Below are 144,179 nucleotides of genomic sequence, written 5' to 3'. Positions count from 1 at the left end.
GCTAATACTCAGCAGGTCAGACAGCATCTACATAGAGGGAAAATGAGTTAACATTTCACTTTTTATCAGTGCTGACACTGGAATCAGTGCAGCTGTGATTCAGTGGTTTGTTTGATCTCTGCAATGAGGTGGTTGTCTTATGAAGAAACTGGTTAAGATGAATCAGTAGAGTTTCAAAGAATAAGCTGTGATCCCATTGAGCATCTTTTGCTGTTCAGCCAATACTCAGTCTTGACAGGTGGAAATGCAAGATCAGAACAGGTTGCTTGTATTCTTATGGACATAAATTAGAGGTAGAATGTGAGAAACAGTGGACTCGATGAGTGGAGGAGAAGAACTGAGGGCTGAATGGCCTTTACATGTTTCTTTGGCTTAATTCCTTCGACTTGCTTCCCAGGTTATAAATTAAAACTATCCCTGTGCAACTGCCATTATTAAAAGCAAAACAAAACACAAAATCATAAGATAATGTTACATAAAAAACAAAGAAACAATCCGTTTATTATTAGAAGAAACAAAATGCATTCAGCCTTTCCAATGGCACAGCAGTGGGTGTGTAGAGCTTCCAGCTTTCAGCTTCTTAAGGAATACTAAAAGGCCTTGATTAGTTAATAAAGTCAGGTTGTATTAAATGGGAATAAACTAAAAATAATTTACAATGACAGCAACAAAAGCTTCTATTTACATGGCACTTCAATGCAACTGTAGTTCAGAGGAACACTAACAATGTACAGCTAAGGAAATTCATATTGACTAGGTCATACATTAAATTTCAAGGTAAATCTTTCTACTGCCAAATGGCTACCCTGGCATAACCACTGCAGTGAATCAGAAGGCTGGGTGACTTATCTTGCAGTAGGTTATGTCTGTTTGTCAGTGTGGCTTTGAAACTTCATCAAAATACATCACTTGTTCTTGTGAACAGCTTTTTCTTGTGACCTATCCCACTCACTGTCTGGGTGATCCTTGAGTTAGATTGTCTCAGCGTTTACAGACTTGTGAGTTTAACACCTTCGCACGATATAGCCGCGTAGATTTGGTTCCCCAATGCAGGAATATTAACATCTAAGTTTCCCAAGAGATGGGATTAAGTACTGTTACAAATTGTCTTCCGCTCTACTGTTGTTTGCAATGGAGTTAGTTAATAACGTTTGGGATTTAGAGTTCTGTATAGAAATAGATCACAATGTTCCCTGTACTCTGTACTAGATAATGGTATACCGGTCAGAGACAATCACTGATTCACAAGATGTTAGATATGCATAGCTCTGGGTCTAATATAGCATTCATACTCCTGAATTTGAAGCTGGTTAATTCAAGCCACGCTCCAGATACATGAGCATGAACGGTACATGACTACGTAGAAGAGCCAAATCATTTTTTTTCATGGGGAGAGAGTATTGGAGTGAGACCAACTGGTCTTGCATCAATCTAGTAAGAACTAAAATAATCCGAATCAGGTTTACTATCACGGGCGAATGTCAGGAAATGTGTTGCTTTGTGACAGCTGTATAGAGCAACACATAATATATATTACAAATTACAATAAGAAATACATAACTTCTGTACCAAGTAGAGTGGTCACTGAGTGTATGTTTGTGATCTTCTGCTGCTGTAGCCCATCCACTTCATATGGGATGTGTTGTGCATTCAGAGATGCTCTTCTGCATACCATTGTTGTAAAGTGTTGCTATTTGAGTCAATGTTGCCTTCCTGTCAGCTTGAAACAGTCTGGCAATCCTCATCTGACCTCTCTCATCAGCAAGGCGTTTGTGCTCCCAGAACTGCTGCTCACTGGAGGTTTTTTTTTGTTTTTCACACCATTCTCTATAAAATGTAGAGATCGTTATGCATGAAAATTGGCTGATAAGTGAAGTCAGTGCCAAAGTAAGAGCAAAAAAGAGGCCATACAAGGAAGCCAGATCTAATGGGAAGATAGACGATTGGGAAGCTTTTAAAAACGTGCAGAAGGAAGCTAAGAAGGTCATTAGGAAGGAAAGGATGAATTATGAAAGGAAGCTGGCAACTAATATCAAAGAAGATACTAGAAGTTTTTTTTTAAATATATAAAGGGTAAAAGAGAGTCGAGGGTAGATATAGGACCAATACAAAATGAAGCTGGAAGTATTGTAATGAGAGATGCAGAGATGGCAGAGGATGAATGCATATTTTGCATCAGTCTTCACAGCAGAAAGATTGATGTATATATCTGCTGTATACCAGACATTCAAGACTGTCAGGGAAGTGAAGTTTGTGCAGTGAAAATTACAACTGAGAAGGTGCTCAGGAAGCTTAATGGTCTGAGGGTGGATAAATCTCCTGGACCTGATGGAATGCATCCTCAGGTTCTGAAGGAATTAGCTGGAGAGATTGTGGAGGAATTAATGATGATGTTTCAATAATCAATAGATTCCGGCATTGTACCGGATGACTGGAAAATTGCAGATGTTTTTCTGCTATTTAAGAAGGGTGGGAGGCAGCAGAAATAACGCAGATCTGTTAGTCTGACATTAGTGGTTGGGAAGATGTTGGAATCGATTGTTAGGGATGAGATTACGGAGTACCTGGAGGCACATGACAAGATAGGCCTAAGCCAGCATGGTGTCCTGAAAGGAAAATCCTGCCTGACAAACCCACTGCAATTCTTTGAGGAAATTACAAACAGGGTAGACAAAGGAGATGCAGTATTCATGGTGTACCTGGATTTTCAGAAGGCCTCTGAAAGGTGCTGCATTTGAGGCTGCTTAGCAAGATAAGAGCCCATTGAATTATGTGGGAGTTACTAGCATGGGTGGAGCATTGGTTGGTTGGCAGAAAACACAGAGTGGGAATAAAGAGATCTTATTCTGGCTGGCTGCCAGTTATCAGTGGAGTTCCACAGGGGTTGGTGTTGGGACCGTTAATTTTTACAATGCATGTCAATGATTTGGACTATGGCATTGATGGATTTGTGGCTAATTTGCCGATGATACAAAGATAGGTGAAGGAGCAGGTAGTTTTCTGGGAACAGACGGCCTGCAGAGAGATGTAGATAGTTTAGGGGAATGGGCAAAGATGTGGCAAATGAAATACAATATTGGAAAATGTACGGTCATGCACTTTGGTGGAAGAAATAAACGGGCTGACTATTATTTAGATGGAGAGAGAATTCAAAATGCAGAGATGCAAAGGGACTTGGGAGTCCTTGTGCAAAATACCCTAAAGGTTATCCTCTAGGCTGAGTCGGTTGTGAAGAAGGTGAATGCAATGCTAGCATTCATTTCTAGAGGTGTAGAATATAAGATCAGGAATGTGATGTTAAGGCTCTATAAAGCTTTCATGAGACCACACTTGGAGTATTGTGTGCAGTTTTGGGCTCCTTATTTTGGAAAGGATATAGTGACATTGGAGAGGGTTCAAAGAAGATTCACGAGATTGATTCCAGGAGTGAAAGGGTTACTCTATGAGGAACGTCTGGCAGCTCTTGGGCTGTATTACCTGGAGATCAGCAGAATGATGGGGGAATCTCATAGAAACATTCCAAAATGTTAAAAGACCTGAACAGATCAGATATGGCAAAGTTATTTCCCATGGTAGGGGATTCTAGGTCAAGAGGGCACAACTTCAGGATTGAAGGACATTCAATTGGAACTGAGATGTGGAGAAATTACTTTAGTCAGAGGGTGGTAAATCTGTGGAACTTGTTGCCATCAGCAGCTGTGGAGGCCAAATCATTGGGTGTATTTAAGGCAGAGGTAGATAGGTTCTTGATTAGCCAGGGCATCAAAGGGTATGAGGAGAAGGCAGGGGAGTGGGATGACTGGAAGAATTGAATCAGCCCATGAGTAAATGGTGGAGCAGACTCGATGGGCTGAATGGCCTACTTCTGCTCCTATATCTCATGGTCTTATGGTCTTAAAATCTCAGGGGATCTACAGTTACTGAGACACTCAAACTACCCCTTTTGGCACCAGCAATCATTCTGTGGTGAAAGTCAGAATACACTTCTATCCGCATTCTGAATAACTATCGAGCCTTTTGACTATGTCTGCATGATTTTACGCATTGAGTTGCTGCCACATGATTGGCTGATCAGATATTTGCCATAACGTGCAAGTGCACTGATGTACCTAATAAAACTGGCACAGAGTGTGTATACATAATATATAAGTAGTGAAAAAGAGAGCAAAAATATTGAGGTAGTACACATAGGTTCATGGACTATTCAGAAATCTGATGGTGGAGAGGAAGAAGGGATTCCTAAAACAATGAGCGTGTGTAATCAGGATCCTCTACTTCCTCCTTAATGGTGGAAATGAGAAGAGAGCATCTCCAGCATGGTGGGGGGCCCTTAATAATGGAAGCCAAATTTTTGAGACATTGCCTCTTGAAGATGTCCTTAATGCTCTGTGGAGCAATGGCTTCCTTCCACGTGGTAACCACTCTGCGATTTTTGCAACACTTAAACTTACATGATCAATACATGATCAGAGCTGTTACTGCACTGTTGCAGGTGAACATCTGCTGAAGTAGTATTGATATGTATCAGACATTCCTTTGTTCACATGGGAAGATGCAAAGGATCCCAAGATATTTCTCCAAAAACAAGAAGTGGCAATAACCCCAATTTATTCTTCAATTAACACCAGTGAGATAATATTAATTTGGTCATTATCGCAATGAAGTTCACAGGTACTTATTATATCAGCTGGCTGTGGCATTTCCGACAATGCAGCAGAAACAAAAACACTTAAAGTACACCAGAGTGCTTTGGGATTGGAACTGGGATTAGGTTCTTCATGTCACATGTATCAACATACAGTGAAAAACATTGTTTTACATGCCATTCATATAACTTATTTCAGAACACTTGCATTGTACATTCAAGTTCAAATTTAATTATCATTCAACCAGACATGAACACCCATGAATATAGCCAAATGAAACAGCATTAGTCCAGTGTTGCTAGCAATTGCTAATTGAGGAGAGGGCTCTTAAATCATCACCCTTAAGCACCAAATGCCTTTTCAGATAGACTGATGGCATGTTCGTAGTGTGATCTCATGGACTCCAGGCACTCCAACAGTTCCATGACCATCTGAACAGAATACATCCAAACATTCAATTTATGATGGAGATGGAAAAGAATGGATACTACTCATTCCTAGATTTTCTAATATCATGCAAACCAGACAGTAGCATCAAACAAGATGTCTATCAGAAACCCAATCATACAGACTTATTACTTATCACTAACAGCCAGTATCACATCTCCCAATGTAGAGTGGTTCTATCTATTTGATTAACCTTACGCAACCTATTTTGGACATGGTCTTCCCAAGGAAATAAGACAACTATGTATGTTGTTCCTACAGAATGACTACAAGGTGAAGGAAACCAATCGGGTCTTTAAAAGGGCAGGCAAAAAAAAAAATCAAGAAACCTAACAATGAGGAGGAACCTGTCATTACTGCCTGTCTTCCCTACATTTCCATGGTTCCTGGAAGATCACCAGAATCCTGAAGAGCCATGATCTCAGAATGGTGGTGCAGGCTCGAAGGGCCGAATGGTCTACTTCTGCACCTATTGTCTATTGAAATGCTGGATTAATACCATCCACAAACTCATAAAGAAGTCACAGCTTAAGTGGGTCAAAGATGACCTGAGACTCAAATGGGCTGGCGCTTATAAGATTCGCTGTGAATGCAGAGCAGCATATATTGGCACAGTGGAAACATGCATCAAGGAGCACCTGGAAAAGTCAGCAGTAGCAGAACATTGCATTCACAATTGCCATAGGGTTGTCTTCAAAGGCACAAAACTACTGTGTTGTGCCAATGGCTTTTGGAACTGCATGGTAAAGGAAGCCATTGAAATAAAACTAGAGGAAAAGAATTTTAATAAAGATGAGGGTCTCACTCTAAGTAAGAATTGGAATCTGACTGTAAACTCAGTGGGTGAGTGGAAACCTGACTGGATGAGGACTAACCAATAAGGAAGGAAGAACTATGGGGTATAAATACTGCTGGATAGACTTACTCAGACATCATCCCAGAAGAAGATGGTAGAGTTTGTCATTGAAAAGTTGTTTATAATTGATCCCTGTACCCGGCTTGAAGCCTGAGAAGAGTTTAGTCCTCATATCTGCCGAGAAAGCACTAGATCCTTTTTTTAACAATGGGAGTGTTAATTTACATTGACAAACACAAAAAAAAAAATACTGCAGATGCTGGAGAACAGAATTGAAGACAGAAAGTACCAGAGATATTCACCAAGTTTGTCAGAATTAGTCAAGCAAGGAAATTCTTTAAAGTTATAGGCTAATAACTGGTTGAGAAGAAATGTTAACTGTCTCTCTCTCCACTAACACTGTGTGACCAGCTGAGGGTTTCTGCCATTTTATGTTTTAACGTCACTTCTACCGAAGACTTCTCAAATCGTCTTTGGCCTTTGCAAACATCTCATAATCACCTGGAGAGTATTATAAAATTAAGACATAATTTATCAAACTTAAAATCATTATATATTTAACTATAAGATGTACCACAAACAAACATTTGGAAAAATTAAATAGATTTAAGTTAGAAATGCTGATAGTTTCTTTTCCCAGAGATGCTACCTGAGCTGTTGAGCTTTTCCAGGAGTTTCTGATTTTTTTTTCATATTTTCAGCATCTGCAATTTTGTTTTTGCTTTTCATCTATCTCATGCCACCTCATTCTATTGATTTTAGTGTGGTCACTAGACCAAGATGGTTGAGATAGATCCAGTGTACTTTCCATCCTGAGGTGAGGCTATCAGTATCATGTTCAACATCATGAGAAACCTACTGATGCACTAAGCATCTGTGGGCTGCATGCATTGCAGTGGGGAAGATGCTGCTACTGGGATAAGCATCTTGGGCTTCAGCCCAGTACATTATTGACATCTCTCACCACTTAAGGAAGTACCTACATGAAGCACTGCTTTGAAAAGACAGCATCTGCATTCAAATACCCACACAATTTGGGATGTGCCACCTCCTCACAGCTCCCATCAAGCATGAGGTACAGAAGCCGCAAGTCACGCACGTCCTGGTTCAAGAACAGCTGTCTCCCCTTCAACTGTTTGGTTCTTGAACCAACCTACACAACCCTAATCACTACCTCAGGATAGCAGGGCAATGAGAACGTCCCCAATTTTCACCACAATGGAATTTTTTTTTTTGTTGTTTTACTTTTACTGAGTCTGAAAGTGTCAGGGCAGAGGCTGAACTTGAGTCTGGTGGTATATGAATTTAAGCTTTTGTGATGTCAGTGAGTGGCAGCAAAAAGAAAAAAAATCAGGGTTCAGTAAAAATAGAATATCTTGCAGACAAGTAAGTCTGTGAGTGGGATCGCTCTGAGACTTGATGGGCTGATTGGCCACCTTCTAAATTATAAGGAAATATAAATATGAAATGGAAACAAACCAATTAAATCAGAGCTTACTTTGGTAATAGGTGAGTGTTGAACTTTACTTGATGAGATTCATTTCCTATTTCCAGAAGCAGATTTCAAAATGTATAACACAAAGGAGAAAGCAACCTCTTCACAAATATATGATATATTTACTCTCTCTCTTTCTGCCTTGGTCTCTCACTCAACATCTGTCATCATTTATCATGATCAGTTGTACGTTGCCTTCTGTTGACCTGTTCGTCTGCAATCCACAAAGTGACTGCTGCATCGCTCCTTCCATTTTGCAGCCCATTAATTTTACAAATTTTAATTGTGTCTATTTTTGACAGCTTTAATTTTCTAGACGTTCGCACACGATCTTTGTTTTTCAAAAATGTGACTTAAATATAAAGTTTCACAATTGACACAGCAATTGCCGTATTAAAAAAAAGTGGAAAAAATGAGTCATTTGTTGGCTTAAAATATTACCTTTCCAATATGTTCTTTTAAAACATATAGTTTAAATCTTGATTAACATTCCTTACTTTCTTAACCATCCCTGTTTATCAGAAGTTGTAGTGTTGCATTCTAACTTGACTGCAGGATACCAAAAATTTAATACTTCAGGGTTTGTGACAATTACAGAAGGCAAGCTTAAATCATAAATGGGTGGTTTGGCACTATTAAGGAGATCAGCCTAGCAGTGAAAAATGATTTTGGCTTAATAGGTCATGATGTAGAATTAGAATCAATTTGTGTTGAGCAAAGAAAATAATTGAGAACCTGCAAAAGAACAGAGAACATCATCTGGCTTTGTTTATAGACCATTAAATGGCAGGCATAATGGAATAACTCAGGAAATGGAAGTTCTTTATGGCAGTCTAATGTGGTAATTAAGGGAAAAATGACCGTATCTATTGGTTAAACCAGTCTTTTTTGTAATATCATTAAATTTATGGAAAGTTTTCGAGATCAGTTTGTTGAGGGTCCAATTAGGGGAAATTATTTTGCATCTTATTTTCTACAAGGGGGTAAAGTTAGTTGATAATTTTGTTCGTAAGATGAACTCTTGAAGTGAGGTGCTACGGTAGCGTAGCAGTTAGCGCAACACGATTATTACTTGAGTCAACAGAAGTCAGAGTTCAATTCTGACCCAGACTTTAAAGGGTTTGTCATTCTTCCCGTGACCACATGGGTTTCGTCCAGGTGCTCTGGTTCTAAAGAAGGTCACAGGCCAAAGACAGGCAAGTCCAAGTAACTTAGATGTATGTCTTGGTCAGCATAGGCTAGCTGAGATGAAGGGCCATTTCCTGAGCTGGATGACTCTGTGCTCACACCAACCAATCAGTACCCATACATACTATTCCAATTTACCAGGATTTGGTTTGTAGCTCTGTTATTGTATTATGTATTAGTTCTTGGGCATTGGATTCCGAGTTCACTTCTGTCACAGTCTGTAAAGTGTTTGTCATTCTCTTTGTAAACACATGGGTTTCTCCATGTGATCCAGTTTCCTCACACAGTCTAAAGACATACTGCTTAATAGCATAATTGATCATTATAAATTGTCCTGTGATTAGGTTAGGGCTAAATAGGTGAGTTGCTGAGGACATGGCTCCTTGAGTCAGAAAGGCCTGTTCTGTGCTGTATCTCCAAATAAATAAATACAATAGTCTACCTCATCCTGGCCTTTACAGTTTATTTGACTATCTGCACTTCACTTTCTGTAACACTATATTCTGTTTTCCTTTCCACCACCAAAATGTACCTACGTTTGCCATAATCTAACTGCAGGCACTGTATCTGCACAAATGATAATAGCAAATCAGTTCCATTTCCAATTCTACAAGACCTTTGGGGAAGAACAACCACAATATTGGAAGAATTTGATATTAAATTTGAAAGCGATATCATTCAATGATAAACAAGGCTCTTGAATCTAAGCAAAGAAATATGTGAAGGGGTTGCCTGTGATTAATTGGAGGTAGACATTGAATGGTCTGACAGTGGACAATGATCAGTATTTAAAGAAATATTGTGTAGGTAGGAAAAGTTCTAAGATTCAACAGAAGAAGTTATTCATCCATGGCTGACAAAAGAAATTAAAGACTGTGTTACTTCAAAGGAACAGGTGTATTGAGTTGCCATCAATGTTAACAGACCTGAAGATCAGGAGCATTTTGGAACTTAGCAAAGGAAAATCAAGAATTACTAAAGGAAAGCAATTTGACTGAAAAGAAATATAAAGCATATTTTTAATTGATAGGGCACAGTAACAAGCACTTCTGGTCCATTGAACATGTTGCCCAGTTACATCCATCTGACCAATTAACCTACTAATCCGCAAATAAACTTACTAAAACCATAAAATCACAAGGTATCAGAGCAGAATTAGGGCACTTAGCCCATCAAATCTTCTGCATAGATCAATTTTGCTGACTGGCTATTAATCCCATTCTCTTGCCTTCTTGTTGTAATCCTTAAACATAACTCCCCTGCACCTTCCCCCCACCAATTAAGTATCTATCAATCTCTGTTTAAAACATACCAAATGACTTGGCTTCTACCACTCTCTGTGGCAATAATTTCGACAGATTTACCCTCCCATTGCTGAAGAAATCGCCCTCATCTTAGCTTTTAGGACTCGTCCTTTTTTTTCTGTAGCTGTGGTCTAGACTCTCCTACTAAATAAAACATCCTCTCTATGTCCACTCCATCCAGGCCTTTCAATGTCCAATAGGTTTCCATGCAATTCCCCCACATCCATCCTCATCCTAATGAACTCCAGAGAGTACAGGCCCAGAGACATTAACTACTCTGGAGACCTAGAGGTTGACTTGGACCTGGATACTGCAGAAAGCACTTCTATTGATGTAGGGTTATCTTTGAAACAATGCTGTCACCAACGCTCAAGCTGGTCTCACTCCCATCTTTGAATTGCATGTTTAAGTCCTACTCCAAACTCAAACCCTTGGCTGGCTCTCTTGTGTCAAGCTGAGGCAGTGGTACACCCCACAGGAGATTCCAAGAAAGACAGTAAAGCAAATTGGCCCAATCAGTGGCTGAAGCAGCGCACAGCAAGCAGGCGATTCGCGGGTCAGCAGCACTCATTTAAATGGAGAACATTGTGGGTGTTTAGTGTCATTCCAGTGGACCGATAAGTGATGGGATTAGCACAGAGAGGAGTAAATAAAAGTACAGAAAGGACAAGCAGATTGTCCATTATTGGAGCAGCCATTGCTGAGATTGGATCAGTGGTGAGAATGGGACTGGTAGGCTTTGGCTCAGAATAGGTGTTGGCTCTGAGTAAGTTGTTTGGGTAAGTTTCTGTTAAATCTCTCTTTTTTCTTATTGTGTTAAAGGTATTTAGTGTAGTTCAAATTGCCATTGTGTGTTCTTCATGATGGATGTTGAAGTCCTGGCAGACCCAGAGTCTCCCTGGCAACTACATCTGTGTGAAGTCCATCCAGCTGCAGGTCCTGTGTTAGGGATCCTCAACAGCTGCTGGATGACCTTTAGCTTGTTTGGGAGAGTGAGGAGATCATTGATCAGAGTTACAGGAAAATAGTCACCCCTATGATGAAGGAGGCTGGTATCTGGGTGACTGTCAGGAGAAGGAATGGTGAAGGTGAATTGGCAGTTGGCACAGAGCAAACCTGTGGGCATTCTCCTCAATAATAATTATACTGTTTTGGATACTGTTGTGGGGGATGACCTCCCAGGAGAATGCCTTGGAACCAGCTTACTGGATCCGAGCATGAAGCAGAAAGGAAATGGGGGAAGAGGGAAGCAGTAGTGATAGGGGACTCAATAGTCAGAGAAACAGACAGCAGATTCAATGGGCGTGAATGGGACACTCAGATGGTGTCTTGCTTCCTTGGTGCCACAGTCAGGCACATCTTGATTCATGCCCACAGCTTTTTAGAGGGATAGGGAGAGCAGCCAGATGTCTTGATACAAATGACATAGGAAGAAAAACCAAAGAGGTCCTGAAGAGAGAATTTAGAGAGCTAGGCAGAAAATTGAGAAGCATGATCTCCGGGTAGTAATTTCTGCATTGCTACCTGTACTACATGCCAATGAAGGTAGAAACATGATAACTTAACAGATAAATGTGTGGTGGAGAAGCTGGTGCATGGGGGCTTCAGGTTCTTGGATCACTGGGGGAGATATGACCTGTACAAAAGGGACAGGTTGCACCAGAATCTGAGGGGGACAAAATATTCTCGTAGCTAGGTTTGGTATAGCTTTAGGGGAGGGTTTAAAGTAGTTTGACAGAGGGATGGGAACTGGAGTGAAGGGTCTCGGGATAGGACGGATGGTAAATCACAATGATAGTGTGCAGTTAGATTGTCAGGAAGTGCGGGGAGATGATACAACAAATTGCAGCCAGCAGGGTGAGTATCAGTGCATTAGAGATGCAGAATCAAAAAGGGTAGCAAATACAGTTCTCAAAGTGTTAAATCTCAATGAATGAAGTATAAGAAATAAGGTGCTTAATCTTGTTTCACTTTTACAGATTGTTGGGTATGATGTGGTGGCCACCAGTGAGTCGTGGCTGAAGGGTGGCTGTAGTTGGGAGCTAAATGTCCAAGGTTACACATTAAATATTTTTAAGACAAGGTTGGATAGATTTTGGCATAGGAGGGGGATTAAGGGTTATGGGGAAAAGACAGGTAGATGGAGATGAGTCCATGGCCAGATCAGCCATGATCTCATTGAATGGCGGAGCAGGCTCAATGGGCCTGATGGCCTACTTTTGCTCCTATTTCTTATGTTCTTATTGTATCAGGGGGAATAAGAAGGTAGGCAGAGGGGTTGTTGTGACTCTGCTGGTAAAGAAAGGCATCAAGATCATTAGAAAGACGTGACATGGAATTGGAAGTTGCTGAATCCTTGTGGGTTGAATCAAGAAACTCCAAGGGTAAAACAACCCTGATGGCAGATATTTACAGGCCTCCAAACAGTAGCTAGGATGTGGACTATAGTTTACAATGGGAAATAGAAAAGGCATGTCAAAAGGTCAATGTTTTGATAGTCTTGTGAGATTTTAACATGCAGGTAGATTGGGAAAATCAGGTTGGTAATGGATCTCCAGAGAGTGAACCTGTTGAATGCCTACAGGATGGCTTTTTAGAGCAGTTTGTCATTGAGCCTACTAGGTGATCAGCTGTTCTGGATTGGGTGCTATGTAATGCAGCAGGAGCGATTAGGGAGCTTAAGGTAAAGGAACCCTTAGGAGACAGTAATCACAGTATGATTGACTTCAAGTTGAAATTTGGTAGGAAGAAAATAAAGTCTGATGTAGCAGTATTTCAGTGAGTAAAGGAAATTACAGTGGTATGAGAGAGCTGGCCAAGGTAAATTGGAAGGAGATACTGGCAGGGACGACAGCAGAACAGTAATGGCACAAGTTTCTGGGGAAATGAGAAAGGTGTAGGATAGATGTATTCCAAAAACAAGGAGTTCCTCAAATAGCAAAATAGTACTGTAGTGGCTGACAAGTGAACTCAAGCTAATGTAAAAGCAAAACTGGGGCATGCAACAAAGCAAAAATTAATGGGAAGTTAGAGGATTGGAACAGTTCTGGAGGACTGGAATATTGCAAATAAAACTCCAAGAAAGGAGGGAGGCAGCAGAAAAAAAATTGTTAACCAGTTAGCCTGACCTCAGTGCTTGGGAAGATGGTAATTGTTCATTTTTAATGATGAAGTTATGGAGTAGTTGGTGACATAGGGCAAGAGAGGACAAAGACAGCATGGTTGCCTTAAGGGAAAATCTTGTTTGACAAACCTGTTGGAATTTCTTGAGGAGCTAACATGTAGGATGGATAAAGCAGATACATGGATGTTGAACTTTCAGAAGGCCTTTGACAAGGTGCTGCACATGAGGCTGCTTACCAAGTGAAGAGCCTATGGTTTAACTGGGAAGTTACTGCAATAGTTAGAGCATTGGCTGGTTGGCAGGAGGCAATGAGTGGGGACAAAATGTTTCTTTTCTGGTTGTCTGTCAGTGGCTAGTGGTGTTCCACAGGGGTGGTGTTGGGACCACATCTTTGTATGCAGTATATCAGTGATTTTGATAATGGAATTTGGCTTTGTTAATTTGGCTTTGATAATTGGCTTTGTTGCCAAGTTTGCAGATGATACGAAGATTGCTGGAGGGTCAGTAGTGTTGAGGAAACAGGAAGGCTGCAGAAGGAATTAGACAGATTAGGAGATTGGGCAAGAAAGTGGCAAATTAAATACAATGTTGGAAAATACATGGTCATGCACTTTGGTAGAAGAAATAAATGTGCAGACAATTTTCTAAACAGGGAGAAATTACAAAAATCTGAGATGCATAGGGTCTTGGGAGTCCTTGTGAAGAACACTCTAATGGTTAACTTACAGGTTGAGTTGGTGGTGAGGAAGGCAAATGCAATGTTAGCATTCCTTTCAAGAGGTCTCGAATATAAGAGCAGGATGTGATGCTTAGGCTTTATAAGGCACTGGCGAGGCTACACCTTGAGTATTGTGAATGATTTTTGGCTCCTTAACTAAGAAAAGATGTGAGGCGTTGGAAAAAATTCGGAGGAGTTTCACAAGGATGATTCCAGGAAGGAAGGGGTTGTCATATGAGGACTGTTTGGTGGTGCTGGGGATGTACTCTCTGGAATTTAGAAGCATGAAAGGGGATCTCATTGAAACCTTTCAATTGGTGAAAGGCCTAAACAGAGTCAGCAGGGAAAGAATGTTTCCCATGGTGGGGGAGTCAGGACAACTGACCAGAGCCTCAAGATAAGTGGGCATCCATTTAAAACAGAGATGCAGAGAAATTTATTTCACCAGAGTGTGGTGAATTTGTGGAATTTGTTAGCCCGGGCAGCTGTAGAGGCCAGGTCATTCCGTGTACATAAGGTGGAGATTGATATGTTCTTGATTGGCCATGGCATCGAAGGTTAGAGGGAGAAGGCCAGGGAGTGGGGCTAAGGAGAGGAAAAATAAGGATCAACCATGCTTGAAAGGCAGAGCAAATTCAATGGGTTAACTGGCCCAATTCTGTTCCTACGTTTTATGGTCTAAAATTTTGCCCACTGTCCATATAAGTAATTGCATTGCATTTCCAGATAGCAGACAAGCCAGACAAATAATTACTCTCACAATAGAGAAGACTGAGGTTACATCTCTGTTCATCATCACATGGGAGCTATGTATAGGAGCTTGCTCTGCATCAGCTGTTTGCTCCCTTACCTTACAACTGCACTTGAAAAGCACATCTGTGATAGATGTAGGGTGGGTTCATTATCTGTTTGGAAATCAAGCTCCTGAAACTCCTCCCTGATGGTAACAATTGGAAGAGGGCATGTCCTTGGTGATGGGATCCTTGAATGATGGATGCTACCTTTTGACGATGTCCTTAATGCTGGGGAGGCTAGTGCCCATGATGGAACTGACACAAAAAATTCTGCAGATGCTGGAGATCATAATGAAGGGCATTGGTCTGAAACATCGACTGTCCAGATGAAGGGTCACGGCCTGCAAAGTTGGCTGTTTATTTCCCTTCACAGATGATCTTTGAGCAGCCAAGTTCATCCAGCATTTCGTGTGTGCTGCTTTTGCATTTGGCTAATTGTGAACCAGAAGGATTATCAGCCATTAATTAAAGCTTAGAGAACACCTTATTAAAACAGTAAATCTGTAAGTCTTGCTAATGTTCTGAACTTGCAACTTTATGTACCTGAGATTATACTTTTGCAAACATGCTGAGGAAACAGATGGGAACAGTGCATCACATAACCTGGCACTCAGCCGAATGCCTAGTTTAAAATGCTCACTCTTCTCCTTTTTTCTTAATATGGGAAGTACCTTACAGAGTCCAATTTCTTTTCCCTCTTTTTCTCTCCCTCTTCTCTGTCGCTCTTCCAATTCCCCTGACAGCGGTGACATAAGAAAGATAAGCATTTGTTAACTGGTGCCTCAGCCTTTAACAACAAGCCAGCTCTTGTTTGATTTTGGAAATGGGAAAGTTCTGTATTTGCAAACCAGGGAGAGGAATTGTTAACAGAATGCATGATAAATTAGTTTGCTCGTAACATCAATTTATCTTTCTTGACTGGGGAGAAATTCAAACACGTTTGCTCCACAAGAGATTGCTGAGATAGATAAGATCTGTACCTGCAAATTGGCAATGCCCAGGAGTGCAGCAGTTATTTCTGTGGATATTAGCATAAGTCAGCAGACTATATGAACTATGAAAAAATAAGCCCCATGTCGGAACTTAAATTGATACCATATTAGACAGGAACAATGTTGTCAGCCACTTTATATCAACATGCAATACTATAAAGCTATGATATTAAAGTTGAGTTTTGTTTGTTTTTTTTTCTAGATTCATGTATAATTAATATTTCAGCTTCAAAATATGGAGTAGGAGGCATGTCAAGGGAGCATTGGAGTGTTGTATGTCAGAGGAATTCAGATTGTGTGTGAAGAAGAGATTTGCATTGAAAGACAACTGTTCTCGTTTCCAGTATGTGCATGTTGCGACAGTATAAGAGAGATGGCAGCCAATTTGCACACAGCAAGATCCTGTTAATAGTGTGGTGATAATGACCAGATAGGAAATTTCAGTGACTTTAATTGAGAGATAAATATTGGCCATGAAACAAAAAAAATAACACATTTGTTCTTCTTCAAAATAGTATCAATACGATTACCTGCAACTGCCCGAGGCATGAAGCAGCCTAAGCCAGCATGAAACAAGATGCAGACAACATTCAGGCATGGGCTAATTAGTGGCTAGTAACTTCTACATTATGCAACTGCCTAGTAATGATCATCTCCAGCAAGAGAGAATTCAACCAGCTATCCTTGACAGTCAATGGTCTTACTCGCTCTGGTCACAGTTATCAACATCCTGAGGACCACCATTGATGAAAACCTCAGCTAGAGCAGTCACATAATACCATTGTTACAACAGCAGGTCGCAAGCTTGGTATCCTGCTAAGAGACACTGCTTTCTTCCATCTACAATATCATACTGTACAGAAACAGGTCATTCAGCCCAACTAATCCATGTCAGCCATGCTAGTCCCAGTTGACCACATTCAGCCCATAACCCTCCAAGCCATTCCCCTCCACATATCTAGCCAAGGGCCTCTGAAGTGTTGCAGTTATACCTGCATCAACCAGTTTCTCTAGCACCTCATTCAAGATACTCACTACCCTCTGCATAAAGATATTGCTTCTTAGGTGTTTTTAAAATCTCTTCCCTCTTACCTTTTTTTTAAAACTGTCACCTCTAGCTTTGGGCTCCACAGACGTGGATAAAATGCTATAACCATCGAGCTTAACCATTCCCCTCATAATTATATCTATTTCTATAAGGCCATCTCTCATTCTCCTATGCTTCAGGGAATACAGATCAAGTGTGGGCCAGTCTCCCTCTATAAATCAGGACTTCTTCTCAAGGCAGCATCCCTGTGAATCTCCACAGGACTTATTGTTCCCGACTGCAAACACATGATTAATTGAATTGCAAGTTACTGTACAGACATGTGGGCTAATAATTCTTGGGTTCAAATCCCGCTGCAGTCTGTAAGGAGTTTGTATATTCTCTCCACGACTGCATGGGTTTCCTTCCATATTTCAAAGACTAATGGGTTAGGGTTAGTAAATTGTGGACATGCTACATTGACACTGGCAGACTGCCCAGCACAATCCCCACTGATTTTATTTGACATAAATGGTGCATTTTTTGTATGCTTTGATTTACAAGTGACAAACAATTCTAACCTTGTAAGATTTTTACCTCATAACCAACAAAAACATTGCATATTTTGTGGTGACACCTGTACATCAACTTGAGGTTGAGAAACTAAGAGTAATCTTAATGTAAAAGCCTTCCCTTGGAAGGATACCCTTCCATTTTGTCTACTGTTTCCCTTTGTATAATGTGTGAAGTTACAGTAAGTTCATGGCAAGCCCAGGGTCAATCAAATGATGAATGAGACACAACTTCCAGTGACTGAGTGTATATCAGCGTACACTCAGCGACCACATTATTAGATACCTAAAAAAGTGGCCACTCAGTGCATGCTTGTGGTCTTCTACTCCTTAAACCCATCTAGTTCAAGGATCTATGTGTTGTGCATTTAGTGATGCTCTCCTGAACACTACTGTCGTAACACGTTCTTATTTAAATTACTGTCACCTTCCGGCCAGCTTGAACCAATCTGGCCATTCTTCTCTGGTCTTTTTTTTATTAACAAGGCATTTTCACCCACAGAGCTGCCACTCACTGGATTTTTTTTTATGTGTACCATTGTCTGTAAATTGTTGTGCATGACAATCCCAGGAGATCAGCAGTTTTTGAGATACTCAAACCACCCCACTTGGCACTTGGTCAGAATCACTTAATCGTATTTCTTCCCCACTCTGATGTTTGGTCTGAACAAAACCTGAACCTTTGGACCATGCCTGCATGCTTTTATGCATTGAGTTGTTGCCACATGATTGGCTGATTAGATATTTGCAGTAATGAGCAGGAATACAGATATGCCTAATAGAATGGCCAGTGAGAGTATATCATTAGAGTATACTTATAGCTTTACAATATCTTTTTGCCCGAGCAGTCACATTTTAAGGTAAACTCCTAAGTTAAAGCTCATCTGCAGTAAACATTGGATACTGCAGTTTCCCCTTTGATCTAATGTTCACAATGCTTCCCTAGCCTTTCCTGACCAAACAGAACTCAGCTCTCTTTCCCACTTCTGTCTGGCACCTTTGCCCATTGTTTAGTGCAATTCTGAAATGCTACAGTCAGGATTTTGCATTACATTCCTGGTGCATACAGACCTTTTCTGTAGTTACAATGAGATACTAATATTTCAGGTGAGGATCAGGTTCAATGAATTACATGTTTACAAATGCATACATATTAGGTGGGAAAGCAAAATCATTTTAGAACTTTAAGACTTCTGTTTCTGCACAAAGCAAACCGCATAATGACACTGTAAATAGACAACTCCTACACATTACAATTTCTAAAGCTTTCCAGGTAATAAGCAGGCACTGACAAGCACTATACAAAAATAATGTGATTCATTTAGAAATAAGAGAAAATCTGCAGATGCTGAAAATCCAAACAACATACTCAAAATGCTGGAGGAACTCAGCAGAGCAAGCAACAGCTACGGAAAATAGTACAGTCGACATTTTGGGCCGAAACACTTCAGTAGGACCAGAGAAAAAAAAGATGAGGAGTATAGTTAAAATGTGGGGGGAGGAATGCGAGAGCACAAGGTGATAGGTGAAACTGGGAGGGGGAGGGGTGAATATAAGAGCTGGGAAGTTGATTGGTGAAGAGATACAGGACTGGAGAAGGAGGAATCTAATAGGAGAGAATAGAAGGCTACTGAAGAAAGAAATGGGGGAAAGATCATCAGAGGGTTAAGTCTGCTCTTCCCTCTGCATTAATCTGAAACTCACTATCAAACCTGTAGATCGGGAGTTGGGTGGGTGGTGCTATGGTAGTCTGGGGTTGTGGTGAACTATGTGCCTGTCGGGACACGCCCCTGCTGACTGCTCCTGTGGCTCCTCCCACAGGCCCCTGTATAAAGGAGACCTGCGGCCTGAAGATCGGCCTCAGTCTCCAGGACCTTGTATGATAGACACTCACTCCTGGTTCCTTCTTCCAGTCAATAAAAGCCGATATCTCGCCTACGTCTCAGTGTGAGTTATTGATGGTGCATCAATTTTATTGACTGGAAGTTTTAAAACATGGAACCCGTTTTGCGTCCGGACCGGTTGGATTTGGACCCTCAAGACCCTGACGCAGCTCTCGCTTTTGAACACTGGCTTGCATGCTTCCAATCGTACTTGGCAGAGCTTCGTGCGACTGAACCCGCCGTTATGCACAGAATCCTACTCTCGAGGGTCTCCTCCAAAGTTTACTCCTTTATCCGGGACCTGCCGACCTACGAAGGGGCACTGGACGCCCTCAAACGACAGTACCTGCGGCCGGTGAACACCGTCTACGCAAGACATCGCTTAGCTACCCGGCAACAGCGGCCTGGCGAATCGTGCGCTGAGTTTCTCCGAGCACTACAGACACTCGTCCGAGCTTGTGACTGCAAGACGCTCACGGCAGAACAGCATGCGGAGCTGCTGGTGCGAGACGCCTTTGTGACGGGACTGAGGTCAGTGTACATGCGCCAGCGGCTGCTGGAGAACTCGGATCTTACCTTAAGCTCGGCGATAGAGAAGGCCAACGCTCTAGAAGCTGCGTGGCATAACGCCGACGCTGTCCAGTCGCGCGATTCCCCGCCGGTTTCGTGGACGCCTCAGACCCCGCCACCGCCGGCTCCCGGGAGCGAATTCGCCAACGCCGCCGCCAGTCGCCATTCCACGAGCTCCCCGACCCAGACCACGGCTGTGGCCCGTAAGAAACTCGTGCTTTGTTATTTCTGTGGCCAAAAGAAACATCCTCGACAACGCTGTCCAGCGCGAGAAGCGACCTGCTCCAGCTGCGGAAAGCGGGGCCACTTCGCCAAGGTCTGTAAGTCTCAACCTCGAGCGGAGTGCAGCGCTGCGGGTGAAACGTGGGGGCCGCCATCTTGCATGCTGGGATGTGGGCGGCCATCTTTGTCGACGTCAGCACGCCCCGCCCCCGATCCTCGGATGCTGACCGGGTACCCCGGATGTGAGCGGCCATCTTTGTCGGCGTCAGCACGCCCCGCCCCCGACCCTCCGATGCTGACCGGGTACCCCGACGGCGATCCAACTCTGGCCACTGTGACTCTCGACCAAAGCGCCCCACACCAGCTTGCAAGATCCATGATGGACATCCAGGTGGAGGGGCATTGGACTGGATGCCTGTTTGACACGGGCAGCACTGGGAGTTTTATTCACCCGGACACAGTGCAACGCTGCGGACTTGCAACGCGGCCGGTCAGTCGGAGGTTCCATTTGGCCTCTGGGTCGCAGTCCGCAGACATCCGGGCGGGTTGTGTAGCGACTTTGGTGGTGCAAGGCACAGTATATCGGGACTTTGAACTGCATTAAAGCGGACATTGCCAAAGCTACGATGCATGCAGTGGACGAGACCGCTCCCTTCCAAGTGGAGTGTGATGCCTCCGATTTCGCTCTGGCTGCTACCCTTAATCAGGAAGGCAGACCAGTAGCATTCTTTTCTCGCACCCTCCAAGGCTCTGAAATTCGGCACTCCGCGGTGGAGAAAGAAGCCCAGGCCATAGTGGAGGCTGTTAGGCACTGGAGGCACTATCTTGCTGGCAAAAGATTCACTGTGCTGACCGACCAGCGCTCGGTTGCGTTCCTGTTCAGCAACCAACAGCGGGGCAAGATCAAAAATGATAAGATTTTGCGGTGGAGGATAGAACTCTCCACCTACACCTATGATATCCTGTACCGGCCTGGCAGACTCAATGAGCCCCCTGATGCCCTATCCCGGGGAACATGTGCTAGCACACAGCTCGACCAGCTGTACGCCCTTCATGCACAACTTTGCCATCCGGGGGTCACCCGATTTTACCATTTTGTGAAAGCTCGGAACCTGCCGTACTCCCTGGAGGACATCAGGACGATGACCAGGGACTGCCAAATTTGTGCCGAGTGCAAACCGCACTTCTACTGTCCTGACACGGCACAACTTGTCAAGGCCACCCGCCCTTTTGAACGCCTGAGTGTTGACTTTAAGGGCCCCCTTCCCTCCACTGACCGCAATGTCTATTTTCTCAGTGTTATTGACGAGTTCTCACGGTTCCCCTTTGCCATCCCCTGCCCCGACACCACTGCCACGTCCGTCATAAAAGCCCTGCGCCAGCTCTTCACTCTGTTCGGGATCCCTGCTATATCCACAGTGATAGAGGGTCCTCCTTTATGAGTGAGGAGCTGCGCCAGTACTTGCTAGCTAGGGGCATTGCTACCAGTCGGACCACGAGTTATAATCCCCGGGGTAATGGCCAGGTGGAGCGGGAGAATGCCACAGTGTGGAAGGCCACACTTTTAGCCCTTAAGTCCAAAGGGTTGCCGGTCTCTCGATGGCAGGAGGTCCTCCCTGAGGCACTGCACTCTATCCGCTCTCTGTTATGTACGTCCACCAATGCCACCCCTCACGAACGCCTATTCTCTTTTCCCAGGAAGTCTGTCACTGGGACCACCCTACCAGTTTGGCTGACGTCCCCGGGGCCAGTGCTGCTCCGGAAACATGTGAGGAGCAATAAATACTCCCCGCTGGTGGAGAGGGTTCACCTTCTCCATGCGAACCCCCAGTATGCTTACGTGGTCTTACCTGATGGGCGGGAGGACACGGTCTCCATCCGCGACCTGGCACCCGCAGGTGCAGCAGACCACTACCCTGAAGGCTCTCCGGTAACTGTGAACCCTGCACCAGAGGTGACACCGTACTCACCAGGCCCTACACAGACTCCTCACGACACTTGTATACCGGGCGTTTCATACGCATTTATACCAGGCGCCTCGCACATGCATGAGGGATCACCGGCGCCTAGTGGGCAAGAACACGCGCAACCCCCGTCCCCTGTGCAATCGCCAATGTTGCCGGCACCTATGCGGTCACAGCCGGTGCTACGTAGATCGCAGCGACAGATTCGACCGCCTGATCGGCTTGACTTGTAAGAACCTTCGCTACATGAGGACTTTTTCAAACGAAGGGGGGGTGAATGTGGTGAACTATGTGCCTGTCGGGACACGCCCCTGCTGACTGCTCCTGTGGCTCCTCCCACAGGCCCCTGTATAAAGGAGACCTGCGGCCTGAAGATCGGCCTCAGTCTCCAGGACCTTGTATGATAGACACTCACTCCTGGTTCCTTCTTCCAGTCAATAAAAGCCAATATCTCGCCTACGTCTCAGTGTGAGTTATTGATGGTGCATCAGGGGTACTGATCTCTACCTTGCTGAGGTATACCTCCTCTTACCCCTTGTACAGGACCCCACTAAGGAGCACCAGGCCATTGTCTTCCACACCATCACTGACGTTATTAACTCTGGAGAACTCCCTTCCACTGCCACCAACCTCACAGTTCCCACACCCCACACCTCCTGTTTCCACCTCCTACTCAAGATCCACAAACTTGCTTGTACAGGTGAACCCATTGTTTCAGCTTGTTCCTGCCCCACTGAACACATATCTGTATACCTCGACTCTGTTTTAACTCTCTTAGTTCAGTCCCTTCCTACCTGCATCCGTGTCACTTCACATGCTCTGGTTTTTTCAATGATTTCAAGTTCCATGGCCCTCATCATCTTATTTTTACTATGGATGCCCAGTTCCTATACACCTTGTCCTCCACCAGAAAGGTCTCAAAGCTCCCTGTTTATTTCTGTACACCAGACCCAACCAGTTCTCCTTCACCACCACTCTAGTGGAACTTATCCTCACTCTCAATAACTTCTCCTTTGGCTCCTCCCACTTCCTTCAAACAAAAGGTGTACCCATGGGGACTCGTAAGTGTCCCAGCTACACCTGCCCTTTTGTCGGCTATATGGAAAAATGTATGCTCTAAACCTATACTGATAGCCATCCTCCACTTTTCCTACACTACTTCGATGACTGCAAAAGTGCTATTTCCTGCACCGATGCGGAACTCATTTCATTTATTATCATTGAAAGCACACAGCATACAACATGAACTACTTGGTTTCACGACATCTACGAAATGAAACACAACCCCAAAGAATCTCTCAACATTAGATGATAAACCTACTTCCTCCTATAGGAGAGAGATTGAAAATCTGGCTTGGTGGTGCCCCAGCAACGTCCTCTTACTCAATGTCGACTAGACCAGGGAGCTAATTGTTGACTTCAGGAGGAGACCTTGAGCTAGTCCTTGTCACGGGATCAGAGCTGGTGATGGTCAACAACTTTAAATTCCTCAGTGACCTGTCCTGGGCCCAGCACATAAAAGTGCAATTATAAAGAAAGCAGAGTAGCACCTCTACTTCCTGAGGAGTTAACGAAGATTTGGCGTGACATCTAAAACTTTGATAAGCTTCTGTACAAGTGTGTTGCAGAGTATATTGATTGGCTACATCACAGCCTCATATGGATACACCAAATACACTGAATGGGAAAATCCTACAAAAAGCAGGGGATATGGCCCAGTCAATCACAGGTAAAGCCCCACCTCTCACCCCGCCTCTGAGCACATCTACATGGAGTGCAGTTGTGGGAAAGCAGCATCCATCACCAGGCATCAACTCCCAGGTCATGCTCTTTTCTCACTGCTTCCATCAGGAAGGTGGTACAGCAGCCTTAGGACTCACACCCATCAGGTTCAGGAACAGTTACAACCCCTCAATCATCAGGCTCTTGAAACAAAGAGGTAAACCATTCAATTTCACTTACCCCATCACCGAAGTGTTCCCACAAACTTGGGGATTACGTTCATGAACACTTCATCTCATGTTCTCAATATTTATTGCTTATTTATTTATTATTAATATTTTCTTTTTATATTTACACAGTTTATTCCCTTTTTCACATTGGTCGTACATTTACGTAGTGCTGACTTTTACTGATTCTATTATGGTTGTTGGAATTATTGTGTATGGCCACCAGAAAGTTAATCTCAAAGCTAAACTGGTGACATTTATGTACTTTGATAATAAATTTACTTTGAACTTTAAATTTATACTTTTCAACCCTAAATGGACAATTTCACATTTATGCTATTAACCATCTGTCAGATCTTTACCCTGTCAATTAACCAGTCCATATTAATTTTTAGCCTCCTTATGTCTTGTCCCCTGGACTATTCCTCTTCCCACCCTGTCTCTTGTAAAAATGTCATCCCCTTCTTGTAATTCCTCCATCTCTGCCACACCTGCTTGCAGGATGAGGCTTTTCATTCCAGGACGAAGGAGATTTCTTCCTTTTTTAAAGAAAGGGGCTTCCCTTCCTCCATCATCAACTCTGCTCTCAAACACATCTCTTCCGTTTCACACACATCTGCTCTAATCCCATCTGTCTGCCACCCCACTTGGGATAGGTTCCCCTTGTCCTTACCTACCTCCCCACCAGCCTTCGGGTCCAACATATAATTCTCCGTAACTTCCGCCACCTCCGACGGGATCCCACTACCAAGCACATCTTTCCCTCCCCCCTTCTTTCTGCTTTTCGCAGGGATCGCTCCCTCTGCAACTCCCTTGTCCATTCGTTCCCCACCCCCCATCCCTTCCCACTGATCTCCCTTCTGGCACTTATTCTTGTAAGCAGAACAAGTGCCTCACCTGCCCTTACACTTCCTTCCTCACCACCATTCAGGGCCCCAGACAGTCCTTCCAGGTGAGGCGACACTTCACCTGTGAGTCGGCTGGTGTGGTATATTGCGACCGGTGCTCCCGGTGTGGCCTTTTATATATTGGTGAGACCTGATGCAGACTGGGAGACCATTTTGCTGAACACCTATGCTCTGTCTGCCAGAGAAAGCAGGATCTCCCAGTGGCCACACATTTTAATTCAACGTCCCATTCTCATTCACATATGTCTATCCATGTCCTCCTCTATTGTTGAGATGAAGCCACACTAAGGTTGGAGGAACAACACATTATATTCCATCTGGGTAGCCTCCAACCTGATGGCATGAACATTGATTTCTCTAACTTCCATTAATGCCCCTCCTACTCTTCTTACCCCATCCTTTATTTATTTATTCACCCCTCCCTTTTTTTTCTCTCTCTGCCCCTCTCACAATCACTTTTTGCCGGTTCTCCATTTCCCTCTGGTGATCCCCTCCCCCTTTCTTTCTCCCTAGGCCTCCCATCCCACGATCATTTCCCTTCCCCCTCCCCCTCCTACTTTCAACTCTCTTACTATCTTTTCTTTCAGTTAGTCCTGACGAAGGGTCTCGGCCCAAAATGTCAACTGTTCTTCTTCCTATAGATGACGCCTGGCCTGCTGCGTTTCACCAGCATTTTGTGTGTGTTGATCAAACTAAAAGAGTAGTGGAAAACTGGAAGACTGGGAAAACTTTATAAAGCAACAAAGAACCACTAAGTGAGTAATAAAGAAACAGAAGATGGATTATGAAAAAAAACTAGCACAAAGTATAAAAATGGATAGTAAAAGCTTATATAATTATAAAAGCAGAAAAGGGTGGTTAAAGTGAATGTGGGTCTCTTGAGGGACAAGAAGGGGAATTGATACTGGGTAATGAGGAAATGGCAGGGGCTTTGAAAGATAGTTTTGTGTCAGTCTTCATGGTGGGTGACATGTTTAACATGTCATAGAGAGATATTATGGATGTGATGGGAGGTGAGAATCTCAATACAAAAGCTATCACTAAAGAGGTAGTGCTGAACAGTCTTGTGGGCCTAGAGATAGATAAGTCCCCTGGTTCCGATGGAATGCATCCCAGGGTACTGAAATAAATGGCAGAAGTTATAGTAGACCTTTGGTGATTACTTACCAAATCCTTTGCACTCTGTGCAGGTCCCGGTGGATTGGACGATGATGAATATCACAGCAAAGCACAAGTAACTATAGGCCAGTTAATTTAACATTTGTAGTTGGGAAAATACTTTGTTATCATTAAATAAGAAATAGTGAGGCATCTCAAAAGAAATGGATTCATCAGGCAGACACAGCATGGATTCAGCAGAGGCAGGTCCTGTTTGACAATCTTACTAGAGTTCTTTGAAGATGTAATGAGCGCAGTGGATAGAGGGGAACAGATGGATGTTACTTACTTGGATTTCCAGAAGGTGTTCAAAAAGATGCCACGTAAAAGACTTATCTATAAGGTAAGAGGGCACAGATTTGGAGCGATGTATTAGCATTGATAAAAGATTGGTTAACTAATAGAAAGCATACAGTTGGTACACCTGGGTGTTACTCTGGTTGGCAATCAGTGGTGGGCGGTGTGCCATATGGTTTGGTGCTGGGCTGGCAACAGTTCATAATATCCATTAATGATCTGGAAGAGGGGACTGAGTATAGTGTATCTAAGTTTGCTGATGATACTAAATTGAGTGGAAATGCAAATTGTGCAGAAGAAATGGAGTGTCTGCAGAGAGATATAGGTAGGCTAAGTAAGTGGGCAAGGGTCTGGCAGATGGAGTATAACATCGGTAAATACGAAGTCATCTACTTTGAAAGGAGAAATGGAAGAGCAGATTATTATTTAAATGGTAAAAAAAATTACAACATGCTGCTGTGCAGAGGGTCTTGGGAAAGCTTGTGCATGAATCACAAATGGTTGGTTTGCAAGTGCTGCAGGTTATCAAGAAGGTAAATGGAATGCTGGCCTTTATTGCCAGAAGGATTGAATTTAAGAGCTAGGAGGCTATGCTGCAACTGTACAGGGTACTGGTAAGGTCATACCTGGAGTACTATGTTCAGTTCTGGTCTCCTTAGTTGAAAAAAGGATATGTGGCTTTGGAGGTGGTGCAGAAGAGATTCACCAGGTTGATTCCAGAGATGAGGGGATTAGACTATGAGGTGAGATTGTGTCACCTGGGACTGTATTCACTGGAATTCAGAAGAATGAGAGGAAATCTTATAGAAACATATGAAACTATGAAAAAGATAGATAAGATAGAGGTTGAAAACTTGTTTCCAGTGATGGTGACCTAGAATTAGGGGACATAACTTCAAATTCGGAGGAGTAGATTTAGGACAGAGATAAGGAGAAATGGTTGTTCCCATACAGTAATGAATCTGGGCTATTCTCTGCCCAATGAAGTAGTGAAAGCTACCTCAGTAAATATGTTTAAGACAAGGTTGGATAGATTTTTGCATAGTAGGAGGAAGTAAGTGTTATGAGGAAAAGACATATAGGTGGTGCTGAGTCCATGGCCAGAACAGCCATGATCTTATTGAATGGCAGAACAGGTTCGATGGGCCAGATGGCCTTCTCCTGCTCCTGTTTCTTATGTTCTTATATTCAGATGACGGTGGGGAAGAAACTGTTTTATGAGTCATTGAGTGTGGGTCTTCAGGCTCCTGTACCCTCCTCCCTAATAGTAGTAACTCAAGATGGGCATGTCCCACCTGGTGAGTGTCCTCGGTCATAAATGCTTCCTTTTTGTGGTATTACCTCTTGAAGAGGTCCTTGATGTTGGGGAGGGTTGTGCACATGATTGAGCTGAGTCTCTCTGCAGCTGCTTGTGATCCTGTGCATCAAAGCCTCCATAGTAGACTATGATGCAGCCAATCAGAAAGCTCACCAGCTTTACCTCATTACCTCATTTTTTTCTAAGTGCCAGTTTATGACATCTATAGCAATAACCCCTAAAGTTTCCTGCATGACAGATGTTGAACTAACCAGCCTTAGTTTCCTGCTTTCTGTTTTTCTCTCTTTCGGAATGAAGACCTTACTTTTGCTATTTTTCAGCCTAAAGGAACGTTCCCTAAACCTGGCAAATGTTGGAAAATTAAAAGCAATGCAATATCTAGCTCATTAGCTAATCTCTTTTAAGACACCAAGATGAAATCCATCAGGATGCTAAGACTTTACAGAGTAGCTTGAACAAATTTCTTGGTTCCCCCCTCCCCACCCCCCCCCCCCCCCCCATCCAGGTAATTGTAATTTCCTTGCGTTAAGCCTTACCTTTCTGATTTACAGCTATTTCTGTGGTATTATTTGCATCTAATGTAGCAAAGACTAATATAAAATACTCAGTTAATTCATCTGCCATCTTCTTATTTCCCATTATTAATTCACCCAAAGTATTTTCTGTAAGACTGCTTCTCACTTTGTTAACTTATAAGGACATATGCAGTCATTTTTTTTCTACTTCTGTCTAACTTTATCCCATAATCTAATGTTTGCCTTCTTATTAATCTTCTCGCCAATTTCTTATATTTTTTTCCTATCTGGCTAATCTTCCAAAATATAATCTATCTTGAGTCAATTACATGTTTTATTTTAACTGAAGTTTGCTCCTAAAGTTAACTTTGTTAATTAAGCATGGAAATTAGGTCCTTCCATTAGAACTTGGATTTGTTTCACAACAGATTTTGCAGCTGCTGGAAACCCAGAGCAACACACACAAAATGTTGGAAAAATATGGCTGGTCATGCAACATACATAGAGATTAATAAACAGTTGACATTTCAGGCCAAGGCTCTTCATCATGACTGAAATTTCTGCCATTGTGTTCTAACGGACTGATTCCTTCACTTGATTATCCAGTTCTCTTCTGTCAGATCTGCTTCCACGCCCTCATATGTGTTTTTATTTCCATTTAAAGTACTAATATTGGACTTATCCATCTCTCCTTCAAGCTGAAAGTAAAACTTAATAATGTTATGATTACTGTAACCAAGATGTGCTTTCACAATAGGGTCATCTCCTTGCATTACACCAGGTCTAGTGGGCTCTCTCATTCCCAAATAGTGAAACCGTTACAAAAATAACCTATGAACATTTCATCTTGGCTCCTCTTTCTCAACTATGTGTAGACTAAAACTCCCCACGTTCAAGAAGCACTTTTGATAATGCATTATCTCCATCCGCAACTGGAGGATTAGAAACTATGTCCTTCTCTGACAAAAGAAAGATAAAACTACAAGAAAAAGCTCAATAGAAACAACAATCTGGATCCTAATCCTAATCCAAGATTAGTAGGCAATCTCAGAAGGAAGAAAAGAGACAGAAGTTATGCTAACTCAATAGCTTGGAATAAAACTGAAGAAATGACAATAAAGGTACCCTTCTGAAAATCTGAGGTATGAGATAATTATTATAGAAATAGACAGATCAAATTGGTGACAGTGCAGCTAAGTAGTACATTTGGAAAGAGTTACACCGTTTCAGTGATACTTTAATTTATAGATGTTAAATTTATAAAATTTTACAACAATGTGTTTGAAACTTTCTGTAATGTCATTGATTTACAAAGATCATTCTCAGTGTGATGAACAGCGTGTAGTTTACCACAAGTATATTTGGCACATTTTTAAGGCTTGAATAAGACACTTTACAGTAATACAACTCTTCCATAAATCAAGGAATGGCTGAAGATTTGGCCACTAGACGTAGACTGGAACTAAATGAATCAAGATAAACAGTGGAAGGATATTTAGAGTTGACAACAGTAAAGAATGGGGGTGGGGGAGGGGTGGTTTCGGGTGGTTGGAGTGGTTCCAAGTAGCAATCTAATCGTTCCATCTCAAAGTGCTATCTCATTCTCTGTAGAAAACCCTCATTTCACTGCCTCAATCGGCTGTAACTTTCAGGTCATATTGCCCTCAGTGTGGAAAGTTTCCCCTCACATCTTCACTAGCCCAAGAATTAAAATTCCACATTATTCTTCCAAAATACGAAGACCACTTAATTGTAAAGATATTGGGGTGCCACGGTACCTTTGTGGTTAGTGTGGCACTGTTACAGTTTGGAGCATTCCAGAATTGAAGTTCAGTTTCAGTGACATCTGTACAAGAGGTTTCTACAGTCTCCCCATGACTATGTGGGTTTTCTTCGTGTGCTCTGGTTTCCTCTCACAATCCAAAGATGTATTGTTTAGTAGGTTCATCGGGCACTCTAAATTGTCCTGCGATTACATTAGCGTTAAATAGGTGGTTTACTGGGCAGTGCGGCTTGTTGGGCCGGAAGGTCTTATTCTGCTCTCTATGTCTAAATAAAAATATAAGTAGATTGATATGTCTGTCAAAGCAATGAAAATCATAATTTCATAATGTTTCATAATTCATGTTAAGTTTCATCCATGGGGCCATAAGGTCATATAGCATAGAAGCAGGACCACCATTTCTTCTAAGAGACATTTGGACAGGTATACGTATGGGAAAGATTTGGAATGGAGTGGACCAATCACAGGCAAGTGGGATGAGTTTGGACATATATCCTGGTTGGCATGGGCTAGCTAAGCTGAAGGGCTTTTTCCCAAACTGTATGACTCTATATGACTTTGATGTCATTCCCCACCAAAGATTACTTAGGAGGCTCGATTTCTACGGTGTTTGCTTTAATACTAAAAAATGGATTTCTAGTTTCTTGACAAAATGTCTTCAGTGTGTGTGCATGAATGGAAAAAGCTCTGAATGGTGTCCAGTATTAAGTGGTACACCCCAGGGAACAATACTGGGCCCACATTTGTTTTTACTTTACATTAATGACATCCACGAAAAAGTCTCAAGTACCCACTAGACTTTTTGCTGTTGACTGTTTGATATTAAGTCAGCTGATGATGAAGATGCTCTCCAACAAGATCTTGATAGTATGGTTGAGTGGTCACAACAATGGGGCATGCAGTTTATTCCTTCCAAGTGTGAAACGTGCGTCACCAGGAGGAGAAAACCAGGTAAAATATCATAAGATTTTGTGCGTCACCCTTGAAGAAACCAAACAGATCAAGTACCTCGGTCTCAAAATCCAGAATGATCTGCATTGGAATGGTCAGACGCGTTATAGGCAATAGACAATAGACAATAGGTGCAGAAGTAGACCATTCAGCCCCTCGAGTCTGCACCGCCATTCTGAGATCATGGCTGATCATTCACTATCAATACCCAGTCCCTGCCTTGTCCCCATATCCCTTGATTCCCCTATCCATCAGATATCTATCTAGCTCCTTCTTGAAAGCATCCAGAGAATTGGCCTCCACCGTCTTCCGAGGCAGTGCACTCCACACCTCCACAACTCTCTGGGAGAAGAAGCTCTTCCTCAACTCTGTTTTAAATAACTGACCTCTTATTCTCAATCCATGCCCTCTGGTACTGGACTCTCCCAACATCTGGAACATATTTCCTGCCTCAATCCTATCAAATCCTTTAATTATTTTAAACGTTTCAATCAGATCCCCTCTCAATCTCCTCAATTCCAGAATGTACAAGCCCAATCTCTCCAATCTCTCTGCGTAAGACAGCCCTGTCATCCCAGGAATCAACCTAGTGAATCTACGCTGCACTTCCTCAATTGCCAGAATGTCCTTCCTTAAACCTGGAGACCAAAACTGTACACAATATTCCAGGTGTGGTCTCACCAGGGCCCTGTACAAATGCAAAAGGACATCCTTGCTCTTGTACTCAATTCCCCTTGTAATAAAGGCCAACATTCCATTTGCCCTCTTCACTGCCTGTTGCACTTGCTCATTCACCTTCATTGACTGATGAACTAGGACTCCTAGGTCTCTTTGCATTTCTCCCTTACCTAACTCTACACCGTTCAGACAATACTCTGCCCTCTTGTTCCTGCTTCCAAAGTGGATAACTTCACATTTATTCACATTGAATGACATCTGCCAAGTATCTGCCCACTCACCCAGCCTATCCAAGTCTCCCTGTATTCTCCTAACATCCTCTTCGCATGTCACACTGCCACCCAGTTTAGTATCATCAGCAAACTTGTTGATATAGTTTTCAATGCCCTCATCTAAATCGTTGACATAAATCGTAAAGAGCTGTGGTCCCAATACAGAGCCCTGTGGTACCCCACTAGTCACCTCCAGCCAGTCCGAGAAACACCCATTCACTGCTACCCTTTGCTTTCTATCTGCCAACCAGTTTTCTATCCATGTTGAAACCCTGCCCCCAATGCCATGAGCTCTGATTTTACTCACCAATCTCCTATGTGGCACCTTATCGAATGACTTCTGAAAATCTAGGTACACAACATCCACTGGCTTACCCTCGTCTAACATCCTTGTTACACCCTCAAAAAACTCCAACAGATTAGTCAAGCATGATTTGCCCTTGGTAAATCCATGCTAGCTCAGCCTAATCCTATTACTGCCATCAAGATGTGCCACTATTTCGTCTTTAATAATGGACTCAAGCATCTTCCCCACGACTGACGTTAGGCTAACAGGGCGATAGTTCTCCGTTTTCTCCTTCCCTCCCTTCTTGAAAAGTGGGATAACATTAGCCACTCTCCAATCTTCAGGAACTGATCCTGAATCTAAGGAACATTGGAAAATGATTACCAATGCATCCGCAATTTCCTGAGCTACCTCTTTTAGAACCCTCGGATGCAGACCATCTGGACCCAGGGATTTATTAGCCTTCAGTCCTACCAGCCTACTCAACACAGTTTCTTTCCTAATGTCAGTCTGTCTCAATTCCTCTGATACCTTATGACCCTGGCCCATCCATACATCTGGGAGATTGCTTGTGTCCTCCCTGGTGAAGACAGGTCTAAAGTACGCATTAAATTCTGTTGCCATTTCCCTGTTTCCCATAACAATTTCTCCCAATTCATTCTTCAAGGGGCCAACATTATTCTTAACTATCTTCTTTCTCTTCACATAGCTAAAAAAGCTTTAGCTATCCCCTTTTATATTCCTGGCTAGACTGAGCTCATACCTGATTTTTTCTCTCCGTATTGCTTTTTTAGTTAAGATCTGCTGTTCCTTAAAACTTTCCCAATCATCTGTATTCCCACTCATCTTAGCCCTGTTATGCAACAGTGAATGCAACAGCAGCCCTAAATTTTCTGAGACGCAATTTTTGTCATTGTTCAACTTCTGTCAAGGAGAAGTTGTACCTCACCCTTGTTAGGCCACACCTGGAATATGCAGCTGCTGCATAGGACCCATACACAAACAAAAACACTATTTCCATCGAGCGAATCCAAAGACAGGCAGCCCGATTTGTCACAAATACCTATGAGAGAGAAGCGAGTGTTACCCAACTTCTGAATTCATTAAAGTGGAACTCTCTCCAAGATAGACATGAAGCACACCATCTGACCTGTTCTTACAAAATGTTAAATGGTCAGCTTGACATAGACTACCAATCCTACTTCAAACTCAAACCTATTAGGAGCAAACGTGGGCACTTATTTCAATTTGAAATACTAACTACCAAGTCAGATGTGTACAACAATTCATTCTTCCCCCACTCAATTAAAGCATGGAATAATCTTCATTCTACAATAGTCACACAATCAAACCCAATTAAATTTAAGACAGGTCTTCTTCAAAAATATCCTTCTTAAGTCCATCCTCTGCCACCTCCAGTTTAAATTCCATGCGGAATATTTTGGAGGACCAAAAACCAAGACTAATGACTCTGTGTCCACACCAACCAATCAGAAGTCATCTGTACTATTCCCATTTGCCAGCACTGAGTTTGTAGCTTTCTATGCCTTGGAAATATAAATGTTCATCTTGGTATGCCTTACAATTCATGACAGTTCTCTCTTCCATTACCTGCTCAAGCAGTGTGTTCATTCATTATCTCTGGCTTGCTGACCCATATTGTTTCTTGATTGACTAACACTTATATCTTAAAAGACTCACTTTTTACATCAAACCCACTTCAGTCTTTCACCCTCCCTATCTTCTCCATCTCTATAGTTTTGCATTCGATGAATCTTAACTTACTGATCATCTCCAAAGTTAATCATTCCATCATCAGCACTTATCCCTTCAGTTCCTAAACTCAGGAATTCTCTTCTGAAGCAGCTACTTCTCCAACACAATCAACAACTGCTGGAAACTGTCAAGTCTGGCAGCATCTGTGGAAAAGGAAGCAGTCATTGTGTCAGACTGCAAACCTTTCACCAAGTGCTCCCAAATCTCTTCTTATAGAGTGTAGAACAGCACAACAGAGGAGAGACCCTTTGGCGCAAAATATCTGCACCAACATAATGCCAAACTAAATTAAACATCTTCTGCCTGTACATAATGAATATTACCCCCAACTCTATGCATATATAAAGTACATTTATTATCAAAATATGTATGCAGCATACAACCCTGAAACTTATTTTCCTCACAGACAGTCATGATACAAAGAACTATGGAACAAACCAATTCAAAGAAAAGCATCAACCCTCACCCACTTGGAAAAAATCATGTGAACAGCAACAGAAAAAAAAGAATGGAAACACAGAATATGAAACACAAAATCAAAAGGCACATGTCAGTTCAGTTCAACCTTCATTATCTGCAGGCTGCTTTGATTCAAACATTGCCCGGAAGTAGCAACCACTTAAATGCTACTATTGCATCTCCTCTCACCACTGTGCTGGCAGCCCATTCCAATCACTTACTGTGTATATAAAAACTTCCTCTTTACATCTCCTTGAAACCTTCTTTCTCTCACCTTAAATGCATGTCTTCTATGGTTTGACATTTCTACCTTGGCAAAGCAAAATGATTCTGATTGTTTCTCCTTTCCCTGCCTCTCACAATTTTATAGGCTTCTATTAAGTCTCCCCTTAGCCTCCAATGTTCCAGAGAAAACTATCTTTAGCCTGCCAGCTTCCTTTTTTTTCGAAATGTAACAATGTTTTGATCACGTCTCTTATTTCTTTGTTTGACTCTTATTTCCACTTTTTAAAATCTCTGCAAAGTATTATGATATGTTTAAATACATTTGTTAAGAGGCTGGAGAAGATGTAACTAAGTGAGAAAGACATAAATGGTACATTGTGAAAAGAATCAACCAGTCTTGAATGGGTTAGGTTAGCTGAGGAGACAAATAAAGAAGGGGCTTGATGTACATCTTTAAATATTTCAGTGTTTCCTCCTAAAAATAATGTCAATCTGGTTTATGATAAAGCTAAATGCACAAAATGCTGGAGGAACTCAGCAGGTCAGATTACTTCTATGGAAATGAATGAACAGTTGAAATTTCAGACTGAGATCCTTCTACAGGTGATGCACCATCAATAACTCTCGGAGACGGGAGGTGAATTATAGGCTTTTATTAGCAGCAAAAGGGAGCACGGCATCTCGGAGACTGAGGGAGGAGCAGTGCCTCCAATCGCCTTTATACAGGGGTCTGTGGGAGGAACCACAGGAGCAATCAGCAGAGGGGCGTGTCCAGACAGGTATACATAGTTTACCACAACAGGATTGAGAAGAAAGGGAGAAGACACCAGAGTAAGAAAGGTGGGAGGAGGGGAAAGAGGCTTGCTAGAAGGTGATAGGTGAAGCCAGGTGAGAAGGAAAGGTGTAGGACTGGAGAAGAATGATTCTGAAAGGAGAGGAGAGAGGGCCATAGGAGAAAGGGAAGGAGAAGAGGAACTAGGGGAAGTAATACATAGGTGAGAAGAGGTAACAATTCAGTGGGGGATAGAGAAAGGGGATAGGAAATTTGATAAAGTTGTATTTTGAGCACAAATAAATAAATTCCTACAATTAACTTTATGAAATAGAAAGTGGATCAGAAAAGGGAGTAAGAGATATGATAAAATAAAAGACAATCCGTGCCTCAAAGAGGATCTGCAATATGAAGAAAAATAGTAAAAATCTTCTGCAGACACCAGAATAATAAAAGGAAACTCAGAATGGCGGTGGTTTGCAGAAGGTGACCAGAAGGATCTGAATGCAAATGTCTTGAAAAACTTATTTGTTTTTGTCTGGAAATGTCTGGAAAAAATGCATTAGTATTTATCAGTGAGATTAATAAAGTGTAATGCATCAGCAACACAGAATTTGCATTACGACTTTTATGCATAGGAGGGGTGAGACAAGTGTTACGTGAAGTGATAATCCAGTCACACCAGAGTGAGCATAGATATTGCAGCACACAGTACAGGGCCTTTGGCCTACGAAATTGTGCCATTGTGCCAAGAGGATAACATTCTTAATCCAAGTGGACTGCATTTTCATATTTTAAAGAATCCCAGATTGAGATAGTGAGGGCACTATGGAAGACTGATGTGATGCCTTTATTTAACTAGAGACAAAGAACAAACCAGTAAGTCACAGCAAAAGCTTGTTCTATAATGGTTCCTTTAACATTGTACAACAATACATCAGAAGAATTACTGAGCACAAGCTGACACAGATTACATTTGACATTGGAAAATGAAAGGCTGGCATGAGGAAACATCCTGTAGGAGGGAAAGAAGGTAGAGCGGTATCAAGATTTTGAGAGGAAGGTCTAGAATTGGTGCTGTACACTTCTATGTAACTTTGGATGAAGGCAACTATCTGTGAAGGATGAAGGGAGTCAGAAAGAACAGCAGACCTTAACTGGAGGAATGCGGCAATCTTGGGTGGTCATAGAAATGAATAAAAATACAACGGGAAAGGTTATGATCTATTTCAGATCATAGCATGAGAAGAATTTTAAGCTGATGTGTATCAGGACTGGGAGCCAAATTAGACCAACAATGGAAAGGTACCCAGTATGATTTAGAATACTTACAAGAGATCTGTATCATTATTGTCATATGTAATAATGTCTCTGCCATTTCATTTTTGGAAGTATGGTCGCAATTCGCAATGCACTGAAAGAATCAGGACAGCCACTTTGTGCACAGAAAGCTCCCAGACACAGAAATGCAATGAAATTCAAATGGTTGATTCTAACCAGGTAATCTAATTGACACAGAAAGAGAAGCAAAACAGAAAAGTTCTGATTCATTTTGGAAATGACTCATTTTTGCACTGGCTTGTTCATTTTAACTTTGAAAAGGCCTTAGGAATGAGGGAAACTGTCTCCTGTACTCTGAGGGAAGACGGAACATATCTGGTGCTAACTGTGACTGTAAACAACACAACAGTTAAAATTGGATTGCTTCACTGATCTGACATCGCTTAACGCTTCAGAGCACAGTGGATGGTTTGGTTTATCCTGTAACCTGCTGCCTATTAATGTGTTTTCCAATGAGGCCAATAATCGTTCTGGAACTGGGAGGCAGTGATTTTCCTTCTTAATATTTAAAAGACTTTTACATTTGAATCGCAATGGGGTTATCTTGTAAGCAGCTGTCATCAGAAGCTTTTGTATAAAGATTAGCAATTTTCTAATCCTGATCTGCCTGTAGTGGATGTGATTTCTACTACTGATTTCCAACATAGTAAATATTGCTGTTGAATATTATACAGTGATATACAGTACTGGAGATTCATCTTTTTTTTTAACCTCAACTAATGTACTCCAGCAAATTAAAGTCATAGAGACATAGAACATTACAGCATATAAACAGGTTCTCTGGCCCATCTAGTCTGTGCCGAACTGTTATATTGCCTAGAACTATCGACCTGCAGCCGAAGCATACCCTCTATGCCCTCTATGCCCTTTCCATCCAAGTACCTATCCAACTTTTTATTTGAAATCGAACATGCATGCACCACTTCTGCTGGCAATTCGTTCCACACTCTCACCACACTCTAAGTGAAGAACTTCCCCTTCATATTCCACTTAAACATTTCACCTTTCTCCCTTAACCCATGACCTCTATTTCTATTCTCACACAACCCCATGGAAAAAAAAACCTGCTTGCGTTTACCTTATCTTTCCCCCTCATAATCTTTACCAAATCTCCTTTATTCTCCTATGAGCCATAGAATAAACCCTTAACCTATTAAATCTTTCCCATTAAGATATCTATTTCTGTCTCTCTGTCTCTCTCTCTCTCCTCCTGCTCTCTCTCTCTGACTTTTTTCCTCTCTCTCTCTCCTTCTCTCTCCCCTTCTCTCTCTCATTTACATTGTGTAATGTACTGTCACAAATGTAAAAGTTTTATATTTACTTTCTATTTCTCAGTCACTCTCTCTCTTTCTCTTTCTATATATATGTATATATCTTTCTCTCTTTCTCTTTCTTTCTCTCTCTGTTTCTCTTTTTTCTCTCTCTTTTGTTCTCTATTTCTTCCCCTCTCCTCCCACTTTCTCTCTCATTTACACTGCGTAATGTACTGTCACAAATGTAAACGTTTGCTTCACTGTTTCTACATTCTGCCTATATTTATGTTATCATGAATAAAATCCATTTTTAAAAAATAAAACAAGGATATGTGACCTGGAAAGCCTCAGCAGGATATGGGCCAAATACAGGTGAATGAGATTAGCTTAGGTAAGCTCCATGGTTGGGATAGACAAGGTGGGCCAAATGGCTTGTTTCCATGCCAATTATCTTTATGACTTTAGGTCTAATTGTGTGATGTTTGGGCACAGATTATCAAATGAACTAATTTTGCTTCCAGGGCTATACAAGTAAGTCATTAGTTGAGTTGTTCAGAACCACCATGTGTCTAGCTACAGTAAGTCATAGAACCACACCTTCAGATGGTAACCTACTCCATCTTTCTCACATTAGAACATAGAAGAGTTCAACCCGGGACGGGCCATTCAGCCCACAATGTTGTGCCAATCTTGAAGCAGATTTATGCTACAGTCCTCCTCCTTTTCAGCACCATATCCCTCCATTCTCTTCACATTCACAGGTCTTCTCAAAATCTTCTTAAACTCCACCTGACTGTCTGCTTCCACCAGTACCATTGGCAATGCATTCCAGTCACCTATCACTCTCTGCATCAGAAAACACAATTTCCCCTCTCGTCATCTTTAAACCTTCCCTCACCCCAACCTTAAAAAGCATGTCCTCTGGTGTTTGGCAATACTATAAGGGGGAAAATATCCTGACTGTCTATTCCTTCCATAACTGAAAAAAAAATCTCAATTACATTCCCCCATCAGCCTCCATCACTCTGGGGCAAACAATCTAAATCTGTCCAAACGTTTCTTATAACTCATAACCTCTAATTCAGGCAGCATCCTGGTAAACCTCTTCTGCACCTCTTCACATCCTTCACACAACGGAGTGACCAGAACTGAACGCAATGTTCCAAGTGCAGTCTGACTGAGGGTCAATATAGCTACAGAATGGCCTCCTTACTCTTATACCCAACAGCCCTACCACTTAAACAAAGCATATTCTATGCCTTCTTTACCAGCTTATTGGTCAGCATAGCTACTTTAGGTAAAGTATGGACTGCCCCAAAACCCGTAACCATCCCCACCCCCACTCACTAATCACATACTGCAAACAATTCAATATTGAAGTTTATTTATCAAGTGTACAGTATATCGAAACACACAGTGAATGCATTGTTTGCATTAGCAACCAACACACCCAAGTGTCTGCACAGAGCAGCCATTCTTGTGTCAACCTAGCATGCCCACAATGCTTGGGAGAATAGCATATTTTACAACAAAAACAGAACCAGCAACAAGCTCTATTCCTCCCTCCTGTCCATGCACATACTCCCAGACAGGCCACCTTCTTCAACCTCCAGCCTCTAGCAGACTTGGATTTGAACTTGGACTCACAGACATTGGGACTTCACCTACCACTGTGGACTCGAAGAGATTTGCAGACACAGAGCTGTGGCCAAAGAGACTCAACTTCCAGACCCTCTGTTCAGTCCCTGGGTCTCAATCCTTGGCAGCAATCCCAGGATCACTGATCACTGAATGTAAGGCTTCAAGCTCTGGACTCACCGATAACAGGACCATGAACACAAGGCCTCGAACTTCAGTCTCACCAATTTGCAAACCCATCAAGACAGCTGCTCGCATGATATGCCAAATCCAACCTGCCGACAATTTACCAACATTGGGGGAGAGTGCCAACCAGCCTCTGTTCATGCCGGTCTGCTGGATCAACATCTAGCTTGGTATCCTGTCCAGTCCCACATATGGACCATGTCCAAGTCATTGGCTTTTGAACATGGAATGTGGAGACTTAAGACTCTAACCTGCCTTCTAATTCCCCGACAAAGCTGTCCTAAACCCTAACCCGAACCTTAACTCCATTTCTGTCCTCAAAGCCATCTCCACAAACCCAAAAAAATAGACACAATTCCAAGAGAATTTATCAGAAATTCTTGGTCAAAAGGGAAGTCACCATCGGCTCTTCCCTCCAAATCAGGAGTTGATGGGTTCAAGACTCACTGTGGTCAGTATTGAACGCACCACTACATGACATGGAATTAAGAGTATTAAAGACCAGAAGGTGGTAAATCTGTGGAATTCGTTGCCACAGCCTGCTGTGAAGGGAAGTCATTGTGTATATTTAAAGAGTTTGATAGGTTCCTGATTAGAAAGGGGGAAACATCAGGAGGATGGGGTTAAGAGGGAAGAACAAATCAGCTATGGATGAATGGCACAGCAGACTCAATAGGCTGAATGCCCTAAATCTACCAAATTCTGCTCCTGTGTCTTATGGTGTTATTGACATTTGAGCTCAACAATCCAGCCTAAGCTCCCTGCAGTGCTGAGGGTTGCAGTTCTGTGTTAGAAGAATTCCCACTAGAATGTGCTGATAAATTATGTTTAAGGTGTGAAAAAGCAATTTTAATAAAGAAGCAACCTTTCAAGCCAACTGTTATCACCTTTGCATTTGCATGATGAAAGAGTTCTTTGAATACGCAAGTGCTTAATCTGTCATATATCGATCTGTCCTGTTGCAATTATGCAGTGTTGCACAACATGCAACACACGAGCCACACCTGAACCTTGCAGTGTTTCCATCCAATCTGCCTCAGTGGCCCGAGCTGGTCCTAGAAACCATCTGTTCATAACTGATTGGCCTGAAATGCATTTTGTTTGTTGGAATGACTCAATCAGAAGCAGGCTCAAGTGTTGCAAAGCAATAGTAGACATTTAAAGACTTGCTCCACAAGGTTTTAGTCCCTGTTCATTGATCTTTAATTAGGTCATTTAAAGATTAGCAGAAACCAAAAGCCATGGATGAACTAGGAGGTACATCATCTGCTGAAGCCTAGATCTGTGGCATTCAAATCTAGTGACCTAGGTCTGTACCAGAAAACCAGGTGTGATTTGTGGAGGGCTATTTCAAGGGTGAAGAGACAATTTCAAACGAGGTTGGAGGCAACATCGGATGTACGACAACTCTGGCAGGGCTTGCAAGACATTACTTCCTACAAAGTGAAACACAATAGCATGAATGGAGCTTCACTACTAGATGAACTCAATGCCTTCTATGCCCACTTTGAAAGGGAGAACACAACTAGAGCTGTGAAGATCACTGCTACCCCTGATGATCCTGTGATTTCTGTCTCAGAGGCCAATGTTAGGCTCTCTTTAAAGAGAGTGAACTCTCATAAAGCACAAGGTCAAGATGGAGTACCTGGTAAAGTGCTGAAAACCTTTGCCAATCAACTAGCAGGAGTTTTCAAGGACATTTTCAACCTCTCACAGCTATGGGCGGAAGTTCCCACTTGCTTCAAAAAAGGCAACAATTATACCAATGCCTAAGAAGTATAATGTGAGGTCCTTAGTGACTATCACCCGGTATCACTCACATCAACAGTGATGAAATGCTTTGAACTCCTATGAACTCCTGCCTCAGCAAGGACCTGGACCAATTGAACTTTGACTATCGCCACAATAGGTCAATGGCAGATGCAATTTCAATGACTTTCCACACGGCTTTAGACCACCTGTACAACAACACAAACACCTACGTCAGGATGCTGTTCATCGACTATAACTGAACATTTAATACCAGTATTCCCATGATCTTCATCGAGAAATTGCGGAACCTTGGTCTCTATACCTCCTTCTGCAATTAGATCTTCGAATTCCTAACTAGAAGACCACAATCTGTGCGGATTGGTGATAACATATTCTCCTCGCTGATGGTCAACACCAGCGCACCTCAGGGGTGTGTGCTTAGCCCACTGCTCTACTCTCTGTATACACATGACTGTGTGGCTAGGCATAGCTGAAATACGACCTATAAATTTTGTAATGATAACAATCATTGTTGGTAGAATCTCAGGTGGTGATGAGAGGGCGTACTGGAGAAAGTTGTGCCAACCAGTGGAGTGGTGTCGCAGCAACAACCTGGCACTGAACGCCAGTAAGATGAAAGAGCTGATTGTGGACTTCAGGAAGGGTAAAATGAAGGAACACATACCAATCCTCATAGAGGGTTCAGAAGTGGAGAGAGTGCGCAGTTTCAAGTTCCTGGATGTCAAGATCTCTGAGGATCTAACCTGGTCTCAACATATTGATGTAGTTATAAAGAAGGCAAGACTGCGGCTCTACATTATTAGGAGTTTGAAGATATCTGGCATGTCAACAAATACACTCAAAAACTTCTATAGATGTACCGTGGAGAGCATTTGGACAGGTTTCATCTCTATCTGGTATGCCACCACTACTACACAGGACTGAAAGAAGCAGCAAAGGGTTGTAAATCGAGTCAGCTGCATCTTGGATACTAGCCTACAAAGTATCCAGTGCATCTTTGGGCAGCGTCCATTATTAAAGACCTCCAGCACCTGAGGCATGCCCTTTTCTCACTGTTACCATCAGGTCGGAGGGACAGAAGCCTGAAGGCACACACTCAGTGATTCAGGAACAGCTTCTTCCCTTCTGTCATCTGATTCCTAAATGGACATTGAACCATTGGATGCTACCACACTTATTTTAATATAACATATTTCTGTGTTTTGCACTTTTTAACATTTATTCAGCATACGTATACAGTTATTTATTACTATTATTTTTATTTTATTTTATTTATTTTTCTCTTCTATATAATGTATTGCATTGAACTTCTGCTGTTAAGTTAACAAATTTCACGTCACATGCTGGTTATAATAACCCTGATTCTGATGCTGCTGACCAATCAGAGTGAGTCCATAGGAGTCACTGCAGATATCATAGAGTGGGAAGAAGTTCTGTAGGCAGAGTGGAGTCTTGATTTATGAAAGAGTAAGGAAGAACTAAGGATGGTATGAAGGACAATGAAAGCAAGGGTGTTGGTTATATCAGGGTAAAATAATTGATAATAAAGTTTGAAGGTACTGAGAGTCATGAATGGAAAAATGCTGCTTTATTACATTAAATAAAGAGATTCCACTGAACGTTTATCATAAATGGCCTTAAAAGTATTGGATTGTTTCATAGATTCATACAACTTAAAAGGAGGCCATTCCACCCTTAGGCTCACTTATTGGTCACCTTCCCCACTCACTTCCTTGTAAGCTGTTCTCTCCCACATGCACATCATAGAACACAGAGTGCACCACAGAAACAGAGCGTTCAGCCTACCTTGTGCCAAACAAGTTAAAACCCTTTCTCAAATAATCCATTCTGCCTACATTATGCTTGTATCGCTTGAAACTCTGCAAATTTATGTGCCTATCAAAGAGCCAAATAAATACGTATACATGTCTCAGTAACAAGTACACCATTTTGGATACTGCTGGTGGAGGGATGACTCTGTAGCCGGCTCTGAGGCTCAGCAGGGAAGGGTAAAGTCAGGCAGAGTGGTTGTGATAGGAGACTCAATAGCTAGGGGGACAGACAGTAGATTCTGTGGCTGCAAAAGAGAATTCAGGATGGTGTTTTACCTCTCAGGTACTAGTGTCAAGGAGAACACAGAGCAGATGCAGAAGATTCTCAAGAGGGAGCCTTGCAGCCACACATCGTGGTCCACATTGGCACAAATGACATAGGTAGAAAAGGGAAGAGGTCCTGTGCAGTGAGTATAGGACATTAGGGAAGAGGCTGCAGAGCAGGATCCCCAAGGCTACAATCTCTGGATTGCTCCCGTTAACATGTACTAGTCAGGGCTGGAATAGGATGGTAGTACAGATGACTGAATTGCTGAGCAGGTGGTGTAAGGGGCAGGGTTTCAGTTTTCTTGTTCAGTGGAATTTCTTCCAGGGAAGGTGTGACCTGTACAAAAAGGGCAATTGTACCTGAACCTGAGGTGGACCGATAGCCTAATGGGTCGATTTGCTAGCTCTGTTCGGAAGAGTTTATACTGTTGGCAGTGGGATAGGAATCAGAGTGATGGAGCTGAGAATGGGACAATTGGTTTACAAGTCAATGCAATGTGTAGTGAGACTGTGAGGATGGCCGATGATAGGGAAAAAATTCAGTCAGTGGGATGAGTTGAATTGTAACATGGGGGAAAATGGGTTGATGAATACAGGACTGAAGTTGAATGCACTCAGTTTATGGAATAAGGGAGATGATCTTAAAGATTGGCATGGATGATGTGTGGGCGAAAGTCGTGGCTGAAAGAAGATCATAGTTTGGAGCTTAACATCCAATGATGCACATTGTATCAAAAGGACAGCCAGGAAAGTGGGGTGGCTCTGTTGGTAAAGTACATGATCAAATCCTTAGGAAGAAGAAACATAGTATCTGAAGTTGTAGGATCATTGAGAGTACAGTGAAGGAACTGCAAGGGTAAAAAGACCCTGATAAAAATTGTATACAGGGCTCCAAAGAGTAGCCAGGATATGGGGTATAAATTTAACAGGAAATAGATAAGACATGTATTAAGGGCAATGTTACAATATTCATGGGGGATTTCAATATGCAGGTAGATTTGGAAAATCAGGTTAGTGCTAGATCAGAAGATAGGAGTTTGTAGAATACTATAAGATAGCTTTTTACAACAGCCTGTGATCGAGCCCATCAGTGGCAAGGTAATTCTGGATTGGGTGTTGTGTCATGAACCAGATTTGATTAGAGATCTTAAGGTAAAGGAACCCTTAGGAGGCAGTGATCATAATGTGATAGAATTCACCCTAGAGGTTGTGAGGTAGAAGATAAAGTCAGATATATCAGCCTTAAGTGGAGTAAAGGGAATTACAGAGGCATGACAGAGGAGCTGGATGAGGTTGTTTGGAAGGGGTTGGAAGCAGAGATTGCAGTAGAACAGCAATGGCTAGAGTTTCTGGCAGCAATTCGGAAGGTGCAGGATAGGTACATCCCAAAGATGAAAAAGTATTCTAAAGGGAGGATGAGACAACGGGAGCTGACAAGAGAAGTCAAAGACAGCATTAAAACAAAAGAGAGGGCATATAATACTGCAAAAACTAGTGGAAAGTTGAACAATTAGGAAGCCTTCAAAAACTAACAAACGTCAACAAAAAAAATATGGAGAGAAAAGATGAAATTTGAAGGTTAGCAAGCCAATAATATTAAAGAGGATACCAAAAGTTTTATTCAGACATATAGAGAGTAAAAGAGAGGTGAGAGTCAATATAGGACTGTTGGAAAAAGGTGCTCGAGTGGTAGTAATGGGGACAAAGAAAATGCGGAAGAACTTGATAAGTATTTTATGTCGATCTTAACTGTAGAAGACAATAGCAGTGTGCCAGAAGTCCGAGAGTGTCACTGGGCAGAAGTTGGTATTAGTAAGGAGAAGGTGCTTGGAAAGCTGAAAGGTCTGAAGATAAGTAAGTCACCTGGACCCTAGGGTTCTGAAAGAGATAGCTGTGGAGATTGTGTAGGCATTAACAATGATCTTTCAAGAATCAATTGATTCAAGAATGATTCCAGATGATTGGAAAATTAAAAAGGTTACTCCACTCCTTAAAAAGTGAGGGATGCAGAAGAAAGGAAATTATCGGCCTCTTAGCCTGGTTTCAGTGGTTGGGAAGATGTTGGAGTCCACTATTAAGGATTAATTTTCAGGATACTTGGAGGTGCATGATAAAGTAGGCCAAAGTTAGTATGATTTTCTTAAGGGGAACTCATTTCTGACAAATCTGTCGGAATTCTTTGAATTAATAACAGACAAAGGAGAATCAGTGGAAGATGTTTATTTGTATTTTCAGAAGGCTGTTAACAAGGTGCTGCACATAAGGCTGCTTAACAACATAAGAGCCCCTGGTATTACAGGAGAGATACTGGCTTGGATTTTACTTGCTTGGATAGAAGAATGGCTGACTGGCAGGAGGCAAGAAGTCATAATAAATGGGGCCTATTATTTTTGGCTGCTAGTGACTAGTGGCTTTCCGCAAGCATCGCTATTGGGACCGCTTCTTTTCACATTTTATGTCAACAATTTGGATGATGGAATTGATAGTTTCCTGGCCAAGTTTGGAAAGGATGTAGGTAGTGTTGAGGAAGCAAGTAATCTGCAGAAGGACTTGGATAGATTGGGAGAATGGGCAAAATTGTCCTGGTTGGAATATAGTGTAGGAAATTGTATGGTCATGAAGGTAGAAAGAATAAAGAAGTAGACTATTTTCTAAACAGAGATAAAATTCAAGACTCAGAGGTGTAAGGAGATCTGGGAGTCCTTTTGTAGGATTCCTGAAAGGATTACTTGCAGGTTGAGTTGGAGGTAGGGAAGGCAAATGCAATGTTAGTTTTCATTTTGAAAGGACAAAAATATAGGAGCAAGGATGTACTGGGGAGGATTTATAAAGCATTGGTTAGATTGCACTTGGACTATTGTGAACAGTTTTGGGACCACTATCTAAGAAATGGTGTGCTCACATCAGAGAGAGTCTAGAAAAGGTTCACAAGAAGGATTGTGGGAATTAAAAGTTCAACATATGAGCAGCAGTTGATGGCTCCTGGAGTTTAGAAGAATGGCAGAGGATCTCATTGAAACTTGGATAGAAAGACCTGGATAGAATGGATGTGGAGAAAATGTTTCCTATATTGGGTGAGTCTGGTACCAGAGTGTACAGCCTTAGGATAGAGTGACATCCATTTAGAACAATGATGAGAAGGAATTTCTTTTGCAGGGGGTATATTTCAAGAGGAGGTTCATAGGTTCTTGGCTAGTCAGGCTGTCAAAGGCTATAGGGAGAAAGCAGGAGAATGGGAATGAGACGGATAATAAATCAGCCATGATGGAATGGCGGAGCAGACTCAGTGAGGCGAGTGCCTAATTCTGCTCCCATGTCTTCTGGTCTTATGCTTTAAATGCCATTCGACCCGTCTTACCTGCCTCTACCTAAACCCCTGGCAGTGCATTGCAGGCACCCATAACTCTGTCAAAACTTGCCCTGCATATTTCTTTTGAAATTGTTCTTTCTCATAATAAATGCCAAAATCCTTAACTCTCTCTCAATGCTCTTAATGTCACATGAAACAGACATAAGTACTGTAGCCAATTATTCTATCAATCAGAATGTTTTTAGAAGTGGGAAGGAACAGGAACAAGAACATTTGCAGTCATAGGGAGGACGTAAGAAACAGAGGTCAGAATTGAAACTGGGTTACAAGGTATCTGAGATACAACCATAACTTGCTACACAACTATGCCACGTGTTGTAACTGTAACACCATAAAGCTATAAGACATAGGAACAGAATTAAGCCATTCAGCCCATTGAGCTTGTTTCACCATTTGATTATGGCTGATTCTTAACCTTCTCAATGTCAATCTTGTTTGACACTCCATAACCTTTGATACCCATACTAATCAAAAACCTATTAACATCTAGTTTAAGTATACCCAATGACTTGGTCTCCACTGCTTTCTGTGGCGATTAATTCCACACATTCACCATCCTTTGGCTAAAGAAATTCCTCTTCATCTCTGTTTTAAGGGACATCCTTGTATTTTAATACTGCCCTTTGTTTTTCTCAAGCTTGAGGAGTCTCTTCCCCTCCACCAGCAGTGCTGAAAGATCCATGATCCATTGACCATCTCATCACTCCCAGATTTTTGCACTAGTTATTTATCTTATAAATGATAGTAATTGTATGTCCTACACTCTACTTCTGCAGCAAAGCAACAGATTTCATTCCATATATGGTAGTGTTTGATAACAAACTCGATTCTGATTTTGATCATAAAATGGAGGAATACTTTTCATGAATAAGAAGGATATCTGTTGAACAGCAGTAGTGGGTGTAGGGTATGCTACCTATCAACTACAGCACAAAATAATCTTGCCAAGATTTTTATAAGTACCTCCTACACTTGTAAGCTCTACCATCTAGAAGAATAATCACAATAGATGCCAAAATACCGCTGCTAGCAAATTTCCTCCAGACTTGTGAATATGTTGTTGATCATTCAAATCATGGAGTTACCCATCTCATGGTACTGTGGAGGGGGAGGTTCATCTGAAAAATTACCACTGCTCAACAAAAAAAGTTCAACATCACCTTCTCTTGGGCAGTTAGGATTGGGCAAAATGTACTGGCTCCCCAATAATGCTTACATCCTATAAATTAATAAAAAAAAATTTGTTCCTCATCAGATTGTTCTGGAAGACTGATCTGATGGACCCTTGACATCATAATCTAACTCATTATGATCTTGTACCTATTGTCTGCCGGTACTGCATTTTCTCAAGGTTCAAAATTTAAACTACATTTATATTCAAATCATGTATACATTATAGAACTTTGAGACTCTTCTCCTTACATGCAGCCACAAGACAAAGAAGCCACAAAGAACCCATTAAAAAAGACAGCCAAATACCCATTGTACAGAGAATAAAGCACAAATCATGCAAACAATAAATGCAAGCAAGTAGGTATAAGACTTTATTCTGCATTCTGTTATTGTTTCCCCTTGTAAAACCTCAATGCACAGTTCTAATGAATGTATATAAACAGTATGTGAGATAGGTTTTTCATTATACTTCAGTACATGTGACAATTATTAATCAATTTACCCATTTACCTACTGAGAAGTTGTAGGTTCAAGTTCAGTTTATTGCCATTCAACTGTACACATGTATACCACCAAACTAGTCAATGTTCCTCTGGAACAAGGTGCCCAACACAGTGCATATCACTTCCACATATAAAGTATTATAACCACCAGTAAGCTAGCAAATAATAAGGTGCATTTGTAACACAAGTTAAAACGTAAACAGTATAACAGTACTGGTGCTTCATGTGTGATTTAACCAGCGTGGTGGTTGGGTGTTCAGTAGTCCTACGGCCTGGAGGAAAAAGCTGATTCCTATCCTAACAATTCTTGTCCTAAACAAGAAAAGAAAGAGAAATCCTGCAGATGCTGGAAATGCGGACAACACACGCACAAAATGCTGGAGGGACTCTGCAGGCCAGGCAGCATCTATGGAGAAGGGTACAGTCAGTCTTTCAGGACGAAACCCTTCGGCAGGACTGGATGGAAAAAAAAGCAGAGGAGTAGATTTAAAAGTTGGGGGTAGAGGAGAGGGTACCACCAGGTGACAGGTGAAACCTGGAGGGGGAGCTATGAAGAAAATTGCTCAGAAGTTGATCAGTGAAAGAGACGGAAGGCCATGGAAGAAAAAAAATGGGGGAAGGGACACTAGAGGGAAGCGGGCAAGGAGATGAAGTGAGAGAGGGAAAGGTGGATGGGAAATGGAGAAGGAGGCAGGTGGGGTTGGGGGCCAATACCATGAGTTTGAGAAGTTGATGTTCATGTCATCAGGTTGGAGGTCACCCTAAAGGAATATAAGGTGTTGTTCCTCCAGTCTAAGTGTGGCCTTATCATGAAAGTGGAGGAGGGCATGGATGAACATATCGGAGTGAGAATAGGAAGTGGAATTAAAAAGGGTGACCACTGGGAGATCCCACTTGTTTAACAGATGAAGTGTAGATACTTGGCAAAGCGGTATCCTAATCTACGTTGGGTCTCACCAATGTACAGGAGGCCACACCAATCACAATAAATGACCCCAACAGACTCACCAGTTAAATGTTGCCTCACCTGGAAGGACTGTTTAGTGCCCTGGACGGTAGTGAAGGAGGAGGTGTAGGTGCAGGTGGAGCACTTGTTCTGCTTGCAAGGATAAGTGCCAGGAGGAAGATCAATGGGGAGGGACAAATAGACTATGGAGACATGTAGGGAGCAATCCTTGTGGAAAGCAGAAAATGGGTGCAGGGAAAGATCTGCTTGGTGGTGGGATCCAGTTGGAAGTGGCGGAAGTTATGGAGAATTATGTGCTGGACGTGAAGGCTGGTGGGGTGGTAGGTAAGGACAAGAGGAACCCTATCCCTGGTAGGGTGGTGGGAGGATGAGATGTGTGAAATGGCAGAGATGCAGTTGAGGGCAGTGTTGATGGTAGAGGAAGGGAAGTCCCTTTATTTGAAAACTGAGGATGTCTCCTTCATTCTAGAATGAAAAGCCTCACCCTGAGAGCAGGTGCGGTGGAGATGGAGAAATCGAGAAAAGAGGATGGTGTTTATACAAATAGTAGGGTGGGATGAGTTGTAATCCAGGTAGCTGTGAGAGTCCGTGGGTTTGTGATAGACATATATGGATAAACTGTCTTTGAAGATAGAGACAGTAAAATCAAGAAAGAGAAGAGGTCTTGGAAATGGGCCATGTGAGGCAGGGTGGAAGTTGGAAGCAAAGTGGATGAAGTCGGTAAGTTCAGGAGGCAGCACCAATGCAGTCGTCGATGTAGCATAGGAGAAGTGCTGAACGGTCACCAGTATAGACTTGGAACATAGACTGCTCCATAGAGCCGACAAACAGGCAGACGTCGCTGGGATTCCTGTGAGTGCCCATGGTTACCCTTTTTGTTTGAAGGAGGTAAGAGGAGCCAAAAGAGGTAGAGGAGAGTGGTGGTGGAGGAGAACTGGTTAGGTCTGGAGTCCAGAAAAAAAGCTGAGAGCTTTGAAACCTTCCTGGTGGAGAATGGAGATATATAGGGACTGCACATCCATAGTAAAAATGAGATAATGGGGTCCAGGGAACTTGAAACCCTTGAAAAGATCAAGAGCGTTATGGATGTAGAAAGGAAGGGATTGAAATAGGGGGGATAAAACGGAGTTGAGGTAAGCCAATTTGAGTTCAGTGAGGCAGTTACAAGCTGAAACAATGGGTCTACCTGGACAAGTGGATGTTGGGTAGGAAACGGGAGGTGCAGGGTAAGGGAACTATGAAATTGATGGCAGTGGAAAAGAGATCCCTAGAGTCAGTAAGGTTGCTGATGGTGTGGGAGACAATGGTCTTGTTTTCCTGGACTTTCGGAAGGCCTTTGCCAAGGTGCTAGACGTGAGGCTGCTTAGCAAGATAAGAGCCCATGGAATTACAGGGGAGTTACTAGCATGGGTGGAGCATTGGTTGATTGGCAGAAAGCAGAGAGTGGGAATAAAAGGATCCTATTCTGGCTGGATGCTGGTTACCAGTGGAGATCTACAGGGGTTGGTGTAGGGACCGCTGCTTTTTATGATGTATGTCAATGATTTGGACAATGGGATTAGTGGATTTGTGGCTAAATTTGCCGATGATACATAGATAGGTGGAGGAGTGGGTAGTGTTGTGGAAACAGAGAGCCTGCAGAGAGACTTAGATAGTTTAGGGGAATTGGCAAAGAATCAGGAAAATGAAATACATTTCATTTGGAAATGAAATGGAAAGTGTATGGTCATGCACTTTGGTGGAAGGAAACGGGAAGACTATTATTTAGATGGAGAGAGAATTCAAAATGCAGAGATGCAAAGGAACTTGTGAGATCTTGTGCAGGATACCCTGATGGTTAACCTCCAGGAGGAATCATTGGTAAAGAAGGTGAATACAATGTAAGGATTCATTTCTAGAGGTATAGAATGTAAGAGCAGGGAATGATGTTGAGGCTCTATAAGGCACTCGTGAGACCACACTTGGAGTAGTGTGCACTTTTGGGCACCTTATTTTAGAAAGGATATACTGACATCGGAGAGGGTTCAAAGAAGGTTCACAAGAATGATTCCAGGAAGGAAAGGGTTACCGTATGAGGAATGTCTGGTAGCTCTTGGGCTGTATTCCCTGGAGTTCAGGAGAATGACAGGGGATCTCATAGAAACATTCCAAATGTTAAGAAGCCTGAACAGATTAGATATGGCAAAGTTTTTCCCTATAGTAGGGGAGTCTAGGAGAAGAGGGCACAACTTCAGGATTGATGGACATCTGATTAAAACATATGCGGAGAACGTGCTACAGACAGAGGGTGGTAAATCTGTGGAATTTGTTGCCATGAGTAGCTGCAGAGGTCAAGTCATTGGGTGCATTTAAGGCAGAAATAGATAGGATCTTGATTAGCCAGGACTTCAAAGGGTGTGGGGAGAAGGCAGGGGAGTTAGGATGACAGGAAGAATTGGATCAGCCATGGTTGAATGGTAGAGCATACTCGCTGGGCCAAATGGCCTACTTCTGCTCCTATGTCTTAGGGACTTAGTGGGGTCCTGTTCAAGGGGTAAGTAAGAGGAAGTGTCTGAGAGTTTGCGCTAGGCCTCAGATAGGTAGAGGTCAGTATGCTAGACTACTACTGCACCTCCCTTGTCTGCAGGTTTGAAGGTGAGGTTAAGATTAGTGTGGAAGAAGTGGAGAGCAGAGTCTACCCTAATGCTAAGGTAATGGTTGGGAGTCAAAGAGATTGTGGATGGATGGAAGGGATGTTAACAGCCTTGTGCCTGCGGCATTCCTGATAAATATCTCTATTAAGTAGAAGAGGGACCTTGATGATCCTTTCAGCAGTCCTTGCAATCCTTTGTGGACCCTTGAGGTGACAGATGCCTTACGATCCTCATATCAAATGTATTGATGCAGCTGGTCACTAAAAATTAGTTAGAATGGTGGAGGTCAGGGGTGGACCTCATTCACCTTAATCTCATCAGGAAGCAAAGATGTTTCTGTGCTTTCTTGACCAAAAAAGTGGTGTTTTTGCACTAGGTGATATCGTCTGTTATTTGCACTCCCAGAAACCTAGTGACCCTAACTCTCTCCACGGAGGAGCCATGTATGTGCAGTGAGGAGTGGTCAGCCTGCACCTTCCTAAAGTCCACAATCATCTCTTTGGTCTTGTTTACCTTGATACTCAAGTTGTCACCTGCACCTATTAATGGAAACAATATTAGCCCACTGCCCTACTCTCTCTATGCTCAGGACTGTAGTTCAGCACAGCTCAAATGCCATTTATAAATTTTAAATAACACCACTAAAACCTCAGATGGCAACGAGGAGGTGGACAAGAGTGAGATACTGTAGTCTGTCTAGTTGATTGTGTCACATTCAATGTCAGCAAGATCAAGGAATTGAAGTCTACACTCAACAACTCAGGAATAAATTCTTCCCCTCTGCCATCAGATTTCTGAAGAGTCCACAAACCCGTGAATACTACCTTATTATTCCTTTTGTTTCATAGTAATTTTATATCTTTCCACAGACTGCTGCTGCAAAAGAACAAACTTTGTGTCATAAATTGGGTGCTAATAACCTGATTCTGATTCTTGTTCTGTCATCATATCTGACCTTTCTTAGCTGAGGGACAACATTATCGAAATTCATCTTATGCTTATTGGGTTTTAGGAGCAATGATGGAAAATAAATCAATGATTATCCTCCAGTATAAAGTAAATCAATTTAATCATGTTTTAACAGTCCTTAAATTGTCAAAGAAACAGTTTAAAAGTAAAACTATTGATTCATTTCTAGTATGAAATTCAACCCTGTTTGCTCTTTCTGAAATTGGAATATTAAAAACTGAGTGCCAGAATTACTTTTACTCTATGACTCTGAGGTTGCCTGCCGATATTATATTTTATGCTGATCATATATGGATGATTATAGCGATGGATAAGCTTTATTTGTTACATACACATCAAAACATTCAGTGAAATGCTTTGTTTGTGTCAAATCAAATCAGCAAGGATTGGCCTGGGTCAGCCATAAACATTGCCACACTTCTGGTGCCAACATAGCTTGCCCACAACTTGCTAGCCATGTTCTTTGAGGGAGGAAACTGAAGCACCTGGAGGCAGCCCACTTGTCAATGGGAGTACTTAAAGCTCCTTGAAGGCAGCAGCAGGTATTGAATCTGGATCACTGGTCCTGTAATAGTGTTACGCTAATTGCTTCCCTACCGTGCAACTCCCTCACCATCAATATTTTGTGCGTCAACACTGACTAAAAGCGAGTCACGTAAATAACATAGGACATGAACAAGGTAGAGACTAGATTCCTTGCAGTAAGTGACACCAAAATGTTTTTCTGACATCTATAAGCAAAATTCAGTAGTACAATGGAGTGTAGTCTGCTTGCCTGAATGATTGAGGCTCCAACAAATCGTTGTAATCTGAATACCATCCCAGCTTATATCCTATAAAATACCCTAACAGTGAATACAGACCCAGAGCCATGAAACACTCCTTATATGATAAGCCTTTGATTCCCAGAATCATTTTTAAGAACCTGCTTTGAACCATTGATTCTGTCATTAAAATCTTTGCCATATAACGTGAAAAGAAGTAGTCCTAAAACCAACTCCTTGTCACCAGCATCCAACCAGTGAAGTCTCAGCCAATGCTCTATCCATGCTAGTGTCTTTCATGTAAAACCATGGGCTCTTAACTTTTTAAGTAGTCTCATGTGTGGAACCTTGTCAATGTCCTTTTGAAAATTCAAGTATGCAACATCCACTGATTCTCCTTTGTTTCTTCTACTTGTTATTTTTCTTAAAGAATTCCAACAGATTTGTCAGGGAAGATTTCCCCTCTAGGTAACCATGTTGACTTTGGTTCATTTATCATGCGCCTCCAAGTACCTTGAAACCATAAACTTAACAATCAGCTCCAACATATTCCCAATCACTGGGGTCAGGCTAACTGATCTATAACTTCCTTTCTTTCTCCTCCCTCCTTTCTTGAAGAGTGATGTGATGTATGCAATTTTCCAGTCCTCTAGAATCATGCCAGAAATATCAGTGGGTCTAAATCCTGAAGCAGCCCTCCCCAAGAGCATCTTCACATCAAGGACTGCAATGATTCAAGAAGGTGAACTATGACCTCAAAGCAATTCTAATGGCCTAAATGCAACCACTCCTGGGGTTGGAGTGACTCTCCTGGGGTCTGTGTGTGCGAGTGGGAGGGTTGGAGAAGGGGCTGTTCTGCTAATAGTATCTTGAACATGTGAAAATCTGCAGGTGCAGAAAATCTAAAGCAACACAAAATGTTGGAGGATCTCAGCAGATGAGGCATTCCTTTCCTGGAACGGAAAGCCACATCTCTGGAACCGAGTAAACAATTGATGCTTCAGGCTAAGATCTTGCTTTGGGATGGAGAGGGAAGGGAGGAGATGTCTGAATGAAAAGGTGGGGGGAGGGGGAGAAAGAGGCTGGCTGGAAGATGATAGGTGAAGTCAGATGGGTGGGAAAGGTCAGGGCCTGGAGCAGAAAGAATCCGATAGGAGAGGACAGAAGGCCTTGGAAGAAAGGGAAGTGGGGGGGAGCACCAGAAGGAGGGGGTGGGCAGCTAAGGAGATTTTCTGAGAGAGGGAAAACGGAATGGGGAATAGTGAAAGAGAGTCGTGACAATTACCAGAAGTTAAGAGGAGTTCTGTATTTCTGTGTATTGCTTTCATTTCCAGCATCTGCAGATCTTCTCTTTTTGGTGAGTGTAATCAGGTGATTTTCTTTGGTGAAATCTTTCCTTTGACTTGCTAACTTAGGTTCACTTTCAGATTCAAAATTTGGAAAATTGCAACTAATACTATTTCCGATGTAATAGCTCCCAATATTTCCAGTTAACATCCTGGAATTAGATAAGGGTATTAGTGAAGCACACCACGGAGATGCGGCAGTTAGTTCGACGCTATCGATGCTTGAGAGATTCTGGAGTTCCGGGTTCAATTCTGGTGCGGTTCTGTAAGGAGTCCCTGTACATCCTTCCTGGGGAATGTGTGGGTTTCCCCCAGGTTGTCCTGTTTCCTCCCATAATCTAATAATAGGTTAATAATCTTTGTATGTTGTCCTGTGGTTAGGTTAGAGTTAATTAGGGTTGTGGGGTTGCTGGGACAAATTGGCTCTAAGTGCCGGAAGGACCGTCTCTGCAGTGTCACTAAAATGAAAAAAAAACAAAATAAATTGTAGTAACTGTGGTATAGCATGTTAAAGACTATGTTAATGTTTGTATTCTTTCAATTTAATCAACAAAGTGCCAGGTCAACAAGCAACAGGAAATTAAATCTAATTTGGAGTCACCTTCTTTAATCTTCATGAAAGGCAATATATATAGCAAAAACAGTTTTGGTTGAAAAGAGGTTACCATTTTAATGTAAGGGATTTGTTGAAGCCATTCATCAGGAGACTTCAAGCTGATGAGCAAGGGTATCAAAAGGACTTCATCTTCCCAATCTAACAACGTTACCGATCTAACTAAGTAGAACCGTCAGATTATCTACAATTCTTTGTCTGGATTATCAAAGATTTGATTGGGACACAGAGAAGAAGATTGATTGACAAGCACATAATTGACTGCATCAGCTCATCCATACATAACTGGTTGTTCCACCGGACTTCAATGGAAATCACTAAGCCAATGTTTCTTTGTTGTCTGCAAGCACTTATTTTTGAAAAATATCAGGTAAAACAAAGCTGGTTGGTGAGTAAATCTAAGTCTGAAATAATTACATTTAGATTGACAAAGATAGGAATAATTATGCTGTCCTAATTCCCTTCTAGAGATCAGAGTTCCAGAGATCAAAACCTATGTCCAAAAAGTGTGATACCTTTTTTTTGGTTGTTGCTATAGAATGCCTCTAAATATGAAAACAAATCCCATGATATAAACCACATTGGTAAGATTAATTTCTGCAGATAATTAATACACCATAATTTACATTACAGATAAACAATCCTCCATCATATCATTAATTCTACTTTGTAAGAAATATGTTCATAATTGTACATTAATCTCTTGATTCTGAGTGTTTTCAAAAATATATCCAATTCAATTCTTGCTGCTTAATTTTAATGTTAATAGTTTATAAGTAAACTCCATTGGGTAGATTTAGCTTAATACATTAATTGATTGGTGTATTTTCCATCCTTTGGAATTGGCAGTAGAATTTGTTGGGGATTTATTCACAACCAGGGACCAATTGTTATATCTGAGAAAATTAATCCATAAACAGAATACATCAGCAAAACAGATGTTGGTTGAGATGAAACATAGTCTAACCATTGTAGCCACTTGTGTACAAAAAGAATGCTGAAAGAAAAAAAAAAGACTAATCAACCTTATAATCCATGTACTGGAAGGATAGTCCATCCGAATTTGGAGGCAAAACAGTGATCTCTTATATTTCTTGCCAGGGTTAACCAAACTAAGTTTTATAAAGTAACTTCATAGTGTTGCAGACAGCAGATGCTTGTTTGCAATTTGCCAACATGATAATGCAGCTAGCAGTATGTAAAACATGGCACAATATGCATGTCTTTGTGCCACCTTTTAATGAGACAATCTGGCCTGTATTAGTGAACACCTGGGCATATTTATGACAAAATCTTATAAGCCATTATTTGGGGTACTTTACATTTTAACAGCACTTGTGCTATTGGTTCCTCAGTTTGCTCAATTAATAGGTAATTCAATTTGGAATTCTGTTCTTGGTTGGAACTTCAATGCTCGCTTTGAATGAACAGCGCATGCATGAATTATTAAAAGGTGGAGAAGGTATTTTCAAGGAATGCACTCAAACTTATTCTCCTGGTTGGCAAATCCAGACCAGAGGTCATAGTATTAACATGAGAGGGGAACATTTAATAAGAACCTGAGAGCAATATTTTTTTACACAAATGATATCTATGTTGAATGAGCTCTCAGAGAAACAGTCATGTACATGGATTGGAAAGGTTTAGAAGGCTATGGATCAAAAATGGGTAATTAGTTTGTGTGGCACATCTTAGTCAGCAAGGACAGTTTGGTTGAAAGACTATGATAGGAAAACTAAATATCAGTGCATTTCACTTCACTTGACCACAGCGAACTTCCAGGATTTATAACTGAAGGATTAAATGAAAGCAAATTTTTTATCTTTGTGATTAAGAGATTATTATAGACAATATGAGTATAATTTTTATTAATGCATTCACCTGTTCAGTTAGCTAAGCATTGCGGTGAAAGCACATAAGACATAAAGAAATACTGCTGACCAGCAAAAGTGGTACAAGTTGGAAACTCTATATGATAATGTTTCCTCTGTGGAGCACCAGCACATAAAATACAGCTTCCCCGTTTGAAATTCACTGGTTTCGAAATAATCTTGAACAATGCTGTACTGGTCACTGTTATAAACAGTCTCAAGGATAAAAAAAATCATCCATAGTCATACAGCCTGGGGCACAAAAGAATTTGATTCTGAAATTCTGTTTTATCAAGTCAATGGAATTGAATTGCAAAGTAGAGTGCAACACACAAATGCAGTGATATTCCATGATTGGTTCATGTGACCAAAGACAAATTTGTATTCTAAATGCACAATGCGCTGACACCATTGGATACCAATGAGGCAGAGATCAGGCTGGTCTCCAAAGAGAATAATATGGAAAAAATGAAAAGATGATCAAAGCATACACAAAGTCAACGCAAGGGAATTCCCAAAATAAATTTGAGTAATTATTGTTCTACTTGCGAAATATGAATTGCTGTTGGATATACATTTTCCGTTCCTCATTGCCTTAAGGTGATGGTTAGCTGTCTTTTCGAGCTATGGAAGTTGTCCTGCTGAAGGCCATTTAATAGTTCTGTTGAATGAACCTCAGTGAGTTGCTGCAGAAGCTGTTCGAGACAGCTGCAGCTGTATTCAACTTGGGGGATGGAGGGAATGTTCAGACTATACACATATAATTAAGACAACTCTTGACTGTATATTTGAAGGTTAATACAACTCATCCAAAAAGTTCAGATATACAAAAAAGCAACAGTTGCTGACCAAAATATGAATTTGAACCTGAAGCATTGCCAATGGTTTGACCATATATAGCCCCTTAACTATACTTCATGGAGGGTGCCAGGGGAAATGTGATGATGAATCAGAGAACTATGTTACTCTGGATAGACTGCATTGTAAGCTAGAGAAAGAGACAGATGGCAGAAGGTTGGTTTGAAGAGCCACTTGATATTCTTATGCAATTGAACAGATTTGAATTGAGAATCAGGATGATTCATAGAATGTATATTCAATTACTTTTGTCAACCTCCATCATTTGCAATTATAAATTTGTGCAATTTGAACACATCACACTGAAAATTAATTATGGTTCCATTGGTATAAGAGAGGTTCCTATTAAACTCAATCTTCTTGATCATGAAGCCTAATACTCCCTAATATTAGATTATCAGACCACACCCTAGATTAAGGCTCAATCTTTAAGTATTATGTCAATAGTTAAGTGTAAGTTGAGCACTGATTAACGGAAAGAAAACTGACATTGTATCAGCTTCATAGAACAGCGTAAGGATTTGGTTCATTTGACCTCCACTTCCCAATACCTCCTTTCAACTCTTTTCATCTCTCCTTTCTATTCCTTCCTCTCTCATGTAACCTTCTCACACCTCACCACATGCATTGCCTTTACTCTCAGTAGGAGCAGGTTTAACATACTTTCGCTCTCTGGGCAGAAGAATTTCTCTCAATCTCCCCATTGGTGTCTGTCCTTTAGATATGAACAATAAGCGATGGAGTCTATTTGGAATCATCACTTACTGCAACAATATTTTAGAATCTCAAAAAAGCAAGTTCCTCCAAAACAAAATTTGCAAAACTGAATAAAACAGGAAAAATAACTGTCAAAGATGCCACATTCAACCAAGAACACTTCTGAGTAAAATAACATTGTATTGCTATCAATGAACTTATATAATATCCTCTGACAAAGGCTAATCATAGCAAAATTGTAAATATGAAAAGACCACATGATCTGTCAACCCCAGCATACAACAATTAACCATTTAATTGGTCGCATTCATAGACACTTTCCAATTAATTCGACCCTTGAAAGAGTTGAATAGCCTCAGATAGTAATGTCTAAGATAAAATAAAGCAAGGTTTCTCCTTCAAGCCTTAAGTGAAGTTTTAGAATATCAACCGAAAAACTGTGATGTATAAAATTTAATCTTTGATGAGTGCAAGTTAGAGAAAGCAGTATCAATTAAATAAAGTGAACTTGAAAATATAGAAATTATCCACAATAACTACTGTCGTTTGAACTTTATCAGACCCGATTCGCTAGCTTTTTTGAAATAAAACCAGGACCTATTAAAATAGTAGATAGCCGGATCTGATAAAGAAAAGAATAACTGGTAGGTACACAAATTTATTGTACACCAGATATGTCCTTTTTGTTAGTTTTATCACATTATCACATATCTGTAATTCTATTAATAGCAGTCTTTCCTTTAATGAAGGGAAATCAAACTGGTGAACCACTACTGACTTTCCTTAATAACACACTACATGCCCCAATGGCTTTAATGAAATTTCTTTAGATCAAACCTTCTTCTATAAAGAAAGGGTCAATGGATACTTTTTCCCATCTCCTTTGGTAATGTTTGTGCAAATCGGGCACACGTTGTTATATCTCACAAGATTAAATTTTATTGAAATTAAGAACAAACTCATATAGACTAAATCTATTTGATATAATGTGGCTGAAAATATTTCATCACACACTAGAAGAAGGATACACTTTTACAAACACTTGATAAAATCAACCTTTGCAAAAAAATGTAATTCTATGAGCTATTATTTATAGTGTGATGGAAGTGGAAATTGATTTCCATTCCAGGATGAAATTATCATTTCCTGGTTAGGCTGAGTTGTTCACCAATCTTGGCAATTTACTTGCAAACGTTTCGTCACCATGCAAGGAGACATCATCCGAGCGCAGTTAATGGTGGGGTGTGCTCCAAATGTTTGAGCTTTATATACTTATCAATCAGCTGATTGGTTGTCATTTCAGAAACTCACTTGTGATGAAGGGAAGAAATTTTGTTGCTGATTGGTTGTGCATTATGATTTGGAATTTTGCCTGCATTAGCTCATAAATAGGATTGAGGACTACATGCCTGTTTACAGAATTGTTCAAGGTAAACCATGCTTCTAGGAATTCTCTTGTATGCCCCAGGACTACTTGCAGCATGGTACTCATAGATGCCCAGTCCAATTTGTGTCCCTCTTGATCTTCATGGGTACAGATGAGAGAGAGTTGGTCATGCCGCTCTACAGCTAGTTGATGTTCATGAATCCTTGTGGACGGTTTTCTCCCAGTCTGGCTGATGTAATATTTGCTGCAGTCCCCACAATGGATTTTGTAGACTCATGAAGAATGAGAGGGGCACAAATCTGACTGCATATTAGTGAATGTCGTGGCGGAAGCAAACACATAGTATGCAAAAGAATTCCCGAAAGCATGGTTTACCACGAAGAATTCTGTAAAGAGACATGCAGACTTCAAAATTCCCCCATTCCTCCTTTTTCCCCTCAACTTCAGTAGCTAGAAGCAACTATAGCACTTTAGGATTATAAAGAAGCCAGAAAAGAACTCAAGAAGGGAACAAGGAAAGCCAGGAGGGGCCATGAAAATTCTTTGGCTAGCAGGATTAAAGAGAATCTAAAGGCATTTTCTACATCTATCAAGAGCGAAAGGATAACTCCAGAAAAGGTAGGCCCACCCAAGGGTAAAGGGGAGAAATATCTGCTTGGATGCAAAGGATATAGAAGATGTCCTTAATGATTATTTTACATCAGTATTTACCAAGGAGAAGGACATGCAGGATAGGTAGATTAATGCCCAGCATATTGTTATGCTAGGGTAATTTGAGATAAGGGAGTAGCTTGTGTTTGGTCTCTTAAAGAGCATTAAGTTAGATTGGTCTCCAGGCTATTGAGAGGGGAAAGAGGAAAGATTGCTGGGGTGTTGACCAAAATCTTTGTGTACTCTCTAGCATAGGTGAGGTCCCAGAGGACTGATGAGTAGCTAATGTTTTTCCATTATTCAAGAACGGAACCAAGGAGGGAAGTTACTGGAGAGAATTCTTAGGAAAAGGATTTATGAGCATTTGGAAAACCATGGCCTAATTAGGAAGAGCCAACATAGCTTTGTGCAGGGCAAGTTGTATCTTACTAACTTGATCCTAACAAGATAACTAGGGAGATTGATTAAGGTAGAACTATGGTTGTTTTTCTACATGGATTTTAGTAAGGTATTTGATAGGTCCCTTATAGGAGGCTCATCCAGAAGATTAAGATGCATGGGATCAATTGTGAATTGGCTGTTTAGATTCAGAACTGACTTGGTCATGGAAGACAGAAGGTAGTAGTCAATGAGACTAATTCTGGCTGGAGGTCTATGATTAATGACATTCCACATACATGTGTATTAGGGCCTTTGCTGTTTGTGATGTGCATAAATGTCCTGGATTAAAATGCAGATGGGTGGTTTGGTAAATTTGCAGGCAGTATGAAGATTGGTGGTGTCATGGATAGTGTAGGAGATTAGCAAAGAATGCAGTAGGATAGAGACCAGTTCAAGATATGAGAGGAGAAATGGCATATGGAGGTTAACCCAGCTAAGTGTGAAGTGTATATTGGTAGGTCAAATGTAAAGAAATATTGTTAACAGTACTGGTGAGCAGAGGGTTCTTCGGCTTCAAGTTCACAGCTCCATGAAGCTGCACAGGCTGATAGGGTGGTTGGGAAGGTATATGTAAAGCTTGCCTTTAGTAATCCAGACATAGAGTTCAAAAGTCAGGATTTATGGTACAGCTTTATAAAACCCTAGCTAGGCTGTATCCTGTGCATTTCATACAGCTCTAGCCACTCCATTATAGGAAGGATGTTGAGGTTTTGGAGAGGGTGCAGAGGAGTTTTACCAGGGTGTTGCCTGGATTAGAGAGGTTGGATAAACTTGGGTTGTTTTCTCTGGAGCACCAAAGGCAGGGGGAAAGTCTTATAGAGGCCTGCAAGTTTATGAGGAACATAGGTAGAGTAGACAGATAGAACTGTTCTTCAGAGTTGAAAAGTCTAGTACCAGAGGTCACACATTTAAGGTGAGAGGGATTAATTTCAAAGGAGATAAGTGGGGCAAGAATTTTTATGCAGACAGTGGTGGGTACCTGGTATGCGCTTTCCGGGTTTGTGGTAGAAGCAGATACATTAAGGAATTTTAAGGGACATTTAGAAAGACACATGAATGTTAGAAAAATGAAAGGATATGGATGTTATGCAGGTAGAATATATTACCTTAATTCACTATTTGATTGCTAATTGAATTATTTCATCACAACATTCTCGGCCAAAGTGTCTGTTCCAATGCTGTACTGTTCTATATTCTATGTTCGAAGGGTAATGTTCCAAAAGCTCACTTTATGACTCTACCTACTGTGTCACAGCTTTTACAGAATTATGGACCAGTACTACTAGATTTCCGTATTCTACCACACTCCACAGTGCCCTACCGTTCACTGTGTAAGTCCATTTGCCATTTTACAGACCATTTCTTTTCCAGCGGGTCCAAAATCTGCCGCAAGCTTTCTTGCTGCCCTCTGCACCCCCTATCTTGGTATTATCTGTAAATTTTGGGATCCATTATCATTCAGGTTGTTGATAAAGATGACAACCAACAACGGACCCAGCACTGATTCCTACAGCAAACTGCAAGTCACAAGCCTCCAGTCAGAGAGGCAACTAACTACTATCACTCTCTGATTAGTCATCCCACTGAGCAACGTTGAACTCGTTTTACTACTTCATCCTGAATGCCAAGCAACTGAACTTTCTGGACCAGCCTCTCATGCAGGACTTTGTTGAAGGTCTTGCTCAATTTACCTTCCTCATTGAGATGCTGGCGTACAACATAATGCAAGCATTATCACATTGCATCCACCCACTGGTTAACGTAATTTGCTATCTACTGTGTTTTGAAAGACCACAGAATAGTTTGGCTTACCTATGAAGGACAGGTCTGCCTAAAATAATAGATAAATGAGACTTGTGAATGATGTCGACGAAGTGACACCAGCAGGATTTGATCAACAGCTGATGCTGTATTTATTTCGACGTTGGTGTGAATGGTTTGGAATTCCAGTATCTTCAGACTTCCTCGTGTTTAAGAATATATTATGTATAATATAAACTAAAATCAGAAATACACCTGAGGCCAGACAGCAACAATTCATGTCAATGGTTCTTCATAAGAAGTGAGAATTGGTGATGGATCGCTGACCCTAGTCATAACTCTGCTTTCTTTTCCACAGATGTTGTCTGACTTGCTGAGGGGTATCTAGCTATTCCTTTTTTAAAAATCCTATTTTTTAACCATTGGCAAAGTTTTACTTCGGATTTATGTACAACTGGGCACACATAAAGCCCAATGGAACTAAACTGCTTAGAATTTCAAGGCGCTGAGTAAGAGGTAACATAACTAAGATAAACTTGCTTTAACAGACAAGAAGACATTATTAGAACTATAAACACAACTGAGAATTGGTTTGTATGGATGTGACAAAATGAGATAAAGCACAAGGGTTTTAAATGCATGTGGGCAACATTGACAGGAAAAGCAAAGTAAATGCTGATATTAAAATATTAATTATTTATAGAGCCATAGCATTTGGCCCATAGAATCAATTATATATTTATTTAACCATAGAATGCACCAAGAATCTGTCCTAGTTTCATGTCTGGGAAGGAGAGAACCCATTTTCACTGTCTGAACCAAAAATTACTTCATCTCCTCTAACTCTTCTTTACCATCTTGTGTTCACATACACAACCTGCTCAACATGGTAGAAAGACAATTACTTTCCACTTAATTGGAGTTATTTAAAATGCAATTAATATTTCTTATTTCTACTTCCCAAAAAAAATTCAAATCTCAGATCTCTGAACAACTATTGACCCTTACAATAGTTGAATCTCTGAGTCAGGATATCAATCTATCTAATTATACGTCTAGTGCTTATCAGTTTGAAGTTATCACATTTTAATAATTGACTAAGTATCATATAGAAATCTGCTGTCATGTATATTTGACTCTCCTGCTGTAAATCTCCCTTTAGCAGATCAGTTTAAATAGTGAAAGTGGCAGATCTTCCACTGTCTGAGGACACGGCCTGCTGTGGGCCATGTCGTTACAGTTTCTGACTGACTTAGAGCACATTCTGTCGGCACTTGGCCGCAGACCACCTCTACACAAGCAGGCTGCTGCTCTCACAGAATAGCTTTGAAAGCCAGTAAGGCCCCAACCCATTGGCTCTGCCAATGCTTAATATCCTTAATATACAACGGGATTCAAAATACCCCAGGATCTTTAAAACAAAACATTGTTTCACTTTAACCTTTAAATCACCAGATAAACAGACAAACAGACATTAGACACAGACATACATACACACACACACACACACACACACACACACACGCCTAATGACAGTTAAAGACATTCAAATTAGCTTAATTACAACAAACACATTACCTACCATATTTTGATATGTAAAATCATTGAACCAACCATATGTGATGTCTGATGTTTCCTTTCCTTCTAAACTTCATTCAGACCAAATGTGCTGGCAATTGAAGATATTTGTTATAAAATAATGTAGAACATGTGGGTCTCTGAGAGATCTTTGGGTTTGTGTCCAGAGGACACTTAAAGCTGCTGTGCAGGTTGACAATGTTGTTAAGAAGGTGTGTGGTGTGTTGGCATTCATCATCTGTGGGATTGAGATCAAAAGCCATGAGGTAATTTAACAGCTATATAAGACCTTGGTCAGACCCCACTTCAAGTACTGTGTTCAGTTCTGGTCATCTCACTACAGGAAGGCTGTGGAACCTATAGTAAGGGTGCAGAGGACCTTTACAAGGATGTTGCCTGGATTGGGGAGCATGCCTTATGAGAAATGGTTGAGCGAACTCAACCTTTTCTCCTTGGAGTGATGGAAGATGAGAGATGACCGGATAGGGGTGTATAAGATGATGAGAGGTATTGATCGTGTGGATAGTCGGAAGCATTTCCCTAGGGCTGAAATGGCTAACGTGAGAGAGCATTGTTTTAAGGTGCTTGAAAATAGATACCAAGGGGATGTCAAGGATTAGTTTTTCACAGAGAGTGCTGTTTGCATGGAATGCACTGCTGGCAGTGGTGGTGGAAGTGGATACAATAGGATCTTTTAAGAGCCTCTTAGATCGGTGCATGGAGCTTAGAAAAATAGAGGGTCATGCGCTAGGGAAATTCTAGGCAGTTTCTAGAGTAGGTTACATGGTCGGTACAACATTGTAGGCCAAAGGGACTGTAATGTGCTGTAGGTTTCTATGTTCTATGTACACACATTGCATCAATTAATCCACTTAATTTTACAGTGTTTGTGAAGAGAACCCATCACATAGCATGACTCTCGGCTTTAAAAGTTTAGTTCTCATTTCACTGCTATAAAGTGGGTAACAACAAAATCTTGTACAGATGTGAGAGGCATTTAACACATAGGGAATGGAGTGCAGTGTTAAATAGGCCTTGATACAATGACGCAAGACTGCACTTGGAGTATTGTGAGTAGTTTTGGTCTCTGTAGCTGAGGATGGATAAGCAGACAGTACCTTGAAGCCAGTGCAAAGTAGCGTAACTAGACTCCTTGAATGAGGAGCTTGCTTTGTGAGGAAATGTTGGGTAGGTTTAGCCCTCATGCAAAGATGTTGGGTAGAAAGAGGAACAACCTGAAAGGCATACAGTGGCTAGATGTTAAGCGTGGGCTTTTTCACAGGCAAGGGAGTAATCCATGTAGGAATGAGTTGAGGAATAATTTATTGGATTGTAATTCAATGGAATTCTCATCTCCAGATGGCTGTGGATGCTCCGGTCAGTCTCACCATGGCTGATACTGACTGATTTAAAGAACGTGGAAAATAAGACAAAACACGGAAAACCAGACTTGAGCTAAATAATCCTACCAAAGCACATTTAAAATGCAAAAAATGAATTAAAATTAAACAAACATACTTAGACACAGTTTGAATAAAATTTAAAGTGAAATAATTTTTAAAAATATATATTTTATTTTCCCTTCTTAATTTTCAAGAATAAAATGCACACTGAAGTGATGAGGTCACACAGCCTGCTCCCAGATCTGATCTACCATGGGATCTTAGAGGCCATTCATCAGTGCTGTGACAATCCCAACCAGACTGTTCTCAGCTATTGGAGACTACGTGGAGTCCAGTGGTTGGGTATAGTGGTGGAAGTGACAGTAGTGAAAAGGTAATACAATCGCTTTACAGTGCCAGTGATGACTGATTAGGGTTGGATTCCCACAACTGCCTGTAAGGAGTTTGTACATTCTCCCCATCATGGTGTGGGTTTCTTCTGCATTATCCGGTTTCTCCCAAATTCCAAAGGCATACAGCTAGGGTTGGTGAGTAGCGAGCATGCCACGTTGGCACCAGAGGTATGGCAACACTTGTGGGCTGCCACCAGCATATCCACAGACTGTATTCATCGATGACACAAAATACACGTTTCACTGTGTATCGATGTTTCACTGCACATGTGACAAATAAAGCTATCCTTTAGATCTCTGTTCTTCAGCATCCATGCAGAATACTGCATTTGCTCCTGAACAGTTTAGTTAATTCAAGATTCAAAATTGTTTAATTTTATTTCCAGTGCACAGGTGTAAAGGAAAATACACGATAAGATGAAGGATACAACAATTAAAAAAACACAATAAATATAAATGAATAAGATAGCTTATTGATTGCATGTATATAAAGTGACATTAGGAACAGAAGTGTCTGTACATAAGTTGACTCTGACAGGAAGTAATTAAGTACTGGTGGTGGAGTGGGTTAGTGGATATAAGTGGTAATCAGCCTTATTGCCAAGGGAAAGTAATTATTTTTCAGTCTGGTGCTCCCACTATGTTGGGAGCCTCCTCCCTGATGGGAGTGGGACAGACAGTGTCCCACACATGGTAGTGGGAATCACATGTTAAAAAAAATCTCAAAATTTCAATGGCTTCAAGTCAGCAATTGCAATCTGCATCTCTAATCCTATGCCAGTGAAGTTCACTCTTAAATGAAATAGAAAAAAAAATCAAAAATGTGAAATTGTATTGCAAGATTATAATTCATCATAATGTTTAAACCAATTGAAAACACAATTAACTGACTGAATCTAGTTGAAAATTGAACTGCAGAAACCTGAAATCCCACACCACCAGATTCAAGAATAACTATTTCTTTTCAACCATTCAGTTTTTGAACCAACCTGCACAATGCTAATCACCTCAAGCTACCAACACCATGACCACAGTGACTATGCCTCTTTCACTACGAATGAGTTTTGTTTCTTATTCTATTCTAATTGTGTTCCTTCCTGTATAACTTTGGATAATTTATGTTTAATATTTGTTTTCCTTGTAAATGTTGTTTCTCTACTGCTATGTACCTGTGAAGCTGCAAGTAAGATTTGTCATTGCACTCGAGCATACATACTGTTCTACATGTGACAATAAGCTTGATGTTAGTTTTAACTTTGGGGTGTAATGTATGTGTACTACCTTGGTTAATGCCTGTTGTGAGAATAATCGATAGGATTTGTATATTCAGATGTGCAATGATTCTGTATTGAATTTAATATACTTAGCCCTTTGCAGTTTCAGAAACATAAAAAGAAATTTCATTAAAAATCCTGGAAGAATGCTTCCATTGCAGGTGATTTTTGAGAAGTTGTTTAGCTCGCTGCATAGTTGTGACTACATGTACTGTGAGGGCAGTAGATTTCTCTTGTGTTTTCCAAGGGTAATAGAAAACTGTAGGAGATGGACACCCAGGGGAAGGAATTCCATTCATGCCAAAGAATGAAACAGGAATCAAAGAGACTGGGGCAATCAGAGAGAATCCTAAATTCATTTTTGTGAAAGTAGCAACAGGTTCTCTAACAAGTTTTAAGCTCGTTTTTGAGGCCTGCCTTTATATATGATCACACAGTTCTGAATTACCAGTATGTTTGAATGATGCAGTGGCATTATCAAATCTGCACTTTAACTGAATTTACTGCAATGCACCCAAAGTCTTCTCTACATCTAGATGACCACTCTGAAATTCACTAATCCCACACAGTGAAAAGCGGGTTTTTTTTTTGTTGGGTAACCTATTTTCCATTCCTAAACTAAAATTTAAAAGATACTCAACAATTCAGGAATAGCTTCTGCTCTGCAATTAGAACCCATGAACATGACGTCATTATTCCTTTTCCTTCCTTTACTTTCACTCTGTCTAGGTATCTGTATGTCTGTCTATCAATGTATCTACTTCTCTGTTTATCTATTTGTGTAATTTTTAGTAATTTTATGTACTTGGACGGCATGCTGCCACAAAGCAGTAAACTTCATGTTTTAAAAGTCTGTCATAGTAAATTTGATTCCGTTTGTTTGACACATAAGGTAATTGCAACTTGCCACAAAATTTATATGTTTTTAATGTACAGTCCGGTCTTCGCTGAAGAAATGAGAAAATCGTAGGAAAATGTGAAATGACCAGATCACATTGCAAGAGAATAAGGATGAGTTCTTTGTCAGAGCACCAACGTGACAACTCATCTACTTTACAGGACAATAGTAATTTTGACACAACCATTCATTCCATTTTATCTACTGTATCTAGTCCAAACAGATTAGACACTGAGGAGCTGGTGACAGAAGGGTGGACCAATGTGTCAAAGAAAAAAATGGAAACTGGTGGATTAGTTTTCTGCTGAATAGTTTAGGTAATCACATATTTACCACACAAATACAAAGCAAGAAGGTTTTACGTAAATTGAAGGAGGATAAATTAACTTAGGCTTCACATAGGAACAGGTATCAGGATTTTAATTTTCAATGGAAACAGTTGAGTAATGGAATGAGCTGTGCTATAACAAAAAAGATGATGATATGCTTCCATGAGTGACAGAATCTCAAACATTGTTAGAGACTGATTATTTACTACTGAGGTCCGTTGAAATTTCTTCTGGCAGAGGGTGGAGAGTCTCCGGAATTACCTACCATGAGGCTAGATCACTGGGACTATTGAAGGGAAAAAGAGATACATTATTGAAAGATTGAAGATTTTGAGGGAAATCTTCCAGGAACTGTGGAGAACAAGCATCAGACTCTGGAGCAGATCCACCATAAGTATATTGAGAGCTGGACTTGGCCTGAGCAGCTGAATGGACGATGTCTGCTCCTAATTCCTTGGGCTTTGATGAAATCTGTGATGTCAGAAACTTAGACTCCTGACTGAGTCAATTTCTTCTAGTTGTAATTTAGGTACACACACCTGCTCTCATATTCACTATGCCCACAATCTGCTAATATACACTCCAAGTTAAATTAAGGCCACTAGAAAGTTGCAGGTCACCAGCCACTTTCTGTCCTCATAAATTCCAGATTTATTCATCAAGCTAAACTTAAAATGACACTTGTTGTGAGATTTAAACACCTGACTCTTGATTATTAGTCCAGTAAGATAACTACTACATCACAATGTGTTATTTTAAATTTTCATAAAACATCAACATTGAGTGAATGTCTGAACAATTCAAAATGACAATTTAACTCTTTAGAATTTAGAAGATAGGACATAGAAATCTACAGCACATTACAGGTCCTTTGACCCACAATGTTGTGCCGACAATGTAAACTACTCTAAAATCTGCCTAGAGTTACCCTACCACATAGCCCTTTATTTTTTTAAGATCCAGGTATCTAAGAGTTTCTTAAAAGACCCTACTGTATCCACCTCTACCACCGTCGTTGGCAGTGCATCCTACGCATCCACCACTGTGTGAATATCTTACCCCTGACATCCCCCTTGTACCTACTTCCAAACACCTTAAAACTATCCCCCCTTATGACACCTTCATATTCCATCTTCTCCTTCTTTATGACTGTTTTAGCTGCCTTCTGTTATTTGCATGAGAACAAAAGATCAAACAGTTTGTCCGTTTTGTGTGCTTCTCTGTACTTGTGAAACCTGTATTTATTGGGGTGTGTTTGCTGCTTTTGTTCAACTTCAATTGAAAACCAGAAATTGTGTTCTATGACCCTTATTACCACATCTGAACACACGAATAGTTTGGGTCTGATCAACATAGCCCATTACACAGAGCATTTGAGAGGAGTGAAGAAAATCAGATCGTTTCTTTCCCGCAAAATGTTGGAGATCTGTGATTGGAGCTGCTGCAAATTGGATGACATTTAGAAAGTATCCTGGGAAATCAGATAGCAAGCTAAACAGGGAAGGTGCCATAAATTACAGCATATTGCACAGTTTCCAATGGGTTGGGAAAAGCAAAAGTGGTGCTCTTTTTGGAGAGAGCAAAGGGGCAACTAGAGGGTGAAAATATCACACTATTATTCTTCTGAGTATAGCTTGCAAAAGTATTTATGAGCATCTTACAAATTAACTTACTAACAAGTTTTTTCTGTGCTTGATCATCAACAGAATTAATCCAAGAAAGTAATGGCCCAGGTGGACCATATGTTTACCCTAAGGCAATTGTTTGAAAGAACAGAATTTTGTCGCACAACATTGTGTTTTGTTTCTGTGTTTTTCTGAAAGATACACAACCAAAAATTTTATTTATATATACAAACACACACACATAGCAAAATACAGATGTCTTAGGCATACAGTATATAGATAAATAGCTAGAGAGCGTAAGACTGCACAGTACTATATTTGTCAATGTGAAGCAGAGAACATGTTTGTAAATATGATGGAAGCAAAGGATTTGTGGAATGGTTAGGGTGGAGCACCAAAGTAGGGGAGTGGGACAGGTGGCAGAGAAGGAGTGCCAGGCTCAATGGATGACGTGGGCTGAGGCTCACTCAGCCCTCAGGCTCCAGGCAAGGAAAGTTGATTCCAATCAATTGGTTTATTGATCACTACAGAATGTTTCGCTGGTGCTTCCAGCTCCCCCCCACCCCCCACTCTCTCTGCCCCTTCCCATTCTCAGTCCACAATAGAGACCGTATCAGAATCCGGTTTATCATCACTTACGTATGTCATGAAATTTGTTTCTTTTCAGCAGTAGGACATACTATTACTGTATAAACATAAAAACTTATAATGTCATAGGCTGGAGAGAGGTAGAGCACCAAACAGGCCATTCAGCTCAATGAGTTTGTGGAAGCCATCAACCATCTATTTACACTTCTTGCACCAGATCCCATTTCATTCAATGAGACCATTAGTTACAGCAGCAAAATTAGACCCATCACACCATCAGCTTTGCCCGCCATTCAGTCAGGCTTCTGAACACTCTAGCAAACTTCAGCAGACACTCTGTAGGATATCACCTCACAGGCTGCATCATGCTCTAGTACAGAAACCTGAATGCGCAGGAGTGTAAGAAGCTGCAGAGATTAGAGGACTCAGTCGGACATCCCTCCCCACCATCAGTAGTATCTACAGGAGGGACAGCCTCAAAAGAGCAGCATCTGCCATTAAAGAGCTCAACCATCTGGGTCATACCATATTCTCACAGCTGCCATCCCATCACACCTCCAGGTTCCTGAACAGCTATTCCCCTTCAAACATTTTTTTCTTAAACTAACCTAAATCCTGATCACTACCTTAGTATGATAATATTATGATTGATCAATGTTGTCATTTTGCAGTAAAATGGATTTTTCTTTATTTCTAATTGTGTTCTATCTTGTAATAATTTTGATTAATTTATGTTAATATGTTTATTGTGAATGCTGCTTATATATGCTATGTGCCCATGATGTTGCTGCAAATAAGATTTTCATTGCACTAGAGGGTCGGCTGGTGGCGCAGTGACATCAGTGGCGGACTCGGGAATGGAGGTTCCTGAGCCGCGCCTTGTAAGGCATGAAAATGCCCGACACTGGCCTCTTAGGCCTGTGTTGATGTCAGCATCATGTGCTATACATGCACACGTACATATAAATGCAAATGTGACTTCAACTTTCTTTTTCAACCCCGTGCTCCAATCTGCTCTCCATTATCCATAACTATCATATTAATTCAGAAATTATCGATCTCTGCCTTAAAAACATCCAAAGACTTTGTCTTCAAAGCCCACTGTGGCAATGAATTCCACAGATTCATCAACCTCTGGCTGAAGAAGTTCCTTCTTATTTCTAAGGGGATGCTCCTAAATTTTGAGGGAGTGCCCTCAAATACTAGACTCTCCTACTAATGACTACAACCACAACCTGTCATAGGGTTTGGAGACGTACATGTCTCAATGACCTAGAGGATAGGTTGGCTGGAGTCAGGGCCTTGTGCTTTGGCTCTTGGTAAGATCACCCAAGCCAATCAGGTCAAAAGGTAGGGGCCTGACTAAGAGTGGTTCACTGGTCCTGCAGGTTCAGGGGTTAAGCTCAAGGATAACAACCCTGACTGGACAAAACAATTGCTACAGAAACAATAGTGAAAGTCCTTCTTTTCAGACAGAGATGGAGGAACTTCATTGCTGCCTTAAACTCCAAGTTGCTGCCCGAAACTCTTGTGGTGTAACAAGCAGTAAGTGTACTAGTAATGAAAACATGCTTTCCATATCCACTCTCTCCTGGTCATCTAATTTTCGATAAATATCATTAAGTTAACACCTCATACTTCTGAACTCCGAGTACCTGATGAGGGCTAACAAATGCTCCTTAGAGCATTTCTACCACTAGACAAGGGTGAATATACAGCCACTAGCTAACAAATTAACCAATAATTCAGATTTAGTGATGTAGGCTCAACAAGTTTCCTACAGCTGTTAACATTGGTGAACACATTGTTATGTGTACTCCTCCCTGTCCAATTTGGATTGAATGGTTTTCCTTTTGAGAAATAGTGATTCTTGAAGAAATGCTACGAAATACCATATTCCAATTGATATATCATTACATGCTTCTCTGCTCAGATTAAATTAATATCTGTTAAATTGCAGCTAAGCAGCCCATTTTACCATTTTTAAGTTATAACAATCAGGCTTATTTGAAGAAAACTCTGCCATTTATCATCAACATATCACCTGCAACACCAGGGGTCCCAAGACACTCAACCACTGCTATGCTATGATTAGGGATGCACTACCATTGTATGCCTATACTGCAATTTGGTAAATCTCATCACTTGCCTATCTTCTTCCTACCTGTGCCAGTCAGAAGCTAGAAAGCAAGGTTCCAGAGATAAGGAAAACAAAAAGGTTGTCACAGGAGGCTGATTAGCAGCAATGGTATTGCTTTGAGTCAGTGGTCTGGGCTATGTTCAAAGACCCTTTCTATTTTAAAGATCGTAACCAATAAACAGTTGTCACAGACTTTACAAAAACAGTCATAGATGAGTGTGTCCCCGTAAAATTATTCAATATCTTCTGCAATCAGAAACCCTGGATGAAACATGAGACTTGCAATCTAATGAGGTCCAGATCAGTGGCATTCAGGTCAGACAACCAAATAAAACAGAAGAGGACCTGGTGTCATTTCCAGAAAGTTACCTCACATGCAGGTTGGTAATCCTGGACTAAGCTAGAATCACTGAAGGATGTTCAATAACTGTGTCAGGGCTTGAATGCTATCATCTCTCACAAAGTGAAACCAAGTGACATACGTAGGTGATAATCAGATTTCGCTCTCAGATGAACTCAATGCCTTTTATGCTCATTTTGACCATTAAAACATGGAAGCACTTTCACAACCTCCCACGACTGTCATTTCAGTCTCTGAGGCTGATGCTAGAGCATCCTTCATGAGGGTGAATCTACAAAAAGTATCAGGCCCAGACAGGGTACGTATGAGTACTAAACACCTGTCCAGATCAACTGGCTGGAGTGTGCACTAGTATTTTTAACTTCTCACTTTGGCAGTCTGAGGTACTCACCTACTTCAAGCAGGAATCAATTATATAGGTGCCTGAGCAGAACATGGTAACCTGCCAAATAACTATTGTCAAGTAGCACTGTATAGGCATCCATTAGTCTCGAGAGACCATGGATTTACACTTTGGAAAGTTTCCAGCACACAGGCCTGGGCAGGGTTGTATGGGAGTCCAGTAGTTGCCCCTCTCCACGCCACCGATGTTGTCCAAGGGAAGGGCACTAGGCCGATACAGCTTGGCACCGGTGTCATCGCAGAGCAATGTGTGGTTAAGTGCCTTGCTGAGGACACAACACACTGCCTCAGTTGAAGCTCGAACTAGCGATCTTCAGATCACTAGACCAATGCCTTAACAACTTCACCACGCACCAACATACATTCACTGTAACACACACAAAATGCTGGAGGAACTCAATAGGCCAGGCAGCATATATGGAAAAGTGTAAACAGTCAATGTTTGGGCCCAGACCCTTCATCAGAACTAGAGAAAAAAGGTGAGAAGCCAGAATAAGAAGGTGGGGGGAAGGTGGGAGGAAGAAATACAAAGAAGTAGGTGATGGATGACCCTGGAAGAGGGGGAGGGGTGAAGTAAAGAGCTGGAAAGTCGATTGGTGAAAGAGCTAACGACTGGAGAAGGGGAAGTCTGACATCAACCTAAGTGTCACCTCATTGTGGCAATAGAGGAGGCCATGGACTGTCATGTCGAAAAGGGAATGGGAAGTGGAATTAAAATGGGTGGCCAGTGGGAGATCCTGCTTTTTCTGGCGGATTGTCTAGGTCTTGTCTCACTGATATACAGAGGACACACCGGGTGCCCCCGATACAGTAGACGATTCCAACAGACTCAAAGGTGAAATGTTGCCTCACCTAGAAGGTAGGGCGGCAGGAGGATGGGGTTGAGGGCACCAGGGGTAGGGTTGCTCGTGTCCTCATCTACTATCCAATTAGCTTCTGCATCCAGCACTTAACTCTCTGTATCTTCCGCCATCTCCAACAGGATCCCACCACCAAGCACATTTTCCCTCCCCTCAACTTTCTGCTTTCCACAGGGATTGCTCCATACCTGAATCTCCTGTCTATTTGTCCCTACCCACTGATCTCCCTCCTGGCACTAATCCTTGAAAGCGGAGCAAGTGCCACACCTCCTTGCTCACCACCATTCAGGGCCCCAAACAGCCCCCATCCAGAAGAGGTAACTCTTCACCTGTGAGTCTGTTAGGGATGTCTGCTGTATCTGGTGCTCCCAGTATGGCCGCCTGTATATCAATGAGACCCAACGTAGAATGGGAGACTGCTTCGTTGAGCACCTATGCTTCGATTGCCAGAAAAAGCAGGAACTCCCAGTGACTACCTATTTAACCTTCTTCTCATTCCCATTCTACATGCCAGTCCATGGCTTCCTCTACTGTCATGATGAGACCACACACAGGCTGGAGGAGCAACAGCCTGTATTCTGTCTGGGTAGCCTCCAACCTGATGGCATGAACATGGATTTCTCAAACTTCTGGTAATTGCCCCTCCCCCTTCACCATTCCCCATTTCCATTTCCCTCTCTCAACTTATCTCCTTTCCTGCCCATCACCTCCCACTGATGCTCCTTCCCCTTCCCTTTCTTCCATGGTCTTCTGTCCTCTCCTATCAGATTTCCCCTTCTCCAGCTCTTTATCTCTTTCAGCAATCAAATTCCCATCTTTTTTCTTCGCCACTTCCCTTCTCTCAGTTTCAGCTGTCACCTACTACCTTATATTTCTTCCTCCCCTCCCCCACCTTCTTATTCAGACTTGTCATCTTTTTTCTCCAGTGCCGGCGAAGGATCTCGGCCTGAAACATCAACTGTTTAATCTTTTCCATAGATGCTGCCTGACCTGCTGAGTCCCTCCTGCATATTGTGCGTGTCGCTTTGGATCTTCAGTCTTTGCAGACTTTTTTGTGCTTCTGCCTGAGAATTGACTTGGATCCACTTTGGTTTGCCTAGCATCACAACAGGTCAACAGCAGAAACCATTTCATTGTCTTTCCACTCAACCCTAGAACAGCGGAAAGTGAAAACACATACATCAGGGTTCCCTTCATTAACTTCAGCTTGGTATTCACTATGATCATCTCCTCAAAACTAATCAATAAGCTTCAAGACGTCGGCCTCAATACCTCACTGTGAAACTATATCATCAATATCCTCACTTGAGGACCCCATTCAATTCAAGTTTGTAACAGAATCTCCTCCATCAGCACCATAAAGTTGTGTGCTTAGCCCCTCCTCTACTCACTTTATTCTTATGACTGTAAGGCTCCAAAGCCATATTTAAATTTGCTGACAGCACCACTGTCATTGGCTGAATCAAAAGTAGTGACAAATCAGTATGCAGGAAAGAGGTTGGAAATCTGGCTGAGTCATGTCATAACAAGAATCTTTTATTCCATATCAGCAAGACCATGGAGCTGATAATTGACTCGAGGAGGAGGAAACCAGTGGGTCATAACCAGCTCTCATAAGGGGAACAGAGTGGAAGTGGTCATTAACTTTAAATTCCTCAGTGTTTTCATTCAGGATCTGTTCTGTGTCCAGCACCCAAGTGCCATTATGATGAAAACCAAGCAGTATCTCTGCTTTCTTAGAAATTCCACATATCATCTAAAATATTGACAAACTTCTATAGATGTGTGGTGGAGAGCATCATGACCTGTATGGAAACACCAATGCCCTTGAAAGGAAAAGCATACAAACAGTAATGGATAGGACCCATCCATCATGGGTAAAGCCTTCCCCACCATTGAGCACGTCACAGAGCACTGCCGCAGGGAAGCAGCATTCATCACCATGGACCCCCACCATCCAGGCCAAACTTTTTTTCTTATTGTTGCCAAGAACAAGAAGATACAGAAGCCTTAGGAGTCACACCACCAGTTTCAGTTACCAATCAACTATCAGGCTCTTGAACCAGAGTGGATAATTTCACTCTACTTCACTTGTCCCATCACTGAACGGCTTCCACAACCTGTGGACTCATTATCTCAAGTTCTTGACACTTATTTCTTATTTATTTTATTATTATTATTTTTTAATTTTTACTCAGCTCAAGCTGTTAAAACCAGAGGTACAGGCATAGACAAGCACAATCATTTCTCAACTGAGAGGAACTTTCCCACTATTTTAGCCGCGTCGATTTCAGATTTACATAAATACTGTTGTGTACGCCTAATTGCTTAATGCTACTGTGTCGTAACTTTGGGATGATACCAGTTGTAGATGTTACCATAGGGACAGAATATATCTTGTTCATGTTCCATCATCACTCTTTCTTTTGGTTTAATTCAGCATATTTCCTGTGTTTTTCACATTGATTCTGTGTGCTATGTGTGTTTGTAACGGCTATACCTATTAAGTAAGTTGTTCTTGCTTGTTTATCCTGTATTATTATATCCGGGCAGCTATTCTGGATTGCCTTATCTGCAATAATGGATCATTTGTAATATAATTTGTAGGACTCTGACTTTAAAATTGGACCGGGCTTGTACTTATAGTAAGGCATGGTGTCCTTCATAAGTTTGTATTTTAAAGCAAGATTTTGGTGAATGATATTTGCCACTTGATTGTGCTTGTGTAAATTATAAGATTGAGTTAAAATGCTGCAGGACCCATTAATGCGTTGGATTATTTCTGGTTATTCTTGGCACTTTCTGCAGTTATCATCCTGAACTCGTTGGTCTTTATTATATATTTTTGATTATTTTTGTGTTAACTTCTTGATCCTGTATTACCACTGTTTCTGCTTCAGTGACGAGTTCTCCAACTCTGAGCCAGGTATTTATTATTAATATAATATTATTACTTTTTACTTTTTTTATTTGCACAGTTCATTGCCTTTTGAATACTGATTGTTTGCCCTACTGTCGAGGAGTGGTCTTTTAATGATTCTCTTGGGTTTCTGGTATTTACTGTGAACACCTGCAAAAAAATTAATCTCAGGGTTATATATGGTGTTACGAACCCCGTAACTGGGTCACTTACCAGCAAAGATAGAGAGGTCCATTGAATTCTGATGGTACTATTTTTAACAGTATTTATTAGTAAAAATACACAAAAATAATATCAATGCAAACATACAGATAATATACGTCGTCAATACTAAATCTAAAAGTCCGGGTATAATAATAATCAATAAGAAATAAGCTCTATCGTTGTCTAGGGGATAAATGTATTGTCCGATGGAAATATAAAAGTCACTCAGTTCATTCAGGTTTCAGCATTTGGGGACTGCTGGGTTTGCAATTGTTGGAGAGAGAGAGATTCTGAGAAAAGAAACTTGCCGGCTTTCCTTGATCTGATCTTGATCCGTATTCGTCCTTTAGTGAGGCCGTTCCGTGGAGGACTTGTCATCCAGGCAAGGATGGACACACACACAAGTCCCCATTGGTCTCATACATTTCTCCTGGTGTGTCTGAAGGGATTGTTCCCCAGACCCTCTTTTATCCTTACTCACAGGGCCTCAGATGTCAATCAGGTTGAGATGATGCAATCCCTCAACCAGCCCACTCTGGTCATCCCCTGAGGGCTTCAATGAATAGTACCGTACTCAATATACAATTCCGTCTCCAAGAGACAATGGCTGTTATCCGTGGCTTTGTCTTGCTGAGGCCAGGACACATTCCAAAAACCTTGAGGATTCTCTCTCATTTCCTGGGTCCCAGACCCGAATTAATAGCGATCTTGCGATTTTCAAAAAGGAGGGGGCTACTTTGTACCCTCAGAGTTGTGGCACAATCGTAACAATGGTGACATGTATGTACATCAATAAATTTACCTTGAACTTTTAACGTTAATCATAACTTAAATGTAATCTTTTTATTGGACTGAATTGAATTAGAGTTCTTTTTTACTTACCTGAAACCAAAATTCCTTCATGTATTAAGTATCTAGACACTTTAGATTTTGGCAGCATTCTGTACATCATCCTGGATTTTTAATCTAATAATTTTACTTTTGGAATTTCATGTCATGTTGAGTATACAAGAACACAAAAAAATAGTTCAACGTATATTTATTACCTAAATGCCTATATGTCACCAAATAGTACCCAAATTCATTTTCTTGCAGGCAGTCACATTAGAACAAAGAAATGCAATAGAATCAATGAAAACTATGCATGAATGCTGACAAGGAACCAATGTGCAAATGTAGACAAACTGTGCAAATAAAAATAAATAAATACGGAGAACATGAGTTGTATAATCTTTGAATGGGAGTCCATAGGTTTTATTCAGTGATCAGTTCAGTGTTGTGATGAGTGAAATTTTTCATACTGGTTCAGGAGTGTGGTAATTGAAGGGTAATAACAGTTCCTGAAGCTGGTGGTGTGGGACCTAAGGTTCCTGTATCTCCTTCTCCATTGATTGAAGCAGGAGTATGACACCAATCCCTTCAATCTTGACCTGCCGTTCAATATGATGATGTCTGCTCTATATTGGCTTCAGCCGCACTTTCATGCCAAATCCCTATAACCTTTAGATCTTCTATTTTTCTAATAGTTATCTAAATCCACCTTAACTGCATTCAAAGATTTTGCCACTCTCAGGGGCAGTGAATTCCAGACGTTCACTATGTGCTGAGAGAGGAAATTCCTGTCTACCTCATTTTTAATGAATCTGCCCTTCATCTTTTAACTATAATCTCCTGTTCCTGACTCTCAACATCTACCCCATCAAGCCCCCTTTGGATCTTATAATTCTAAGCAGAAAGGAATACAAATCCCCACTGTCTAGCCTCTCCACATCGGACAACCCTCTTGTCTCAGGTATTAGCCTGATGAATCTACTTTGGACTATTTCCAATATCCATACATCCTTTTAATTAATCAAATGCTAGAAAGGGATGTTCTGATTCCCTTTCAGATATTCTTGGTAAATGACACAACGGTTTCTTTCTCATTTTATTCTTTGAGTTTCCAAAAAAGTATTTCTGAACAAGTTATCTGAAATTACCTTTGGATATTTGTGACCCTTTCTCATATCAGTCCCTGCCAGTGTCCTTTGATATTATGAGACTTCAAGGAGGCACAGTACTATTTAATGAAGGAGTTGCGGGAAAGTCCTGGCTTGCCATATTTAGAACATACAACAGTTCAGTACAATACAGGCCTTTTAGCCCATGATGTTGTTCTAACCTTTTAATCTACTCTAAGTTTAGTCTAACTCTTCCATCTCACTAGACCTCCATTTTCCTTTCATCCATATGCCCAAGAGTCTCTAATGCATCTGCTTCTACCCACATCCCTGGCAGAGCATTCCACAACCCCATCACACAGTGTAAAAAAATTATCTTTAACACCCTGCCTATATCTTCCTCCAGTCACCTTAAAATGATGCCCTCTCACGTTAGCCATTTCTGCCATGGCAAAAAGTTGCTGGCTGTCCAGTCTATCTATGCCTCTTATCATCTTATACAACTCTACCAAGTCACCTAAAATCTTTCTTCACACCAAAGAGAAAAGGTCTAGCTTTCCTAACCTCTCCTCTTAATGCATGCTCTCTAATCCAGGCAGCATCTTGACAAGTCTCTTTTATACCTTCTCGAAAGCTTCCTTTCTAAAATGAAACAAACACAATTGAGAAAATTCTGGGAAAATATCATGTGGTATAAAGCTGAACTATGAATTGACAACATTGATTAGGTCTCAGCTGGAGTTTTACGTACAATTCTCGTCATGGCAAAGTAGAAAGGATATATATTAGAGAGGGTGCAGAAGAGAACATCCAACATTACCTGGATTGGAACATTTTTTAAAAAAATTAGTAATGGCTAGCTGGGCTGGATTTATCTTTGTTGCAGGAAGAAGCTGAAGGCTGACATGATAAACAAATACAAAATACAGCATATCATAGAAAAGGTAGAGAGAAGGGGGAGAAATGAATGTCAGTTTCAACGGAACAAATTTCTTCAGCTATGTCATTTTCCTTTCATTATTTAACCATTTTAATGTGTTAAATAGTGCATATCATTCTTCTTAGAACTTCTAAGGGACATTTATGTTTCTTTGGCAGATATATTTGATACAAAGGTGTGTATCCAAATTGTATCCACATCAAGGAAACGCTTCAAAGTGAGTATCAAAATCAGCCTGAAGAAATTCAATATTACGTATAAGAAGTGAGAAGACATTGTATTTAGCAGATACACCTGGAGGAAATATGTTCATGAAGGAGCTGCACTTCATGAGAGCGACCTCCGCTGTGCCACAGGGAACAAGTGGCTGCTGTGATGGGAGACACTGAACAGCTACTGACCACCAGCATCACTTACTCTTGCCCACACTGCACCAGGATATGTGGATCCCAGACCAGCCTGTACAGCCACGTGATGACCCAACAACAGACAACCCTTTGGGAGAATGTCATACTCGAGTTGAGTTATTTTCTTTAGGAAGGGTAACACAGACTTAGTGCATTTCAAATGGCTGATTGTTTTATTGGTGGATGCTGCTGGTTTCTGGTATGTGAACATTATCTGCCTTTCCTACTTTCTGGCTGAAGGAACACACACGAAATGCTGGTGGAGCTCAGCAGGCCAGGCATCATCTATAAGGAGAAGCACTGTCAATGTTTTGGGCCGACACCCTTCATCAGGAAAACTGAAAGGAAATGTAGTAAGAGGGGGAGGGGAAAATGCAAAATGATAGGAAAAGACCGGAGGGAGTGGGGTGAAGTTGAGAGCTGGAAAGGTGATTGGCAAAAGGGAGACAGAGCTGGAGAAGGGAAAGGATCATGGGATGGGAGGCCTAGGGAGAAGGAAAGGGCAAAGGAAAGGGGAGGGGGGAGCACAAGAGGGAGATGGAGAACAGGCAGCGTGATGGACAGAGAGAGAGAATAAAAAGGGGGGGAACTAAATATATCAGGGATGGGGTAAGAAGGGGAGGAGAGACATTAACGGAAGTTAGAGAAGTGAATGTTCATGCCATCAGGTTGGAGGCTACCCAGACCGTATATAAGGTGTTGTTCCTCCAAACTGTGTGTGGCCACACATTTTAATTCCTTGTCCCATTCCCATTCTGATATGTCAAGCAGGATCTTCCAGTGGCCACACATTTTAATTCCATATCCCATTCCCATTCTGATATGTCTATCCAGATAGGTCTGGGTAGCCTCCAACCTGATGGCATGAACATCGATTTCTCTAACTTCTGTTAATGCCCCCCTCCCCTTCTTACCCCTTTCCTGATATATTTAGTTCCCCCCCCCCTTTTTTTCTCTCTTTCTGCCCATCACTCTGCCTGTTCTCCATCTCCTTCTGGTGCTTCCCTCCCACCTTTTCTTTTCCCTAGGCTTCCCGTCCCATGATCCTTTCCCTTCTCCAGCTCTGAATCCCTTTTGCCAATCACCTTTCCAGCTCTCAGCTTCACCCCACCCCCTCCGGTCTTCTCCTATCATTTTGCATTTCCCCTCCCCCTCCTAATTTCAAATCTCTTACTATCTTTCCTTTCAGTTGGTCCTAACGAAAAGTCTCGGCCTGAAATGTCGACAGTGCTTCTCCCTATAGATGCTGCCTGGCCTGCTGCGTTCCACCAGCATTTTGTGTGTGTTGCTTAAATTTCCAGCATCTGCAGATTTCCTCGTGTTCTGATTGAAGGAGATGTGATTTATCTGAAACTTTGACTGTACTTTTTTTCCATAGAACCTGCCTGGCCTGCTGAATTCCTCCAGCGTTTTGTGTGTATTGCTTGGATTTGCAGCATCTGCAGATTTTCTCGTGTTTGTGATTTATTAGAGTTTTATAAACATGAAATTTACACTACTGAAGCAAAAATAAGTCCAATGCTCCCATGAGCTTCAGTGTAGCTTTTAAGAATTAAATGCATGCAGTTACAATGTTTAACAATATTAATGGCTGGAGATATAGATAGATTTAGATTGAAAATTGCTGAAGCATTACTTAAATAGTTAAAGAAACCTGGACTATTTAAAACTCTCTTTATCTATAATATTCTAATAAATCAGTAGAATATAATCACATATGGATAAGAATAGGACATTCAGTTCATCACACTAATCCTTCTATAACCATAACTCTCCCACATTGGCATCCAACTGCAGCTCTTAAAGCTTCAGTACTTCTGTCTCTATTAACTTGTCTTACACTTTGCTCCAAATGTTATTTGGTTTTTCATCAATGAAGTTCCAAGGAATAAATGAACAAAATTTCCTTCCTTGCTAATTTAAAAATTGTATCCTGGTCTTTCAAACATGACTTACTTTGAGGCATATTCACAATTTCTTTGATCTATGACATTTAATATTTTATATTCCTCAGTGATATTAACCATTAACTTTTTTTTGCTCCACTCAAAGAAAGCTTTGATTATAGTGTGTCCAGTCACATTTTGTGTCGAATCTTCTATATTTACTAACTGCTTTCTTTTCTCTTCCTGGCCATAATTTTCTATAATAAAAGCTGAAAATGTTCGAAACCTCAGCAGCATTTTATGACTGCACCAATTTGTGATTATTTTTGTCCGTTATTCATCGTTTTCATCTCTTTTGTAAATGCAGAGACATAGTTACAGAAGCCTCCTTGTCCAAGTGGTCTGTTTTTTTGTGAGGATGGATAGAGAGTATAGGTTATTTCACCCGTCTGTGAGCCTCTCGTCCCAGAGGAAATTTGGTTCATCACCTGGAACCCTGCTGTTATCAGTATTCACTACATAATCCCAGACAATTTTTGCAGCCTTCTTTTGAAATGTTGTGGTTGTTTATAGCTTCAATTTACCTCTATTAAACAGCCACATTGCACTATATTAACTTTGAAAGGACACCTCAGAAAAATAGTTCAAAATTACTTGTGCTCATTGCACCTTAAAAAGAGCACTATGATGGTGCAGAGGAGATTTTCTAAAATAGTTCCAGTCATGTAAGATTTCAGTGCCAATATCAGACTTGAAAAATTGGAGCCATTTGTCTTGAAGCAAAATGGTTTGAGAGATTTGATGGAGATTAAATGATCATGATGGATTAAGATGGAAGAAGTAGACAGAAATAGTTTCTGTTGTCGATGGTTTGAAGACCAGGGATCACAAATTTAAACTTTTCTCTGAAAGATATTGGGGCTGGATATCAGAGAAGACCTTTATGTTTACAGAGACTGATGGAGATCCACAGGGAAGAAGACAAGTCTGCTAGAGCTTTTAGTAAGGAATTGAATGGCCTATTAAAAGAAAATTATTTTTAAGATTGCACAAAAGAGTAGAACAATGAGATTGAAATGATGATTCTACTTGAACCATAATACGATAAGAGCAGAATTAAGCCATTCAGTTTTTTAAAGTATGTTCTTCCATTCAATCATGGCTAATTTATTTTCCCTCTCAACCTCATTCTCCAGCCTTCTCCTCATAACCATTGATGCCTTTACAAATCAAGAACCTATCAATCTCCCCTTTAAATATACCCAATTACTTGACCTTCACAGCTGTCCGTGGCAATGAGTTCCACAGTTTCACCAGCCCCTGGCTAAAGAAGTCCTTCCACATCACTCTTCTAAACAAGTATTCTTCCATCCTGAGGCTGTGCCCTCTATTGGAGATGTCCTCTCCACATGCAATCTATCTTTCTAGATCTGCCAGTATCCTATAGGTTTCAATGAGATTCCCCTTCATTGTTCTAAATTCCAATGTGTACATATTCAAAGGCATCAAATGCGGCTCATTTATTAACCCTTTCATTACTGGGATCATTCTTGTAAACCTCTTTTGAACCATCTCTCATACCAATGGTAGGATATGGTACGGGCATGGAAGACTGAATGGCCTCCTTCGATACTATATTAATTCTATAATGACTTTGTGACTCTGCTGCTCTGTGACACAATGAACATTTTAATTGGTCTGTATTGATGTACCATGAATTTTCATATTCTAAGACAACATGAACACATGTTTGTAGTTGGATTTCAGAATTAATATTTTCTCCTCTCTTTGGAACTCTGAATGTCAGGATGGTTTAAACTCCAAACTTTCTTGTTCATGCTGTTAAGACATCAGTTGGTAAATTGGTTTATTATTGTCAATGTAATACTTTGTATTACATGCAATCCATACAGATCATTTCATTACAACAGTGTACTGCGGTAGCAAAAGGGAAAACAACAACAGAATGCAGAGCAGAATGTTGCATTTACAGAGAAAGTGTAATACAGGCTCAGAATAAAGTGCAACATCATATTGCGGTAGATTGTGAGGTTAAGAGTCTATCTTATTGTACAAAAAAATATATTCAGTAGTCTTGTAACAGCAGGATAGAGTTGGTCCTTAAGCCTGGAGTTACGTGTTTTCAGGCTCTTGTATCTTCTACCAGATCAGAAAGAATGTCAGGGTGGGTGGGAACTTTGATTATGTTGGCTGTGAGACATTGTTACTAAAGCAACGACAAGTACAGACAGCATCTATGGAGAGGATGCAGGTTGCTGTGATTTGCTGAGCTGTTCCACAATTCTACGGTTCTGTGCAGAGCATTTGTCAAATCATGCAATAGTACATCTAGACAGGATACTTTCTATGGTGCATTGAAAAATTCTGGTGATGGTCAATGGGAACATGCCAAATTTCTTTATTCTTCTGAGAAAGCAGAGGTGCTGATGAGCATTTTGGTGTGGCACCTAGATGCTAGGGTAGTAGGGTGGAGGTACGTCTCTACCTTCCCTCCTTTAGCCTGCAGGTCACCTTTGGACATATTGTAGCTTAGCCACCTAATCAGGGTCATGTGAAACTATAGGTGAAGATGGTGGATGGTCATATGAGTAGCTGATGTATACTGTAAGTCCTGTTTATGCGGCCACTGACACTAGGCTGACAATCTCTGAAGAGTATTGATAATGGCTGTGTTCACCCATCTTGTAAAGACACTGCCCAGAAGAAGGCAATGGCAAACCACTTCTAAAGAAAAATATGCCAAGAGCCATCATGGTCATGGAACGATTACTTTTGCTGACGTCATACACATAACAAATGAATTTAGCTGTTAGGCCAGAGCAAGCAACTGGAGTGTTCAAGCTTAGAAACCTCAAACTCTCAACTCTCTTATATCAGCACATTTATGTAAACAGAAACAAGTGCACCAACCCCTGTCCTGACTTTTTGTTATGACACCCTGTCACTAGGCTCTCTACCTCCTTCCTTTACTCCATCACATCAGTATTTGAGATTCAGCCCATTGCATTGGTGTCATCAACAAACTTGTGGATGGAATTAGAGCAGAATGTGATCAGAATATATAGGGAGTACATTTAACATAGGATACAGAACATAGAACATTTATCATTACAGCATATTACAGGCCTTTTGATCCACAATGTTATGCCTACCTTTGAAACTACTTGAAATCAACCTAACCCTGTCTCCTACATAGCCTTCCATTTTTCTTTCACCATTTGTCCATCTAAGAGTTTCTTTAATGCCCCCTAATATATAGAAACATAGAAAACCTACAGCACATGTTTTTACCTTAGAAATTACCTAGGGTTACCCATAGCCCTTCACTTTTCTGAGCTCTATGTATCTATCCAGGGGTCTCTTAAAAGATCCTATCAAATCCGCCTCCACCAACATCGCAGACAGCCCATCCCATGCACTCACTACTCTCTGCATAAAAAATTTACCCGTCATCTCTTCCGTACCTACTTCCAAACACCTTAAAACTGAGTCCTCTCATGCTAGCCATTTCAGCCCTGAGAAAAAGCCTCTGACTATCCACATGATCAATGCCTCTCATCATCTTACACATCTCTATCAGATCACTTCTCATACTCCATCACTCCAAGGCAAAAAGGCCAAGTTCACTCAACTTATTCTCATAAGGCATGCTCCCCAATCCAAGCAACATCCTTGTAAATCTCCTCTGCACCCTTTCTATGGCTTCCATGACTTCCACATCCTTTCTGTAGAGAGGTGACCAGAACTGAGCACAGTACTCCAAGTGGGATCTGACCAGAGTCCTATAGGGATAAAGGGATCAGGGGGTATGGAGAGAAAGTAGGTACAGGGTTCTGAGTTGGATGATCAGCCATGATCGTACTGAATGGTGGTGCAGGCTCGAAGGGCTGAATGACCTACTCCTGCACGTATTTTCTATGTTTCTATATAGCTGCAACATTACCTCTCTGCTCCTAAACTCAATCCCATGATTGATGAAGGACAATGCACCATATAACTTCTTAACCCCAGACAACCTGTGCAACTTTGAGTGTCCTATAGACTCAGACCACAAAATCCCTCTGATCCTCCACACTGCCAAGAGTCTAACCACTAATACCATATACTGCCATCATATTTGACCTACCAGAATGAACCACCTCACACTTATCTGGGTTGAATTCCATCTGCCACTTCTCAGCCCAGTATTGCATCCTATCGAAGTCCCGCTGTATACTCTGACAGCACTCCACACAATTTAGAACACCCACAACCTTTGTGTCATCAGCAAATTTACTAACCCATTCCTCCACTTCCTCATCCAGGTCATTTATAAAAATCACACAGTGTAAGTGTCCCAGTACAGATCCCTGAGGCACACCACTGGTCATCGACCTCCATGCAGAATATGACCCATCTACAACCACTCTTTGCTTTCTGTGGGCAAGCCATTTCTGGATCCACAACACAATGCCACCTTGATCCCATGCCTCCTTACTTTCTCAATAAGCCTAGCATGGGATACCTTATCAAATACCTTGCTGAAATCCACATTCACATCTACTGCTCTACATCCATCAATGTGTTTAGTTACATCCTCAAAAAATTCAATCAAGCTTGTAAGGTACAATCTGCCTTTGACAAAGCCACACTGTCTATTCTTAATCATATTATGCCTCTCCATATGTTCATAAATCCTGCCTCTCAGGATCTTCTCTATCAACTTACTGAAGTAAGACTCACTGGTCCATAATTTCCTGGGCTATCTCTACACCCTTTCTTGAATAAGGGAACAACATCTGCAACCCTCCAATCCTTCGGAACTTCTCCTGTCCCTCTCCTGCAAAGGTCATCACCAGAGACTCAGCAATTTCCTCCCTCGCCTCCCACAGTAGCCTGGAGTATGTCTCATCCGGTCCCGGCGGCTTATCCAACTTAATGCCTTCCAAAAGTTCCAGTACATCCTCTTCCTTAATATTCACCTGCTCAAGCTTTTCTGTCTGTTGGAAGTCATATCTACAAACGCCACAATCCTTTTCCGTAGTGAATACTGAAGCAAAGTACTCATTAAGTACCTCTGCTATCTCCTCCGGTTCCATACACACCTTTCCACTGTCACACTTGATTGGTCCTATTCTCTCACATTGTATCCTCTTGCTCTTCACATACTTGGACAATGCTTTGGGGTTTTCCTTAATCTTGTCAGTTAAGGCCTTCTCATAGCCCCTTCTGGCTCTCCTAATTTCATTCCTAAGCTCTTCCTGCTAGCCTTATAATCTCCTAGCTCTCTATCATTATCTAGCTTTTTGAACCTTTTGTAAGCTTTTCTTTTCTTCTCGGCTAAATTTACAACAGCCTTTGTACACCACAGTTCCTGTACCCTACCATCCTTTCCCTGTCTCATTGGAACATACCAATGCAGAACTCCATGTAAATATCCCTTGAACATTTGCCACATTTCTTCCTTACATTTCCCTGAGAACATCTGTTTCCAATTTGTGGTTCCAAGTTCCTGCCTGATAGCCTCATATTTCCCCTTACTCCAATTAAATACTTTCCTAACTTGTCTGTTACATTGGCCTCCACCACCACCCTGATAAAATGATCCATGCACTCACCCCTCTTTCTGTACAAAACCTACTTCTGAAATCCTCCTTTTATTTCTCTCCAGTCACCTTAAAATACCCTCGCTCATAGAGTAGGGGGCTGAGGATGCAGTCTTGAGTGCTACCACTGTTGACAATAATCATTGTCAATGATTATTTCAAATACTTTCCAATTTTGACAGATCTACTTTAACCTCAGCATCACCCCTAGAATGTTTCTCCTTTGTGATTAGTCTTATTTTAGCCTTCAGCAGTTATTACACAAGGTGTTTGGATAAAGACAAAGGGTGAAAAAGTGTCATTATGTTTGAAATAACTTCAGGGAATTGTCTTCTTTTTCCTCTTGGGGAGACCCTCAAGATCAAGGATATCCCTGGGTTTGCAGGCTTTCAGATAAGTTCTCAAGGTTACTTGAAAACTTGTCCACAGAAGTGGGAACTTAACAGTCAACCCAATATATGCATTGTGAGTTGGAGGGATCCTACTGTCATTTACAATGCTCATTCTTCATAGTCTAATGTTCTCAAGACTTTTAGTGGTCATTTGTTACAGAATTGAGAGATGGCTCCCTGAATAAACAAATAGCCAGAGAAGGAAGTGACAAGACAGACCTATCTTGAACTATGCATTAAGAGGCAGGGATAATTTTTTAACAATGTACTAATTTAGGAGAAAAGTAGTTAATACTCTTCACTGATCTCTCCCTGCAGTTTTCAATGGTGACCAGTTAAGGTGCACATTCATTTGCTGACTTGTCCTGTGTAGTGAGATTTGGACAGGATCAGAATGTCCCAAATCCAATGATTGATTTTGATGGTCTGATAATTGAATTGTGAACAGGTTTTATTTCCTGAAAACTAGTTCTTATTTTAATTAGTATCTGCTATCCATGGTTCCCAGACTCTAGAAAAATCACTAACAACCTACCCTATTATCATTCTGTTTGTGAATCCCCTCATAATCTTATATACACCTCAATTAAGTCTCACCTTAGCTTCTCTGCACCAAGCAAAACAAACCTAAGCTATCCTCACAGCAAAAAAAAGTTCAATTTCTAACAGAATCAACATAAATCTCTGGACCATTGCCAATGCAATCCAATATATTCTGCAACACAGTTAGCAGAACGTCGGCAGCACACAGCATGCTGTGTGCTGCAAGTTGAATTCCATCACTTGATTCTCATGGGAACTTCCTAAGGAGTAAATAAAGATAAAAATGCAACTAAAAATATACAACTGAAGTATCATTCCTACAATGTGAATATTTAGAATGTATTTTCAAATTGGATAATGGCTTGGAGGTAATATAAATGTTACAATGTATAGAAAGGAAAGCAGTAACTAGCATAATGTAATTAACATGTAAAGTATCTGCAGGAAGCACTGACTCAAGAAGGCAAATCCATTATCAAAGATACCCACTATCTCAAAATCAGAATCAGAATCAGACTTTAATCACCAAGTACCTGTGCACATACGAGGAATTTACTTCCGGCAGATGTTGTCTCTCTGCTCATAACAATAATAATGATAAATATAACATCTTCTTGTGGTTACCATTGTGCAGGAGGCACAGTAACTTTAAGTCTCACTCTATCAGTTACAGGTTCAAGAAGAACTACTGCACTTCCATTCAGCCGATAGGTTCTTGAACACTTTAGCAACACAATGACCACTTTGCACTATCATGATGCTGTTGCAAGTAAGTTTTATCATTACGCCCTGGCATACATGGACTTGCGCAAATGACAATTTGCGTGAACGAATTTGACTATGACTTTAACAGTTTGATTATTAATCATAAGTTATTGTATTATGTGATTCAAAAATAGATATTGAAAATAAATATTCTTAGCTTCCTGAATCATAGTAATTACTGTTATTAGAAAGTAGACAGGGAAATTATTGATTTACTGCAGGATTGGATTGTGTGCATTATTTTCCAAAAGTTATTGAGCCAATAGAACATTAATTGTTTCCCCATTTGCCATTCAACTACATGGCAGACTGGATCTATTCATTGGGTAGTTTAAAATCAATGAGGGTCTTAGCAACAGTTACAGATTGGTGTCAAATCTGGTGTAATCTGGTGTAAACAGAGATTAATGAATAAAATAGATTTTTACAGAATCACTTCATTGCTGAGCTTGTCAATTTCATTAACTTTGCCTCCACCTTCAAATTTACTTGGTCGATCTCAGTTACCTCTCTCTCATTTTTGTCCTCTCTGTCTCCATTTCATTGCAGCTATCCTGACTGTCTCTTGCCATCATTTTGTTTTCAAAAAATTATTTTCCATTTTCTCATTTCTTCTGTCTCTGCCACATCTATCATCAGGATGAGGCTCTCCATTCCAGAATATCTGAGATGTCCTCCTTCTTCAAAAAATGGGGTTTCACTTCTTCTGTTATCAATACTGCCTTCACCCACGTTTCCTCCATTTATCAGGCATCTGCTCTTGCCCCCTCTTCCCACGCAATAACAAGGATAGATCTTCCCATGTTCATACAGTTATGAATGTACCACAGCTCTGAGGGGCCGAAGGGTGCGGGGTAGCCCCCTCCTTTGTGAGAATCACAAAATCACTATTGATTTGGGTCAGGAGACCCAGGAAATGAGAGAGAGACATGCAGAATGTCTCGTTCCCCGGCGATATAAAGCTACGGGACACGGCCATTGTCTCTTGAAGACGAACTTGTGTATTACAATACTGTGCTACATGGAAGCCCTCAGACAAAGTGGGCTGGTTGAGGGAGGGATTGCATCACTCCCAACCTGATTGACATCTGAGACCGTATGAGTCAGGAACAACCCCTCAGATGCACCAGAAGAAACTCTAGCGATCCCGTAATAGCGGAAGCCGGTGGGGAGGCCACGTGCATTTGGTTCCATTTGCCCTGGAACTGGTGCCCTTACCACGGAAAAACAGCTTTTAGCTAACAACGGGGAAATCAACTCCCAACATCTCGAAGGAGTGACATTATAAAAGGAATGGGCAAGTTAAAACTCCGTCTTTCTCTCCAAACAAAAGGGTTGCATCCTACAGCTTGAACGAACTAAAGTGACTTTTATATTTCCATCAGACAATACATTAACCCCTAGACAACTATAGAGCTATTTCTTCTTGATTCTTATTATACCCGCGCTTTTAGATTTAGTATTGATGACGTATATTATCAGTATGTTTGCATTGATATTATTTTTGTGTCTTTTTATCAATAAATACTGTTAAAATAGTACCATCAGACTTCAACGGACCTCTCTATCTTTGCTGGTAAGTGACCCAGTTACGGGGTACGTAATAAAATCGGGGGCTCGTCCGGTTTGACACCAATTTGGGAGGCCAGTGAATCGGGCTTGTAAGTCCAAAACTTGGATCTGGTTACACAGGTAGCCAGACAGGAAACCAGCAAAGATGGACGTAGGTGAATTTATAGAAAACCCGACTCTGGAGGTGCTAGAGGCGGCCACCAAATCAGACTTGATAAATTTGGCGAAGGGGTTAAATCTCGCAGAGGTGAGGTTGTCAATGAAAAAGCGGGAGGTGCGAAGGGCCATAACTCAGTATTATATTGGGAAGAATGTGTTTGCAGCTGAGGTATTGGAAAATATCCCTGAAAAGGTACCAGCTAGTGGGACGGCTCAGTTAGAGTTGGAGAAATTAAAGTTGGAACATACAATTAAGTTAAAACAGCTACAGGCTGCTGAGAAGGAGAATGAAAGAGCTGAGAGAGAGAGAGAGAGAGAGAGAGAGAGAGAAGGAGAAAGAAAGGGCTGAGAGAGAAAGGGAGCATGCACTTCAGCTAAAGAAGTTAGAGGTGAAACGGGAGCAGGAAAGAGCTGAGAAACAAAAAGAGAATGAAATTCAGTTAAAACAGCTGGAAGCAGCTGAGAGAGCCGAGAAAGAAAGAGAGTGAGCCAAGAAGGAGAGAGAGTATGGGGAGGCAGAGAAACAAAGTAAATATGACTTGGAGATGGAGAAGTTAAGGCATGGGCGAAGAGATCAAGGGTCAGACCGAGAGGAACGGTTTAATGTTAGTCAGGAGTTGAGGTTAGTCCCTCCATTTGAGGAGACGAATGTTGACAGTTATTTTTTGCTTTTTGAAAAGGTGGCATTGAATCAGAAGTGGCCCAGAGATCAGTGGGTGGCGTTGTTACAAAGTGTGTTAAAAGGGAAGGCACAATGGACATATGCAGCATTGTCCAAGGAGGAGGAGGAGTCTGAGAATTATGAAAATGTAAAGGAGGCCATTCTTTGGACTTACGATTTGGTACCTGAAGCGTATAGACAAAAGTTCAGAAATTTTAAAAAAGGGTGGAATCAGATGTATACCGAGTTTGCCTATGAGAAGGGTGTGCTCTTGGATAGTTGGTGTGCAGCAGAAATAGTGGAAGAGGATTTTTGGTGTCTCAGGGAGTTAATTCTGATTGAGGAATTTAAAGGTTGTGTTTTGGAGGATATCCAGATGTATTTGAATGAGAAGCTGAATAAGTCCATCTCAGAATTTGCTAGGTTTGCAGATTAATATGCCCTAACCCACAAGACAAATTTTTCCTTGAATAAAAGTTCCAGAGAGACTGTGGGAACGATTGAGAAAGCCCACCAGCTGAGGCCGAGGTCCTGCCAAGAGCTAGTGGTAAGGTTGAGGGCGAAAGGCCAGACGACCAGAGATTTCCAGGCTTGACCTGTTTTAATTGTGGAAAGGGGGGGCATACTGCATCTAGGTGCTTTGCTCCGAGGAAAGAGACAGGAAAAGGGAAAGCAGCAGTCCCTATTGGATGTGCCGTGGTAATCAGTAAATCAACAAGAGAGCCCTGGGTAGACAGAGTATGAGAAGGGTCTGAGACTTGTATGTCAAATGGAACTGTGTCTGTGAGGGAGGGAGACACACCAGTTCCAGTACGTATCTGGAGAGATATGGGGGCTGAGCTATCGTTGATCAGCAGTAAGGTACTAGATTTTGGTCACAAGACGAGGATGGTAGCCATGAAAGGAATAAGTGAAGGGACAGAAATGGTGCCCTTACATAAGGTCATTATGGATGTGAGCTGGTGTCTGGACCAGTTGAAATAGGGGTGCGATCAGACTTCCCGAGAACTGATGCGGACGTCCTTCTCAGTAACAATTTAGCAGGTGGTAAGGTTTAGGCAGCCATGAAGGGGACCGGCCGGCTGGTGAGTGTTGTGGCCCCGCCCCTAGACTCCAAGATCTATCCGGCATGCGCGATCACTCGCAGCATGTCAGGAGAGGCAGCTGAGAAAGGGAGCAGTTTAAATCCGGCCAGTTCCGATTTGGCCGAGACGTTTTTACCGACCCCGTACCTCGAGGGTTTAGAGGGTGGTAAAACGAAGAGCAGTAAAGTGACCGAGGGTAAGGGAAAGGAGGTAGATCTGCCCTTAGCGAGGAGAAAAGTTTTAGAGGCAGAAGATAAAGATGAGAAACTGCTAGAGCTGTTAAAAGGTCCAGGGTTGGACCTGGATGATCTGTCTGGGTTGGCAGAACTGTTTGAAGAAGTTGAAAATGCTAGAGGTGTTCCCAATAATGAAATGAGGGCAGGCCTAGATGAAAAGGGTGCCCTTACCTTGAAGAGGTCTGCTGGGTTGGCAAATGAGGTTGTTTCAGCCCACAGGGTTGAATTTACTCCAGAAGGGAGTAGCCCAGAGAGTAGCTGGGAGAATCAGAGGAAATTAGAATTTGGACCGGGTACGGGTATTGAAAGCCTGAAAGAGGCAAATGTCCCGTTTGAGTGTGTCCAAGATGTGGATGCACATGGTACTGAACCTAGTACTGGAGCTCAGAAAAATTCTGAGGTATTTGATTCCGTTGAACGGGGAGGCCGTCCTTGTGGGTCAGATAGACGTGGTTCAGTGAAGAAAGGGTTAACCTAGGTAATAGTGGGAAGTGAGAGTTCCCAGGTGTTTGTGCTCGATGGTGGATTAAAAGTTAATGTGGAGACCAAAAGTGGGGAGATAAATATTATTATTGAAGGGAACGGGAAATATGCAGTTCCCAAATCGAATGAAGAAAACTTAAAGCCTGCGGATCGCTTACAGATTAAGTTGGAAGATGACGGGGGGGGGGGGGGTGGGGGGCCCATGCTATTGTTATTCCAGAGTGTGGTGTGAAAAGGCAGAATTTGAAATGCTGCTTTAACAAAGAGTTCGAACGGAAATCTAATAGCCTGAAGGGCCCTGAAGAGAGGGCTAGCAACCTGTGTAAAATTAAAGAATTGGGTGGAAATTCAGAAGATGGTCTGAGTTTGGGACACAGTGTTGATAAAATAACTCCTATGAAAGAAGCGGGCTAGCTTATTTCACCAGGGAACCAAGCTCCCACCATGGGAACTAATCGGAAAAGAGGCGACGGTTAATGGGGACGTCATTTATAAATAGCAGAAGCCGGTTTTATGGGATTTCGACAAAGCCTGTGAATAATAAAGACAACCCCATGGAAGCCTGCCTGTTAAGTTTGAAAGCAACAGAAAAATTAGTACTTGCATGAACTTTTGTAGATACACGTAAGCTAAGATCACAACTCCTTAGTTTTTGTTTGCTGAAGGAAAGAAATAAAAGTAGGTGGTTATTCAATTGAAGTCTGATGCTACAAGACTTTAGTAAGGTACAAGATGTTAAGATATTAAAGGAAGTGACACTGTAATCGTTTACTGTTTAGATGCTGAATTGAATGTATAACTGTATTACTCTGTAGTGAGAAGGAAAAGCTTTTGTATTGTGTTAGGTTCTAAAATCCTGTAAGACTCTGTACTACTTCATTTCACCGCTGGTGAAAACGCGTTGAAAAAAGGGGGTGTTATGAATGTACCACAGCTCTGAGGGGCCGAAGGGTGCGGGGTAGCCCCCTCCTTTGTGAGAATTGCAAGATCACTATTGATTTGGGTCAGGAGACCCAGGAGATGAGAGAGAGACGTGCGGAATGTCTCGTTCCCCGGTAATATAAAGCTACGGGACACGGCCATTGTCTCTTGAAGACGAACTTGTGTATTACAATACTGTGCTACGTGGAAGCCCTCAGGCAAAGTGAGCTGGTTGAGGGAGGGATTGCATCACTCCCAACCTGATTGACATCTGAGACCGTGTGAGTCAGGATAAATGAGGGTCTGTGGGAACAGCCCCTCAGATGCACCAGAAGAAACTCTAGCGATCCCGTAATAGCGGAAACCGGTGGGGAGGCCACGTGCGTTCGGTTCCATTTGCCCCAGAACTGGTGCCCTTACCACAGAAAAACAGCTTTTAGCTAACAACGGGGAAACCAACGCCCAACGTCTCGAAGGAGTGACATCATAAAAGGAATGGGCAAGATAAACCTTCGTCTTTCTCTCCAACCAAAAGGGCTGCATCCTACAGCTTGAACGAACTAAAGCGACTTTTATATTTCGTTCGGACAATACATTAACCCCTAGACAACTATAAAGCTATTTCTTCTTGATTCTTATTATACCCTTGCTTTTAGATTTAGTATTGACAACGTATATTATCTGTATGTTTGCATTGATATTATTTTTGTGTATTTTTATCAATAAATACTGTTAAAAATAGTACCATCAGACTTCAACAGACCTCCCTATCTTTGCTGGTAAGTGACCCAGTTACGGGGTACGTAACAATTCCATTTCATGAGCCTCCAAATCCAGCACTTCCACCATCGTCATTGAGATGCTACCACTAAACAGATCTTTCCCTCACATCCACTCTCCATTTTCAGCAGGAATTGTTTCTATGTGACTCCTTTGTCCCTCATCACTCCCCACTGATCTCTCTCCTGGCACCCTGCAAGCAAGACTAGGGCTATAACTTCCACTACCTTTCCTCACTCAGCACCATTCAGGGCCACAAACAATTCTTCCAGGTGAAGCAATACTTCATCTGCAAGTCTGTTTTTGGTGATCTACTGTATCCAGGTGTGGTCTACTCTACATCGGAAACACTCAATGTTGTTTGGGAGACCACTTCGGCAAGCGCCTTAGCTCATTTCACCACTGAAAGCAGGAGTTCCTGATGGCTGCTCATTTTAATTCTACTTTCCTTTCTCATTCTGCCATGTCAGTGCTCTGCCTCTTTTACTGCCACTATGAGGCTGCATTTGGGTTGGAGGAGGAGCATCTCATATTCTTTCTGTGTAGACTCCAACCTGATGGCATGAACATTGATTTTTTTTCTATCTTCTATCTTCAATAGCTCCCCTCCTCCCTTTTCTCTCTTTTCCATCCTGAATTCTGCCTCCTCTTCTCATTTGCCAATCACCTCCCTCTGGTAATCTTCCTTCTTTCCCTTCTCTCATTCTTGTCTTCCATTAGAATCCATTATCTTCCACTTGTCACCTGCCAACTTCTCACTGCATCCTCATTCCCCCACCCACTGACCTTCCCTCTCAGTTGGTTTCATGTACTACTTGCCAGCTTGTACTCCTTCCCCTCCACAACTTTTTATTCTGTTTTCTTCCTCATTTCTTTCCAATCCTGATGAAAGGTCTCAGCCCAAAACATCAACTATTTATTCCTCTCTATTGATGTTTTCTGACCCACTGAGTTCCTCCAGCACTTGGTGTTTTACATCCATTTTTGCTTCAGAGTTTTACACAATTAATTTAAACCTAAATTCTCAGCCAGTAGGGAAGAATTGCCAAGGCTCCAGATTTTGAGTGTTGGAACATTAATGCTGAACTACCATATTCTGTCTTATGTGAAAGCCTTGTGGATCACAATCTTTAATTAAAATGCTGGTCACAGATCACTCCCATTTCAGGAAAGCATAATCCAACCTGTATGCTTGAACCAATTAGAAAATAATTGTATACCCCCAAACTTCATTTTTCAACATGCTCCAACGATATGAGCATCAGAAGAAAAAATGGAAAATATTGCAGATACTGGCCATGAGATAAAATCAGAAAATTACTAGAAGCTCAACAGAGCAGGTCATAACAATTAAGAATAGTGGAAAGGTAACATGGGGTTCTGTCAAAAAATTATTGATTTGTAATGATACATTCAATAGTTCAATAGTTGCATTTAATATCAGACAATGTATACAGTATACAACCTGAAACTCGTACGCTTTGCAGACATCCTTGAAACAGAAGCAAAGCTCCAAAGAAAGAATGACAGAAAAAATGTAAGAACTCCAAAGTCTCCTGCCCCCATGCAAAAGCAGCAGAAAGCAGTATCATCACTCCCCTCACCCCCCACATATTCCAGCAGAAAGCTTCAGCACTCCCACCACTCACCATGCAAGTAGCAGCAAGGCCCCAAAGAGTGGCCATGGTTTACAGTCTATCAAAATGAATGTTCATCCCAGTAGTTCAACATCCCACAGGCTCTCTCTCTCTCACTAACAATGGAGAGAAAGATATCAGTTCTTCCACTGCGAGATGGGAGATAAATAGTTCACTGTTTAGATGTTACAATCTGCAGCTCTGCTTTTATTTTGAGTTTCCCCTGGCTTGAAAATCAGCAGCAAACTCTCACCCACCATCAAGAGAGAGGGGACCTTCACCCAAGTACAGAGGCTTCTGACAGACTCATTGTTTCAATGTTCCGGTTCCCTGTGAAGCTTCAGTTCACGACAGCAGCAAGAAATCACGTTAAAAGGGCTGTGTAACTTCCACCTACCGCTTTCCATTTATCTTTGCTTGTTGACTGCATTCAGTGTGGTGTATTTTGACTTCATTTTTGTAATTAAATCTATGCTTGAACATACGCAATTTATACTGAGGAAATAAAAATGTTTTGTATCAACGCATTATCCCTACAGAAATCACAAACTATAACACCGGCACTGCATATTTGAACATGAGTAAGTTTGTCTTTGTTGTGTGGTGCCAATCTGTTGGAAGCAGATCTCAAAACAAGTGATTGTCTATACAACAAACAAAATAATTTTCCTCTGAAGCAGCATCTGGGTATAAAACAGAAGGATCAGAAGTGACTCTCAATCCCCCAATAAAGCCGTGTTTGTTCTCCAGAAGGAAAAAAGAGTGAGTGAAGGAACTAACTTTCTTTAACTGAACTTTCAGACTGATCAATGTATCAGAATTGATTGACGGAAAAATATCCGATAACCTCTAAACTGTCTTCAATTAACTTTATTACAATATGCCACCATTGAATAAAATTATTAATTTAGGTTTCCTTTATCATTGTCTTTGATATCATTAAACGATACAGATTCATGAGCCAGATAAACTCAGCTAATCAGGTAATAATGGTAGAGTTGCTACTGGTTCCACCAATCACAAAGTAGAACCCAAAAAGTGGGCGGAGCTAAGGAAATTTTTGATAAACATTTAATTGGGTTCACTTGTGATAAACTCATGGTCAAATAGTGTAATGATCACAATCTAATATCACACAAGCACAGGCAATTTGAACAAGGACATATGAGCTGAAATTTAGAACACCTATAGGCATTGGAAGCACAGTTTTATAAACTGTATGGTGAAGAGTTTAGCTAAGATGGCAACATTCTTGATCCTCATTGACCCTTTTAATCCTGTTGATGTTAATAAAGAACTATTGCAAGACACATGCTTGCAGATTGTGCAAAATTATTGAAGATAGCAAGGCATCTCTTTAGAGAACTTCATCAGCAGTTGCCTTGATGACTACAACGATGTAGGGACATTACATTAAAAAGGGTTCAGTAGCATTGATACTAAATTCAATCTTTTCTAAATTTTTTATCAAAAATAACTTATGGAGAACAGGCATTTATCTCATATTTGGCCAGTTCTATCAAATGCAATAAAGCACAATTTGAAGAAGATTTCTTCTTTCTCTGCAACTTTTATGTTTCTCCAGAAGAGGAGGCAAGCATCATTGTAAGAATTCTCCTTTCCTACCATTAATACTGTACATAATTTAAACTGTGCAGAGGAATGATGGAGAAAAGTCTCCTTTGAAATTAACCAATCTTCAGTGCACACAAAATGACTCATGCCCTCTTGATGTAAGAATAGAAAACATTTATAAGTCTTAACCATCTGCTGCAGATGATCCTCCCTGTGATGCACATGAATTTTAAATCAGATTTTGCAATTGTACTTCAGAAATTTAACAGTACGATCAAAACACCTTAGAAACCATGCAGCATATTGTTGCTTAATAAATGTCAAAACATTATATCACTCACTGTACTTTGGATAAATCTTCCTTGTGGAACAGAAATTAATTGATAAATGAAAATGTTAAAAATAGGTAAATGCAGTGCAAGTATCTCAAAACACTTAATGCATATAATTGATTGTATTATTAGGCATTTCTTTAATCATAAAGAACTATTAAGGAAACAAGTTTGCAGTCTACAATTATCAAAGGACTTATCTAATAAGCAGATTACTTTTATATATGTGGAACCACTCTGTTCAGAAGGATTTAGCTCTAAAATGATGCCCTAGAGCAATGCTGCTGTGTTTGGCTGCATTCATGGGTGTTCATCTATAGTTGAATGACAATTGAACTTGAACTGGAATTTAACTCGAACTTCAATTTCACTGACTGAGCAATAAAGAGAAATTTAGTATGATTAAGAAAAAAAAACAACAATACCTTGCCAAATATTAAACTTGATTTACTACTTTCCAGCTATTAGTGTACTTTGGCACAGCCTTGTCATGTTGAAGCCAAGTTTCTGCTGTGATGCAAAATTGCAAAATTCCCTTTGGGTTGGCGTTAGGTTGTCTTGCTGGTGTTCTATGCAAGTCAATCAGGAAAATCATGTAAACAAATAGATACCACATTGAAAACAGATACAAGTGGTGCTGACAGTGGGATAAAGCTAAAGGCTCCAGAGAAAAATACTTGGTATGGCACAGACACCAGAGAGTGGGTTTTGTTGTTTGATTCTGGGGAGCTCTGAAGCAAAAGAATGGCATTCAGCCAGATCTGAAAAAAAGGTTTATATTGAAGAATTGCAGAAATTTGCCTGTTCAGGACATTCTGATGTAGCAGCATAGTGGTTTTGTTATTGGAGTACTGTACCCTACGCAGTTGACCTACAGCTATGAGTTTGATTTCCACAGTGACAATAGGGAAACTTAAACTCAAAAAACTTGGAATGGAAAGTTCATCAGTGATAGAAATTAAATTTCATGGAAATCTGCTAAAAACAATAAACATTCTAATAAACCTCAGGGAATGAATTCTCCCATCTATATTCAGTCTGACCTATCTGTGACTCCAGAACAACTCATGTGATTGATTAGAAACAAGAGTTTCTACATAAACTGGAAATATTGAGACACACACACACACACGCACAATGCTGGAGGAACTCAGTAAGTCAGACAGCATCAATGGAGGAGATGTTTTGGGCTAAGAAAGCCTTAATCACGACTGGAATATTTATAATGGGATAAATGGTATTTCGGTAGATGTCAGTAAACTAATCCAGAGATTTAGAGGAAAGAAGGTGGGAATCAAACGGGATGCAAAATCTGAAGGAGGAATCCTGCTGGGCTATAAGATACAGTTGGTATGGTGATCACCAAGCATTATGAAAGTTGTGCATACATGGAAGTTTCCCCCACCTACAGGTTCACCTCCAGATCATATACCATCCTCTGACATTTTTTTTCTCTATTGTTATGTATTGCAACATACAGCTGCCACAAAGATATCAAATTTCATGACATGTTCCTGTGATATTAAACCTGATTGTGAATCTGACACTGGGCTTGTCAATTGCATAACACTCCTGTAACGCTCAGTTTATTTTACTTGTTTATGAGAGGTGCCCAAATCAGGGGCTCACAGAACATTGTATGTCAGTGGGAAAAGCTTAGAGCCAAGAAAGAAAGGGGTTATTGGATGTGTAGAAGATGAACCCGAGGGATAATAAAAGCCAAACCACAATTGGAATACTTAATATTCAGATTTAGCCTCCTTACTAAAGGAAGGATATAAAGAAATTGGACAAAATGCAAAGGAGATTTACCTGGATGGTCCTTGGGATGGAATATTTCAGTTAGGAGGAGAGACTGGATAGATTAGGTTTGTTTTCCATCGAAGAGAAGATCCTGAGTGGGTTCCTGACAAAGGTGTACATAATAATGAGAGGCATTGAGAGGGTGGACAGTAAGTAAATATTCTCCATGAAAATAGATAGGGTTGTAAAGAGGAGTTGTGGCATCATTTCCTTCATTGGAGAATTGAGTATGCATATTAAGAAGTCACATTCCACCTACATTGAACTTCGGTTCAGCTACATTTGGTGTATTGTGTAGAGCTCTCGTCACCCCATTACAAGAAGGAGGTGAAGGCTTTGAAGTGGAGCAGGGATGGTTTATCTGGACACTGCTAGCATTATAGAGTATTAAACACAGGAATAGAGTGGGACATGCCTTCTGAGAAGTAGAATCATTGCTGAGTTCTCTTGGCCATAACATCAGTGTGTTGAGAGAAGGACACACTTAGCAGCTGTACCTCTTAACCCTGTCAATCTTCATTGATGTAGAAAGGACCATGTACAGCACCCACTTTTTGAAGTCTCTTTTGTTGACAATGAGGGAACGGTTGTCATGATGCCATGCACTTAAATTATGTCTCCGTCTGTTACCCGAACTCATCATTATTTGAAATGTACCCATTACAATTTGACTTAACTTATAGATGGATTGGAGCAGAATCTGGGCACATATTCATGAGTGTACAGGGAATAGTTTAGGGAGGGCTGAAAACACAGCCTTGTGGAGCACAGGAGCTTGGAATAATCGTGGTGGAAATCTTGTCACTTATCCTCAATGATTACAATTTGTTGGTTAGGAAGGCAAGGATCGAGTTGGAGAATCATAGTCTCACAGAAAAGTACACTGCATAAACAGGCCTTTCGGCCTATCTAGTCCATGTCAAACAATTTAAACTGCCTATTCCCTCGAGGGTGGCATTTAGTGATGAATTTTCTTGGAATAATAGAATTGAAGGCAGAACTGTCGTCAACAAACAATGAACTAATGATGTAGGTAATATCACAACGTAAGAAAATTATGTGGAAAATTGACTGGAATCACCAGGACATAGATGGATATGACAAAGGAGAGTTGGAATTAGTTTCAATAGGTACTTGTTGGTGGATATGCATATGAGGGGCTAAATAACTGTTTTCTATGCTGTATGATTCTACGATGGATCAAGAGATATGTTGCCCTTTGGGTTTGGGTACTTGATCCTCCACAACATTCTGCGTGGAAATTTAAACTGGGGGTGGTAATATTTATTTTTTTTACGAGGTCGAGTTAAGAGCTCGACATCAACCCAGCATGGATGGAGAGTGTGCTCGGGTGCGGTCTGTCACTGGATCGAACTCGGGAACCACCATCCTAGAGCCCGGAACTGAGCCCTTGTACTCTGAAAACAGAAGTACTAGATGGTATGTTGGTTGAGATGGACTTCTGACCAGGATAAAAGTAGTAATAAAAAGATTGAACATCTCAGGTCCAAGACCCTTCTTTAAAGTATTAAGACTGAGAGACTGGACTATGAGGCTAGGCAGGCAAAAGCTGTGGAATGTAAATATACCTTTTACTAAAAAATGGGCTGAAACAAAAAAAGAGAGGGTAAGAATCTCATCCAAATGATTCTCTTAATTGAAGCATGGCACACTCTGAAAAAGAAACAAAAGAAATTCTCTGGGAAGGAGTCACTTCAATGCCTTCTATTTGGTTAGTGCTCTACAGCCAATGTAAAGATATCTTATTCAATGCGTGTGAATGTACACAAAAGATGAAAGCCGTAAGGGTTGCTGGTTATTGTAACTGTGTTAATGTTTGCACTGCTGCTCAGTAAGTGAAATGTTAAATCTATTGCCTGAAATCACTGTGTTCTTTGAATCTTCAAGTGGTACATGTGAGCAACCCTCTCATATTCTATAATATTCCAGAAAGACATTAGTTATATTTAGAACTAATTTCCATGTCCTTTGCAAAATGCAGAACATATTTTGTTCCTTTTGTGAAAGGACTGGATTATAAAAATCTCTGAACTGGGATTAATTTTATAACATTTTAATTCACTCCAGTTTAATTTTAGATAACGTTAAGGGTGAATTATCTTCTCAAAAAGACTTCTAGTAATTCTGTATAAGTATATAGCTTATGAAACAATCAGAGATATTTTGTTCTGATTCATTCACAATCATTTCCCTTTAAAAAATTCTTACAATGATGTCGGACCATATTTACCTCAAAGGATTAAGAAAGCATGCAAATCTTTTCAGTATACGTCAAGCATAATTTTTAATTTTCTTTAGAAGAGCCAGCTAATTGCTAAAGCATTGATTTTACATGGTTTCCTCTTTTGGTTACAAAGCACTTCAATAAAGTTTGTGATTTCCTCTTAAGTCAATGGCTTCTGATTGGCCAAACAAACATGAATGAATATTTTACTTATTTCAGTACATGATGGTCAGTGTAAGGATCCCATAAATCAATAAGTAAGGTGAGCATGTATCTATCTGTTGGTGCCAACATTAAACTGGTTCCTGCTCTATCTGATATATGACTTTTGATCCAGACCAATGTGTCTGAACTCTTCTCAAATGTCCTTAGGACACAGAGGAGAATGTTCAGCCATTTGACATTTGCAAGCTTTCAACCAATTCCATTAATCCAATTCTGACTTGTTTCACTGTAAACTGTCCTCTCTCATATGCTCACCATCTCCAGTCTGATTCTCCCAGCACCCATCCATAGTGGGTTAATTTATAGTGATTCAATTGTTTAATTTAATATCAAGGAACATATACAGTATACAACCTGAAATTCTTAAGGTGGCTGAGCAGCATACCTTTGGCACGTTGGAGGAAACAGGAGATTTATTCAAACCCATCCAGTTTCTGCAAACTCTATAGAGACAGCATTGGGGGTCATGATCGAAGCTGAATCATTGGGGCTGCAAAGCAGCAGCAGCAGCAGCAGCACCTACCCCCTGAAATGGCCCCAGTGAGCCACTCAATTAATCAGGCAATCATAATTGGTAACTAATCAGGTCTATTTTTTCACATATTGAGAATAAGGTAAATTAGTGTGAAGAAATGCTCGTTAGCAGTTTTACTAATCGTTCATAACATGGGCATTAGCCGTTGCCTTTGCCATTGATATCCAAATCCTATGAATGATTAACAAAAGAATATCCTTGAGTTAAGCTCTTAATAAATAGCTTTTCACATTAATCTGCCATAATCTCAATGTTTGTAATAAAAACTGATTAACTTTACCACATGTTGTTGACTATTTTAATACAAATACATTTCGGCCTTTGGCTTCAGACTTTATGACATAGGAGCAGAATTAGGCCATCTAGTCCATCGAGTCTGCTCCACCAATCAATCATGGCTGATTGTTTTCTCCCCCTCCTCAACCCCACTCTTCGATCCTCTCCCTATAACCTTTAATGTAGTGTTGCAATCAAGAACCTATTGATCCCTCCCTTAAATATATCCCAACAACCTGGCCTCCACAGCTGCCTGTGGTAACAAATTCCATAAATTCACCACCCTCTGGCTAAAGAAATTTCTCTGCATCTGTTTCAAATGGATGCTACTCTATCTGAGGCTGTGCCCTCTTGTCCTAAACTCCCCCACCATTGGAAACATCCTTTCCACATCCACACTGGCTAGACCTTTCAATATTCAAAAGGTTTCAATGAAATCCCCGCTCAACCTTCTAAATTCCAGCAGGTACAGACCCAGAGCCATCAGATATTCCTTGTATAATAAACTGCTCATTCCTGGGATCATCCTTTTGAACCTGCTCTGAACCCTTTCCAATGCCAGCACATCTTTTCTTGATGAGGAGCCCAAAACTATTCACAATACTCAAGGTGAGGCCTCACCAGTAACTTATAAAGCCTCAGCATTGAATACCTGCTCTTGTATTCTAGGCATCTTGAACTGAATGCTAACATTGCATCTCCTTTCCTCATCACTGATTCAACCTGCAAGTTAACCTTTAGGGTGATCTGCATGAGGACTCCCAAGTTCCATTGCATCCCAGATTTTTGGATGTTCTTGCTACAGAAAATAGTCTGCAAATTTATTTCTTCTACCAAAACGCATGATCATGTATTTTCCAACATTGTATTTCATTTGCCACTTTATTGCCCCTTTTCCTACTTTCTCTAAGTCCTTCTGCACCCTACCTCTTTCCTCAACACTACCTGCACCTCCACCAGTCTCTGTATCATTCACAGACTTGGCAAAAAAGCCATCTATTCCATCATCTACATCATTGATATACAGCATTAAAAAGAAGTGGTCCCTACACTAACCCCCATGGAACACCACTAATCACTGGCAGCCAACCAGTAAAAGATCCTTTTATTCCAACTCACTGCCTCCTACCATCAGCCAATGCTCTAACCATGCCAGCAACTGCCCTGTATTACCTTGGGTTCTCAACTTAGTAAGCAGTTTTATGTGTGACACCTTGACAAAGGCCTTCTGAAATTCCAGAAATAGAACATCCTCTGTATCGCCTTTATCTATGCAACAGGTTTGACAGGCAGCATTTTCCCTGAAGGAAACCATGCTGACTTTGTCCTATCTTGTCCTGTGTCACCAAATACACCATAACCTCATCCTTAAAAATTCACTCCAACATCTTCCCAACCACTGAGGTCAGGCTAACTGGTCTATAATTTTCGCCTAATAGTGACATTTACTATTTTACAGTCCTCTGGCACCATGCCAGAGTCCAACGATTTTTAGACGATCATTACTGGTGCCTCCAGAATCTCTATCTCTACCTCTTTCAGAACCCTAAGTTACAGTTCATCTGGTCTGGGTGACTTATGAACCCTTACGTTTTTCAGTTTTTTAAGCACCTTCTTCCTTGTAATAGTAACAGTACACACTTCTCCCTTACACCCTTCAACATCTGGCACACTCCTAATGTCCTCCACAGTGAAGACTGGTGCTATATATGGATTAATTTCATCTGCCATCTCCCTGTCCCCCATTATTAATTCTCCAGCCTCATTTTCTAGAAGTCCTATATCCACTTTTTTTACATATGTACTTGAAAAGCTTTTACTATCCACTTTGATATGGTTTGCTAGCTTGTTTTCTTATTTCACCTTTTCCCTCCTAATGATTCTTTCTTGTTTTCTGTAGGTTTTTAAAAGTTTCATAATCCTCTATCTCCCCTCTAATTTTTGCTTTGTTCTATGCTCTCTCTTTTGCTTTACATTAGCTTTGACTTTCCTTGTCAGCCATGGTTGAACTATTTTGCCATTTGAGTATTTCTTTGTTTTTGGAATACATCTATCCTGCACCTTCCTCATTTTTTTCATCCAGAAACTCATGCCATTGCTGCTTTGCCATCATCCCTGCCAGCAGCTCCTTCCAATTTACTTTGGCCAACTCCTCTCTCATACCACTGTAATTTCCTTACTCCACTGAAATACTCCTCACCAGACTTTACTTTCTCCATATCAAATTTCAAGTTGAATTCAATCATATTGTCATCACTGCCTTCAAGGGTCCTTTTACCTTAAGCTCCCTAATCACCTTTGGGTCACTAGATATCACCCAATCAAGTATAGCTGATTCCCTAGTAGGATCAATGACAAACTGCTGCAAAAGGCTATTTCATAGTTATTCAATAAACTCATTCTCTTGAGATCCATTACCAACCTAATTTTCCAAATCAACTTGCATGTTAAAATCTCTCATGGCTAATATAACATTACCCTTTTGACATCCATTTTCTATTTCCCATTGTAATCTGTGGTCCACATCCCAGCTACTGTTGGGTGGCCTGTACATCAACGTCCTTTTACCCTTGCAGTTTCTTAACTCAACCCACAAGGATTCAACATTTTCCGATTCTTTGTCACATCTTTCTACCAACATTAATCTTAATAATCTGATATTAAGCTTTCCATTTGCAAGTGTACAACAATACAGGGGGTGCTTGAATCCTTAAACTCTTCTGTATAAAGAGATTGGGTGCAAATTCATTTTCTGTTGTATGCATCACTGTTGCCAAACTCTGCTTCTGAAACATGGTTTCATTGATCTGAATAGAACCAATTTCAGAAGCAGTATTCCAAAAACTTACAGTAAGAGTTTACAACAAAGTCTAGATTACTATCCTGATATGTACGTTTGATTTCTAAAACATTAGCTGTGGTTGTTAGTCATAGACTTAGACTCATACAGAATGGAAAGAGGCCCAATAACTCCTTGCCAAACATCAAATAAACGTCTATACTCTACCTTTTTTCTATTTCTTTGACATTAGTCTTCTCTCCCTTGGCAATTTAAGTATTTGTCTTGGTGCTTCAAATTTAAGTTTATTGCACAGGTAAAATGAAAAACTTACTTGAAATAGCTCTACAGGCACATAGCATTACAGCTACACAACTCAAGAAGAAAAAAACATTAAACTAATTACACAAAAAGTATACAATAAGAACAATAACAAAGTCCATTGTAGTGCAGTGAAGGCAAAGTAGTCATTGTCTTTATCCTGAGGTGCTGATTAGTGTAGTGCAGCCTGGTTTAAGATCCAAATGGGTGAAGGGAAGTATCTGATTTTGAACCTGGTGATGTGTGACTTCAGTCTTGTGTCTCTCCTGCCCAGTGATAGCTGCAAGATTGTGGCATGGTCTTGATTGTGGAGTCTTTAATGATCAATGTTGACTTTTTGAACAGTGCCTCATGTAGATGTTTTCTTTGGTTGTAAGTGGGATGTCAGTGATGTATTAGACTGTGTTCAGTACTCTCTGCAGCTTCTTATGTTCCTGCACATTTGAATCACCATGAAGCAGTCAGTTCTTCTTGAACCAAAAAAGATAAGAGAAGATTTGATATAACTGCAAAAGGTATTATGGTATGAGTTTGAACCCCACAGGCTTTGATCAGAGAATTAAACAGACCCTCTTCCATCAGGAAGAACTGGGCTTCACTTTTACAGTACCAGATAAGCAATATAAGAGGGATGTGAGGAAAGGTTTAGAGGGATATTGGCCAAAAACTAGCAAATGAGACCAGTAGAAGGGCATCTAGGTTGACATGGACTACTTGAGCTGAAGAGACTGTTTCTGTGCTGCATCTTCCCCTCAAACCTAATCAATAACCTTGTGTGATTGGATGCTGGATTTCCTCACTCACGGACCCCAGTCAGTTCAGGTTGGCAATAACATCTTCTCCACGATCTCCATCAGTATAGGTGCACCACAAGGCTGTGTGCTTAGGCCTCAGCTCTACTTGCTTTACAATTGTGACTGTGAGAATAAGCCAACCTCCAAAGCCGTATTCAGGTTCGCTGATGATACCACTATTGTAGGATGAATCAAATGTAGTATTGAATCACATATAGGTGGTCTATTGAAAGTCTGGCTGAGTGCTATCACGACAACAACCTATTATTATTATTATTGTTATTGTTCTATAGATTTATTGTGCGTGCCTACAAAAATTTAATCTCTGGTTTGTATATAGTGACATTTTTTCTTTGATAACAAATTTACTTTGAAATTTGATTCAATAAAGTGTATCTTGATTTAAGTACATTCTACTTTTGAACTTTTGCCATTATTCCATTAAATCTTCAGGCTATGTATTCCTAATTCACCATAGATTAGTAAATTCTATTTTCTTGCTATGATGGATAGTGAACCACTCTCCACTCATGGGAATACACTGAACAAGCATTCTGACAATAAATATTTATCCCACCTTTACAATTTACACAATTTTGCTAAATGACTATTGACTGGGAAGACAACTCATTCACAAATTCAGGAAAGTCAGTATATTGACTCACATACTCAACACATGTGATTCAAGTACCTTATGTATAACAGAAGGCTATATGTTTTGGTTCCAGAGATCAAACAGATAGGGATGTTCAAACAAAGACCTTTTAAAACCCAAAGTGAATGAGCTAACAAGGAAGCGATCTTACACAATCATCCTTCATTAAATTTCATTTGGTGTTTTCTTCAGTCTCAGTAATTTCCAATCACCGAATGCTTGAGTGACTTATCACTTTAACTAAAAACTTCAAGCTGATTTCAATCAGTTAGACATTGAAAGACAAGAATGTTAAACCTCTGTTGCTGCAGAATACATTTACAGTCAATTGTTTTCCATTTACTTATTAACATTGATAACATAGGGACTACTCTACAATGAAATCATTGTCTTTCCCATCCTTGGTCTCAGATTGTTATTTAGCTTTTTTTTTGCATATATTCTTGTCGCATAGGAGACCATTATGCCAGTTAAGCATATGCTAGCATTTAGGGCAATCACATTCCCCAGATTACATGCCTAAAAGGTAGTTTCTTTCATACCCAGTCATTTCCAAGCTGATTCATCAACCACTTCACTTACATCTACTCATATTTGGGAAGTGGGAGGAAACCAGAACACCCAGAGGAAACACGCATAGTCACAGGGAGAACATGCAAACTCCACACTGGAGGTCAGGAATGAACATGACTCTCTAGGAAGCAGCAATGCCTGATGTGTCACATGCATTTCTGATGACATCCCCTGTGCCTGCAATTTGGAACTCCTTTTTCTTCAAGTTAACTTGAATGTCTAGTACATTTTGATAAGAGGTGAATTTTTGCATTTGGCAGATAACTTACATCTTCACATCTTTGATTGTGGTCACAGAAACATAGAATAGTGAGCCTAGTCCCGTTTTCAGTGATCCCAATTCCTATTTCATGGTCCTGCTGTGTTGTAGTGAAGCACATTAAGTTTAAGTTAATAAAAATGGACAACCAAATGCAGTGGATTGGACCATCAATAAGTTGTGGCAGCTGCTTATTTATCCACCCATTTATCCACCTATCCAACCATCTCTCTTTGTCTGGGACAACTCTTAAAGAACAAAAACAAATTGAGAAATAGCTAGGAATCCCTTTGTTTATTTGGGACACTATGCTGCTTAATTGGGATAGGACACTGTTGCCAAGCAGCTTTTAAATAATGTCAGTAATGTGTGTTTGTGCTTAAAGAACAGTGATTGTTGTCCCTGTAAGTTGGTGAGAAATAATCAGAAAGACAATTCAGAACTGTTTTGCTGAGTCTGGTTTCAAGCATTCTAGTTAGTGATGCCAGAAATTGGTGGGAGTGAAAATGAAACAATTTACTTCCACAAGTTGGGAACTATGAAGAATTTGAAAGTATCAACAATCATCTTTAAGTTTACAAAAATTTGGAGGATGCAATCATGGAAAGCATTGAATGAAGGCAATCAATCATCTGCACTTATTGTTTGCACTGCTTTTGTTTACTTACAGTCAAAAGAACACGGCAGTGTACACTGGATGAATTCCTTATCAATAATTGTTAGGAGCTGATACATAGTTTTATAGTATTGTATTAGTATTGAATGTGTTCTGATCTGTTTGGTATTTCATTTAAATACATAATTTTTTACTCAGTTAAATGACACTTCATTTTTTTAATATACTTCTTAAACTATTTCCATGAAACATCTGACTAAGATGGCGCCCAGTAGTAAAAAAAGACTAAAAATACCTTTCCAGTGATAATTTGTGTTAAATAATTGCTGCAAAGAGTGAAGGGGTAAGCGATGGCAGGACAAGTTCGAGGGATGAGCTGAGATGGTGTGTTACAGAACCTTTGCAGTTGGAATTCAGATGCCAGTATAGCTGGCCAGATGTGAGGTTGGATCACTTTGGGCACGGAAAGGAGAAGTTGGGCCCCAGAGAAGTTCCAATGCTCGTTAAACAGGCTTGGGTGTGAGGTTTGATCGCTCTGTGCACTGAGCTGATCTGAAAAGCTTGAGAGCAGCTCTGGGCTGGGTGACAAAATCTGGGTCCAAGGCAAGTTGCTGGGCAGGGTGGTCTAGGCCCGGAAGCTGTGGTGCCCAGGATCTAGTGCATGGTACAGAATGCTGTTTAGACAATTTAAATGCCTGCCCAGATAGGAAATGAGAGCTAATTTTGTTTGGTCTCTGAGATCTTCACTCCTCTCTGTTTGGTGCCAGAGCCTTTTGTTGATCCATTGTTGTGACAATTTAAAAGCCCGCCTAGATACATTGAAAAGACAAGATGTTGGTTGCGGTGAGAGCTGATTTCACTCGTTCTCTGTGATGGTCATCTCCATGGTGCTGAGGGTATGAAGACTGCTCCGGTTGTTGTGCTCCGTGCCTGATAATTTGACAAACAGATGTGAGGCTTTGGCCCTGCTCTGGGCTGCACCGGGGTTCAGATCTGAGGACTCAATTTTGTTTTGGAATGCTGTCGTTCACTTCAATTGTTTGCATGAGCTGTGTTTCTTTTTTCCATTCTCTTGTGTATCGAGTGTTGGTCTTTTACTTTTTTTCTTTAATTGGGTTCTTGTGGATTTCTTGCTTTGTGACTGCCTGTGAGTTAGCAAATCTCAAGGTTGTACAATTTATACATTCTTTAATAATAAAGGAATCTTGAATTGGGGCAGCTGCTTAATTGGGCCAAAATATTCTGATTCTGATATGCCCCAATTAAATGTAATCTACCGTACTTTTAAGATATATCCATTATGAAAGACCTTTGCCATCTTCTAGTTACAACCATCAGGGAAGAGGTACAGAAGCCTGAAGAGCCATACTTAACATCTCTGGAGCAGCTTTCTTCTCTTCTGCCATCAAATTTCTCAACAGGCTAATGAATCAATGAATTCTAACTCACTCTTCCTCTGTTGCACTAGTTATTTATATTTTAATGTAACTTATAGTAATTTATTATGCCTGCACTATTCTGCTGCTACAAACCACAAACTTTATCAACTAATGTCAGTGATAATGAATCAAATTCTGATCTTGATTCCAATATTGGTGGTTTTGCCTCATTAATGGAATTAAATATCTTTACCGACTTAAAGTATTGAATCAAAGACAAAGACAGTGTATACCATCTCTAAAGTACAGAATTTAATTTGTTTATTTTTTGACACTGATCAACAGAAAATACTCTTTTGTGTAAAATGAAAACAAATTTCTGTAAATTGGTTTAAATTTGTTACAGTTATTAAACACAAAGTAATTGACTCATAATTACTCACCCCCTTCAAATCAGTATTTAGTAGATGCACATTTGGCAGCAATTACAGCCTTGAGTATGTGTGGATAAGTCTCTATCAGCTTTATCCATCTGAACACTACAAATTTTTCCCATTCTTCTTTACAAAACTGCTCAAGCTCTGTCAGATTGCTTGGGGATTATGACTGAACAACCCTTTTCAAATACAACCACATGTTCTTATTTGGATTGAGGTCTGGACTCTGACTCTGTTGTCTTCAAGCCATTCCTGCATAGTTTTGGTTCTATTGTCTTGTTGGTCAACAAATCTTCCCTCAGGTCACAGTCGCCTTGCAGATTGCATAAGGTTTTTCTCCAGGATTTCCCTGTATTTTGCTGCATTCATTGTCCCCTCTACCTTCATAAGACTTCCAGTGCCTGATGCAGCCACCACCATGCTTCACAATAGAGATGATGTATTATTGATGATGTGTGGTGTTTGGCTCAAGCCAAACATAATGTTTAGTCTGATGGCTAAAAAGCTCAATTTTGGTTTCATCAGACCATAGCACCTTCATCCAGCTGACTTCAGAGTCTCCCATGTGCCTTCTGGCAAAATCTAGCCAAGATTTCATGTGAATTTTTTTCAACAGTGGCTTTCTCTTTGCCATTTTCCCATACACCTGCAACTGGTGAAGCACTAGGGCAACAGTTATTGTATGTGCGGTCTTTCCCATCTCAGCCACTGAAGCTCAGGCACCTTAGTTACATATAGCAAAGGTGAGTGAAACAAAAAACACTGACTGCAGTAAGTATATTAATTATTTTCAAACAGTAAAAATTCAACCAAACATTCATGTTCCCAAGTTACAGAAACTACAAAGCTGAATATTCCACAAACATAGTTAAAAGCATGTGCATATGACTTCCCAATGGTCATATGCACCACTTCCTTCTAAACAAAAGACAAGGGAGAAAGCTTCTTTCAGGAGCTGTTTTGTACTCGGGCAACCTGATGGTTAACCAATGTGAAAAGCAGCTAAAGTTGCTAAACTAACCAACCACAACAGAAGCAGCTTTCGATGAACACAGTAAGACATGATCCCCACAGGACAGTATGGTATCGTACATTAGAACAAATCACTAAAAGTACACAGAAAGGAACTCTGAAATTTGTGACCTCTGCCACTGAAATGGGAGGATGTGCATGGGAACAACCAACAGTGGATTTCCCTTCAAGATGCGCAACATCCTGAACTTGGGTCTAAATCTCGAAATTCCTTGCGTAACATATCATAAAGCAGCTGCACAGAAAGTATTTCATTGATTCAAAAACGTGGTTCAACTCCACTTCATCAGATATAGCAAGGAATGGGGAAAGACTTTTTTTCCAGTGGTGAGATGTGTGCAAACAAATAATCAAAATGGTTGATACTGCTCTAATGATGAAGATGTTACAAGAGTTACCATTTCATGAATTATATGGATTTTAAGGAAGGGCTTGAAGGAAGGATGAGATGAGCAAGTGTTGGAGGGAATTCTTGAGCAGGGATCAGCAAGGATAGGACCAATGGACAGACAGAACATTGTGTAGATGTAGACGGTAAGGACTCAACAGTAGGCCAAATTTTATTTATGGTTGAAGAAGGATAACTAGTTGGGGATAAATCTGGTCCAACATAGGAATAAAAAATTCTGGAAATATTCAGCAGAGCATACAACATCTGTGGGATTAAACAGAGAAACACTTCAGGCTGAACTTCAGATGGAAGCTTACAAACCTGAAACAATAATGATTTCCTTTCCCAACAATGCCGAATGTTTCTAGCATTTCTGCTATTGTTTCAGGTTTCCAGCATTCCTATTTCCTTGTTTTTTGGTTTCCATCTGGGATAACTGATCACTTTTCCTTCCTTTTAATATTCCTTCTGTATATTTGATAGAATATTCCAATTCTCTCTTCTCCCCCCTCTGATTAGATGAAGACGCAAACATAGTTTCTATCTTGTTATTATAAATCTGAAGCTGGTCTCTGGTGCAATAAAGAGGAGTTCTTTGTAGACGACATGATTGTAATATAGGCCATTTGGCCTATCGAGTCCACCCTCAAATTCGCCTTCTCTGCAACCTTTGTCAGCCTTATTAATCAAGTTCCTTTTAGACTCTGCTTTAAATATACCACTGACATGGCCTTCAGAGGCATCTATGGTAATGAATTCCATAGATTCACAACCCTCTGGCAAAATAAATTTTTCCTCATCTCTGCTCTAAAGGGACATCTTTGTATTCTGAGGCTGTGTCAAATGTTCATAGTCTTCTCCACTATTGGAAACATTCTATCCCTGGCCACTCTATCTAGGCCTTTCAATATTTGATAGGTTTTAATGATATCCTCCATTCTTCTGAACTCTAGTGAGAACAAGCCAAAAGCCATAAAATGCTTTTCATGCATTAAACCTTTCATTCCCGGTATAATTTTCATGAACTTCCTCTGGACCTTCTCCAATGCCAGTACATCCTGCCATCAGAAAGAAGGTATAGGAGCCAGATTCAGGAACATTTACTACCCCTGAACCAAAGGAGATAACTTCACTAAACTTCACTAAAATGTTCCCACAATGTATTGTCTCACTTTCAAGGACTTGTCATTTAATATCCTCAGTAGTTATTGCTTATTTATTTATTATTATTATTTCATTCACTTAGGATTTGCATAGTTTGTTGTCTTTTGCACACTGCTTGTGTGCCCAGTCAGTGCAGTCTGTTTTGATTCTATTATAGTTGTTAATCTATTATGATTTTATTGAGTATGCTGGCAAGAAAATGCATCAGAGTTGTATATGGTGATATATGTGTAGTTCGATAGCAGTTTTACTTTGATTTGACTTTGATTTTATCATTTCTTAGATAAGGGGTCTGAAACTACTCACAATACTCTAAATGAAGTCTGACCAATGCCTTGTAAGGTTCATTGTTATATCCATGATTTTCTATTTCTCTCAAAATGATGGTAACATTACACTTGCCTTCCTTACTACTATCTCAACCTACAACTTAACCTTTAGGGGGTCGTGAACTAGGCCTCTCAAGTTCCTTTGCAACTCCAAGTTCTAAATTTTATCCCCATTTAGAAATTATGCTATGCCTTTATTCCTACCACCAAAGTGCATGACTGTACATTAAACTGCACTGTATTCCATCAGCACTTCTTTGCCCATTCCCCTAATCTGTATTTCCAGGAAGACTGGGTCATTCCTTCCTAGATTATCCAACCCTGAATAATCGTTAAATACTCAATATTTATGTTCTGAACAATCCATAGCAGGCTCACCATCTCTGAACTACTGACATTATTGATCCCCAGTTACTCTCACTTCCACCTTCACTGCCTCACTTCCCCCTTAAAGAAGTGATAACCTTTTTCATTGCTGGCATTCCTAGTAGTTGCCAATGTATCACTGCACCTGATGGGCCTTACTGTCCCACATATTCCTCCAGTACTTCACTTTTACTAACACAGGGATATCTTTAGGGTGCTTTTGGTGAATTTATATGATTTCCTCAAGCTTGCACTAGAACTCTGCATTCTTGCAGGGGACTCTAAGGGAGGACAACTGTGAAAAAATGATGTGCTTCACCCCAGGTGTGAAAGGCTCATGGATGGCTGTAATCAAAGTCAAGGGCTCGTTCAGGTCATCAGGGTTCTTGAAATGATATTGCCTGACCTCAGTCAGTGGCATTCAGATAGATACATTTGGGGATAAACTCTCCTTCAAATATCTCCGCACCAATTCCCACATTACGCAAAATATAAGTGACGGATAAAAATTAAACAGTACCCACTTAAAACCGTAGAGTATGTACTCTGCAATCTGCCATTTACGTGCATCTGAATTCATAATGCTTGTAGTATTCCATTGCATCTAACTACTATGCAAAAGGTTACAGACCTATTGTTAAAACAAACACACACACACACACACACACACACACACACACAACGGTTATATCTACTGGCTCAGCTCTCCGCTGTGTTCGTGTTACTTTGTGATCCCATAGTGTCAAGTCAAACTTCAGTTTCTAGAAAGTATTGGGACCTAGAGGCAAAATAAAATAAAATTTAAAGGTAATAGCAAGAATTCACTGACAGACCAGATGGACCCCACTATTACCCGGAACATTGGGGGGAACCCCGCAGCATCACAGCAGCAGTCCGGGAGCAGCGTTGGAATCTGTGGTAAGATGCCGAACTTTAAATAACTTGAGAGACTGTTTCATGGAAAAGAGCACTGCTGTCACTGTGTTTGGGTTAGCGCTGGCTTCGTCACAGGGATCACCGCGCACAGGTGCCTCTCGGAAATGGCGCATGGTTTAGGAAGAGCTCGCAAACCTTCAGGAGGGTTCGCCCAGTTTGAAAACATTAACGGTCAGAGTCCATAATGGTCCATTAGAGAAACGGAGACTGTGCAGGTTGGAATTCGTCTACAAGGTCCGAGAGGCAGCCAGTTTTTTCACCTTATGACTTATGAATTACGTCTTGTTACTGATCACTTATGCCTGGACTTATGACTTATGACTAGTTACATGACGAATGACTAATTAATAATGACTAATGACTGATAGAACTAACGGAACTATCAAATTGCCACACTTGCGTCAAATAAGAGGAGAGGAAAAGGATAAGTTGTTTGGTCATTGAGTAGAATCTGGTTAAAAAAACCTTCGGGTAGTCGTATTCAATGCCTTTCAAGTGGGGAAGCAGCACATGTTCAAAGAAGAACAAGAACTCCAACTCGACACATAGTCAGCAACTCAAACAGGCTGAATGCTAATGTTAAAAATACTCACCCAATTAGACTGCTGAGATTGCTGGCCATAAGATGGGTCATAAAGGTATCCTGGAAAAGCCCCTAAATGTTGCAATGTGAATAAAGGAACTAGAGAGATACTGAAGCTAAATACAAGAATAGTTTTTTATTTGACAAAGTGAGACCATCTTTAGAGGAAGAGGCCTATATGCTAAAGATCAAAGGAAAATTCTATCTTTACAATGTATCTACAATGCTTCCCTTGAATTATATATAATTTTCACACCTCCTTCTTTGTAAACACACTCCACACACCCAAAATAAATGTTAATTAACATTGTTTGGTTTTTCAATTCACTACTGTCCACAGCACTAGGAGCCTATTATCCAGGCTGCATTTTAAAATTATTCTACGATTCACAGTCAGGTCTAAAAACTGGTTGGTGAAGTTAATATTTTGATATACCTACGGAACCCATGGAAGGCTGCTGGACCAGACAACATCCCTGGTAGAGTGCTCAGAGGATGTGCAGACCACCTAGCAGATGTTCTCACTGACGTGTACCTTTTGATATGCCCCAACAGTCACCAGCAGAAAGGGCCCCCATTATTCATCCTTTTGCCTCCTGCCAGTCAGCCAATCCTGAGTCCATGGTAATATCTTTTGTGTAATACTATGGGAAACACACATGCAGCACCTTGTTAAAGACCTTCATAAAATTCAAGTAACCAATATCCACTGATTCTTCTTTGACTCCCCTGTCTGCTTTTACCTCGAACAAGCCAACAGATTTATTTCTTAAACTAGCACATTGTCTACCTGTGTTCCATATTCTCTGTAACACTACATTTTTCATTCATTAATGCAAGAGATTCTATGGATGCTGGAAATCCAAAGCAACACATACAGAATGCTGGAGGAATTCAACAGGTGAGGCAGCATCCATGGAACCGAATCAGAATCAGGTTTATTATCACCAGCATGTGTTTTGAAATTTGTTAACTTAGCAACAATTCAATGCAATACATAATATGAAGAATGTCACTCAATAAATAAATTACAGTATATGTACATTGAATAGATTAAAATCATGTAAAAACAGAAATAATATATATTAAAAAAGTGAGGTAGTGTTCATGGGTTCTATGTCCATTTAGGAATCTGATGGGAGAGAACTAGAAGCTGTTCCTGAATCGCTGAGTGTGTGCCTTCAGACTTCTGTATCTCCTACCTGATGGTAACAGTAAGAAAAGGCATGCCGTGGGGGTGCTGGAGGTCCTTAATAATGGACACTGCCTTTCTGAGACACCGCTCCCTGAAGATGTCCTGGGTACTTTGTAGGCGAGTACCCAATATGGAGCTGACTAGATCTACGATCCTCTGCAGTTTCTATTTGTCCTTCACAGTAGCCCACTCCAACACACCAGAGAGTGATGCAGCCTGTCAGAATGCTCTCCACGGTACATCTATAGAAGTTTTTGAGTGCATTTGTTGACTTGCCAAATCTCTTAAAACTCCTAATGAATTATGGCCGCTATCTTGCCTTCTTTATAACTGCATCAATATATTGGGACCAGGTTTGGTCTTCAGAGATCTTGACACCCAGGAACTTGAAACTGCTCACTCTCTCCACTTCTGAATGAATAAACAGTTAGCATTTCAGACGGAGATGCTTCATCGGGACTGGAAAGGAAGGGCAAGAAACCAGAACATTCTCACTCATTTATTGTTTTACATTCGCACTACCTCACTATAAGCTATGATCTGTCTGGATATTATACAAACAAAAGATTTTCTCTGTATATCAGTACATGTTACCATCTCAGGACATCACCAATTACAGGACAACATCACCTGACTGTGCAGGTGATGCCTCCCTCCCAGATGTGCTGGATAACTTCTATGCCCAGTTTGAGGTGGAAAATGATGTAGTGGTGAGGAAATCCACCTCTCCTACAAATGACCAGATGCTGTGTCTCACCAGGGCCTGTGTAGGATCAACCCATGGAAGGCTGCTGGACCAGACAACGTACCTGGTAGAGTGCTCAGAGCATGTGCAGACCAGCTAGAAGATGTTCTCACTGACATCTTCAACATCTCCCTGAGCAACGCCACCGTTCCACTGTGCTTCAAGGCCACCACCATCGTCCCCGTGCTGAAGAAGTCCTCAGTGGACTGCCTAAATGACTACCATCCCGTTGCACTTATATCCATCATCATGAACTGTTTCGAGAGGCTTGTCATGAGGCCTATCAAGATCCTGCAGACCCCCTCACTGGATCCCCTGCAGTTTGCATACCGTCCCAAACGCTCAACAGATGACGCCATTGCCACCACCCTCCACCTGGCCCTAACCCACCTGGACAAAAAAGACTCATTAGTTCGGATGCTGTTCATAGACTTCAGTTCAGCATTCAACACAATCATCTCTCAGAAGCTGGAAAGCTGAGCCTACTGGGCCTGAACACCTCCCTCTACAAATGGATCCTAGAATTCCTGATTGGGAGACCTCAGTCAGTTCAGATCGGAAGCAGGATCTCCAACACCATTACACTGAGCACGGAGGCCCCCCAGGGCTATGTGCTCAGTCCACTGCTGTTCACTCTGCTGACCCATCACTGTGCTGCAACACACAGCTTGAACCACATCATCAAGTTCGTCGATGACACCACCGTGGTGGGTCTCATCAGCAAGAATGATGAGTCAGCTTACAGAGAAGAAGTGCAGCAGCTAATGGACTGGTGCAGAGCCAACAACCTGTCTCTTAATGTGAACAAAACAAAAGAGATGATTGTTTTCAGGAGGACACATAGCGACCACTCTCCATTGAACATCAATGGCTCCTTGGTGGAGATCGTTAAGAGCACTAAATTTCTTGGTCTTCACCTGGTGAAGAATCTCACCCGGTCCCTCAACACCAGCTCCATAGCAAAAATAGCCCAGCAGCGTCTCTACCTTCTGCTAAGGCTAAGGAAAGTCCATCTCCCACCCCCCATCCTCATCACATTCTACAGGGGTTGTATTGAGAGCATCCTGAGCAGCTACATCACTGCCTGGTTTGGAAATTGAATCATCTCGGATCGCAAGACCCTGCAGTGGATAGTGAGGTCCCCTGAGAAGATCATCGAGGTCTTTCTTCCTGCCATCATGGACATTTACACTACACGCTGCATCCGCAATGGCAACAGCATTATGAAGGACCCCATGAACCCCTCATAACGTCTTTTCTTCCTCCTGCCATCTGGGAAAAAGCTCTGAAGCATTCAGGCTCTCATGACCAGACTATGTAACAGTTTCTTCCCCCAAGCTATCAGACTTCTCAATACTCAGAGCCTGGACTGACACTTTGCCCGATTGTCCTGTTTATTATTTATTGTAATGCCTGCACTGTTTTTGTGCACTTTACACAGTCCTGTGTAGGTCTGTAGTCTAGTGTAGCTTTCTCTATGTTGCTTTTTTATGTAGTTCGGTCTAGTTTTTGTACTGTGTCATGTAACACCATGTTTCTGAAAAATGTTGTCTCATTTTTACTATGTACTGTACCAGCAGTTATGGACAAAATGACTTGACTTGACTTGACTTGATAACAGCCCAATTACCAATTACCACACACAAAAGGCTGGTGGAAATAAGCAGGTCAGCCTACTTCTATGGGAATGAATAAACAGTCTGCATTTCAGATCAAGGTCCTTCAATAAGATTAGAAAGGAAGATGCCAGAAGAACTTGGGAGATGGGGAAGGAGTACAAGCTAGAAGGTGAATGGTGAAGTCAAGTGGGTGGGGGAGCGTGATGAAGCAAGAAGCTGGGATGTGATAGGTCGAAAAGCTAAAGAGTTGGAGAAGATAGGATCTGATAGGCAATGAGTGTGGACCAGTGGAGCAATGGATGAATGAGGAGCACAAGGAAGGAGAGCTGATAGGCAGGTGAGGAGAAGAGAAGAGGTAAGATGGGAGTCAGAGTAGGGAATTGAAGAAGAGGGAAAGGGAGGGGAAAAATTAAGAAGAAACTGCAAAAAGGGAACGGCATTTTAATTCCTCCACCACTGCTGCAGCTGTTCCCAGGAATGGAGATTCCTCTCCAGGACATCAGAGGTGTTTCCTTTAAAGAATGGGGTCTCTTTTAGTCCATACCTGATGCTGCCTCATCTGCATCTCCACCATTTCCTGGACAACTGTGCTCATCCCACCTTAACAAGGATAGATTTCCCCTTGTCCTCACCTACCACCCCATGAGACTCAGTAGCCAGCACGTTATTCTGCACAACATCCACCACCAAGAACTGAACCCTACCACCAAACACATCTTTACCTCTGTCCCACACTCTCTTCTTTAAACAGGGATCACCCCTCCATGATTTTCTGCCCCTTTGTTCCCCTCCTCTAATTTCCCTGCTGGTATTTATCCCTGCAAATGGAAGAAGTTCTACACTGCCGCATTCTTCTCCTACCTCATCTCCATTCAGAGCCCCAAACAGTCCTTCCAGCTGAGGGAACACTTCACCTTTGAATCTGTTAGGGTCGCTTATTGCATGTCAATGTGGCCTCCTCTATATTGGTGAAACCTAACATAGATTGGGGGACCACTTTGTCAAGCAACTTCACTACATGCACAAAAAGCAGAATTTCCTGTTGGCTAACCATTTAATTCCTATCCCTAATTCCATTCTGACATGTTGGTCCATGAGCCCCTCTATTGCCAGAGTGAGGCCACTCTCAGGATAGATAAGCAACACCTCATATTCTGTTTGAGTAGCCTCCAACTAGATGGCATGAACATCAATTTCTCTAACCTCTGATAAATTTCCCCATCCCCCTTCCCTCTTTTTTAAATCCCCACTCTGGCCCTCCTCTTACCTTTGCTCTTCTCCTCACCTCCCAGATTCTTACTTCATGACCTCTCCCCACCCACTTGGCTTCAACTATCAGCTTGTGCTGCTCCCCACTTCCATTTCAGCCTTAATGAATGGTCTCGGCCTGAAATTTCATATGGTTATTCACTTTCAGAGATGCTACCTGACCGGCTGAGTGCCAGCATCTCTAGAATCTCTTCCATTTCCAAATTGCCACAACTGAGGAGCTGAGCAGTTGTCTAGGCTACATAGAGGGCTTTGGGCATTGCATGTACATTCATTTTCTGCTGAATTATCCAAATCTCACTTTGGTAGAGGATCCAAATTTGATAGAATGGAGATCATTCCAATTGATTTTAGCTGTCTGAATTTATAATTAATCACTAAGTGTCAATTACATATAAAAGTGCTAGGACATCCATTTACTCTGCTTTTAAATAATCTATCCCACCGCCCAGCCAAAAATAGCAGGTGAATTAAATTCACTGGGTTTTTTTTTTGTTCATCAGTCAAAAATCATGAACATCGTTATTTTTATTGCTCCAATTAAGTATTGTTTGGAAAAGAACAAGCAGAAGGAGCATAATTTGTAGAAATAATATAATCATGAGTAGCTGGATATTTGCTTTTAAACACTTGACATTTATTATACCCAGTAGAGATCAACTGGTGGAATAAACTTCAAATAGACAACTTCTGTTGACATCTCACTTGTTAATCATCTCCCAGCAGGAGAATGCCAGGGGAAGGCTCAGGATAATAACTTATAAACATTTGCACTCAGAGGCCACTTCATTAGGTACATCTGTCCACTGCTTGTTAAAGCAAATATCTAATGAACTGACTATGTGGCAGTAGGTCTCTGCATAAAAGCATGTAGACAAGGTCAAGAGGTTCAGTTGTTATTCAAACCAAATATCAGAAAGGGGAAGAAATGTGATCTAAGTGACACTGACTGTGGAATGGTTGTTGGTGCCAGATGGGGTGGTTCAAGTGCCTCAGAAACTGCTGACTTATTACGAGTTTCAAGTAAAAAGTCTCTAGAGTTGATAGGGAATGGTGTGGAAAAACAAATAACATCATGTGAGTAGCAGTTCTAGGGGGAAAAAATGCCTAGTTAATGAGAGAGGTCATAGGAAGATGGCCAGACTGGTTCAACCTGACAGAAAGGCGGTAGTAACTCAAATAACCACACGTTACAATAGTGGTGTGCAAAAGAATATCTCTGAATACAAGCACATCGACCACTGAAATGGTGGGCTACAGCAGCAGACCACAAACATAAACTCGGTGGCTACTTTATCAGCTACAGGAGGCATAGATTTTTCAGAAATATGTTTGGAGGCTGCAAGAATTATGGGCATGCAATGAAAATTAAGTGAATAAAACTTTGTCGCAGTAAGTAATCACTATGTCTGATAAACAGCCAGCTATTATGGGTATAGCACCACTACTCACAGTCAACACCAGTCTTTCCCCAACCAATCTCACCTGACACTGATGTGGAGAGTTTGTCTCACTGGGCAGAAGTGCCCCAAAATTCAGCAGGGGGACCTTGGTGGTACAAAGTCCTCACATAAAGCAAAATTTTCCCCTAAAATATTCTCAAAAATTTTAGCCTGGAGGAAGTACCCTGCATCCAACTTTATCAAAGTAATCTGCTTGTCCCTGATACCAAAAATCTATCAAACTGTACATATATTTTTTTCAATGGTTAAGTTATCTATTAGAGCAACAAACTAGAATGCTCCCCTTGTTATAGCGTGGCTCTGTTCCAAGAAAACTGCCTCATGATTTCCTGTAACATTTTTCCCATTGAATCCATTTTTGGAAATGGAGCTGTATTCCTGATCATTGCTGCCATCACAATCACATTGATCCAAGAAACTCTTGTGCCAAGTATCTTGCATTACTTCTTCAATTGGAACTTGGCTTCAACACTCAACTATACAAAGTGTTGCTAATGTCTATTCATGAATAACATTTTGTGTTTTGATCTCAGTTAGTTCTTTTTTAAAAGTTTAACAGCAGAGGCTTGCACCCGTGTGGCACTATAACAATTCTCTCAATGATTCTGTTTTAATGAGTTAACTTTGAAGCGCAGAGTCTATTACATTGCCAAAATTGTTCACCACAAATGCTCAAAAGATACATAGAGATTCTTTGACATCACAAACAACTGACATTCATTACCTTTAAGGTAAATAAATCCTGGATGTGTATGGAATTGCAATAAATCTTGGATTAGTTTAATAATGGACACTGGAATAAATTGAGAAAGCCATTGCCTGGAATTTAACACCATCACCCTGACAATTCATTTCTCTGCCAACACACCAGCCAAACTTATAACTTAAGGCAAGTTCTGGGCATCAGAGTTTGGAGTTCAATTCCGGTGCTATCTGTAAGAAGTTTAGGTCCTTCCTGTGTGTGCATGGGTTGCTTTTAGATGTTCTTGTTTCTTTCCTCAGTCTAAAGACATGTAGATTAGTAGGTTAATTGGTCATTGTAAGTTGTCCTGTGATGAGGCTAGGTGTAAATAGGTGGATTTTGGCCAGTGTAGCTCATTGGGTTGGAAAAGTTCAGTCTGCACTGTATATCTAAAGTAAAATAAAATATTCCACATTTCAGCTTTTCAGCGGTGACTTGTAAATTCCATAGGGTAGGTATACTCAAACTGCCATAAGAGAGGGTACACTGAAATGAATATTGTATCCTTAGAAAATGAATAAAGCTAACAGAGCAACACAGACAACACAGTCTAAATAGTTCTGTGAAACAGCACACCCTCCACATTACTTTGCACAAAATATATAGGAAACATCAGAAAAAAAGGATTCCACAGCAACATATGATATTGTATGTGCTCAACTGCCTAGGCAATATGCTTAACAATTTTCTTTTTAAAGGACCCAACATCTCAACACTTCCCATTTCTTGAAGGCAACCTTGAAAATTAATTCTTAACCAATACTCTGGTCACCTATCCAATACCTCTACCTTTTGTTAATTTCAGATCTGTTCTGATTATGTTGCTTTGAATTATCTTCCTTTTATGACATAAACATATTAAAGTTGTTATAAACATAAGCAACACACTCAAAATGGTGGAGAACTCAGCAGGTCAGACAACATCTATGGAAAGCAATAAACAATCAATATTTTGGGCTGAGACCCTTGGTCAGGATAGGAAAGGAAGGGAGAAGCCAGAATAATGATGTGGGGGGAAGGAAAGGAGTACAAGCTTGAAGGTAACAGGTGAAGCCAGATGCGTGGGGGAGGTAAGCATGAATTAAGAAGTCGGGAGGTGATAGTAGGAACGATGATGGGCTGAAAAGGAAGAAATCTGATAGGCAAGGAGGGTGGACCATGGGAGAAAGGGAAGGAGAAGGAGCACTGGGGAGGTGATAGTTAGGTGAGGAGAAAAGAGGTAAGAGGGGAACTAGAGTGGGAAATGCAAGAAGAGAGAATTGAGAGGTGGAAAAAGTACTAGAAATTAGATGTTCATGCCATCAAATTGGAGTCTACTCATATGGAATATGAGATGTTTCTCCTCCAACCTGAAAGTCACCTCATCATGGCAGTAGAGAGGCCATGAACTGGTATGTTGGAATGGGAGTAGGAACTGGATTTTAAATGGCTGGCCACTTGCTGTGGGTGGAGCAAAGATGCTTGACAAAGCGATTCCTAATCTATGTCAGTTCTCATCAGTGTAGAGGAAGCTCCATTAGGGTGCTGAATACAATAGACAATCCCAACAGACCTGCACCAGACAGGTGAATGGAGAGTTGTGGCACTTCTTCTGCTTGCAGGGATAAGTGCCATGACAGTGATCAGTGGGGCAGTTTGAAAGGCCAGGGGAACCACAGAAAAGCAATCCCTGCAGAAAGTGGGGTAAGGGAGGCACAGATATATTTAGTGATATGGTCACATTGAAGATGGCGGAAGATCTGGAGAATGATGTGTTGGATGAGGAGTCTCATGGGGTGGTAGTTAAGGAGAAGAGGGACTTTTGGTTGGTAGGAAAATGGGGTGATGGTGGATGTCCAGGAAATGGAGGAAGTGTGGGTGACGACAGCATCAATGGTGGGGGAAGAGAAACCTTATCCTTCGAAGAAGGAAGACATCACTAATAATCCAGAAAGGAAAGCCTCATCCTGAGAACAGATGTGGTGGAGTCAAAGGAACACAGAAAGAGAAATGGCATTTTTACAGGTGACAGGGTGGGAAGAGTCGGTATATTTATGAAAGATGGAGGTGGACAGTTTTACCCAGTGATGAAGTCAGATCGATTAAGAAAAGAAAGAGTGGTGTCAGAAGCGGACCAGGTGAATGTAAGGGCAAAGTGGATGCAGTTGATAAAAATTGATGAGCTCAGCATAGGTGCATGAAGCAGCATCTATGTAGCTCTGAAAGAGTTAGGGAGTGTTACCATAGAAGGTTTCAAACATGGACGTTTAATGTAGTCAATGAAAAGGCAGACAGAGCTGGAGCCCATGCAGGTGCTCATGGATACATCTTGAGTTTGGAGAAAGTGGTAGCAGCCAAGGTTTATTATTTACTATCTATGACTACACGTGATTTCTCCTTCTGTGACAACAGTCTCAAGGACAGCTTCTATCCTGTTGTTATAAAGCTATTGAACAGTCCCTTATTATGATAAGATGGTCTCTTGACCTCACAGTCTATCTTGCACCATTTTGTCCACCATGCTGCTGCACTTACTCTGTAACTATAACATTATATCTTCTATTCTGTTCTTCCTTGTCCTTGTCTTATTCCAAAGTACTGGCGTGATAAAATGATCTGTATGAACAGCATGTCAAGCAAGCTATATCTCAGTACACATGATAAATAATAAACTCATTTAGTTATTTACTAATAATACCTTTTAGATATACAGAACCAAAGGGTGGAGACACAGAGTTAATCTTGACTTTCGGTCCTGTTGGAGTGGTATCTCAGAGACTGGTCTCCCAAAGGGCCACTTTAAACTACAAATTGCTCCTTGCATCATGTGGGAAGTGTATGTGTGTGTGTGTGTGTGTGTGTGTGTGTGTGTGTGTGTGTGTGTGTGTGTGTGTGTGTGTGTGTGTGTGTGTGTGTGTGTGTGTGTGTGTGTGTGTTTGTGTGTAGGGGGGATGGATTTAATGAGAAGGTGGGTAGAATGGGATTTTGTAAAACTAGTGTAAAATGGATGCTTGAGAGCCAGTGTGGCTCGATATTCCAAAGGGCCAGCCCCCATGCTCCCTGCATCTATGAACTGATGATGATATTCGACAGTGTAACATTCATACAAACCAATCTCCTAAAGGTTGACAACAGAATCAGACTGTGTCATAAATTCAGTTGAAGATTATTGTAGAAAATTGCAAATTCCTTTCTATACAGTACTACCATTGCAAGAGATGCAGATAAAAGAGGGCTTTCTGCCATATTATACACATTATGAAGAGAAGGACGGACTATGACTGTGGTTGTATAGAAGATTTGGAATATGACAGCGATACCAAATAATGCTTGAGTACTTAGCTTAAGTAGTTCACATTTACTGGATTCTGTGTAATACAAACAACTTCCAAGATGTAGTTAACATGTGATTTATAGTTTAGTCATTATGACTCCTTAGTAGGTTTAATGCTTTGTTGGTTTTATTGCAAGAGAGCTTCTCACAAAGAGCAGGCAAATGTATGGAACATGATTCTATTGCTTTGTGAGCTATTGATACAGAACAATCTTCAGTCTACCACCTGTATGCCTTACTTAGGCATGAAAAGCAAAGGACGGATTCAACTCATCTGCATAGCCTTGGCTGGGAACTTCTAAAGAACATCCAGTAACCTACACTGGAAGGACTGTGATAACCAGGCATGGATGAGCTCCAGTAATAACCATTCATACTTAAACTGGTTCATGAATGAGGTGAAGAAAATGAAGAGAGAAAGCTTGGATGGACTATACAATTTATAAGGAAACATTAAACTGAAGCTCAAGTAAAATGCCAATGCTTAAGACCATTTACCTGTACATAAGACATTGAAGCAGAATTAGGCCATTCAGCCCACCAAACCTGCTCTGGCATTCACTCATGGCTAATTTATTTTCCCACTCTACTCCATTCTTCTTTTTCCTGATAATCTTTCATGCCCTTACTAATCAAGAACCTATCAACTTCTGCTTTAAATATACCCAAATGACTTGGCCTCCACAAAAAAATTTTATAACAAATTCCTGCTCTCTCTCATGGATTCAGTGTCCTCTGGCTAAAGAAATTCTTCCTCATCTGTTCTAAAAGAATATCCTTGTATTCTGTGGCTGTGTCTTCTGGTCCTAGTCTCCTCCACTACTGGAAACATCTTCTCCAGTATCCATTCTTTCTCGGCCCTTCAATACTCAGTAAGTTTCAATGAGATACAACTTCCCACACATTCTTCTAAATTCCAGCAAGTATAGGCCTGGAACCATTAGAGGCTTCTTATACATTAACCCTTTCATTCCTAAGATCATTCATGTAAAACGCCTCTGGGCTCTCTCCAATGCCAGCACATCCTTTCTTAGATAAGAGGAACAAAACAGTTCACAATACATCATGAGGCCTGACTGATGTGCTATTGACAGGAAACGTAGAGGAGGATTGACCCAAACACAGAGCAGCAGAGACAGCTTAGTAGTGAGCAATAAATTGAATAACAACCTGCAACATAACAAGCCACAGGGAGCCATGAAACAAGGGAGAACAGATATTTAACATTACAAGGCAACCGAAGGCTAAGAGCAGCTGGTTAGGGCTGGCGGGTTTGAAGGGCTGTGGCTGAGAGATGGGCTTAAACAAGCCACAGGTGAGGAGTTGGAAATGAGTGGCAGGTGATGCCTGTTAGCTGAGTGGAGACTGGCAGGTGCCTGCCTGTGCACACCTGACTGGACCGCTCCCTCATCCCCACACGTACAGCCAGCACCCTACAGCCCAGTATGATCCGAGTGAGGCTAGTGGAGCAAGTTACTTAATAAGCGATGGATCAAAATGAAACTTGATGGCACCCGAGACCTCTGCTTTGGGCTGTACCCTTCTCAGTCAGCTATCCAAGGCCACGTGACTCCATTAACTGGTGAACTGTGTACGCTGGACCACCTTCCACCTCCTTAGTTCTCTGTCAGTTGAATGGTCCGTAGACCGTGGACGTGAGGCAGGATATGTGAAAGGTAGGTGCGATCCTGAGGGATAGTGGCAATTGGAGACAGTATGTGACTGGCTGAGGTGACCAGTGAACTTGGTTTAGAACTTGTGGGAGTAGGTGTGCAGGGACAGCTCGCGGGCAACAGCCAGATACACTATCCAGGACAGAATTATCACTAAATGATGGTTGGCTTGATGGCAGTAAGCCCTCCATTCTCTTTTCCAAGCATTCTGACTTTGGGGAACCAGGGTCCCTAGGGCACGGGACTAAAATGCGAACAATCTGAACAAAGACAACGAGTGTGATCATCGAGGCGAGGAGGTTGCGGGATGGGGACCAAGTCGATGTTCAACTTCATTTCACTGATTAAAGCTTCTATTTTTGCCAATTTAAGTGACAGGGGAGATTGAAACACCAAGGTGAATGAGAAGGATGAGCACTGACTGCCTGTCTTCTGATTGCTGGTGGGATCGCTCTGCTGCTAGAGAGGGGAGAAAGTGAGGCCTATCACTGTGCCCTCTGGGTATTTCTCTTTCAACAATCTTGCAGGATGTTCCCGAAGACCATGGACATTTTTTCCAGTCTTATTGTTTTATATTCTGTATTTTTGCCTGTTCTTTCCTGTTTTTCTTGTAAAGGGAGGAGGATTTGGGAGTTGATGTTCGGGGCATTATGTGCAGGGGGCATGGTCTGGGGGTCAATGTTGTTGCACTTTGTGCAGAGGCAGGGGTTTGGACTTTGATGTTTATGTTAGTTTTTTATGTGGGGAGAGGGGGAATTTTGGGGCTGCTGTTCTTGTTGTGTTTTGTATGGGTGGAGGAGCGTTAGAGGTGTTGTTGATCATGTTGCCATTCTCTTTTCTGTGGGGGTGTTGGGTTCACTCTTTCACTGTGAATTGAGTTTTATGTTTTTTTTTGTTTCATGGCTATCTGGAGAAAAAGAATCTGAGTTGTATACTGCATACATATTTTGATAATAAATGAACTTTTGAACCTTTGAACATCTGCTACACAATCTCCATCGGCACAGGCTGTGTGCTTAGCCTCCTGCTCTTCTTGCTTTACATTTATGACTGTGAGGCACAGCACAGTTCCAATACTAAGTCTGCTGATGACAGCACGATCATTGGCCAAATCAAAGGTGGTGAAAAATCAGCATATAGGAGGGAAATGGAAAATCTGGCTGAGTAGTGCCACAGCAATAGCACTATGTTCAATATCAGCTAGATCAAGGAGATTATTACAGACTGCAGGAGGAGGAAACCAGGGGTGTCATTGGGGGATCAGAGGTGGAGAGGGTCAGCAACTTTAAATTCCTCAGTTATCATTTCAGAGGATCTGTCATGGGTCTAGCACATGGGTGCTGTTACGAGAAAAGCATTACAGCGCTTTTACTTTCTTAGAAGTTGGTGGTGGTGGCCAGGAGGTGGTTAATCGTGCAGCTGTGTGGTCTGTGAGGTGACAGGGTGTTGGCTTCCCTTTTACTGAAGACAATGGCTGAATCATAGTTTTTCTGTGGGAGTTTGATGAACCTGAGAGCTGGATGACCAAGTGAAGTGAGGATCATGAGTGGAGAGTCAAAGATGAGAAGTGTGCATTGAGCTTTAGGAGTGTGGAGAAGGACAGAGAGAGAGAGTGGGTTGGGCCATGGTGCTGGAACAGAAGTCTGAGGGGACCTTATCAGACGGAAGGCACCTGATCTCTACCTGGTGGTGCCACTTCCCTGGACGCAGTGGACATTTGATGTCTGGGTGATCGGCTGCTCTGCAATAAGTGCGCAAGTTGTTTCTCTGCAGGTGTTCATGCACCTGGGGGGGATGGGGGATATGGGGGGATGGAGAACGGAGCTCTTCTTAAATGTATGGGTTCAGGAGGCATTGCTGATGAGGGTTTTTCAACCGAAATTGGCTCTGGAAATGCAAATGGCATTCTGGCTGATGATTTAGAGAGTTGTTCCATAAGATAATTGTCAATTTGGAGGGCCAGACGGATGAAGCTGTCAAGGTTGTGAACATCTCCTATCTAGAGAGCTATATTTCAAGTGCTCCAGGGGACAATAATAGTAATGGGCCAGCAGCACTTCCACATTCCAGCTGCACTCTGCCTTGAAAGACCAGAATTCCATGGTGCCACGCAGCACCGAGTGTGAGCTAGTGCAGGATTTCTGAAAAGCTAACTAGCAGGTTAAGTCCTCCTTCTCTTTCTGGAAGACAACCCCTGCAAATTATTGTAATTACTATAACTCTCCACCAAGGGTGATTTAGGGTGAATATTTGGTAAGCAGACAGAAATTTTCCAGCCTTCGGGAGTATTTGAAATTGAATCAATATCTGATTTTATTTTTTTGTTCAGATATTCTTTTAAGGTACAAAGATTCGAAGGCTCACTTATTTTCAAAATATATAACTGATATTCTTCAATTTTTTTTTGCGTAGCAATGAAACCAAGAGAGAAAAGGAAAGAAAGGCAGCACAATCAACACCCCCAAAACCCCACCTCCTTGCAAAAGGAATGAGCAAACACAGAACAGGCACATCTATGCACAAATACCCCTTCGCACACAAAAAATTAACAAAAACGGAACAGGCACATCAACCCCCACAAAATAAAAAAAACAAAATGGATCAGGCATGTCGACCAACCCCACCCAAAATCCCCCTCCCTGTATAAAAAAAACTCGAAGATCAGGTGAGAAAAACTCAGAATATAAAACCTATAAGACTGAAAAATGGTGTCAACAGTCTAAAGTCCATGTCCAAAGAGCAGAAAAGTCCTGGGCAACACTCTTTGTGTGCAGCAGCAGGTTCTTCCCTCTCCGGTACAGAGCAACCGATCAAAAGGCAAACAGTTGGTGCTCACACTCTGCACTCACTTTGATGCTTCAATCTCCCTCGACGCTTTAATCGGCAAACAATGGAAGCTGTAATGGTCGAACATCGGCTGCATGCCATCCTGCAGTTTTCTCACCACAAGGTTTGCTCACGCTGCCTGTGCCACCTTGAATCCTCTCGAAGACTGCAGTGCGCTGAAGTACCCAAATGATCTCCAAACCAGCAAAACACAGGGTCCTACCAATGTAAAAGGAATGATGGGAAATATGGTTTCTTGATCAATCCAGAAGATGTTGACTGGATGAGCAAGATTCATCTGAATCTCCTTTGCTTAGTGATATATAGCAGTTGAAAGATAGCCTTGTCTGAAACCTTCCAAGCATATCAAAGTGTTATGATTTTTCAGCCTATCCCTGATATTTCCCGGTAATCAAAGCAAGTGGTTTCCCTTGTAAATCAACCCTAGAACAATTATGATTACAAGTTTACATTTATCATTCAATAGTTAGACTTTAGAGAGTGCATCTCAATACTGGCAGAAAATAAATCTTCTTTAATATGAACCAGATGCCAAAATCTTACACTTGGGTTCCCAAGAAGTTTGAAAGATCCTTGGAGGAAGTGGTGAGTGCTGCATTAAAATAAGAGCAGTAGAAACAATAACAGATGATGGAATTGAAACTACTCTGACAGTTCCTTCAACAATAAAACAGAAAGACACGTACACATACACAAACCAAATACTGTGCATGGAAAAAAACATGAGCACGCAAATGCACACATAGCTTTTAAGGAGGCTAAACCAATGGTGCAGAATATGAATGAGGTATTTGCACATTTGTACCAAATTTTATCAAATCCAAAGCAACTTGAAATATTTATTGCAGACAGTGATACAATGTAAATTTTACAACATCAATATGTATAGAACAAGCCCCAAAGCCAACAAAGTAATAATGGGCAGAAAAGAGAAAATCTGCAGATGCTGGAAATCCAAGCAACTCACACAAAATGCTGGAGGGACTCAACAGGCCAGGCAGCATCTGTGGAAAAGAGTGCAGTGAACATTTTGGGCTGAGATGCTTCATTAGATCTGGAGAGAAAAAGATGTCAGCTATTTGGAACAGACTATGTTTCAACCCTACACCACTATTACACCCCAATTGTTCCTATGCTATGAATGACTGCATTGGTGCTGCTTCCTGCACCCATGTGGAGCTCATCGATTTCACCAACTTTGCCTTCAATTTCCACCCTGCCTTCAAATTTACCTGGCTCCTTTCCAACACCCCTTTCTCCTTTCTTGACATTTCTATCTCTGACTCTGGAGTCAGCATATCCACTGATGTCTACTATAAATACATTGACTTTGCCTGGTAAATCCAGGTAAATCAACCTGGACAATATCTCTTCACACCCTGTTACTTGTAAAAATGTCTTTCCCTTCTTTTAGTTCCTCAGTTGCCGTTGCATCTGTTCTCAGGATGAGACTTTTCATTCCAGAACTAAGGAGATGTCCTCCTTCTTCAAAGAAACAGGCTTCCCTTCCTCCACGATCAATGCTGCCCTCAACCACATCTCTTTCATTTGGTGCATCTGCCCCTTACTCCATCCTTCCTCCACTCTACCAGGGATAGAGTTCCTCTTGTCCTCACCTACCACCCCACCAGCCTCCACATCCAGTACATAATTCTCAGTAACTTCTGCCATCTCCAACAGGATCCCACCACCAAACACATTTTTCTCTCCGCCCTCACTTCCTGCTTTCTCATTACTCTGATAAAAGTATTAGGGTATACGGAATAGGCCACAGCTGATGTGAAATTGAATGATGGAGAAAGTGGCAGCCTTCATGCTTGTTATGCTATGAAAAGTCACTGCAAGTTCTGGCACTTGCTCATTTGCAATGAAACATAGTCAATGATCCCCTGTTTTACTTCAGGGCACACTCTCAGAGCCCTCTGTGAGGTAACCTTCATTCATCTGATTACAACTTAAAAAAATTTACAAACATTTTCATGGAAAAAGAAAACCCCTGAAGATGCTATGCCTTATTGAACAAGTTTTAAATGAATCTTTAAACTTTCATAACCACAGATGCTGAAAATTTATTTTATATGTGGAAATGTGTCATCAGAATAATTTTATCAAAATTTCATATCACCACAGTATTTGTTAGTGTTATTTTAGTCTCCACCTTGAAATATTTGTTTCACCTGCTGAAAAAAATATTTTTTTTTAAAGTCAATTGATTTCTTTGTAACTTTCTGGTTTGTTCTTTGGGTATGTTTCAATCTGACAAACTTGCTTAACGTAGTCGCAGTCATTTGTTCCCAAACTCTCCATTGTCACTTATTTCTTTGCAGATGGGGTCAATGAAATCAATGGAAAACTGTCTTCCTGCTGTCTCTCCTCCCCTGACAAGTCACAGATTCATACAGCATAGACACAGGCCCTTTGGCCCATCTGATCCTGACCAAGGTTCTCAAAGTAAGTTAGTCCCATCAGTTGTACTGAGCCTTCCCTCCCTTAGCCTTTCCTATCCATGTGCCTGTCCAAATACCTTTTCAATGTTGTTAATGTATCTGTCTCAACCACTTCCTCTGGCAGGTCATTCCATATATCCACCATCCCCTGAGTGAAAACGTTACTCCTCATGTTCTTGTAAAATCTTCCCCTTTTTACTTTAAATCTTTGCCCACTAATTCTTGATTCTTCATTCCTGGAGAAAAATGTGTGTGTTCACTCTATCTACAATCCTCATGATTTTATACACCTCATATTCTTACACTCCAACATGAATAGTCCCAACCTGCTCAACATTACTCCATAGCTCAGTCCTTGAGTCCCAACAATATTGTCATAAATCTCATCGGCTCTCTTTCCTGTTCATTTGAGGTGATTGATTCCTCTATTCTTCCTCACCAGCCTATCATAGCAAGTATTAGATTAGTGCATAAAAATTCATTGTAGGTTGCCATTATGAACACTAAAATTTATTTCCTTCGTCTTTAATGGATTGGATTTCAAGGTGAAGAAAGACATATGCTGTGATTATATAATGTGTTTAGTGTTATTCAAAGATATACATCTTTAGAGGCATAAGTCTCCTAAGTTTCCTATCCTATTTAGAGAGGAACTTGTTACAATTGACCTCAATGGATGCAGTCGTTGGGTGAATTTGGAAAGCATTCAGCAAATCAAACACAATCTATACAAAGAGAGAGAGACTGAGTTTATTTTTTATTTGAAGATCCTGTATTGGAACTGAGAATGAGAGAACATGTTATTTTATGTCGCAGAGAGGGTGGGAGTGGATATGAAAAAGAAAATATCTCTAATAAGTTCAGGGTTGCTTTGAGGATAAACTGCTAATGAAGCTGTATATTTGAAAGATTAATGAGGGTGGTTAGAGACAGAAAAAGAGAGATCACAAATGAACATGTATTAGCAGTGATTTGCAGAATAGAGTTATAGATTAGGCAGTACTAATGGAAGAAAATATTCTTTCACTAGCAGTGTAGGAGTCCAGGGTGAGTATGATTTATGTTTTAGTTTAATATTAATAACTTTGGTCTTGATTTCCTCAACAAAATATGCATGTTTTGAACAAATATATCACAGTATTGCTACAGAGGATGCCACTGAGTGTGTGTTAGCTCATTTTAAGAGCTATTCTCTTCTTCCCACTAGTTTGACATCTAGTTTAGGATTAGATATAGTCCTATATCTTGCACTGGGATCTGAAGATTATGATCAAATTTGCCACTACATCCTCAAAATGCTGGAAGTCTGGCAGCATCTATGGAAAAAGTCGACATTTCATGCTGGGACCCTTCTTTTTGTGTGTGCTTCTTTGGATTTCCAGCATCTGCAGTTTTTTAGTGTTTGTGCCCCTACATCCCACCCAAACAGAATAGACCCCAACAACACTGTACATAAGTGGTTTTGTTTACAGCTGGAGGGTTATGGAATTGTTTAGCTTAGAAGTAGGTTCTTTTGGAGTAACTTGTCCAACCAATCAAAATACCTACCTACGCTAATGCCTACATTAGGCTCCTATTTCACTATGACTTCTCTATGCTTGTACCTGTCCAAGTGGAGGCATGGAAGACTGCAGATGCTAGAATCCAATGGAGGAACTCAGCTGGGGGGAAAGGAATTGTAAACATTTCAGGTTAAACCCTTGAATCAGGACATTGACAATTCCTTTCCTTCCATTGATTGTTTGTTGTTGGTCCAAATGTCTATTAAGCATTGTTAGTATGTATGTCTCTACCAACTGCTCTGGCAACTCTTAGTTACGCATTGTTCAGAGCTGCATCCTTTTCAGAAAGGTGTAGTAGCAAATGTTTACAACATAATTATGAAAATACATTCAGAGGTTTCTTATAAAATTAAGAATGATTGGGAAAGGGAACGTAAGTTTACTATTCCTATTGAGAAATGGGAAAAAAATTCTTCAATTAGTTAATTCATCTTCTATATATTCCAAACATTCATTGATACAGTTTAAAATTGTGCACAGGGCTCATAAGTCCAAGGATAAATTAGCTTGTTATTATTCCCATATGAATCCTATATGTGACATATGTCATTCTGAGGCAGCCTCTCTAACTCATATGTTTTGGTCATGTCCGTCTTTGAAAAAATATTGGAAAGATATCTTTGATATTATTTCTATGGTATTGAGTATTGATCTATAACCTCACCCTACCACCACAATTTTTGGTTTACCAGAGGAGATTTACCAGGATGTTGCCTGGTTTAGAGAGTATGGATTATGATCAGAGATTAAGGGAGCTAGGGCTTTACTCTTTGGAGAGAAGGAGGATGAGAGGAGACATGATAGAGGTGTACAAGATATTAAGGGGAATAGATAGAGTGGACAGCCAGTGCCTCTTACCCAGGGCATCACTGCTCAGGACAAGAGGATATGGCTTTAAGGTAAGGGGAGAGAAGTTCAAGCGGGATATTGGAGGAAGATTTTTCACTCAAGGAGTGGTTGGTGTGTGGAATGCACTACCTGAGTCAATGGTGGAGGCAGCTGCACTAGTGAAGTTTAAGAGACTACTAGACAGGTATATGGAGGAATTTAAGGTGGGGGGTTCATATGGGAGGCAGGGTTTGAGAGTTGGCACAACATTGTGGGCCGAAGAGCCTGTAATGTGCTGTACTATTCAATGTTCTATGTTTACCAATGATAGAGCCAATTCATTTTTCTCCTTCAGCTTGTCGGATGATTGCATTTCTTACATTAATGACTAAAAGATCTATTTTGTTGAACTGGAAAGAGATTAATCTCCCTACCACATTTAATTGGTTTTCTCAAACTATGTCACGTTTAAATTTGGAAAAAATGAAAAGCGTCGTATATGATCCTTCTATTAAATTTGAAAAGATTTGGAGGCCATTTATTCAATATTTTCATATGATGTAATTTGACCTTTTTCCAGACCTATTTCTTTCTGTTTCTGATTATATACATGTGTAACTCCCTGGGTCACCTCAGGCTCGCTCAGCTCGTTCTTGTCTAGGGGGAGCAGCCTTCGGCCCCGCCAAACTGGGTAATCAGCTGGTGTGGATGCTGTGTGATGTCCCTGCCTCGCCCAAAAACAGACAGTACACCATATGTGATTAGATGAGTACAATTTATAAAGGTTACTATAACTAAGTGATTAATAACGATACAGTATATATGAAGAGAAAATTAAAGAAAAGGTGCCAAACTTATCAAAGTCCAAACCATTTCGTGCACAACCGTTGGAGCTCAATTACTGAAGTCTTCTGGCCACCATTCGATCCCCTCCGAACTCCTCGACTCGCAGCTCAGGACCCTCCGAACTCCTCGACTCTCCAAACAGCTCAGGACCCTCCGAGTGGTCAACCAAGCACATCTAGCTTCATCCCCCCCCCTCCTCGGAGAATCTCCCGGCCTCGGACCCCCCTTTGGGGTCCGATCCTCACCCAGCTTAGAGCATTGCGTCCTCTCTCTCGACCCCCTCGCGCCGATCTGCCCAAAAGCCCGTCAACAAAAGCTAACAGACTCAGAAGAAAGAACATTAATCCCCATTTGGTTTACAAAGGAATACCATTCTCGTTATCAGTAAATTAGCATTCCTGCTAGTTAACAAAAGGAAACCCTTTCCCAACAGTAACAAAGAAAAAAAAAGAAACCCCCTTTGCACATGTAGAGAGGATTGGAGTTGATACACATAAGATTCTTTTTCTTTTCTCAGATATTATAAATAGCCCATGTTTCTTTTTCTTGCTCCTTTTTTTAGTTAGTCGTTAGCTTGTTAGAGTAGTTTTTGTTTTGTTTTGTTTGGGGTATATAATTTTTTTCTTTTTCTGTTTTTTTCATATTATAACACCTAGTTTTCTTGTACACATTATATTTGTATTATGTATGATTTTGGGAGACTTAATTCTTTTGTACCTATTGTTTATGTATCCATCTATGTTAACTTTTAATTTTGTAATCCAACAATTATGTATCAATTTTTGTTATCTTAATATGTTGATATTAAAAATATTGGAAAAGTAAAGAAAGAATTTTTGTTGCTTTATAATTGCTGCGTGTAATGATTTTTGAATGACAGCAAGGCAAAATATTATAACGAATTGTTTTACAAATGGTGGGGAATTATCTGAATTACACAATGTTGTTGAGGTTGAATCTGTTGTGTTCACGTTCACTCAGTATATGCATTCATACACTGATTTATCATGTACCATTGCAGTTTCTGTTTAATGAAAGGAGCATGCATTATACCTGCATATAGTATGGTACAGAGACAGATTTTATTTTCTATGTCACACACTCAAAATGCTGGAGAAATTCAGCATGCCAAGCAGCATCCATGGAAAAGAGCAAACAGTTGACGTTTCCATAAGACCATAGGAGACCATAAGACAAAGGGATAGAAGTCGGCCATTGGGCTCATCAAGTCTGCTCCGCCATTTCATCATGAGCTGATCCAATCTCCCCTTTAGTCCCACTCACCCGCCTTCTCACCATAACCTTTGATGCCCTGACTACTCAGATACCTATCAATCTTTGCCTTAAATACACCCAATGACTTGACCTCCACTGCCACCCGTGGCAACAAATTCCATAAATTCACCACCCTCTGGCTAAAGTTTTTTTTCGCATTTCTGTTCTGAATGGGTGCCCTGCAATCCTCAAGTCATGTCCTCTTGTACTGGACTTCCCCACCATGGGAAACAACTTTGACCCATCCACTCTGTCCATGCCTTTCAACATTCGAAATGTTCTATGAGGTACCCCCCTCATTCTTCTAAACTCCAAGGAGTACAGTTCAAGAGTGGTCAAACTTTCCTCATTTGTTAACCCTCTCATTCCCGGAATCATTCTAGTGAATCTTCTCTGAACCCTCTCTAATGCCAGCACATCCTTTCTTAAATAAGGAGCCCAAAACTACACACAGTATTCCAAGTGAGGTCTTACCTGTGCCTTATAGAGCATCAACATCACATCCCTGCTCCTATACTCTATTCCTCTAGAAATGAATGCCAACTTTGTATTCGTCTTCTTCACCACCGACTCAACCTGGAGGTTAACCTTAAGGGAATCCTGCACAAGGACTCCCAAATCCCGTTGCATCTCAGAACTTTGAATTCTCTCCCCATTTAAATAATAGTCTGCCCATTTATTTCTTCTACCAAAATGCATGACCATACACTTTCTGACATTGTAATTCATTTGCCACTTCTTTGCCCATTCCCCCAATCTATTCAAGTCTCTCTGCAGACTCTATGTTTCCTCAGCACTACCAGCCCCTCCATCTATCTTTGTATCATCAGCAAACTTAGCCACAAAGCCATTTATTTCATAATCCAAATCGCTGATATACAACGGAAAAAGAAGCAGCCCCAAAACGGAGCCCTGTGGAACACCACTGGTAACTGGCAGCCAACCAGAATGGGATCCCTTTATTCCCACTTTGTTTCCTGCCAATGCTCTATCCACGTATGTAACTTCCCCATAATTCCATGGGCTCTTATCTTGTTTAGCAGCCTCATGTGCCGCACCTTGTCAAAGGCCTTCTGAAAATCCAAATACACAACATCCACTGCATCTCCCTTGTCTAGCCTACTTGTAATTTCCTCAAAAAATTGCACTAGGTTTATCAGGCAGGACTTTCCTTTAAGGAAACCATGCTAACTCCTGCCTATCTTGTCATATGACTCCAGGTACCGTAAACTCATCCTTGACAATCGACTCCAACAACTTTCCAACCACCGATGTCAAGCTAACAGGTCTATAATTTCCTTTTTGCTTCCTTGCCCCCTTCTTAAATAGCGGAGTGACATTTGCAATCTTCCAGTCCTCCAGAACCAGGCCAGAATCTATCGACTTTTGAAAGATCATTGCTGATGCTTCCATAATCTCCACTGCTACTTCCTTCAGAACACGACAGTGCATTCCACCTGGTCCAGGACATTTATCTCCCTTTAGACTATTCAGCTTCCTGAGTGTTTTCTGTGTTGTAATTGTGACAGCACATATTTCTCTTCCCTGACACCATTGAATGTCTGGTATATTGCTGATGTCTTCCTCAGTGAAGACTGATGCAAAATACTCGTTCAGTTCCTCCACCATCTCCTTATCTCCCATTACAATTTCTCCAGTATCATTTTCTAATTTGTCCTATAACTACTCTCACCTGTCTTTTACTCTTTATATACTTGAAAAAGCTTTTAGTATCCTCTTTGATATTATTTACTAGCTTGCTTTCATAGCTCATCTTTTCCCTCTTAATGACCTTCTTAGTTTCCTTTTGTAAGCTTTTAAAAACTTCCCAATCCTCTGTCTTCCCACTAATTTTTGCTTCCTTGTATGCCCTCTGCTTTGCTTTTACTTTTTGCTTTGACTTTTCTTTTCAGCCATGGTTGCATCCGTTTTCCAATCAAAAATTTCTTCTTCTTTGGAATATATCTGTCTTGGACCTTCCTCACTTCTCACATAAACTCAACCACTGCTGCCCTGCCGTCCTTCCCGCTAGTGTCCCTTTCCAGTCAAACTTGGCCAGTTCCTCTCTTGTGTCACTGTAATTTCCTTTACTCCACTGAAATACCGACACATCGGATTTCGGCTTCACTTTCTCAAATTTCACAGTAAACTCAATCATGTATGATAACTGTCTCCTCGGGGTTCCTTCACTTCCATTTCTCTAATCACCTCTGGTTCATTACACAATACCCAATCCAGTACAGCCGATCCCCTAGTGGGCTCAACAACAAGCAGTTCTAAAAAGCCATGTAGACATTCTACAAATTCTCTGTCTTAAGATCCAGTGCCGACCTGATTTTCCCAATCCAATCGCTTGTTAAAATCCCCTACAATTATCATAATTGGCAAGCCGTTTCTATTTCCTGTTGTAATTTGTGGTCCACATCACTGCAGCTGTTTGGAGACCTGAACTGCCATCAGGGTCCTTTTATCCCCGCGATTTCTTAGATCAACCCATAAAGATTCTGTACCTTCCGAACCTATGTAAACTCATTCTAATGATTTAATATAATTTTTTACCATTAAAGCCATGCCACCCCCTCTAGCTACCTGCCTATCCTTCCGATACACTGTGTATCCTTGGACGTTCAGCTCCCAGAGACGTGCATCCTTTAGCCACGTCTCAGTGATGGCCACAATATCATACCTGCCAATCTGTAACTGTACAACAAGATCATCCACCTTATTCCTTATGCTGTGTGCATTTAAGTATAACACCTTATGTCCAGTATTTGGTACTTATTGCATTGATTGCACTGCAACTCATCCCAATGGCTGCAAATTTGCTCCATCACCTGCCTGTCCTTCCTGACATCCTTACTGCTCACTACCTTAGATCTATTTCTGTTTTCCCTCTCCTCCGTTCCATCATTCTGGTTCCCAACCCACTGCTAAATTAGTTTAAACCCTCCCTAACAGCTCTATTAAACCTTTCCACCAGGATATTGGACCCCCTAGGATTCAAGTGTAACCCATCCTTTTTGTACAGGTCACACCTGCCCTAAAAGAGGTCCCAGTGATCCATAAACTTGAATCCCTGCCCCCTGCTCCAATCCCTTAGCCACGCATTTATCCTCCACCTCATTTCATTCCTACTCTCACTGTCGCATGGCATAGGCAGTAATCCCGAGATTACTACCTTTGTGGTCCTTCTTCTCAAATGCCTTCCTAACTCCCTATATTCTCCTTTCAGGACCTCTTCCCTTTTCCTACCTATGTCAGTTGTACCTATATGTACCACGACCTCTGGCTCCTCATCCTCCCACTTCAGGATATCATGGATGCAATCAGAAACTCAGGGAGGCAAACTACAATCCGGGTCTCCTGATCACATCCACAGAATCGCCTCTCTGACCCCCTAACTATCGAGTTCCCTATTACTACTGCCTTCCTCTTCCTTTCCCTACCCTTCTGAGTTACAGGGCTGGACTCTGTGCCGGAGGCGCGGCCACTGCTTCTTCCCCGAGGTAGGCTGTTCCCCTGTTTCCCCCCCCCCCCAACAGTACTCAAACAGGAGTACTTATTGTCAAGGGGTACTCTCTAGCACCTGACTCTTCCCCTTCCCCCTCCTAACCGTGACCCACCTGTCTGCCCCCCGTGGTCCCAGTGTGACCATCTGCCTGTAACTCCCCTCTATCAACTCCTCACTCTCCCTGACCAGACAAAGGTCATCGAGCTTCAGCTCCAGTTCCCTATCACAGTCCCTTAGGAGCTGCAGCTCGGCACACCTGGCGCAGATGTGGACGTCTGGGAGGCTAGGAGACTCCAGGACCTCCCACATCCGACACTGAGAACAACAAGCTACTCATACTTCCCCTTTCCTCAAATAACAGGAAAAACTGAAATCTAAGCCTACCTTGCCTCGCCCGTTTCTACCTAAGCCCGTTGAGCCAAAGTCCTTAAGCCTTCACTCTGCTCCCAGCTCACTCCACTGCCCGCAAATGATGCTGTCCGCTGTATAAGGCTGTGTCCTTTTTAAATCTTCCCCGCTTCACTGTCCGACATCACACGCCTGTGCAGTCTCGCCTCTCTTAATGAGAAGAAGAAATCAAACTGGCTCCTGCTGCACTCCCATTCTGATCTTCTGACTTCCTTCTCCAAATGAAACCCAATTCAGAATTTCTGTGCTTTTTAAATCTTCCCTGCTTCATTGCCTGACATCACGCGCCTGTGCTGTCCCAACTCTCTTAACTCCAATGAGAAGAAGAAAAAAAATTAAAATGGCTCCCGCCGCTCTCCCGTTCTGATCCTCCGACTTCTT

The sequence above is a fragment of the Hypanus sabinus genome, chromosome 5 (assembly GCF_030144855.1).
Source record: "Hypanus sabinus isolate sHypSab1 chromosome 5, sHypSab1.hap1, whole genome shotgun sequence".
NCBI classification, from domain to species: Eukaryota; Metazoa; Chordata; class Chondrichthyes; order Myliobatiformes; family Dasyatidae; genus Hypanus; species Hypanus sabinus.
Note: the sequence above shows the minus strand (reverse complement) of the source record.